The sequence below is a fragment of the Eubalaena glacialis genome, chromosome 13 (genome assembly GCF_028564815.1).
Source record: "Eubalaena glacialis isolate mEubGla1 chromosome 13, mEubGla1.1.hap2.+ XY, whole genome shotgun sequence".
Lineage (NCBI taxonomy): Eukaryota > Metazoa > Chordata > Mammalia > Artiodactyla > Balaenidae > Eubalaena > Eubalaena glacialis.
In genome coordinates this window covers 14,641,982-14,785,069 of record NC_083728.1, presented here as the reverse complement: position 1 = coordinate 14,785,069, position 143,088 = coordinate 14,641,982, and the positions used below count along the sequence as shown (strand labels likewise).

At 46.7% G+C, this 143,088-nt stretch overlaps 4 protein-coding genes across 9 annotated transcripts; 1 reads left to right on the top strand and 3 right to left on the bottom strand.

Moving 5' to 3' along the window:
* Positions 1-11,142: 11,142 nt before the first annotated feature.
* On the bottom strand, positions 11,143-17,750 carry OCSTAMP (osteoclast stimulatory transmembrane protein). Its single transcript, XM_061209794.1, is given in 5 exon segments — positions 11,143-11,295; positions 11,298-11,442; positions 11,444-11,799; positions 14,770-15,772; positions 17,707-17,750. Coding segments are annotated over 5 exon segments (1,701 nt in total).
* Positions 17,751-23,723: 5,973 nt separating this feature from the next.
* On the bottom strand, positions 23,724-100,046 carry SLC13A3 (solute carrier family 13 member 3). 3 transcript variants are annotated; one of them, XM_061208458.1, is made up of 13 exons: positions 99,914-100,046; positions 70,129-70,394; positions 67,277-67,437; positions 58,294-58,360; positions 55,423-55,608; positions 53,085-53,210; positions 48,698-48,793; positions 47,617-47,721; positions 43,167-43,264; positions 37,885-37,997; positions 29,369-29,530; positions 26,757-26,894; positions 23,724-25,465 (listed from the first exon to the last, which is right to left on the bottom strand). In XM_061208458.1, exons 1-13 carry the CDS (start codon positions 100,022-100,024, stop codon positions 25,289-25,291), a joined length of 1,806 nt encoding a protein of 601 aa, XP_061064441.1. In that variant the 5' UTR covers positions 100,025-100,046; the 3' UTR covers positions 23,724-25,288. The 3 variants fall into 3 exon arrangements, with proteins under 3 accessions (XP_061064441.1, XP_061064442.1, XP_061064443.1); XM_061208459.1 differs by lacking the exon at positions 99,914-100,046 and adding an exon at positions 93,855-93,904; XM_061208460.1 differs by lacking the exon at positions 99,914-100,046 and adding an exon at positions 93,513-93,847.
* Positions 100,047-109,197: 9,151 nt separating this feature from the next.
* On the bottom strand, positions 109,198-120,179 carry TP53RK (TP53 regulating kinase). 3 transcript variants are annotated; one of them, XM_061208934.1, is made up of 4 exons: positions 119,889-120,179; positions 117,851-118,290; positions 117,307-117,403; positions 109,198-109,275 (listed from the first exon to the last, which is right to left on the bottom strand). In XM_061208934.1, the coding sequence occupies exons 1-3, from the start codon at positions 120,169-120,171 to the stop codon at positions 117,311-117,313; spliced, it is 816 nt and encodes a 271-aa protein (XP_061064917.1). In that variant the 5' UTR covers positions 120,172-120,179; the 3' UTR covers positions 109,198-109,275; positions 117,307-117,310. The 3 variants fall into 3 exon arrangements, with proteins under 3 accessions (XP_061064917.1, XP_061064916.1, XP_061064918.1); XM_061208933.1 differs by lacking the exon at positions 109,198-109,275 and having other exon boundaries at positions 117,218-117,403; XM_061208935.1 differs by lacking the exon at positions 109,198-109,275 and having other exon boundaries at positions 117,317-118,290.
* Positions 120,180-125,645: 5,466 nt separating this feature from the next.
* On the top strand, positions 125,646-141,590 carry SLC2A10 (solute carrier family 2 member 10). 2 transcript variants are annotated; one of them, XM_061208170.1, is made up of 5 exons: positions 125,646-125,725; positions 131,558-132,850; positions 133,280-133,402; positions 135,757-135,892; positions 139,513-141,590. In XM_061208170.1, the coding sequence occupies exons 1-5, from the start codon at positions 125,722-125,724 to the stop codon at positions 139,589-139,591; spliced, it is 1,635 nt and encodes a 544-aa protein (XP_061064153.1). In that variant the 5' UTR covers positions 125,646-125,721; the 3' UTR covers positions 139,592-141,590. The 2 variants fall into 2 exon arrangements, with proteins under 2 accessions (XP_061064153.1, XP_061064152.1); XM_061208169.1 differs by lacking the exon at positions 125,646-125,725 and having other exon boundaries at positions 131,461-132,850.
* The last annotated feature ends 1,498 nt before the right edge of the window (positions 141,591-143,088 follow it).

Below are 143,088 nucleotides of genomic sequence, written 5' to 3'. Positions count from 1 at the left end.
GAAGCCCCTGGTAAATTGTCCCCCAGCCACCTTTTTTTCTCCGCCACATCCCCACAGGGCATGGGCACTTCCGAATCCTGTACATGCCAGTCAGGAGCTGAAGGACACTTGATGTTATCTTAGGCCACTTTACAAAGACATTTACTTGTGCTTTTTTTTGTTCTGCTCCTGAGCCACATCGTACATGGCATTCACCCAGATATTGTTGACAAATCAGTTTATAAGATTTCAGTCACAAGTAACAGAGGAGGTGATTTAAAGTGGCTTAAAAACAGCGACCGGGCTTCCCTGGTGGCGCAGTGGTTGAGAATCTGCCTGCCAATGCAGGGGACACGGGTTCGAGCCCTGGTCCGTGAAGATGCCGCGGAGCAACTAGGCCCGTGAGCCACAACTACTGAGCCTGCGCGTCTGGAGCCTGTGCTCCGCAACAAGAGAGGCCGCGATAGTGAGAGGCCCGCGCACGGCGATGAAGAGTGGCCCCCACTTGCCGCAACTAGAGAAAGCCCTCGCGCAGAAACGAAGACCCAACACAGCCAAAAATAAATAAATTAATAAATAAATAATTTTTAAAAGCTTTAAAAAAAAGAAACCAGCGACCTCCCCAGTAACAATGATGATACCTGCCACCCAGATCTTGGTTTCTAATACCATTCTCCAATAAAATGAACCAGGACTCTTTGGATAAATGGCTGACTCCTGGAACAGGAATATTCATGATGAGCTTGAAACATCTTGTAGTGGCAGAAAATAAAACCTTAAAAAAAACCCACATTGATGGGAATATGTCAAGGAGATACAGGAGCCAACTAAAAGAGCTCCCATTAGGCAAAGCTAGAACAATCTGAGTAATAAAATAAAGTGGTATTAGATTATAGCCCAAAGTATAAAGTAGGTATCCATGATTCGATACTGGTATAAATAAAGAACTTAAGAAACAAATAAATGGGGTAGGGGGAGAGAATAGACAAATCTCATGTGCAGAAGAATTTCAAATAATTTATGTCACTACTCCTCTCTCAGGGAGGTACAGCATAACTCTCACCTCTTAGTGTGGGCCGTGCCTAATGACTTCCCTTCAAAGAGGAAGTATGGAAAGGAGAGAAACCTTCTGGCAAACACCATCTCAGCCAGGTGATCAAGATTACATCAACAGTGGTAAGTCCTGTTGATGTGATATGATGAAAATGGCAGTTTACCTCTGTGATCTTCCTTGAAAAAAACCATAACCTCGGTCTAATCATAAGAAAAACATCAGAAAAATCCCAGTTGAGGGGGAAGCCTGCCTGGCCAGTATGTCTCAATATTGTCCAGATGAACAAAAATAAGGAAAATCTGAGCAACTGTCATTGCCAAGAGGAGCCTAAGAAGACGTGACAACTAAATGTCATGTGGGATCCTGGAACAGAAAAAGGACATTAGGTAAAACTAAAGGAATCTGAATAAAGTGTATACTTTACTAAATAATAATATATTAATATTAGTTCATTAATTGTAACAAATGTACCATGTTAATGTAAAATATTAATAATAGGGGAAACAGTAGGGTAGGAGCTGACAGTAGCCTGGTGTTTGAGGGTCAGGTCAGCCACTCCCAAGACCACTGTTTCCTCAGCTCAGTGCCCGGCCCAGATGCCTCCAGTCCTGGGCATGTGATTCCTAGGGTGGGAGTGGGGGTGATGCATTGTTGGTGGGGAAGGAGAGGCTCCATTCACTTAGTCATTCAACAAAATTCACTGAGCACCTGCTCCATGCTAGATCCTGGGGATGCAGAAGTGAATAAGATAGTCCTTGACCTGTTCACTCACACAGTCATTCATTTACTCACTCATGTATTCACTCATTCATTTGACAAATATTACTGTGGGCCTAGACACATTGTAGAGGTTTTTAATAATGGTCCAAATTGTTTGCCATTCCTCCTGGAGAGGCGAGCTCTCTGTCCCTTCCCTTAGAATCTCGGCGGACTCGTGACTGTTTTGACAAATAGAGCATGACGGAAGTGATGCTGTGTGACTGTGTGGATAGGTCATAAAAGGCCACCTGGCTTCCACTTGATTCTCTGGGAATGTTCATCCTTGGATGTTTGCTTTGGGGATGCTCTTCTCAGAGCCCAGATGCTGTGAGAAGCCCAAGCCACATAAGCAGTCACATGTAGGCACTTTAGGCAACAGTCCAGACGTGACATCCCAGCCCAGACAACAGACACGTAAGTGAAGAGGCCTTCAGCCCTTAGCCATTTGAGTCACTCCCAGCTGAGACCCAAAATCTCATGGAGCAAAGATAAGCCATCCCCACCCTGCCCTATTCAAATTTCTGACACACAGTCCATGAGCATTATAACACGGATGGTTCTTTTATGCCACTAAGTTCAGGGTGGTTGTTAAATAACAATAGGTAACAGATCACACATGAATCAGACTGTACTCAATTATCAGGAAGCAAAGACTATCAAAGTGGGAAGGGAAACCCATTCAGTAATTTAACACATGTTCACTGATGCTCTTCGGTTATGTTAGGGACTGGTCTGGGTTGTCGTTATGAACAGTCAACTCTGAATTAGGCACAGTGGGCATGATTGCTCCCATTTTACAGATGTGGAAACTGAGGTTTAGAGAGATGAAGTGATCTTCTTGGTGTTAATAGACAATAGGGATAGGGAATTCCCTGGTGGCGCAGTGGTTAAGAATCCGCCTGCCAAAGCAGGGAACACAGTTTCGATCCCTGGTCTGGGAAGATCCCACATGCCGTGGAGCAACTTAAGCCCGTGCACCACAACTACCAAGTCTGGGCTCTAGAGCCCGCGAACCACAAGTACTCAACTTCCATTCCTCCTTCCCCTCCTTCCTGGAGTGGCATCTGGAGGATGCAAACAGGCAGACAGCCTCCATCATCCTGTCCTTCCCAGCTGAATTCAGAAAAGCTCCTGATCTTTGAAAGCCGAAGTCTTCATCTGGCTCCTCCTTCTGCCCTGGAGCAGGTTGCCTTTTCCAAGGTGCTTCAAGGATGCGCCCCACATGCTCTTTTGCAAGGTGACCTTGCTGCTTCCAATCGAGAGGTGAGGTATGTTTCTCCACTTCCTTGAATCTGGGTGGGAAGATAGGACTCCTTTGGTGGAAGCACTCTGACCAGTTCCAGGTATGGCCCTTCACTGGCTTGACAGCTTCTGCTTCCTGCCTCAGAGCCCCAAGTTGCCATTTAAGGCAATCAGGATGCTCTGTCCAGGCCACATGAAGGGACACTGAGCCCCAGGCACTATGAGTGGAGAAGCCATCGTGGATGGCCAGCCCCGTCAAGCCTTCAAATGACCCCAGTCTTTGCCTTCACCCATATAAGAAACCCCGAGTAAGAACCACCCAGCTGAGCCCAGCCAACCCACAGAACTGTGAAAGATAATAAATTATTGTTTTAGGCCCCTAAGTTTTGGGGCACTTTGCTCCACAGCAATAGATAACCAAGAACATCCACACTACAACGAGGTAAGTCTGTGACAGAAAAAGAATTAGAATTCAGGGGATCTGATTCCCAGTTTAGGGATATTTTGTTTTGTTTTCCTTCCTCTTATTGGGACCTAGGACAAGTCAGCCCTGGGACTTAGGCATCAGGACCCCCTCTTCACACTCAGGAAAGCTGAGACCCAGCATAGCTGAGGAACTTGTTGAGGTCATAGAATCAACAAGTGCTTGACTGGGGATTGGAACCCAGCACTTGAACTCATTTCTAGGGTCACCTTGGCATTTCCAGGTGGGCAGTGAGGTGGGGTAGCAGAGGACTTGGCCTTCTAACCTGATACTTTTTCCTCCTGGTGCTCATCCTGAAGATGGTCCTGTGGCAGCCAGCAGAGGGTGTCTGTTACTGCCAAGTTTCCAAGTCCTTGGACAATTCACGGTCTCCAGCTGGAGATCCCAGGGCTCTCTCTACTACCTCAGTCGAGGGGAATTAGCACCCCCTTCCCCATCTCACTTCCTTTGAATTCGGGGAATCTTCCTTGGGTAGGAGAAAGGACAACATTAACATTTATGACTCTTGGAAAATCCCATAATCCTCTGTGAACCTCAGGTTTCTCATCTGTAAAATGGGCATGACAGTGGTCCCTTTGCTTGTCAGAGAGCTCTTGGGATAGAAAAGGGAAGCAGTTTCCAGCCACATGTTTTCCAATCTCTAGGCCAAAGAGTAAGAGGCTCCTGAGGTTAAGTGTGGGATTGTCAGCAGGGCTGGAATTATCCTTCACTTTGCTCTGTCCTTTTGGGCCTGGCATCCAACAGGTAGTCTGGTGGGGGTTCTGCAAAGGAGCTGAGGCCTCAGACAAGCTATCTAACAACCTCCCCATCCTCATTTCTGTCCTTAAGAAACATCAGACTTATCCCCACCTCAGTGCCTTTGCACTTGCAGTACTTTGAGTGCCAGTTCAGGCTGCTGGTGTCCCACTGTAACACCTGTGACTGTACCTGGGGCATTTTCTCTCAGCCCAAGCAGAGGGCAGGCAGGAAGTGCCAAGGGAGTTATGTCTCCAGGAACAGCCCTCAGCCAGCAGCAGCTATTAGTTGGAGGATAGATTCCCAGGACTGAGCCTCAGTTGCCTACAGCAGTGATCTGCTCATGGATGCACCTGAATGGGTTTCCTTCCCTTTCTTCCTTCATTTTCCCACTCCCCCACTGGTGCTTCCTGGAATCACCTCCCAAATAAATGACTGCCCTTGAGTCCTTGTCTCAGTGTTGGCTTCTGGGAGAATCCCAGCAGTATTATTGTATAACAAATTACCACGAATGACGTAGCTTAAGACAACACACATTTCTTATCTCATGGTTTCTGTGGGTTCGGAGTCTGGATATGGCTTAGCTGGGCCCTCTGCTTCAGAGTCTCTGACAGGCTGCAGTCAAGGTATGGATCATGGCTAGGGTCTCACCTGAAGGTCCAACTGGGGAAGGATTTGCTTCCAATCTTATTTAAAAGGCTGTTGGCAGAACTGGGGCCTGTTGGACTGAGGGCCTCAGTTTCTAGCTGGCTGTTGCCAGAGGTCACCCCCAGTTCCTTCCATGGGGGCCTCTCCAACATGACAGCTTCTTCATCAAAGAACGCAAGCCAAGAAAAAGGCAACAGAAAGAGTCTGTCAGCAAGATGGACGTTACAATCTTATGGATCATGGAAATGACACGCTGCCACTTTTACCATATTCTATTATCTAGACGCAAGTTCAGGTTCTGCCCATTCAAGGGGAGGGGATCACACAAGGGTGTAAATTCTAAGATGTGGGGTCATTGGGGGCCATCTTGGATGTCTGTCTGTCATCCAGCTAACATGCACCTAAAAACTAAAATGTCATCATTTAATAAGAAAATGCAGTAAGAAAATTCCTATGTAATTTACGAAGTTCTACATCCATTCTAAAGAAACCCTCTGACATATACAGTGGGTCATAAGCAGGATGTCCATTGCAGCATTGTTTACAGTAGCAAAAATTAGAAACCACCTAAGCATCCACCAACACTGAACTGCTAAACAACTCATGATATTTCAATGCCCTTCAGCAAAGACAAAGAATGAGGTAGGGCCAAGACATATTGGTGAATGAAGAAACAAGCTGCAGAACTGTACATATAATATCATATTTACATATACATACACATGTAGAAAAATATCTGAATGGTACCCACTCAACTGACAATAGTGGTTATGTCTGTGGGCACGAGAAGGCAAATAGATTTGAGTGTGGTGGTCAAAGGAGGCTTTACCCTAATTTGAGAGACCAGTTAAGATAATAGGCTCCGGGAGCCAGACCCTCTGGGTTTAAATCCTGGTTCTGCAGCTTATTAGCTGTGTGACTTTGGGAAAAATAGTTAACCTCTCTGAATCTCAATTTCTTTGCCTCTAGAAGAAGGAAAACAATAATACCATCGATCTCATATACTTCTGTGAGGTTTAAATAAGATGATGTACATAGAGGTTTTTACCAAGTTTGGGCACATCTGATGGTGTGCTGGAGCCGACCCACACCAGCTCATGAGAGCCAATTGCGAGCATCTCTTCCTAAGTCCACTTTCAGTGACTACGTGTGGGTCGCTTAAAATCACGTGGTGAGAGTGTTTACACCACGGAAACCTGCAGACACCACAAATGAGGGCTTTTAAATTTATTTATTTATTTATTTATTTTTAGAACCAGTTGTTAAGCATTTACTAGCATACTCCCCACACACCATAAGCATCCAGCAAACACTAGCTATTATTATCTGTAATGTTCTAATTTTTATAAGGACAAGGATTCATGTATTACTTGGGCAGTTAAAAACATGTGTGGATGAGTCACTGCCTAAGCAAACAACAAGGCAGCTTTGTGGGAACAGGCGCTGTGATGGGGGCTGGGTGTCATGGGAGGCCAAGGGTGCCCCTCAGGCATGAGGACAGACACCTTCAGGGAGTGGGTGGAAAAGTGGCTGGAGTGTGGCCCTGCTCATTGCAGCTGGTGATTCACAGCCTAAAAATACCTCAGAGAGGGTGGAAGGGGCAGGTGGTAGCACTTCTGTTCTCCATCCTTTTGAAAACCCAACCACCGAGATGTGCCTTTGAATGTCAGTTCCATTAAAGGACGGATCAGATGCTCTGGGTTGAAGCTCCACCTGTGTGTCCTCCCCCTGTAATGACACGTGACTGCAGGGAGCCTAGGCCGCTGGGTCCCCTTTGAGTCCTGGCATTCAAATAAACGCTTTGGCAGCCACATAGACCAAAAGGGGCAGGAACTTTATTTTTACTGGAGCTTCTGAAGAAAACCCTAAGGGGAGTAATACACCACAAAACTGTTTAAAAATCCTTTTTCCCCATCTCTGTGTCTGAGTATTTCATACTCCAGGCAGCAACCTTATGAATACTCTCTCTTTCCCTCTTATCTCTAAACTGCCTGCCTCACATCTCAAGAGTATCCATCTCTAGGGCAAGTATGATACCCAATCCACTCTCCTTCCTAATGTCCAATCAGCCCTCCTTTTCAACAGGGTTTTCACCTGGCTAAGTCCTTACCAGTATTGTTCAATGAAGTAGACTAGACCAGACTGGAATAGATAGACTAGAATAGAACCAGATATGATTAAATGAAATAGGACAGAATAGGAAATATCAAGGTGCATTGCACAAATTAAGACTAAGTGTTTTTCATTAAACTTTTATTTCAGTTGTGTGTATGTGTGTGTGTGTGTATGGGGTTGCAAAGAAACAGGTATTTCCTGTGTGGGTCGAGGTCAAAAGAGTTTCAAAGTCATTATTTTGGCATGTCTTCCTGAACTACAGTTTTTCAATCTTTGAAAAACCGAAAACTATGTTTCTCAGACTCCCTTGCAGCTAGGATTCCGTGTGATTTGGGTTCCACCTGTGTGCAATTTGGAAGATGGAAGTAGAGGCCCAGTTTCATTACTTCTATTTCTGTTGGCAAGCAGTGTCCTGAAAGCCAGATCACTGCGTACAGCCACGCAGGCTGCAGGGATGCTCAGTCCTTCAACTGCGGATGTGTCATTCACATGGACCATGCTGTGAACCACTTCCCCTAGAGACGTGCCCTGGACCAGCCCTGCTGGAAGTGTGAGGCATCTCAGAATTAGGGGACTAGTTTTGTTTTCTTTTAATAAATTTATTTACTTATTTATTTATTTTTGGCTGCATTGGATCTTCGTTGCTGCGCACAGGCTTTCTCTAGTTGCGGCGAGTGGGGCTACTCTTCCACGTGGTGCGCAGGCTTCTTGTTGCGGTGGCTTCTCTTGTTGTGGAGCACGGGCTATAGGTGCACGGGCTTCAGTAGTTATGGTTCGCAGGCTCTAGAGTGCAGGCTCAGTAGTTGTGGCGCACGGGATTAATTGCTCCGTGGCATGTGGGATCTTCCAGGACCAGGGCTCGAACCCGTGTCCCCTGCATTGGCAGGCGGATTCTTAACCACTGTGCCATCAGGGAAGTCCCTAGGGGACTAGCTTTTTGGGAGTTGAGAGGATGAGCATGGGCATCCATGTTTTCTGGGGCAAGTCTCTTACCTGCAGCCTGGTTCTGGTTATAGAGGCATCTTTCTCAGCCATGGACACAGCTAAGACAGTGCATCCTGAGAGCTAGGTATTTGAATGGTGCTTCCTGTTTCTTACCTTCCTGATTATCCCAGAGCGGACCTCCCCAGTTAAGGCAGTTCTGGGCTCTCATTCCTGGAGGTCCCCTCCTCCAGCCCTTCCAACCGTTTGTAGGGACTCATTCCCTGTATTAAATATCTCCTGGCTTAAAATATCTAAAGAAATTTCTTTTATCTGTAATGAAACCCTGACTGATAGGACACCCAATTCAGCTCACATTAGTTCTTTCTAAATTAGATCAACTTAGAGTTTCATATTTCTTTTTGCTTCCTTATCTACCCCTTACTCAGATTGTACACGGAAAAAGCCCTAGAAGCTGACCCAGTGAGCAAGAAAACTCTCTTTTTTAGAAGTATAGGGGTGATGATGAAAAGATTGTAAACTCCTATTTTGTTTTTTAAATCCCTATTGTTAAAAGCAACAACAAAAAAACCAACTCAGGGTTTTACAATAATTAATCAGGATTCATGGTCCCCCAGATCCACTCTAGCCAGAATTTGGAGGGGAGCAGAGGAGGGAGGCGAGTTTGGCCCCAGGGAATCCACAGCCCCTCTTTCTGCTACACTGCCAGCTCAGGACAGGCTGCCCACATTCATTGGTTCAGGGCCCCTTCCTCACAATGACATCACTCCAACCTCTGTTCTGGTCATCACATCCCCTCCTTTTGACTCTGACCTTCCTTCCCCCCTCTTATAAGGACCATTGTGATTATATTGCCTCCCCACACCCCCCAGAAAATCCAGGATAATCTCCCCATCTCAAGACCCTTGACTTAATCACATCCACAATACCCCTTTGGCCATGTCAGGTGACATATTCACAGGTTCTGGGGATTAGGGTATGGACAGCTTTGGGGGGCATTATTCTGTCTACCACATGCGTGGTACGAGGGAGCTGGCCTTAGGAGGCAAAGCTGATGCGCTTCCTGGGGCCTGATGTGATTCTCTCAAACATACTGGCTGTTTAAGTTGAAACTCTTGTCTGGGGATGTATTTCTTTTCTTTCCTGTTTTTTTTTTTTTTCCAACTTCTTTACTGGAGTATAATTGCTCTACAATGGTGCGTTAGCTTCTGCTGTATAACAAAGTGAATCAGCCATTCGTATACACATATCTCCATATCCCCTCCCTCAGGCATCTCCCTCCCACCCTCCCTAGGTGACGTATTTCTTAGTGCTTTGTATCTTTCCCTTTGGCCACAAACTTGGCCTGATGCAGGCTGCTTCCAGCGCCTGACTATTCCCTTCTGCAAGCCCAAAATCTTCAAGAAGGAGCCGAGACCAGAGAGAGCGCAATTCTACCTCCAGATATCTGGCCGTTCAACTAATTGTTACTGAGCCCTTGCTCAGGTTCTGCTTTAGATGCTAGGAAAACTGTGGAGGACCAGACAGATAGCATGGGGTTTACATGTTTGTGGGGATGACATGAAACACACCAGCAAGTAAACAAAAAAAAGAGGCAGCTAAACATACAAATGCACATGGAATGAAGGATATTGATAAGGGTATGTATAAAGATGGTAAAACAACTTAATATGATAGATCAGCAGTCAGCAAACATTTTATTTAAAGAGCCGGATAGTAAATATTTCAGATTTTCTAGGCCATGTCTCAACTACTCAAATTTCCCATCAGAGCAGAAGTCAGAGACAATACTTAAACTAATGGGTGTGGCAATGGTCCAATAAAACTCTATTCACGGAAACAGGCCCAATTTGGCCCACAGATTGGAGCTTGCTGACTCCTGTGATAGAGTAGAACTAGGTGGGATGGGACAGTTTTAGGTAGAATAGTCAGGGAAGGCTTCTCTGAGGAGGTGACATTTGAGCTAATGCCCAAATGATGCAAAGAAGCCGGCCATGACGAGACTTGAAGGAAGAGTGTTCCAGGATGTGGGAATAGCAAGGGCATTGCCCCGAGGTGCAAACCAGCCTGTGAGGAGCTTAAGTCCATGTGGCCAGGGCATAGCGAGGGAGGAAGTGGCTGGCTCAGTCAAGGTTTTGTGACCCAGGAAAGAGCTCTCAAAGGGATAACTACAGAGAGTTGTTTTTTTTTTTCTTTTGGCCTCACAGCATGCAGGATCTTAGTTCCCTGACCAGGGATTGAACCTGTGCCCCTTGCAGTGGAAGCACAGAGTCTTAACCACTGGACCACCAGGGAATTCCCTAAAGAGAATTTAATGAAGGCATAGAGGTGGGGACTTGGTTAAGGGAATGATAGTGACACCCCCAGAGACCTGTACCTGGTAGATGGAAGCTGTGCCTCTCTGGAACGCAGGGGGAACCGTAGCAGTGGGAGCGAGGTCACCCAGAGCGTGGAACGTGGCCTTTGCCAAGTAAGTGCCCAGAAGGCCGCAGGGATAAACAGCCTGACCTCTCTCTCCCTTCCCACTTTAAATCACCTGCCGGTGCCTCCCATTGGCTGAGCCCAACCAGGAGTCAGAGGTCAAGGGAACCAGGGTGATAGAACCACAAATGTCAGACTCCTGGGAAAGAGAGCAGGTGAGAGAAAGGCAGAGAATGACCTGGAGGGAAAAACAGGGAATACCAAGCCCACAGGGTAAGGAGTTGCGAATTTATTGTAACTTCGATAGGGATGGAGTTGCCATAAAATACGGATTACCCATCAATTTGAATTTCAGATAAACAACAAATATGGGTTTCGTATAAGTAGCCTCGGGACGTACTTATACCAAACCCTTTTTCGTTGTTTATCTGAAATTCAAATTGAACCAGGTGTCCTGTATTTTTATTTGCTAAACCTGGCAACCCTAGATGGGAAACCCCTGAAGGAATTTGAAGCAAAGGAATAACAATCTAATTTAGAATTTAATAAATACATTTATTTATAAAATCAAGAAAATTTTAATGACTATAAATAAGTTCAGAAGATTCAGAGACATATAAATAAGTTCCAGGGGCATTTAGACACAGTCAGGGTGCAAAGTCTCCATCTACCAGGTACAGCAGCCGATGCAGATGGGAGCCTGGACAGACACCTGGCACCAGCCAGAGGAAACTTGTCTTCACTTTGCATCGTCCTTTTCTGTTTATCCAGGCCTTTCCTGCCCAATATCTCATTCCGCCCTTAACACATTCCCGTGTGCAAAGTAGGTCACATTAATTGTTGTTACGAAGTCCTTATGCAGATCTAGAAACCAAGGCTCAGAGAGGTGAAGCGACCTACCCAAGGTCACACAGGGGAGGCAGCAGAAGGGCCAAGGTTACCACTCAGGTCTGGGCAACTCCAAAGCGCTTTCCTCTCGGCCCCACTGCTCTCTGTCCTTCCAGGTATCCAGCAGGTCTGTCTAGCCGTTCTAGGTGCTTGCTGCCCGGCCCGGGTTTCAGGAGCAGGATGGAGTGCCCGGGGCCAGCTGCTGGCCTCGGTGCCTGTCATATCTTCGCTGGAGCCGGGCATGAAGGTGGCGGACCCTCCTTGCCTCCTGGGTCGTGAAGAAGGAGGCAGCGATGCTGTGCCTCAGACGGCGGGCGTAGGTCTCCAGGAGGACCGTGGAGCAAGCGACGAGCTGCAGGGCGCCTGCAGCCAGGGGGGCGGCTGTGTGCGGGCGCCGGGCGGGCAGCAGCGGGCAGCCAGGGGCGATGAAGCGCAGCTCCCATTGGAAGGAGCTGTGGGCAGAGAGGAAGGGGCTCTCCGGAGGCGGCTGGTTGAAGAGGAAAGGGATGAAGCCCAGGATGGTGTATGCAGCCTTCAAAAAGGAGAAAAAGGCTGAGTCAGCAGACAGACACCCCAGCCGTTCCCTGCCCCCCACCACATCCGGATGCTTGTGGGTCTGGATGGGTCCAACTTTCCCTGTCCTCATCTGCAAAATGGGCACAAAATCTGACCATCTTGAGGAGGGTCAACTGAGATCAGGAATCTGGAACAGGCTTTTTGCGGAATGAAAAACACCATACAAATGCTATTTATATTGTTATTACTCTCTTTGCAGAGAACACTTTAGAGAAAACCAATTCATGCTTAAGGGCATTTACTCTTTTCTGAGCCCTTAGTGAAACTTCAGATTTTCTAGTCCAGCAAATAAGCACAATTTTATGAGGTTGAGTCCATGAAGAGCCTCATTTAAAAGACGGGAACCTATGGTCACACCATGGGTTACATGCAGCCCACCCAGGGGTCAGTCCCAGCCAGGGTGGGTCCCAATATCCTGCTCCTAAGTATTAGGCCCTACAGTTTCCATGGGGCATGTTGGAACAAGAAGGATGGGGTCTAGAGAAGCAGGGAGGTCAGAGGTTAACCATTTGAACTTCGGCGACGGACTTCTTGGATTGGATCCTGGCTCTGCCCACGGACATCTTCCCCATAAAGCACAGTGCTGGGGACCCACAGTACTTTTACGGGCCTACGAAAATGTTTTATTTTCTTTTAAAATGAGAATTAAAAACCAAACTTTTAAGTTGAAGAATATGTTTTACCATATAATATTAATATATTTGTCATTATACCAATGCAATCATTAATATTTTTTCTGGAGAAAGGCGTCCGCAGAAGTAAACCTGTCTAGGGCCCACCAAAGGCACAGTGCAGCCCTGGTTCTGCACGTACAGGCTGGATGAATTCGGGCAAGTTCACTAACTTCTCTGAGCCCCGGTGTCTCCATCGGTAAATCAGCGGTGATACTAATTCCTGTCCTACAGGATCACAGTGGCAATTAAATGAACTATTTTATTTCATCAGTTCTGGGATTCTTTTTTTATTTTTCCACATTTTCACATCTTTGCGATGAAGGTGTGTCTTCAAACTTTTTTATTTTTAAGTTACACAGGGGCAGAGCATATTTCAGGGTCAGAAGGAAGACCTTTTTTTTTTTTTAGCTGTGTTGGGTCTTTGTTGCTGCACGCAGACTTTCTCTAGTTGCGGCGAGCGGGCTTCTCATTGCGGTGGCTTCTCTTGCTGCAGAGCATGGGCTCTAGGCGTGCAGGCTGCAGTAGTTGTGGCACGCGGGCTCAGGAGCTGTGGCTCGTGGGCTCTAGAGCGCAGGCTCAGTAGTTGTGGCGCACGGGCTTAGTTGCTCCGCGGCATGTGGGATCTTCCTGGACCAGGGCTCGAACCTGTGTCCCCTGCATTGGCAGGCAGATTCTTAATCACTGCGCCACCAGGGAAGCCCGAAGGTGTGTCTTCAAATCAATATGACTGGTAACATGCTTTCTGGTCAGAGGGTGCCAGCAGCAAAACTTGTGGACTGAGTGTCCACAGTCTGGAAGAAAATGCTGGGAAACACAGTGGAGCATCACCAGTGCTCTGTCTCGAAGGCACAGAGAACAGTATCAGGTGAAAAACCAGACACTGACAACTCAGGCGGAGTCATTCCAAAGAGTCAGGCTTGAATGGGAGGAGGTTTCAGGAAAAGCTTCACAAAATTACTTCACTATTTGTCTTGTTATCCGTGAGAAAGATGCTAAAATAAATCTATGTTAAATGATCAGTGAACTGTTTTATATGAATACAATTAACATTCTAAATGATAAGAAGGCATTGTGTCATGGTTTAAGTGGCAGCCTTTTCTTATCTAATGGTGCATAGAATGATGATGTGACTTGCAGAGAACAGCATCTTAGATTTGATGAAATACAGAAAATCAGGTAACACACTTAGCACATTGCCTGACATGTTTCTTTACTGTGACTGACAGTAAGAAATGCATTTTCTGAAGAAAATTTTCATAGAACAATACATCCCCCATCACCTATGATATACTCTGAAATACATTTCTAGTCTATTCTATCCATTAGAAAAAAAACAGCGACCATGACCCCCTAAATTGATTAAATTGATTTCATGCAGTTTGAAGAACACTTTCCTAGTAGATACATAATAAGTACTCAGTAAATATTAGCTATTAATATTATTAACTCAGGGTCTGACACTTTGGCATGTTTTACACAATGGACTTTTGTGTGAGATCTCACCATTAAAAAGAAAAAGATTTGTGGCCAAAGAAAAGATTAAAAACCACAAAACTTGATGAGATCATAAATTTTTCCAACAGTAAATAGATGGTAAATATATATTACCATTAAAATAGTAAATATTTTAGGCTTTGCGGGCCATACAATCCCTGCTGCAATGATTCAACTTTGTAGAGCAGCCACAGACAATATGTAAACAAAGTCATGGCTAATTTGAGTCCAATAAAACTCAATTTATAAAAACAGGAAGCTGGCAGGATTGGCCCGTGGGCTGTTACTAAGGCTTCCTCCAGTCTGTTATCTACAGATGTGAGCTATTAATAATAGTCACTATTTATTAAACATCTCCTATGTAGCATGGAGCCGACTAGGTACTTCTAGAGACTACCACATTTTAAGACTCACAGTAACCTTGTAGGGTAAGGAGGATTGATCCAGTTTGTACAAGTGAGCAAAATGAGGCTGGGATATGCTGCGGCGTGTGAAGAGTGGCCTTGGGGGGCAAATTATTTTAATATCTCTGGATGTCAGTATCCTCACCTGCGATAAGGGGTGAAAACAGAACCCACTGCCTCAGGCTGTCGTGAGAATTACGTGGTTCATCCGCCAAAGCCCCAGGATCCCACAGCGTATCCAAGGACCACGACTTGAAGGCAAGTAAAATTCAATTTTGAGTCAAGGGTTTAACAAACCCTATCCTTTCCCTCAAGGAAATGACTCTATGCCCACCTTCCTGTCACGGCACTTACATCATATTTGACGGTGAGCGTGACGGGCACAGTGGGAAGCTCCTGAGCCCAGCCCACGGCTGCCCGCGCCAGGAGAAAGGCCACGTGGTCCATGGCCACTGTCACAGCGGTGGCCATCAGGAGCAGGGTGAGCAGCCCCAGCCTTAGGAGACAATTCAGCAGCTCCCGCTGGGACAGCCTTGGCCGGGCCGCCCAGAGCAGCCAGGCTGGTGGGGAGGCCACCAGGTGTGTGGCCCCGACCTCTGACAGCTGCTGAGCCAGCTGCCAGGTAGCATAGATGTTATCAAACTGCAGGTCAGTCAGGTATCGATGGAGGTACCAGGCTGAATCCACCAGGAGGCCCAGCATAAAGAGCCCTGTGACTGCCCGCTGGGTCCCCAGTGCTGCCACTTGGGCCAAGGACTCCAGGCCGGAGAAGTCCTCCAGGACCTGCTGAGTGACCCTGAACATGTGGAGCCGGAAGGCGGAGCCATTGCCCTGGGCCTGGAGCGTCAGGCCCTGGCTGCCTGCTTGGCCGTCAGGGCCCAGAGCCTGGGATGCTCTGTGCAGCTGGTGAGTGGTGTTGAGCAGACTCTCCAGGGAGCCCTCCGTGACACACCTCAGCACCTGCCCAGCTGCGTGCATGTTGGCCAAGATGTTGGGCACCACGACAATGGCCAGGGTGGCGGTACTCCAGGATAGGAGCAGGCGGCGGCCCTGCTCCGTGCCCAGGGTGGGCACGCTGAGTGCAAACAGACAGCGGGCGGGGGGCACCAGTCCCAGGCCCAGGAAGGCCAGGAGGCCACAGACAGTGGCCATCATGGCCGAGGGCCCTAGAGGATAAAGCAGCAGGGACACCAGCCCATGGTAGGTCAGACCCGCGGCAGCAATGGCCAGGGAACCGCACAGGAGGAGCTGGGTCAGCAGCTGGCCACAGCTGGCTGGGACAGGCTGGGAGAAGGCAACCCAGGCGGCCTGCAGCAGGGCAAGGGCCTTGTGGAGCCCCAGGTACCAGAATCTCCACCTGCACACAAGGAAATAGGGGGAGCCTCTATCAGGAGGGTTGGGGCATTGTGTGTCTGCCCAATGCCCCTGCCCTACAAACTCGTCAACTGCCAACAGGCTCTACCCCTTTAGCCACAGTGGTGGGCACTCCTCCCAGGTGGGCCAATCAGAGTAACCCACCCCAAACCCACATGACCTAAGCTGAGCCAATCAGAGCCTTCCCCAGGATTATTCTCACTGAGTTGTCAGGGAAGAGCTAGTTTCCATGCAGTTCCTGAGGATGAGAGGATGAATACCTGGGCTGCTTGTGTCTTGTGAGGGCAACTGGTGCAAGGGAATGAAAGAGTCATGGAGAGAGAAGCACAAATGAAAGAGAGAGGATGAGAGAGAAATGGGGAGAGATGCTTTTTCACTTGAATTCATAGTCTTGGTCAGCTCAGTGTGACCCTGGACACTCCTTCTTTATGGATCTCATTGTCTCCTCTATAATTTAGAGGATGGGAAGAGTGGACCAGTTGATCTCTGAGGAACTTTTCTCCTCTATTGTACTCTTATTTATTCATTCAACAAATATTTATTAAGTAACTACTATGTGCTAGCCATTGGAGAAACAGGAATGGATAAAACAGAGGAGAATTCCTGGCCTCATAGAGCTTCCATGGAAGAGTGATAGCAGAGGAATAGTAAGAAGAGGTTGGGCTCTGGATACATTTTGCTGGAAGAGCCAACACGATTGGCAGACTGATTGGTTGTGAGTGTGAGAGAAAGAGGGGGGTTCAGAATGACAATGAGGTTTTGTGTCTGAGCAGCTGAAGGCACTGAGGTGTTGTTTCCTGAGATGGGAAATCTGTGGTTGAAACAAGTTTGAGTGGAGGGGGGAGAGGAAGAATTCAGCTGGCGGTCAGAAATTTGAGGTGCCAACTTTGCCATTTGGCAGAGCTGCTGAATGTGTGATTGGAAACAATCTGGAATTCAGAGGAGAGAGCAGGCTGGAGATGTAAAGCTGGGAGTTGTGGATTGATAGACTGTATTTAAAGCCATGGGGTAGATGAGATTCCTTAAGACAGTGTGTTGACGGGAAGGAGAGAGCTCCAAGGACAGAGCCTAGTGGCACTCCAGGGTTCATGGGTTGGGAGGTGAGGAGGAACCAGCACAGGAGACCAAGAAACCAGGCACTGTGGAGCTTGGGAAGCCAAGTCAATGAAATGTTTCAAGAAGAAGGGAGTGAGCAAACGTGTCAAGTGCTGCTGATGGGTCAAGAAAGATGAGAGCTGAGCAATGACCATTGGATTTAGCCACGTGGAAGTCACTGGTGACCTGGACAAGGGCAGGTCAGCACTGATGGTGAGGATGCTAGAGGAGATGATGGAAATTTGAAGGTGAAGAAGAAGGTATAACATAGGTGGCCAGGAAAGTGGGAGAGTAAATGAACTAGGGAAGTTATATACATGCTGGGCGGCATTGAGGACCCACTTGAGGTTAGAGGTGATGAATTATGGTCTTCCCAGTCCCGCTGACATTTTAATTTGGGACTAAACTCCCTTCTACTGTATAATTCATATTTGAAACATGGTAGCTGTTAAAATGATAGCTAATAATTTGAATGATATCGGAATGGAAAACCAATTCTAAGTCATATTGGGTGCCAAGGTCTGTGCTGAATGTTGTAAATGCTAAGGAACCAGCTGCCATTCACTGCGTGCTTACTCTGAGCCGAGTACAATGGCAAGCCCTAAGCACGCGTTTTCTCATTCAATTCTCACAACAGTCTCGTAGACATTATTATTACTCCCATTTCACAGATGGGGAAACTGAGGCTCAACGAGGTGAGGATTTACCCAAGGTCACACAGCCAGGGAATGGCAGAGACTGAGACCTAGCTCATACCCATCAGGCCTGACCACTGACTGTTTTCTTGCCTGTGGCCCCCAGTGTCCAAGTCCCCAGACCTACCCGGTCCTGACGAGATGCTCAGCTATCTCCCGGGGGGCCCTCATGCTCCCTGAACAGCAGCGGATCTGGGCAGGCGGGCTCAGGCAGCGAAGGTAAGTGGAGAGGAAGTGGGGGGAATTCTGTCCTCCAGAAGTGACCAGAATTGTCACTTCTGCTTTTCTGCCCTGAATTAAGTGCCTCTGGCGGCCTTGTCCCGCGCTGCCTGGGCCCACCTCCCAGGGGGTTGGGCAAGCTGACTCATCCTCTTCCGGCAGGCAGGAGCCAGTGGAAGGTGTGGGAGGAGAGAAAAGGCCTTTTCCAAGCAAAGTCTCTAATCCTGATAGCAGGAAGGTAGAATTAGTCCCATTTTACAGAGGAGGAAACTGAGGCTCAGAGAAGCCATACAGCTCATTAGCGGTAGTGCTGGGGCTAGAACTCAGCTCGGCTTCATGTTCCCTCCCCCTGCATAGTTATGTGCCCCCAGAAGAGCCTGATCCCTAACTCTTAGGGGGTGGAAACCCACAGGAGACAATTGGGTCTCTGCTATGACTCTTTCCAATCATCAGGGACTCTGGTCTCCCTCTCAGCTCCCTTCCTGTCTTTATCCCAACATGGACCTGGCTTCCAATCACAGTTCTGTCCCTCCCTAGCTGTGTGACCTTGGGCAGGTGATCTTGCCTCTCTGTCTCAGTTTTCTCCTCTTAAAAGAGCGTATTGATAAGAACAGTTAACATTTATCGAGCACTTGTTAAGTATCAGGCACGCTGCTACATAGCTTCTGTTGGCGTTCACTGAATCTTTTTTTTCCAACAACCCTTTGTGGCAGGGACTGTTATTTCCATTCTTCAGTTCAGAAAACTGAGACCCAGGGCTTCCCTGGTGGCGCAGTGGTTGAGAGTCTGCCTGCCAATGCAGGGGACACGGGTTCGAGCCCTGGTCTGGGAAGATCCCACATGCCACGGAGCAACTGGGCCCGTGAGCCACAATTACTGAGCCTGCGCGTCTGGAGCCTGTGCTCCGCAACAAGAGAGGCCGCGATAGTGAGAGGCCCGCGCACCGCAATGAGGAGTGGCCCCCGCTTGCCACAACTGGAGGGAGCCCTCGCACAGAGACGAAGACCCAACACAGCCATAAATTAATTAATTAATTAATTTAAAAAAAAACAAAAAAAAAACCCTGAGATCCAGAGACTTAAGTCCCTTAACCCAGCCGCTCAGTTAGTAACAGGTAGAGCCACGATTTATAGTCAGCATCCTTGCTCCAGAGTTTACTGGTCAGCCACTGGGCCCTACTGGTGGGGAGGGAAGAATTCACAAGATTCATGTTGACCTTGGGATGCATCTGGCACTGCCAAGAGCAGACACTCAGTGAATGTGAATTCTCTGTTTGTGGGCTCTGCCGCAGTCACTGCCCTGCAGGTGCACTTCTGGGCTGTTCTGAAAGCCAGTCCCTTCCTGGAAAGCAGACCCTCCTCCCCCCTACACTCCAGTGCCTCTGTGCCCCATCACTGCCAGCAGGACCACCTCCGCCAGGAGGCCTCTCCTGAGCCCCCAGCCCCCCACCCTACAGGATGGACTGGGGCGGGGGGCACAGTTAGGCAGTATTCCAGACTCCCTGTCATTTCCTTTCTAAGGACATTGCCTGGGTCACTTGCTCAGGCCTGAAGGAGCGTGTCCCATGGCCCAGATAAGGGAAGTGGCATTCTCATAGTCACACAATTGGATGAGACACCTGTAGTCCTCAGAGGGCTTAACACCCTTCCTGGATCACAAGCCCCTCTAGGAAGCCAGGCCACTGTCAAGTCTGCAAAGAACTGGGCACACAGAGTAGACCAAGAGCAGGAAACGCAGGCACCTGCAGGGGCCACCTAAGGTAAGGAGCAGAGGGCCAGGTGGAAACAGCGGTGAACTGCCATGTGGAGGCCCTTCGAAAAGGGTAGCTTCTACTCCGCTCCAGCTAAGGGTTGAAGCCCCTCGAAAATGAGGCCCAACATTACCAGGGTGGCCAGTTTTTCCAAAGATGCCAGTCATTCCCAATTTTATGTAGAAGTCTCCAAGTTTCAAAAGCCAGTATTTTTAAAAAATGAAAGACCATTGTGCAGGCCAATCTTGGTAGGTCTGTGGGCCAAAGCCAGCATGAAGGCCACCAGTTTACAAGTTCTGACAGAGGCCTCAGTAGGACTGATGCAGGGAGTAGTCTAGCTGTTCCTCTGATCTGCAGGGTCCCTGGGGTGGAGGTGGCAGACCTTCACTCAAATGCCAGCTATGCCACTTACTATGCTGTGTGACCTTGGGAAAGACACTGTCCCTCTCTGAACTTGGATGTACTCTGCTATAATGAGGAGAATACTAGTACGTGCTTCTTAGGGTTGAGAATTCAATGTGATAATGTATGTTCAGTGCCCAGTAAACAATATATAAATGCTCCAGGCCAGCTCCTTCCAACCTGGACTGATAGCTTGGCCTGAGTGAGCCCCAGGCTTCTCAGACCAGATTGTTCAGGCCTCTATGATGCCCACTGGACCAGATCCCATGGCCTGGGTCCCATCACACAGGAAACTTCAGGGCATTGTGCTGGTTGGAGGGAAAAGTCCTGGAAAACACCGGCATTTGCCTAGTTACTGCACTGGCACGAGGGAGCTGATTGGTTAAGGAACATGCTGGTCATTTCCCCAGGGCCTCTAGTGGATGCATAAGATCTGGGAGGATATGAGCATAGGGAGGGAGAGGGCAGAAGATATTTTTGGCTTTTCTCAGCACATACAGGCAGTCACTTCTGCCTATATAAGGCTGGCCTGAGCCTAAGCCCACAACATCCGGAAGGAGTGTCTGAATCATCAAAAATAGAATGAGCTTTGTTGAGGGGAATTCTGGGTGTAGGATTCAGAGCCATAAGACAGAACATGAAGAGGAAGTGGTAAGTCTTCAGATCTAGAATCATAATCAGAGGTCCATAGAATATTAGAGTCATTGAATTTTACAGCTTGTGGGGGTAGAATGTTGCCACCATCCAGTTGGCTTCAGAATGTGGAGAGGTGGCTAGAGTCTTATCAAATAGGCAGTGCTCTCTTAGAGAAATGATGTGAGTCACATAGAAAGTTTTTAAATTTCTAGTGGTCACATTAAAAAAGTGAAAATAATTTTAATAAAATATTTTATTCAACCTAATACATCCAAAATATTATCCTTTTAACATGTAATTAATACAAAAAATTATAAAGGAGGACCTGGATTGGCTGCATCAAAGGACTCCCTTACATTCTGGCTTCTGTTGGTATGACGGTTAATTTTATGTGTCAACTTGGTTGGGCCACGGTATCCAGATATTTGATCAAACATTATTCTGGATCTTTCTGTGAGGGTGTTTCCAGATGAGATTTACATTTAAATCAATGGAGTTTTAATAAAGCAGATTGCTCTCCATAATGTGGTGGGCCTCGTTTAATCAGTTGAAGGCCAGAATAGAACAAAAGGCAGACTTCGCCTGAGCAAGAGGGAATTCTGCTAGCAGGCTGCCTTTAGGCTTGAACTGCAACTCTTTCCATACGTACACATCTTGTTGGTTCTGTTTCTCTGGAGAACCCTCACCAATACAGCTGTGTTTGCCCATTGGGGAGCCCCAGCAGGAGAGCTGAGAGAGAGAGAGGCGAGGAAGATCCAGGGCAGCTACCTCCCTGTGAAGTCATCAGGGGCTGGATGTGTCCCTGGACTAAAGTTGCCAGCTCCAGGTCAGCAGCTGTCCCGCAGACCCCGGGCTGAGAGGTGCTTCTCCATGACTAGCCCTCCCTCTCACCACCAGGGTCTATGCTTTCTCTTGTGGTTTCCATAAGTGACCACCTGCCCACACCTTGTAACTAGACCCTCCTCTCTCAGATGGGGAAACCAAAGTCCAAACAGTAAAGGGCCTGCTTAAGGTCATACAGATGTTATGGGTGGAGCCAGCTGTCCAATGCGGCTTACTGAACTCCTCACTCAATGACTTTTACTCACCTTTTCCCCCCATTTACCATCACAGCTTCCATTCCTCTGCCCACATGATCCTGCACTTCTATTTGACGTTTGTGCCGGAGTCTGTCCGTGTCCATGCTATCACTCCACATTTCATCACGTCTGCTTGTGGCCATGTTTCCACGGTGCGCTTCCTCCATGTTTTATTTAAATGCCCCTCTTCCCCAGTGATGGTCACCTTGGTGGCCTCCAGCTCCTTGGTACCTCAAACAACTGTGGCATGAATATCCTCCTACACTGTCTCCTTAGGGACCCATGGGATAATTTTGCTGGGATATAAGCCCAAGAACAGGATGGGCCATAGGGAATGCAGACAATGAATCCCCGATTACTGCCAAGTTGCTTGCCAGGTTGATGGTAATAGTTTGTTGTCTCGCCAACAGAAAACAAGGGTTTCTGTGTCCTCCCATTTCACCATCACTCACTGTTCACTTTTCTAGTTTTTGCCAGTCTGATTGGCATGTTGTTGAACCTTGGTTTAACTTGCACTTACCTGATTACAAGTGGTCTGAGCATCTCTTTATAAACCCGCTGGCCACTTACATATCCCTTTTCAGAACGGCATATTCGTAACTTTCACCCAATTTTCTCTTGGGTGTTATGGTGGAAGGCTTCCAAAGTTGGTGGCTAGCCATCTTCTGCCCTGTATGTGGATGACACTCCTCCCATCAAGGAGCGGAGTTATTTCTCTCCCCTTGAACCAGGCTAACCCTGTGACCTGATTTGACCAATAGAATGTGGCAGAATTGACGTTCTTGGACTCCCAAGCCCACGCCTTAAGGGGACTTGTAGCTTCTGCTTTTGCCTTCTGAGAAGCCCACTGCCATGTACAGAGGTCCAGGCTGGACTCCTGGAGAAGCCACATGACCCTGGAGGGTCCACAGCCATTATGGACTTTCCAGCGCCAGCTAAACCCCCAGCTGAGTGGCCCCAGCCACACCATGTACAGCAGAGACAAAACCAGGCCTGCAGAACTCTGACAAAGTGCAGAAATGTGTCGTGTTTTAAGGCCCTAAACTTTGGGGTGATTTGTTATGCAGCCTCAGGTAAGTGTTCTGTTTTTGTCTCTTCTGGCTTCTGGGTATTCCTTGTGTATTCCAGATGAGTCCTTGGTAAATTTCTAATGACTCTGTACCACCCCTGCCATCTCCTTTCCTCCCACACCACCTTGAGCACATGGCTGACTCCTACTGGTCTCAGCCCAGGGCCACCTCCTCAGAGAAGTCCTCCCTGATCACCCTGGCTAACATAGCCTCTGAGTAGGTTTCTCACATTGGCCAGTTTCATTTTCTTCTTAGCCCACGTTATGACCCAGAGTCACTTTACCTATTTGTTTACCTGCCTACTGCCTGTCTCCTGGGCTAAGTTCCACGTGGCCAGGGACAGTGAACTAGCACATAACAGATTCTAAATAAATACTGTTGAATGAATAAATGGAAGAATGAGTGAATAAAGAAATGAGCCAAACAGACCCCAGATTGAAGAGTGAGTTTGCTTTCTCATAAATTCTGGTATAGATTTACTTATCAAACGTTTGCTAAGCATCTACTATGTGCCAGAAACTGTTCTAGGAACTGGAGTTACAACACTGGACAAAATAAAGTTTGTATTCTCATAGGTTTATTTTCTAGAGGGAGAGAAAGTTAATAAACAAGAAAATAAATAATACAGTGTCCTGACTAAATATTAAGGAGAAAAATATAGCAGGATAAGGGGATAAAAAGTAATGAGGGTGATATTTTAGACCTGATGGTCAGGGAAGCTTCTCTGGGGAGGTGACATTTGAGCAGAGACCTGAATAAGGTGAGAAACAACCATATATTGGGGAGCAAAGTGTTCTAGGTAACGGAAACAGCATGTGCAAAGGCCCTGAGGCAGGAGAGTTTGAGTATGTGGCTGGAGTAGAGCGGAGAGGGGAGAGCAGTCAGGAAGTGAGGTCAGGGAGGTCAATTCTGTGAAACCCCCAGTTCCAGAATTTAGGGCTTTGAAGCTCTTTTATGGCCACAAAGGCAAATAATCTCCAGGCCCAGGGTTGATTAACATTCTTTATTTTATAGAATTTTCAATCAGAAGTATTTGAAATCACGATTCATCTGGTTATAAGCCCCTTGGGTTTCTCTGTGAATGAATTTCTCCACAGCCCCATCCAATAGGAGTGCACGCCCCACCCCAAGGGGCTGTAACTGTGACTAAATCTTGAAGTAACCCCACGGGAAGGGCAGGGAGCCCATTCTCCCTCCTCCCCACTGCTCCCAGGGGAACATCCATGACTCACTTGTGCTGTTTCAAGAACAAGTTCAGTCCCTGGGTGCTGCTTCCCAGCCCGAGCTGCTTGGGGAACCTCATCCCTCAGAGGCGTAGGAAGTCAGGGATGTGAGCTTTCTGGGCCCCTCAGCCGGTGCCTTTTCTGATGCTGGGCTAATGCCTGGCTACTGATTCCACAGATACTTCCTGAGCGGCCGCTGGGTCCAAACTGTGCTATTCACTGGGGATGCCGAGATGTTCCTACTTGAAGCAAGGAGGGGTCAGATCCTCTAGGACAGGCCCCACCAGCCACTGGCTCAGGGGAAGTCTTAAGTTGTCCTCGTCTGTAGAAGAGGATTATGGTGTTTCCCTGCCTGAGACATTTGACCTTTTACAAGGCCCCAATTTATCTTTTGACTTTTCTCTCACCGCTGAAAAATGTGGCCTTTGCTAATCAAACATGTTTACCGCTTCGGGTCGGGGTGGGGAGGTAAAGACCAGCTCCTGGAACGAGAAGAAGCCTGCAGCCACGAAGGCCCCTGCGGGCCACGTGCGGGAGGGGCCTGGCTGGAGGGGCCATGGGTCACCTGTGAGAGGGCATGGCCCAGACTTAGCCTGACCCTGGAACTGTGGCCACACTGAATCAGACTGAACAGGAAAATCCTAATAAGCTTGGGTAGAAAGGTCTAGAACTCCCCTTGTGTGCTCGGGAGCCCGGAGAAGCAGCAAGGAGGCTTTGCACGATCTCCATGTCCTCAGGATGTCATCTGTCCCTCCCCTGTCTCCAGGGATTGAAAATACCCCTGGCTGCTGGGTATCGGCAGGGGTGATATTCGAATAACTGGCAGAGAATTGGCCCCCACCAAGCAGAGCACACACCAGCTGTGAACAGCTGGAACAGCTGGACTGGGACACAGCAGCCCCAAAGTCTCTTGAAGGAAGGTGATCCCTAAAGGCAAGATGGTCTCTCCAGATGGTAACTCGTGTAGTCAGTGAGGGATGCTAGCTGTGCTTCCCACCCTACCTATTCAAGACAAACGCCATTCCAGATTTGCTTATTGTTGCTGAAATTGGGCTTTCTTGCGTCCTAACCACAGAACAGCTCAGAGATAAAGGAGCTTGTTGCTCAGGCAGCAGATCTGGGAGGTAGCTGCACCCTGAACTGCATGACAGAGGAGAAGGTATCCTAGACAACGAGACTATGGACCCAAGTGGACCACTGGAAGTCACCCTTGCTTGCTGCGTACTGGATCACAGAGAAGAATTGCTTGATCATCCTGTAGGGTCCTGGCAGCAGATGATGGCAAGACCTTCTGGGAGGGCCCAGCCCAAAGAGAGTACCTGAGGGGGACTCAGAGGGTCTGAAATGTGTCATTGGCCAAGGTGGATGGCAGTGCTGTGACATTGGTTAGGTGGATGTTGGCCCAGTCCGGGAAGGTGCCCAGCTGGAAGATGGTCTGTGCCCAAGTATTCATGGCCAAGCTGAGCAGCAGGACGCCCATCACGTTCATCAGGAGTCCTGTCCGCGCCTGCAACGGAGCCCAGAGTGAGGGAGGGGTCTGCCTGAGGCCCATTATACAGATGGAAAAGCCCAGGCTCAGAGTCAGAAAGTCCTTCCCCCAAGATTACACAGCTGGGAAGTGATGGAGCCAGACACAAACCCAGGTTGGTTGATACCCAAGACCCTTCCATCTTTACACACCTTAGGCTGACCCTCAAGGAGCTGAAAATGTCCCCATTCACTGAGTGGTTTCTAGGTGCCAGGCACTGTGCCATGCAGTTGTCACAGAGCTATGTAATGTACCCTGAAGGCAACCCTGTGAGGGTTGTTATCATCATCATCATCATCATTATTCCCATTTTACAGAAGAGGAAAATGAGGCTCAGAGAATTTGGCTCACCCAGGATCACACAAACTGCAAATAATCTGCTTTGATCAGTAAACATACCCTCTGCTTTTCATTTACTGTCTCCCTCATAGAAGGCAACCTCCTTAGAGGCAGGCCTGTGTCTCCCCTACGCTGCTCATCCCCCTGCCCAGAACATGGAATGTGCTCAGCAAATATCTGTGCAGTGAATGAACCCACGGTGGATGAACGTCTGTCTGCCTGGGTCCCTGCTGTCTCTTTGCTCTGTGATCTCTTTCTCCCTTTCACTGTCTCCATTTGTCCTGCTGGGGTCTCTGTGCCTGGAGAGCCTGCGTGGGTTGAGGACTGGTTAAGCAGATTCCCCCTTCTCAGCTGCACCAGCTTAGGACCCCGAAGCTTAGGTCCCTGAGCACCCACGGTGCGGACACCCCAGGCAGCCAGTGGAGGGGGAAAGGCGGCAGGAAGCAGGCAGAGGAGGGGGCAGGAGCCGGTTCAGCAGGGGAGCCTGGGGGAGAGCCCTGCTGAAAGCTGGAGTTCCCCCGCCACTGCCACGACCCTCGGCCTCTGTCTCCTCTCCAGCAGGCTGGGCACCGAGGCCCGGCCCTAAGTCCCAGGTGTGGTCCGCTGCTCCTCTCCTAGAGACGCCGCCACCGGGCACAGAGCGCTTGGCCAAACAAGTCAGAAGACAGGGCGGTGCCCGGAGAGAGGGGAAGCCCCTCGTCTCTGAAGCAAACTTTGGAAAGTAGTCGCTGAGGCAGTGCTTCCCGAAGTTGCCTAAGCATACGAATCATCTCAGAGTGTTTGCTAAAAGGTATATTTCTGGTCCCACTCGGAAGGACCTATTCAGAAATTGCGGGATGTTGGGGGAAGCACAAGTCCTGCCTTGATGCCTTGCCCACCCCTGGCGTCCACCCACCTCCCCGGACCTCTGCTAGAAAATGCCCAGACTCACCATGTCTTTGACCAGCAAGTGTCCAGAGGCGAAGGCGATTGAGTTGGGGGGTGTCGAGACTGGGAGCATGAAGGCATAGGAGCAGCCGACTGTGCCGGGGATCATCAAGTAGAGGGGGTGCACCCTCAGACGGATGGCCTGGGCCCAGCAGGGGCGGGAGAGACCGAGACCGAGAAATACAGAGAAACCACACGGGAGGTGGAGACAGGTGGAGAGACAGAGATGCATGGAGAGAGATTGGCGAGTGAGAGAAACAAACGGGAAGACGGATTTAAAGACACACAGAGAGAAATGCGGCCAGAACGGACACACAGGCAGAAACAGAGACAGACAGACAAGAAGAGAACCAGACCAAGGGAGATACGGAGAGAACATTCCTAGGTTAGCGACATTCCAAGCACATGCAGGTTCATCAGGGAGGATGGGCTGGGGAGATTATTTGAGAACACTCCCTTTTCCAACTTGAGTGCGTATCAGAATCACCTGGAGGGCTTGTTAAAACCCAGAGCGCTCGCCCCGCCTCCTGCAGAGTTGCTGAGTCAGCAGGTCTGGGGCAGGGGGGGCCCCAAGAATCTGCATCTCTAACAAGCCCCCAGGTGACGCTAAGGCTTCTGATCCAGGGACCACATCTTGAGAATCACGGCTCTAAAAAACCTCAAGTCCCCTGCCTGGTCCTTCTCTCAGCCTAACAATCCAAACAGCTGGCCGCTGGGTACCTTTTGTTGGGGCCTCACTGGATTTCAGAGATAAAGAGAGCTCAAGGTAGCATCCGTCGGCACTCATTTCCAAATTTCTAAGACCGTGTGGATCAAAGGTGTCTGTGGGTTGGCCTCAGTTAGCAGACCACCGGTTCATCACCTCCCCCAAATGACGTGTCCTCCTGTAACTCATGTTGATCACTTCGCCAGCATTTTATTTAAGATAAGGATTTCTGGCCCCTCTAGGGAATTTTTGTAAACCAAAGCATACACATTTTCTCAAAAAGCACTAAGATCACCCCCTTGCATGTAAAATGTTTTGATTTTGATGATAAGCAACGTTTAGAAGAATAAATCATTTGCTAGTATCTTCTTCAGCAAAAGCTGCCCCTGCAGACCTGATTGGGTCTGCTCTCCCTCCTCTCCCCCAGAGCACCCCCATCTCTCTCAATTGTCAGGTCCATCAGATCCTGGGGAAGGGTGTGATTAAATCCAATCACACTTAGCAAGGCTATGGGGACCCCTACCCCACGCTGCTGGTGGGAGTGGAAATGGCACGCCCACACTTGGGAGGGCAATTGGTCCATCTCTTACAAAATTGTAAATGCACATGCTCTTTCACCCAGGGATCTCAGCTCTGGAGATCTAGATGTATCTACATATAAAAAGGTGCTCAGACAAGCAGAGGCCAAGGCAGCATTGTTGGGAAATAGCAGAGGCTGGAAACAACCTCTGTGTTCATCAGTAGAAGATTGCTTAAATAAAATCAACAACTATGGATTCATAATGGAATATTCTCCAGTCACTGAGAAAGAATAAAGTGTATCTGTGTGTGCTAATAGTGTGATATCCATTATAAATTGATGCATAAATAAACAAAAAGCAAAAAGTGATTCAGATAGTGTGCCTGGTATATCACTGTTTACATACAAAGCATATACCTGGCAACACTGATTTAATTTTATCATTTTGGTCTATATTGAGATAATCATATGGTTTGGTCTTTAGTCTATTTAAATATAAAACTATACTGATAGTTTCTGTTAATCAGTTTTGAAATTTCTAGTAGAATTCATACGATCTTGGATCCATTTTGTTATTCGCATCTTTGTTTACATGTGACATTGAGTTATAACTTTCTTTTCCTTTGCTCTCCTTCTGTTTTTGGTGTCAGGGTTTTGCTAACCTTGTACCTTGATTGAACAGCTTTCTCGATCTTGCTGTGCTCTGGAACACTTGGGGTAAGTGGGGACTATCTGTTCCTCGAAGGTTTGCTAGCTCTCACCTCAGACATCCCTCTGGGGCTAGTGATTTTTAGAGCAGTGATTCTCCACCGGGGATAATTCTGTCTCCCCAGGAGACATTTGGCAATGTCTAGAGACATTTTGGATTGTCACAATTTAGGGGGGATGCCTTTGGTATCCAGTAGGTAGAGAACAGGGATGCTGCTAAACATCCTACAATTCACAGGACAGCTTCACATAACAGAATTCTCCTGCCCAAAATGTCAATAGTGCTGAGAAACCCTGCTTTAGAGGGAGGCTAGAGCTTTGCCTACCATTAGAATTTCTTCTAAGGTTATTTGTCCACTCAGATTTTCTACTTCTTCTTAATCCATATTTGGCAATTCCTATTTTCCTAGAAAACTCTCCATGTCAGCATGGGTTACTTTTCCCAAAGGAGGGAATTTGGGGCATTTGGAAAATACTTACTCTGTTTATGCATTTCTTAAAGAAAAAAACAGTATTCTTTTTTAAAAAAATATCATGGTTCTGACACTATCATGCATTTTGGACGACAGCAATGACCAACTGTGGCTCCTGGTGGAGCTCCCAGGAGCGAGGAAGAGATTTCTGAACGTGTGTTGGGGAGAGGTGTTTCCCTCCCGCCCCAGGACCCTATATGGACCCTCACCAGCTCCGCCAGGACAGGCAGAAAGATGATGATAGTGGCCGTGTTGCTGGCAAACTCCGTGAAGAAGGCGACAACCACAGTGATGAGCAGCACGGCCAGCACGGGTGGCACCTTCTCCAGGGGGTGCAGCTGCCCGCCAATCCACGCGGACAGCCCCGACTCCTGCAGAGGGGAGGAAGCAAGGACACCTCTTCACCCCCCAGCCCTCCAACAGCTGCGCCTCCCCGAGCCTGGGCCAAGGGGGGAGGGTTAGGGTTGGCCACAGCGCTGACAACTACACCCTTTCACATACGGGTTGACTGAGGTTCAGAGAGGGTAAGTCACCTGCGCAAGGTCACATATTCCAGCCTGGACTTCAGTCAGCTTCTGTGCTTCCTGAGCTGCTCTGTACTCCATATTCTGCAGGCCCAGGGCCCAAACCCCTGGATCCTCAAATAATCCATTTGGTTCTCCAAATAATCCATTTGGTTGTGGGACCCCTAAACTTGACTGGGAGAGGGGAACTGGACCCTCCATGCTAAATCTTCTCATTCCTCCAGTGATGGTTATTAATTACAAAAATATTAACACATTTATACAAAATATCATGATTAATTTTATAATTATTATGTATTAATACATACCAAATATATAATATATACAAGCTATTATATATATCATATATAATAGGAAACGTGTCAGAGTATATCAAATACAACACAGTGAATAGGATTATCAATAATAAAGATATTTATAATGAGTATTACAGTGGTGGTACCACAAACACTAACATTATTAACATATTATTCATTAGCATAAGAATCACCATTATTGAGGCTTTACAGGGTGCCAGGCACCTGCCTGCATTACCTCCCTGACTCTTCCCAACCATCCAGCAAGGTAAGCATTCCTCCCTGTGTTACAGTGAAGGAACCCTAACTTGGCAAAGTTTTTGTGACTTGCTCAAGGTCCCCAAAATAGTGACTAAGATGTATTTCGCACTCAGGGCCACGTACGTCAGTAAACTAACATTCTCCTGCAAAGTTCCTTGTCACTGGGCACCCTCCACTGGATACACCAGACTGTCACTGCACCTCTTAATGAAGGGCAGTGCCCAGAGCGGACCACTGCCCTCCAGGACAGAGAAAAGACAAGGTAGACTGTCTCTTCCCTGGCTCCAGACTACACCTGCCATCAACGCTGCAGAATTACCTCCGAGCTCTCTCTCTCTGCTGAGTTCTCCAGGAATTACTGTACTTACGAGTATTTAATAATGATACTCTCCCCCACCTCTGTCCTCACCACTTCAAATGTATCGCTAACAACCCGGAATCCAATGCACCTTCATTAAGACCACAAAGAGGAAAAACTGATGTAAAATTGTGCTCGATGCTACCCCCTGGTGGTGCCACGCAGCAATATCTCATTAAAGCTGCAAGGGCGCTGCCTAGGTCGTTTTCTTAACAAAGATAACAAAGCTGTAGGTTTAGGAGCTGATCAAGGGCAGAGTTGGATTAGACCCCTAACGTTTAGAATCAAGTGTCTGTCTACCATAGCCCTTTTATGGTAGACATACACTTGTATGTCTACGCAGTATCTTTTGGTACCAACAAACTTCGGTTTATCAGAGAAAATTTATGCTCTTTTGTGTTTAATAGAAAATTTGCTGCTTATTCCAGAACTTAAACTTTCATAGTGGATTCTAGAATACAGTATTCTGTTTTTACATAAATAAAATAATAGATTTGTCTCTACAATATGACTTAAAAGTTACCTTCAAGGAATGAATAATACACGCTTAGTTTTCCCTAGAAGAGACCTTATAAAATTAAGGTGCTTCTTTCATATCTGCACTGTTTGATAGCTTAGAAATTATAGTATATGGCAGAGTCGAGCCCCAGCCCCTCCTCTGGCCCAGGGAACGCTGCAGGGAAAAATGGGTCCACTAGTTTTTCCCAGAGGCCACAGCTCTGGCAAAGAGACCGACAGTAGTGTGTGCAATTAAATGGAGAGCGGCTGGAGAGAGGGAATATTAATGACTTGGATGAATGAGGAGCCAAGAGCTTCCCTGTAGCCGGGCCTCTGGGTGCCAGGCTTCCAGCCAACGTCCCAGCAGCCACTCAGGGCCCTGGCTCAGCTTCCGTAGCCAGAGGGAGGTCTGGCAGCTTCCAGAGAGAGGAGACCCCCAGCTGCTCTCAAGGGGACTTGAACGGGCTTCACCTGCCCTTTCCCATTCCCTTAGAATCAGAAGCTCTGTTTCCTTGGAAACACACAGCCACATGGTTTTCCCAGGGACTCCAGGACCAACAACGGGCAAGGTCAGAGGCAGCATGCCCAGGGGGTGAGGACAAGGGCTCTGGAATCAGATTAAGTTTGTCCCCCCACCTTAATCCATTCTAGCTGTGTCATCCTGGGCAAGTAACTTAACCTCTCTGTGCCTCATTTCCTTTTCTGTAAACTGAGATGTACCAGTCCCTGTCCCAGAGGGTTATTGTTGGGAGAAAAGGAGCTAATCTGTAAAGCACTTAGAAAAGTGCTTGGGCACCAGGCAAGTGCCCAAAACATGCCAGCTGCCATTAGTGGCATCAAGTCACGAGATGTCAGAGGGGGTGGAACACTCAGAAATTGCCCCGTGCTGTGGTTGTCAAACTGTGCTCCTTATAGCCCCCACAGATGCCAAGAGGTACCTGAGGCCACATCGCAGGATGGGAGGGGGAGGCTGAGCTGGCCCCCTCTTCCTCCTCCTTTCCCAGTTCCATGAGGTCCTCTCTCCCTGATCTCTCTGACATATAGTAGGGTCAGATCTTAAAGGAGGGTGTTATGGTAGAAGTGGCATGTTTAAAGTTAAAATCTCTGGGACTTCCTTGGTGGCGCAGTGGATAAGAATCCGCCTGCCAATGCAGGGGACACGGGTTCGATCCCTGGTCCGGGAAGATCCCACATGCTGCGGAGCAACTAAGTCCGTGCGCCACAACTACTGAGCCTGCACTCTAGAGCCGCCAGCCACAACTACTGAGCCTGCGATCTAGAGCCTGTGAGCCATGACTACTGAGCCCGCGTGCCTAGAGCCCATGCTCCGCAACAAGAGAAGCCACCGCAATGAGAAGCCCGCGCACCGCAACGAAGAGTAGCCCCCGCTCGCCGCAACTAGAGAAAGCCCGCGCGCAGCAATGAAGACCCAACGCAGCCATAAATAAATAATAAATAAATAATTTTTTTTTAAAAAGTTGAAATCTCAATAGAAAACCCTTGAAAATCTCTTTAAAAGCCTCATAAAACACAATAGGCTCAGCTGTGTGTGTACAACTCTGTATAAGAATTCTTAGGTAGACAGAGCCAGTCAATTTGATTAAAGGAAAGGAGGAAGACTTTACGCACATGTGTGAACATTCAAACCATTGTAATACTTACAAGCTGTGTGGCATTGGGCAAATTAATGAACGTCTCTGTTCCTTGATTTCTTCAAGGGGTTGTGGTGAGGCTTAAATGAGTACAGGTAAAAACAATTCCTCTATATAGTAAGTACTGAACAGGGCTTATTATTATTTATTTAACTTAACAAACACTTAATATAGTGCTCACTCTGTGCTGGGCACTCTTCTAAGTATTTTGCTAATGTTAACTTATTAATCTTCGAAACAACTCCGTGAAGTAAGTAGTATAATTATCTATATTTTATGGTTGAAGAAACTGAGGCACAAAGAGGTTGTGATTTGCCCAGATAAGTCAAATAAGTTTGGAATTTTGAGCCCAGGATCTGGCTCTTACTTCATCAGTCTACCTCATCAATAAAATAACAACAACAGCAACAATAATAATAATAAGATAACTCTCCAGCAGGAAATGAGGGATTCAGGAGAATACACACGTTTCTACTTGCCTATAGGGTCTGTTCCACCCTGATTTAATACCAAGCTTGTATCACTGAATATACTTGTAGATAAGTTTATTGTGGGTAGAGATTAAAAGAGATATAAATGAAGGTGTCAGAATAAGACCTTTTTCTATGAGACAGTAAAATTATAATAACAAGAAAAGTGGTGAGGTTGACATAGGCTGCTGGTTTTAGCACCTGGTCTGTATCAGCCCTCTGCTAGGTACTTGCCATCCATCATGTCATCAGTCCTCAAAACAGCCCATGTTGTAGGTCTTGTCCAACAACTATTTATTAAACGATCATGTTATGTACCAGGACTTTTCTAGATGCTTAGAACAGCAATAGATAAGACAGGTACGGTCCCTGCCCTTGTGGAGCTTACATTCTAGTAACAGAGATACCAATAGACAAACAAACAAATGAACAGGATAACTTGGGGGGTAGGTATGGTGTAAAGGAAATAAGTGGGGTGATAAGAGGGAGAGTGACTGTGAAGGGCGGATGCTACTTTAGACAGGGTGGTCAGGGATGGTCTCTCTGAGGACGTGACCTTGGAGCCGACACCTGAGGGTAAGGACTCAGAGATCTCAGGCAAGAGTATTCGGCAGAGAGAAAGCAGATGCAAAGGTCCTGGGGTGCAAATGAGTCATGTGGTTGAGGAACATTAAGGGGTCAGTGGGACTGGAGGGGAGCCCATGAGGGGATACAGGTAAGAGCTGACATCAGGAAGGTAGGCAGGGGCTGTCGTGTGTAGGCCAAGGCAAGCCACCAGACTGGAGTCTAATTATATGGGCAGTTTTGCAGCGGGAGAAACCTGCAGTGAGGACATCAAGTGGTCAAGCTCAGAGCAAGCACTGGGATCTGCTTCCAGCCCTTCAGAACCAGCAGGTGGGAGTCCAGTCCCAGTGCAAAGGCCTCTAAGCCCCAGGAGGCCTGGCTGTGACCTGGCGAGGGCACTGGGCAGGGCTAGGAAGCAGGACACGCCATGAGCACTCTGGTCCTTCCTACAGCAGGCCGCCTGTGGCGGGGGATGGTACGAGCAGGGGTTGGGGGAGGGAGCAGCTGTCACACAAAGTCCTTTTAGAACAGAAACCACGGCCAGCTGCCCAAGGCTGGGCCAGGAGCCAGACTGGCCTCCCGGCATGCTCAGCGGTCCTGCAGCCAGGCCCATTGAGAGCCAGGCTTTGTCCACCACTCCCTGAGCCTGGAGAAGCCTTTGGGGTGCAGGTCAGGCTCAGGGTGAGGCGAGGTTCATATCATCTCGATAAATGGCATCATTTCCACCGAGTTACTCAGGGCAAGAAGCTCCCCTTTTCCATAATATCTAATCATAATAAACAACTATGTTTGGCTATGTTCTAAGTTCTCCACATGTATTAATTCACTTAATAAGTGTAACAACTCTATGAGATGGGCACCATTATTATGCCCATTTTACAGATTAGGAAATGGAGGCACACAGCTCAGAGGTGAAAGATCGACTCCAACCCAGATGGTCTGGGTCCACTGCCCATGCTTTCTACCATTGCATTGCATGGCCTCCTCAAGGCCATGGCTAACATGCCACTTCCTCCCAGAAGCCTTCCCTGATACATCCCCAGTAGGAGGCAATAGTGAGAATAGTGAGAAGAGTAAGACAGATGCAAGTTCAAAGCCCAGCTCTGTTACCTATGAGCTGTGTTCCCTAGCCTGAGTCACTTAACCTCTCTGGTCCTCAGGATTCCTAAAATGGAGACAAAAACAGTACTTTTGCTCATCCATCCTTTTGTTCCTTTTGAAGTCTGTACCTTTGTATGTGTCATTTATTGAAAAAAATGAACAAAATAAAAACACATTTCACAAAAAAAGAGTAGCTATGTAGAGAAGCTGGATGTGCCCCCCAGTCCCCCTTCAGTGCGGCCTTGGTGTGGGGTCCATAGCGTGATGGTTCCACTCTCGGGACTCTGAAGGCCTTTTGCCCCAGCGCAGGGAGTACGGGCAGCAGACAGCCTTCACTGTCAGCCCCTGAGGGACCATCTCAGCCAGGGGAGTTGTCCTGCCCGAGGTTATACCACTCCTCGGGCGGAGTCTCCTCACCTCTCCTGCTTCCTTCCCTCCCTTCCAGAGGGCACAGCCTAATGCCTGCTCACTAATCCCCGCCTCAGAGTCAGGCTCCTGGAAGCTGCACCCGCAATCACCATGGAGTGAGTGTTTCAAGAGAACACAAGGGGAGCTCTTGGCTCCTATTAGCGGTGTATCCCTTCATTTACTCTCTTCTTTAATTACTCCCAACAACCCCATAGAGTAAGAACTTTGAGCCCATTCATAGCTGAGAAAACTGGTGCCCAGAGGGGTTAAGGAACTTGCCTAAAGGGCCCCAGCAAGGAGTAGGATAGCTCGGATTTGAATCCAGGTACTCAGATCCCCAAGCCTGGGCTTCCGTAACACTATTTGAAACTGATTATTAAAACTGAATTTTATAATGCCATTTGCAGCAACATGGATGGACCTAGAGATTATCATGCTAAGTGAAGGAAGTCAGAAAGAGAAAGACAGATACCATATGATATCACTTATATGTGGAATCTAAATCATGACACAAATGAACTTATTTACAAAACAGAAACAGACTCACAGACATAGAGAACAGACTTGTTGGCAAGGGGGAGAGGGGTGGTGGAGGGATGGATTGGGAGGTTAGGATTAGAAGATGCATATTATTCTATAGAGAATGGATAAACAACAAGGTCCTACTGTATAGCATAGGGAACTATATTCAATATCCAGTAATAAACCATAATGGAAAAGAATTTGAAAATGAATGTGTATATATATATATAAAACAATCAATTTGCTGTACAGCAGAAATTAACACAGCATTGTAAATCAACTTTACTTCAATAAAATAAATTTTTTAAAAAACTGAATTTTCTTTTCTTTTTTTTTGTATTTTATTTATTTATTTTTATACAGCAGGTTCTTATTAGTTATCTATTTTATACATATTAGTGTATATATGTCAATCCCAATCTCCCAATTCATCCCACCACTCCCACCCTCCCACCCCACTTCCCGCCCTTGGTGTCCATACGTTTGTTCTCTACATCTGTGTCTCTATTTCTGCCTTGCAAACACAAAACTGAATTTTAAAAAGTAATTTCAGGTTTCCTTTACCTTAATTTCCCATTGACCCTTAATTGGCTGTGGCCTTGAGTACCTCGGCTTACATGGAGACATTTAGGGGTGGGGTGGGGCCCAGCTTCATGAGCTGTGGATTCAAATCCCAGCTCTGCCTTCTGGCTGCACAAAGGTAGGCAACTTGTTTAGCCTCGAGTTGCCTCCATTTCCTCATCTTGGAAATGAGGACAGCAACAGTATCTACTTCAACTGTGTCTTTGAAGATTAACAGAGTCAGCATTCGCAAAGTGCTTCCCGAGGTGCCCGGCACTTGGGAAGTTCTCAAGAGTGAGCCGTTAGGAGGCTGGACTCTGAAATCAGACAGACTGGAGTTCGAACCCCACCCCTTAAGCAGAGGGCAACTGTATCACTTTAAGAGAATTGCTTCATTTTTCCAGGCCTCGGTTTTTCTACCAGGAAAATGGGTATAAAAATATTCCCGGGACTTCCCTGGTGGCACAGTGGTTAAGAATCCGCCTGCCAGTGCAGGGGACACGGGCTCGAGCCCTGGTCCAGGAAGATCCCACATGCTGCAGAGCAACTAAGCCTGTGCGCCACAACTACTGAGCCTGCACTCTAGAGCCCATGAGCCACAACTACTGAAGCCCGCGCACCTAGATCCCGTGCTCCGCAACAAGAGAAGCCACCGTGATGAGAAGCCCGCACACCGCAACAAAGAGTAGCCCCCGCTCACGGCAACTAGAGAAAGCCCGTGTGCAGCAACAAAGACCCAACCCAGCCAAAAATTAAAAAAATTAAAAAAAAAATATTCCCTAACCCTGAGAGCCAGTGTGAAGATTCAATGAGATAATATGTTATGACACATGTTGGACACTGAAGCTGCACTTCCTCTGAGCAGGGCTGGCTGTGCTGAGACCGCATGCCTCCAGAGATTCTGCTCTGTCAGTGCCTCACTCGCCTCAGTCTAGTCCCGGCTCTGCCTCTGTGCTCACAGAGCCCTCTAGAATAACATTAATAGTAACACAACACCTAACATAGGGGTCAAGAGCATAGGCTCTAGAGCCAAACTACCTGGATTCTAATCCTGAGTACATAGCTGTGTGGCCTCAGGCAAGTTACTTTACCTCCCTGTGCCTCAGTTTCCTAATCTGTAGAATGGGGATAACGATGGCATCTATCTCATAGGCTTGCTGGGAAGTTTAAATGTGATATGTGTAAAGCACGTTGAACAGTGCCTGGTACAGGGTGAGCCCGCTAGGGTGTTACTCTTCTGTGCTCACAGGACCCTCTAGTCATGATATTAGTAGTAGTACTAGTGTAATGCTCACTGCAAGCTCCTTGCGATTCTCCATCGTACCTTTTTCCTCTCTTTCTGGGCAGCGCCAGGCACAGTATGGAGCTGTGAGGTGTCCACGCTGATGACCCTCATGTGGCAGATGGGGAATCTGTGGTGCCCGCGGGGCCCGTGTAGTCTGCTCCCTCTGCGGCTGCCCCGGGAACTGGCGCTCACCTCCCCAGGCTGCAGCCCACCTGCTGCTCTTACCTCACAGCCTTTGGCCATGGCGAAGCCCCCTCCCAGGAGAAGGATGATGTTCCAGGGCACCGTGTCCTGAGCCTTCTTCCACGTCAGCAAGGGCTCTGTCTCTGTGTTGGGAGCTGGGCAGAGAGAAGGCACTTAGCCTGGGAGGGGACACCCTTCCCCCCCGGGCAGGGAGGGGACCCAACACACATTCAGGTCAGCCGGAGGAGGGGATACCGGCCCCAGCAGCCCCATCTTGGTGGGGACACTCAGGGGTCCCCAGGAAGCCACAATCTGGCTCCAGCGTTCGATTTGGGGCGTCTGCTCTACTCAGAATGCAGCTTGAGAATCTCCTGGAACTGGGCAGTCCACACGCAGAACATCCTTTAAATCTCGTAACAGCCCTTCTGGGTAAGTACTACTTTCACTCTCATTTACAAGAGAAAAGGACCTCTTTGTAACTGAAGGTGTACAGAGAGGGAAAAAAAGAGGAAGGAAATGCAGAAGAATAGAAACCAAGGGAATGTTTGGTCCACGGAAGTACATGATGATTTGTATTTCTTCAAAAGCAGCCATGTCTGCAGTAGTTAGAACAAGGGGTTGGCAAATGTCTTCTGTAGCGAGTTGGAGAGTGACTAATTTAGGCTTTGCGGGCCTCTGTTGCAGCAAGGCTGCCACGGTAGCATGAAAGCGCCACAGACAAAATGGACACACATGGGTGTGGCAGTGTTTCCATGAAATTCTATTTACAGAGTGGGTGGCAGCCCGATTTGGCCCACGGGCTATAGTTTGTCATCCCTGTATTGAGAGCATCCTCCTGGACCCTGGCTCACTGTGTGCCCTTGAAATGTGACCTTGCCTCTAAGCCCCCATATCCTCAGCCAATACCTGACACTATAATAGTACCTGGGGGTTCTTGTGGGCACTGATGAAGCAACGAGGGAGCTGTGAGTGGAGGGACGTTTCTGTTTAGTTTGCAGCCGTATCCCAGTGTCCCTGCCTGACACCTGGAAGTCACTCCATAAGTACTTGTCGAATAATATATTCAACACACACAGCCCAGTGCCTGGTGCCGAATAAGCACTCCTGAGCTGGCACTCTTCACTGTGGGCTGCCAGCGGCCTCTCTGGAGGAGGATGGGTCTGGCCCATTCACAGCAGTTCACCCTCTGTCAGGACAGTTCCTGGTTAAGTACCCATTGATATTTTGTTTCCCCTTTTCAGTGTTCTTCAAAATTTTACACCGTGGTTTTCTACAACAAAAGTTAATAATTGGATAATAAAGACAATCAAAGCTACTTAATAAAGGCCCTCCCCTAGATAATTTGCAGCCCTTGGGTGTACCCACGTGGTTCTGACATCACACACCGCCAGGGGATTCTCGGGCCAAACACAAAGTATGATTTAAGTGCAGAACTAGAAGAGGCAGCTGGAGATGCCAGGAGGCCCAGCCCTCTGCCTTCAGGCGATAAAATAGCATTTCATTAAAGAGACAGCCAAGGTCTGAAAAAGTAAAGTGACTCACTTTACAGGGTCGGATAGGGGAGGCAGAAGGCCCTGAGCTGAGTTTAATATAACACAGGTTAAGTGAGTTAAGTGGTGAGCGCTTATAAGACTGCTCACCATATGGTAATGGCAATTAATGTTAGCTGTTATTGCCTTTATTATTTTCCCATCCAACCATGCCCTTGCCACTATTTCTCATAAGTGCAGCCTCTAACTGTCTAAATTTCTCACTTCCACATTATGCCAGCTGCCTTCTAGAGCAGTAGCTGAAAGCACAGGCTTTGAGGTGGAACTAGAATTCAACCCTGGCTCTGCCATTCGGCTATGTGACTTGGGCTAGTGGCTCCACCTCTCTGAGCCTCAGTGTCCTCATCTGCAAAAGGGAGCAACAGTACCTTCTCAGAGACCAGGTGGGAAGATGACACGGGCCCATATATGCAAAGGGCTCAGCACAGGATGTGGCCCAGAGCAAGTCCTCGGTCATTTATTTAACAAGTGTATATTGGGGACCTACCATGTGTCGAGCACTCTTCTAGACACTGGGGATATGGGAGTGGTGAAAACAGAGAAAATCCCGCCCATTGGAAAACTTACATTCCAATAAGTGAGGCAGGTGATAAATCAATAAACGTATAATGTTGGGACATTTTATGTGCTATGAAGAAAAAGAAAATACAGGAAAGGGACAGAGTGACAAAGGAGGGGTGCTTTTATAGATGGTGTAGTCAGAGAAGGCTTCTCTGGGGCGGTGACATTAGGACAGAGTCTGAATAGAGTGATGGAGTGAGCCATGCAGATATCTGGAGGAAGAGCTTGTTGGGCAAAGAGGAAATGAAAGCTGTCACCATCCACATGGTGGTCATCCTCCTCCTCATCATCAACAACACCCTCCACCTCCTCTTCCTCCTCCTCACCATCCACATCACCATCCACATCATCATCATCATCACCATCCTCATCATCATCCACATCATCATCCTCATCATCATCCACATCATCCTCATCATCATCATCAACATCATCCTCATCATCAACATCATCATCATCATCATTCAACCACAAGCACAATGCCTGGCACATAGCGGGCAGAGCATCAATACTTGCTGAGTGACCATGAAGGGAGTTGCAAGTGCAACTCAGATCCATAGAAGAATGGAAGACAGTGGGTAAGATAAGAAAATCAAGGTTGGCTTGGATGTCTGGGTTCCACCTCCTGTCTCTTTTTACCTAGCGGTGTGACCTTGATCAAGTCACTTTCTCTCCATGGAAACTGACTGACCACTCTCTAAGGCTGCCTGTAAGACATGGGTGTTGAGTACTAGAAAGTATCATTTCAGCCAAGTCTGCACGGGCCCACTGGTTGCCGAAGGATGGGCAGTGCGGATGGAATTCCCTCTCCCCACCCACTGGACAACACTGAAAACTCCAGTTCAAAGAACCCTCAGCTGAGGCAGGATGCTACACTCCATGGGCCAGATCCAACCTAGAGATGTGTTTTAACACTACTGGATGGGCCCACGTAGTATTCGTTTTCCAGTGTTAGTTGCCAAAGTTTAAAATCAGGGAGATTTCATAAAATTCCAGATTCTTTGCTTCTCTTAAAAAATCAGCAAATCTGGCAAAACTAGTCGTGCTTTCCTACACAGTGACAGTCAGGGGAGACTGAGTAACAGCTGCCCCCTTTATTTGGACATTGGCTTGGCTGTTTTCCACAGATCCCACCAGGCTCTGACACTGAAGGTCTTGCCAATTACGATCATCCTCTGCTGCTGTTTTCCTTGTAATACAGAAACTGTCCTCTGTTTCAAAAATGTGAATGGAGAGATGGACAGGGAGGGCCAAGTTTCACCAAACACATTCTCCTGCATCCAATCAGTGGCACACAAAAATGTTATGTGGCGTTTGAATTTGGACATGTCCTAGAGAACTGCTAAAGCCAGGGGTGAAAAGTGACTAAGGGCCCCACTCACTTCCTAACTGGGAAAGCAAGGCCCAGAGGGTATAGGAACTTTCTCAAGGTCACCCAGCAAATTCGCAACAGAGTTGGGATTCCGCACATCTATGCCATAGTGCCCTCCCCAGAGTCCCAGCTGAGAGGAAGCTCTGGGCCTTATGAGCCCACCCACAGGTGACAGAACCATGGCTGGGCACCTGATCTAGAGCAGCCAGGCCACAGGCTGGCCAGGAAACTATGAGGCTACGAGGTGACACAGTAGGAAGCGATCTGCTTTTATAAGAACAAGCTGGACCAAGCAGTTTCTGACTCTCAGAAGCATCAGTAGGAAGTAGAGAGACAACTCGGTGAAGAGAAGTGATAACTGAAGATGCAAGAGCGGACAGAGAGAGAGGGCCGGGTGATATGGAGGCCGTGAGTGGGCTGAGTTCTGAGGAAGCAGAACGTATGAGGAAATAGGTACCGTGAGGAGGCAGTGGCTCAGAGGGAGCAGACACACCCGGAGAAGGAGTAAACCCTTTAAGAGAGTAGCTGCTATGAGGAAGCAGAGGGTGTGTGGGATTTGATGCTTCGAGAGACAGAAACAGGAGGCAGGAAGTAGCAGGAGCAGGGAGATTAGGTACTGTGAGGGAGAGGGCGCCACCCCACCAGGGAACAGAAGTTACAGTGAAGCGGCAACTAGGATGAAGCAGAAGCCACCAAGATGCCAAAACTCAGAAGCAGTAGAAACTCTGAACAGACCAAGGAACGATACCGAGAGTGGATGGTGAGGAAAGCCGGCTGGCCGCAAGACAGAGAAGCAGAGAGGAAGAGAATAACTGAACCCCGTTCAGTGGCAGAGCCTCAGGGGCCACAGCCTAAGCCCCCTCGGACCCAGGGCTAGCCTCCTCGAGGTCCAGCTCTGCTACAGTAACTGTCTGTGCGTCCCTGGGAAATCGGCTCCCTACTGGTCCGTATGCCGTACTGCACACACACAAAACCCCACTCCTCCTGGAAACTGGAGCTGTCCTGTGTAATACGCTGTTTTTTTCCAACAATAGAAGATAGTTGGATTACGACCCCCTAGTTCCTGACTCCTGGTCCAGAGCTCATCCCACTGCCCCAGATGGAGATGGGCCAGTCACAGCCTCTGTCACAGGTGGCAGGTGTTGGCACCTTCTTCTGCAGACACTGGCTGGAATTCCAGTGGGGTCACAGATTGGTGATCTGAAGGCCAGCCTACAGGCAGTTTGGTGTGGAGGGCTCAGTGATTCCCTGAGGCTGAATTTGAATGCCTATACCCAGTTTTGCCTCAGTTCCCCCACCACTTGCTATCCGTTTAAACCCAGCTTGAGGTTTTCATCTCTGGGCCCTTAGGCAACTGACTTGCAACTCCTGCTTTGGGCCCAGAGTTTTTCTGAGCAAAGTCGAGGCTATTGTATAGGTACTTATATGACTAAAGAAAATATTAATAGATGTCCGCAAACCTCTTATTGAAGAAATTAAAAACATTTTATTTGTGGACACAAATTTGAATTTCATGCCATGTTCACGAGTCATGCAATATTTTTCTTTTGATTCTTTTCAACCATTTTAAGAATGTGAAAGCCATCATTCTTAGCTCACAGGCTGTATAAAAACAGCCAGCCAGCTGGATTTGGCCCATGGACTATAATTGCTAATCCCTGACCTGGACTGTCACCTCTGGCAGCACTGAGTACCCAGACATGGTAAATGCTCAGACAGGGAAAGGGAAGAAGCAGCACCATGATTAGTACGATAGGGCTGTCAGTCCCAGGAGGGCCCTGCCTTCAGGCCACTGATTACCACGCTCCAGGCCACCGACACCCCAGCCTTGCCCACCTTACCTTTAAAGTCAAACCACCACTTGAGAGATGGCTTTTGGGACGGGAAGAAGAACAAGATGGTGACAATGGACACGCCAGTGACAGCATCAGAAATAAACCTACAATGACAAGGCCCCAAAGCATGTGACCCTGGGCATCTCAGCAGGCCAAGGTTTGGCAGATTTGCAAATGAGGATTTGTCGAAGGGAATTAGGCCCACAGTGAAGGGGACATTGTTGGAGGCCACCGGATTCTGTTCTGCACTGCAATCAGCAGGGATGCAACCACCCATGGATGCAGAAGCTCTTTATCCACTGCTCCCTGGGGCATTTAGACTCTGTTTGAGCCAAACAAATGTTTATCCTCCCATTTCAAGGACCCTAGGAAGAGGGACTTGATCAAAGAGGGGAGAATCTGAGAGCCACAGAAGGTTGAGGTCTATGGTACCCCCATGCATCACCATAACCGGGGCTCCTGTAACAGTCCTGTATGTATTTGTTCAGCTCCTGTTTGCATTCCTCCTGGGATGGGCAGCTTAGTACATGGAGATGCAGCCTATTCACACCAGCAGAGCCCAGATGGAGCCCACCTCGTAGCCCCTCAAAACCTCACTACCACCTTGCAAGGATCCACAACATGTCCTATGGAGACATTAAGCCCACAGAAGTCTCAGAAACAGCCCTTGAGGGCAGGCATCTTCCATTTCAGATGAGGAATCTGAGGCTCCAAGAGCAATAGCAACTTGCTCAGGGCCAGACCATAGTCTGTAGAGGAGATGGCCTTGAACTCAGATACATCTGGCTCCAAGTTCAATGAAGCACAGAGCCAAGTGCCAACAAAAGGGCTTTCAGCCCACATGTTTGGGAATAAGAGTATTCAAACAGCCAAGAAACTGGAAAAGATGGTCAATATCACTGTAATAGAGAAATACAGATCAAAACACATGCTAACAGACAGGCAAAACATGAAAAGGGTGATAATATCTAATGAGGATGTTGAGAAACACATGCTGGCAATACATTTCAAAACTTTACATGTGAATACCCCTTAATCCAGTTGTTGTACCTCTAGGAATTTATCCTCAGGAAATAATTGGGCTCTTGTACACAGATTATGTACCGGGCGGGATGTTCATTATTGATAAGATTAGAAAAAATGGAGGATTTTTAGTAGGGACATGTTTAAATGCATTGTGTATTACAATATATATAACGAAATACCCCTCAGCTGTTCAAAAAAAGGATAAAAGATAATATCAATTGTTACATTTGACATAGAAATACAACCAAGTTACCTTGTAAATTAAAAAAAACAAAAAGCAAGTTTTTATTTGCAGTATTGGACACGATCCAAAAAGGAATTGGTTAAATAAATTAAGATGTGCCCATTCTATAGACTGCAATGCACTGTTTAAAAAGAATGAAGTAGGTCAGAAATAGCAAGTTGTCTATGAGCATATTATTGTATTTTCCAATTTTTTGTTATATGTAAACATATATGTATGCGTGTATGTATTAATATGGGTTGTGTGTGTGTATCTGAAATGTTATACACCAAACTGTTAATTGTGATAATCTCTGGGGAATGAAGGAAAACTTTTACTTTTTCAATTTAGCATTGTTTGAGTTTTTTATAATGAGCATCATTTTGTAACTAAACAACAAAGAAAAAAGCAGATCACAAATACTATGTTTCATGTATATGTATAACTGAATCACTTTGCTGTACACCTGAAACTATCACAACATCGTTAATCAACTCTACTCCAATATACAATAAAAAGTTAAAAAAACAACAAATACTATGTTTACTGTAATCACATTTCTGTTTAAAAAATTCTTGTGTTTGCTCGGCTTCTTTTTAGTGAGTTTGCATGTGTTTTAAAATTAGTTGTATTGAGGTATAATTAACATGCCATAAAATGCACCCATTTTAAGCATATAGTTCAATGAGTTTTGACTAATGTATATGGTCCTGTAACCACCAATGTGATCAAGATGTAGAACAGTTCCCAGACAGGCATTTTTTAAGTCAGAAAAAAGACGTACATCAGAACTGGAGACTGAGGTTCTAAGTGATTTTCACTATTGTTGGAATGTTTATAACACCAGTTTTCATTTGAAAAAAAACCCAAAGTACCTACATTTTGGAAAAATAAAAGAATGGTAATAAGAGCCACTTCCTTTGGCTCCATGATATTATATTGTTTCTTCCTCATAAGAACTCTCATGAAATTGGAACGTATATCCCCCATTTTACCAGGGGTGGGGGGAGTCTGAGGCTCAGAGGGTGAAGTGTGTAGGGCTGCTCTATCCAGTATGGTCGCCATGAGCCACATGTGTCTAGTGGACACTTGAAATGTGACAAGACTAAATGTGGCAAGTGTAAAACACACATCAGATTTTGAAGATTTAGTGTGGAAAAAAGAATGTAAACTAGCTCAACAATAATTTATTATATGGATTACATATTGAAATGATATAGTGTTAAATAAAATACATTATTCAAATTAATTTCATCTGTATTTTTTTTTTTTACCTTTTTTATGTGACTACTAAAAAATTTAAAGTTACATTTGTGGTTCACATTACATCTCTATTGGATGGTGCTGATCAAAATCATCAGAGCTCGCCAAATCCAGAGGACATATCTTCCATCTAATCATGTTCTAACTCACACCAGAATTTGACACATTTGCCCACTCACTCTTTCCTTAAACACTCCCCTCCCTTGGCCTGTGCGCTAGTCCGTTGCTCCAGTGTTTCCCCCTACCTCGCTGACTGCTTCTTCTCCATTTTCTCTAATGGGATCATTCTCTACCCAGCTCCTAAATGTTGGGGCTCCTCAGAGTCTTCTCTACGCTTCTATATGCTTTCCCTGGCTAAGCCCATCAATTCCTAGGGATTTAAATTGGAAACTTATATGGTGACCCCCAGATTTATATCTGCAACCTGACTCCTCTGAGCTTCAGGCTTGCGCATCCAACTACCCTTTGCAGTATTTGAAAGGCATTCTAGACTTGACACGTCTAAAACAACTCCAAAATGGAATTGTTGATAAGCCACCCCCAACCCCCTAAAGAAATGTTATTCTCCAACTACCCACCTATGCAGGTACTCCTTTCCCTCATGCCCCCAAATCCCACCCAGTAGCAAGTCCTATCATTTCCAACTTTGAAATATATCTTGTCCGCTCCATCTCCATTGCCACCACTTTCATTCAAGCCATCGAAGCCTTCGTCCTCAACCAGGGTTCAGTAAACATCTCCTATAAAGGGCACACAATACGAAAACAGCCACAGACAATACGTAAATGAATAGGTGTGGCTGTGTTCCAATAAAACTTTATTTGTAGATACTGAAATTTGAATTTCATATAATGTTCATGTGCCACAAAATGTTATTTGTCTTTTGACTTTCCCCTAGCCACTTAAAAACATTTAAAAAAATTCAAAAACAAGCGGTGGACCAGATTTGGTCCATGAGCCTTGGTTTGACGACCGCTGGGATCATCTAGGTGGTGGTATAGCTCCTAACTGTTCTCCCCACCTATATTTTGCCCCCACTATCCATTCCCTAATAAACACAGCTAACATTTGATTGAGCTCTTTCTAGGTGTCCTTCTAATCACTTGACATGTATTAACTCACTGCTCCTTAGAACAATTCGATGAGAATTGGACTATTTACAACACCATTTTACAGATGAGAACGCTGAGGCACAGAGAGGTTAAGTGCCTTAAAACCCTCCAATAGCTTGCTACTGATCTCCCATAAAAAAGACCAAAATTCTTAGCATGTCCAACAAGACCCTTCATGGTCTGGTCCTCACCTGCCCTTCCAGTCACACGTCTGCCAATTTTCCTCCCTCCCACCAGGCCCTGGTTACACTGGGCTTCTTTCAGTTCTTCAAATGTTGATTTCCACCTCAGGCTTTTAGTAGCTATTCCCAGTGTGTCTCTAATTTTTACTCTTCCTAAATTTTGGTTCTTTCCAGAACTATCCAAAGTCATTGCCCCCCACTCCATTCTTTTATAATATAACCCTCTCACTCCTTCTTTCATAGCACTCATTACAATTTGCAGTTATTTTGTTGTCTATTTGTTTTTATCTCCGTCCCCAGCTGCTGGCATAATGTTTAACACAAAATAGGTGCTCAATAAAAGTTGTTTGAGTGAATGAATGAATGAATGACGTGCTCAGGGTTGCACAGTTTGTAAGTGGCGGAGCTAGCATTCGAACCCAGTTCTGTCTGATTCCAAAGGCAAAGCTCTTAACACATGAGACCCTAAATGTTTTATCATCCAAACCTAAACTCTTTTGAGGGCAAAAGAAGGAACTGTTAATAATTACACGGGATGAAAGGTGGAAACCTAGCCCAGTTCTCCCCAGCTGCACTGCCTCCTCAGCTCCGGCGGCCCAGCCCCGAGTCTTCCCTGTTGGACTCCATCCCATGGGTCCCCAGAGTCTCACCCAGGGGTGAAGAGGCTGGCCCAGCCAGGGATGAACTTCGGGTCCCGGGAGAAGAGGAGGATGGCGAATATGCAGAAAAGGATGAACACGGCCTGTTCGGCAAACCTGTGGCACAGAGATGCAGACACCATGGTGACCATGGGCTGTGGCCGGACCACAGCACAGGAAGCCCTCGGGCAGGGGCCCACTGGGTGTGACTGGGCCAAGCCCTACCTCTGAAAGCTGGAAGTAGTTCACTCCCCAGGTTGTCCCGAGAGTGAGGGGAGTGGTGTCCCAGGTGTAAGTGATTCCTTTCCTGGGGCTCCCATGCTGCCCTAGGATCCTTCCTGAGCATCAGGCACCCCTCCCCACAAACCATTCATATCCTTCCCACTGGGAATTTCCCAGAGTCCTAGGGACAATCCAGAGAGGAAAAGAAAGTGAAACAGAGACAGAGTCAGAAAAGCAGAGAGAAAGGAAACTGACAGAAACAGAGAGGTAGGCAAAGAGAAAGGAACAGTCATACATACAGAGAGGGACAGACACAGAGAGGGACAGACATGGAGAGAGGGGTAGACAGAGGCAGAAAGAGAGAATCCCTAAATGTTGGAGCAAATGTCTACCCAATGTGCCCATTTCACAGATCAGGGAGCAGGGCCCAGAGAGGGTTAGTGCCTTGCCCAAGGCTACACAAGAAATTAGTGGCAGAGTCAGACCTTGTGTGAAGGCCTGCTAACTCTTAGTTATTTTCACTACGTGAGAAATACGTGCTAAACAAGGTTCTGGAAGCCACCCAAGGCAGCATCAGGTATTCCGTAAACCAGGAAGGAAAGTGTGCATTAGGCGGGAAGGTGACAGGTTCCCCCTCCAAGTTCAACCTGAGAGGCTTACTGGTCCTCAGGGTATCTACCCCAGTGACAGGGCAAGAGCTGACTGTGTAAGTCATCTCCCTACCCTCCATCTCTAGGCTCCCAGGCCATTGGTCCTGAAATCCCCTTGGGACTCAGTCTCCAAGGGGGTCAGGGATTAAGCCAAGAGGTAGCTCTCCTGAAAGTCTAGTACCTGGCTCTCTCCCCACCCTGAGGACCTCTGTGCCACGTACTTGATGGGCCCCAGGTTCTGGAATTCCTCCTGAATCATGGCTCGAGCCCTATTTTCTGCATCACTTCTGATCTCAGATTTCTTCTTCCTCCAGCCCCTGAAACAGGAAGTGGGGAGGTTAGGAGTGGCCACTGCGGTCTAACTAACGTCTCACCTACCCCACCACCATCTGGCCAGGTCTCACTGTCTCTGTTTTGGAGACTCTGCAACAGCCTGCTGAGTGGTCCGCCTGCCTCTATGTTCCCTTTCTAAAATCTGTTCTGCCCACCTATAGCCTGGATAGTCTTAAAAATGTGAATCTGATCATATGGCTCCCAGGCTTAAAATCCTTTAGGGGGTCAAACAGACTCATGAATAAACAGACAAACCAAGGAAATAAAATAGAAAGTCCAGAAATAGACAAAACCATAAATGGGGATTCAATCTATGATAAAGTTGGTATCCCAGCTTGGTGTAGAAAAGATGACCTATTCAGTCATTGATGTTAGACATATAGATCAATGGAATCGAATTGAGAGTCCAGAAATAAACCCACATTTCTATGGTCAATTGATTTTTGATAAGGGTACCAACACCATTCAATGGGGAAAGAATAGTCTTTCATCAAATGGTGTTAAGACAACTGGATAGCCACATGCAAAAAGATGAACGTGGACCCCTACCTCATACCACATACAAAATTTAACTCAAAATGGATCAAAGACCTAAATGGAAGAAGAGCTAGACCTGTAACATTTTTTCAAAGAAAACATAAGGGTAAATTTTCATGGCTTCAGATTAGGCAAATATTTCTTAGACATGATACGAAAAGCACAAGCAACCAAAAATAGATAAATTGACTTCATTAAAATTAAAAACGTTTGTGTGTCAGTAAATGGTATCCGGACAACTGGATGGCCATCTGGAACAAAAAAAAAGTTGGATCCAAACCTGTACCCCAAGGTTGGATCCTTACACTGTACCCTAAGGATAAGCTCCAAATAGATAAAAAATTTCAACATAAAAAGTATTAAAATACTAGAAGAAAACATGGGATTATTCTTTTATAACTCCTATAATGGGAAGACCTTTCTAACTGTAATTGAAAATTCAGAAGCCACATAAGGAAAGATTGATAAATTCATCTACATAAAATGTTTCTAAAAAATTCTGCATGGAAGAAAGCACTATAAGGAAAGTAAAAAATCAGGAAAAAATATTTGCAACTCATACTCAAAATAAGTACTAATCTTTCAATATAGAAAGAGTACTCGAAATCAATAAAACCAAGACCAACAATCAATTTTTTAAATGTACAAAGGATATAAACACACAGTTTAACAATTCACAGGAAAGGAAATACCAGGGTCTCCCATGAATATATGAAAAGTTTTCATATTGCTCCTCAATATGAAAAGTTTCTCAAAATTACTTCTAAAATAAATGCAAGTTATTTTTCTCTTATCAGATTGGCAAAAATCCACTTTGCTGCATGGAAACAGACACCCTCATACATTGTAAATGGGGGAACAAATTAGTGCAATTCCTATGGAGAACGACTCGACAATATCTATTAAAATAAAGTGTTTATTCTCTGACCCAGAAATCTCTCCTATGGGGCTTCCCTGGTGGCGCAGTGGTTGAGAATCCGCCTGCCAATGCAGGGGACACGGGTTTGAGCCCTGGTCCAGGAAGATCCCACAAGCCGCGGAGCAGCTAAGCCCGTGAGCGACAGCTACTGAGCCTGCGCTCTAGAGCCAGTGAGCCACAACTACTGAGCCCATGTGTCACAACTACTGAGCCCCCACACCTAGAGCCCGTGCTCCACAACAAGAGAAGCCACCCCAATGAGAAGCCCGCGCACCGCAACGAAGAGTAGCCCCTGGTCGACACAACTAGAGAAGAGCCCGCGCGCAGCAACAAGGACCCAACACAGCCAAAAATTAATTAATTAATTAATTTTAAAAAAAAAAAGAAAGAAATCCCTCCTATGGAAATCTACCTTACAAAAATACCTGTTACTATACAAAATGGTATCTGTCAGGGAGACCAGTCACCAGAAAATATATAGTATCTGCTTGTATTTGCTTATGGAAACTCTGGAAGATTACCCGAGAAACCAATAAAAGTGGATACCTGTTTGGGGGGGATGTATTGGGTGACTGGGTAATCGAAGGCATGGTTGGGCAGAATTCTCACTGCATACCTCTTTGTATTGTTTTTGATTTTTGAACTGTGTGTATGTGCTGCTTATCCAAATTAAACAAATAAATGCTTTTTTAAAAACTCACAACGGTTCTTTTTTATGAAGATCCATGTCCCACAAGGCCCTCAGTGATCTAACCCAGGGTTTCTCAGTCTTGGAGCTCTTGACAATATTGGGGCAGGATCATTCTTTGTTGTGGGGTGGGATAATTCTTTGGTGTAGGGGGTTGACTTGTATATTGTAGAATGTTTCGCAGCATCTCTGGCCTCTACCCCATGGACCCTAGTAGTACTTCCTCGGCTGTGACAACCAAAATGTCTCCAGATGTTGCCAAAAGTCCCTGGGTCGGGGTGAGGTGGGGGGAGGTAAAATCATGCCCAGTTGATCATTTTGCCTCATCGCCCACAAATCTCCCTCACACCCTGAACTCAGTCCCTTTAACCTTTTTTCATTTCCAGAAGACCCCTTGCTACCTCTGGCCTGGGGGCCTTTGCACTCATTGTTCTATCTGCCCGGAATGCTCTTCATCACCCCTATCTCCTTCTCTCCCTTTACTGAGTTAATCTATTCACTCTTCCTATTCCTGCTCAAAACGCACTTTCCCAAGGAAGCTCTCCTGCCCTCCCAGTAAGGTGAGAGCCCTCTAGCGTGCACCCTCAGATCTCACCAACCATTTCCCTCCCAGCACTAATCATGACTGGTATTTCTGCTTTGACTAGTTGTTCACTGTCTGTCTCCCCCGACCTAGACTGCAAGCTCCCCAAGAGCAGGAACGCCTCAGCCTTGCCCAGGGGCTGCATCCTCAGCACCTGTGACAGCATCAGGCACGTAGCAGATGCTCGGTGGATACATGCTGAGGGAAGGCAGTGTCATGGGATTGGCCGGAACCTTTCCTGCTACCCACCCAGAAACACCTCTCTCACTGGGCTTCCCTCCACCTGCATTTCCTTCATCACAGCCTCCTCCGAGACCAAGTATCGCAGATGTCCAAGGAACAGGCAGACAGGAGAAAGGGGCTCTGTTTCAGGCTCAGCACTGGGCAGTTTTTGCACTCTCCCTCATTTAGACTTTATTTTAGCTGTAGCTCATTATTATCCCCCATCTACAAGTGAAGAAATTAAAGAAGTAAAGGCTCAGGGAGGTGACAGAGTTGCTCAAGGTCATGCAGAACCATGATGTGAACTCTGGTTTATCTGAGTCCAATGTCTGGGCTTGCTTCTCTCGGCTAAGCTGGGCTTTGAACCTTGAGTTTCTACTCTGAGGGATCAAGGAACACCACAGTCAGAGCCTTTCTATTCTCAAGGTGTTTTCACGTCTCTTTGATCCATAGTAGCTCTTACTGGTCCCATTTTACAGATGAGAAAAATTAAGGCCCAGAGAGGTGAGGGGACTGAGTCAGAGAATGACTTTATGACATGCCTGCTACCCCAGCCCTGAGCTGCAGCTCCTATTTTAGTATTCTCCAAACTCCAGGCATTCATAACCTACTTTCACAAACGTTCCTATAGCCACATACCACGGGGCTCATGTTTCCTTAACAGTTTCCTCCAACTAGACTCAGCATTTTAATTAAAGAAATGTATTTAAATGGAAAACTTTCTATTGCTCCCATACGTAGAAAACAAGAATCACTTGTCATACATAGAAAGTACCCACGAAAATAAAGACATGAAAGCAAAGCAAAGTGGCTAGGTACCACTGCTGGCTTTAGTCTCTGGGCCTGAGGTTTGCTCTTTCTTTTTTAAAAGGCTAATTCGGAAAGGTTAGAGAGTTAAAGTTTTTCCTCACCCTACTGAGACTTTCTCCCCAGCATAAGCAGATCGATTCTACATGAGTTGATAAAGAAATATTTTTCTCACTGTCTGAGTCAATGTTATTTGATACCTTGTCCTCATGACCCCCCAGACTCTCTCCTGTACTGAGGCCCCGTGAAATGGGAAACGCTACACATCTTCTCCTCTGATATGAGTGTGTACCTTACTTAAGTAACAACACTATTAGGAATTATTGATGGTGAGCGACATTCACCGAGGGCCTGGGCTTAGCAGGCGAGTTCCCACACCACCTGTAATCCCCACATCCCTGGGAGGCGAGGAGGACTACAGGCACCACATCTGACATGAAACTGTAATGACTTAGGAAGGCCACTCGCTACTGAGCACGGTTCATCCCGCCGCAAAGCTCAGCTGAAACACCAGGGTACCTCAGGGTTATCCCTCCATACAGGAAGGAGATCCAGAGCCAGCCCACCAACAGGAACATCAGCATGAGAGGGAAGGCGAAGATGAACCAGGAGCCGAAATTCACCACGTCGCACTGTGGGAAGAAACTGGAGAAAAGAGGGAGGTGAGAGCCCGCCGAGGTCAGCCACGCCAATGGATGCACATATACTTACAGAGGAAAACTAAAGGAAGTATGCTAAATATTAACAGTGGGATTGAACGTCGTTCAAATTTTTTTTTCTGTATTTTCTGAGTGTTCTATAATGTGTCTATATCGTGCATGATCAGAATAAACTAATAAAATGTATTTGGGGAGCAAAGGCCAAGGAGAGCATTCAGGGCAGCCATTTCCCTGTCTCCCCAGGTTCCCCGATGGGGATTCAGAACCCCACGTTAACCCCATATTCCTTTCAAATACCTCCTTCCTGACCAGAAGGTCCTAGCTTGTGCAATTAAATGTTGTATATGATTTGCATGTAATTTGCGTGCACTTTACTCAAAATCCTTCATGTTTGATACTTTTACTTACAGCTCCAGCATTTTCCCCCTAATTTATTTTCAAGTTGGAACAAAGGCTTGCTCACATCAGAGCAGACAGGCAGCCTAAAAACCCTCTGATAGCAAATGCCCTCCCACTCTCCCCAACCCCCAACTCAGGACCAGCCCCTGAGGCCCCCAAAGCCCATGTCTTTCCTGTCCAGCCCTGGGGATGTGCTCCAGCAAGAACTAATACCCAACACTCTGCTTTGTCCTCCCAGTCAACTGCCCCTTTGCTGGCACTTCCTGCTAATGGAGGAGACTAAAGGGTCAGCCCAGATCGTCCCTACATCTGAAGCAGGACCATCTTGGCTTCTGGTTTTCCAGTCTCACAGCCAAGTCTTGCTCAAAGAATGGAGACGAAAAGACACCGAAGATTTGCAGTGGGCTGAAATCAATTGGGGAAATATTGATACCTGGCCCCCATCCCATACCTCCTGAATCAGAAATCTCTGCAACCGAGATCCAAGCATATTATTTTCACCTTCCCTGGAGACTCTAAAATGCACCCATGGCTGAGAATCACTGTTTTTCATCATACTCTTAAAATCAAAGGATTTGAGAACCTGAGAATATGGTGCAGGGTTAAGGTTTTAAAATTGGTTCATGAGGTAAGACATGGGCGTACTTAAGTTTTCTCATGAAAATAACTTTGACTACCCGCAAGTATAGTACTGATTTATGTACACCAAGCCCTCTCAGGAAGACCAACCCAACCAGCTTTCCCTCCATCATCCCAGTAAGTCCTTGATTCTTTGGTTGAATACCAGATAAAGAAGCTGGCCAGCACATGTGGCCATGTTGAATATCAAATAATTTTGTTGCTGTTTGTTTGTCAAATGCTTACATTCATAGATTAAATGCATCTCCACTGCAATGAAATCTTAGAAACCCCACCTCTCAGAATCCTGGAATCTGAAAATACTTAGAATCTTGAAGGAGTCTAAGGATTTTTTAAATCTTCAGACTAAGAGGTTTGGAATAATGGAATCAACGACAAGCCATCTTGTCGAATCCTTCTCTGATTCTCATGCCCTGACAGATGGCCACCCAGCCTCTGCTTGAACAGTTTCAGCGATGGGGAGATTTCACTTCTTGGCAGAATCCACTCCACTGCTGTCCCGTGTGGCTGGTTGCAAAGCTTCTCACGGCACATCACAGCCACACACCAACACCTCCCACCGGGGTTGGTTTTAGAAGCAGATGTCATATCGTGTCACCCCTCGGCTCTCAGCTCTCCTCTGACTCCCCATCTCACTTTTAGGAAGAGCTGCGTCCTTACAATTGTTGCCTTAGTTTGGCCTCTTCTTACCTTATCCCCTTCTGAACCCCAGCCTGGCTGGTCTTTGTGCTGTTCCCCAGGACAGTCCCACCTTTGTACAAGCTATTCCCTCTGTCTGGGATGCTCTTCCCTCTTGTGTACACAAAGTTCACCCCCTCACTTCTAGGTCTCTGCTCAAATGTCACCATATCAGAGAGATCACACATCCATGACCAACCTACATGAAACAGCATCACTCCTGTCACCTCTACTCCATTATCCTGCTTTATTTCATAACTCGTCACACCAACATATTATATATTCTTTTGCTTTTTCCTGTATTGCTTGTCTCTCCAACCAGAATGGAAGTGTCCCAGAGTAAGGACTTTGCTGGGGTTTGTGCATCGCTGGGTCCCCAGAGCCTGGCCAATAGAAGACATTCAACAGACACCCCTGAATGTTGGATGAAGGAGGAGGAGCAGAAACCCCAGTGCTGGGGAGGGGGGGGCACTGGTTTTTACCTCTTGAGCTGGCCAAGCAGGATGAGGTTGGGGGCCGTGCCCGTGAGGGTGGCGGTGCCCCCGATGCTGGCCGAGTAGGGGATGGAGATGAGGAAGCCCTTCCAGATGTTCCTGCGATATTCCTCCTCCTTCTTGGAGTTAGCCTGGAGATCCGTTGGAGCCTCCGCCTCCTCAGGACAGTCTTTGCTTTAAACAAACCCAAAGAGAAGCCATTCAGAAGACACTCAGAATTCCTGGCCTTAGGGGGAAACACACTGCCCAGGATGGGAGAGCTAAGTGAACTTTCTAGAAGGCAATTGGCACAGGCTCCAAAAACCTCTAAAAATGTGCAACCCTTCAGCTTAAGTGTTCTACTCTAAGAAGTTGTCCTAAAGTAATAATTGGTATTAAATATAATTTAAATGGAAAACAACCTAAATATCCATCAAAAAGGGATTGGCTAAAAAAGATGATCCTCTTTCTGGATGGAATACCAATGCAGCTATTAAAAACGGTGATTTAGATGGGTGTTTATTAAAATGAAAGATGACCATTATATGAAGTGAAAAGGTAGGTAACAGCACTACTTAGTTTTTTTATTTTAAAAATACGCACATATTTCATGAATATATGAATATTAAGAAAAGTCTAGAACGGTATACACAAAGTTGTTTTGGTGCCTTTCTTGGGGACAGAATTATGGATTTTTTCCCTCTTTTTATTTGTACTATCTGGGTTATTTTCCTGGTACAGTTGAGGAGTTTGGGGGAAAAATAAAATTAAGAATTGTTAATTATATGATTAAAAGATAATGATGTTGACACAAATTTATTGAGGTGAAAAGATGTCCACTACACTCCATTAAGTGAGATGATGCGTTATAAAGTGGCATACGTAGCGTGATCAATTTTTTTAAATAAAGAAATGCACTTATGTATATATAGAGATATCAAGAAACAGTCTAGAATAGTATTTACTTAACTGTTCTAATCTATCTTTGGGAGTGAGATACTGAGTACATTTTTCTTTTTGTTTAAGAGTTTTTTTCTTTTTACTTGTGCAATTATAAAATGTTTATAAGTGAATAAAACTAAGAATTGTCCCTGTGTAACAAATCAATTTCTTTTAGAGAATGAAAGATAGTTCAAATATCTTCAGGCCTTAATTACTAACATGAGGGGCCCCTTCTCCAGAGGGCAGTGGGGATGTGATCTGGGTCTGAAAGGAAGACAACGGCTGGAAGCAGCTGGAGACAGATGCCTTGGCCTGACTTTTCAGGGTGAGAGGCCTGGTCAGGAACCTGTGGCCTCCCTCAGAGCTGGGGCCCCAACCAGACTGAGCCTCACAGGAGAATGAGAGAGGAAAAGGGCCCTCAGGCTCGTCTCGTTCACTCCCTTCCTCGTTTGGATGGGAAACGGAGGCCCGGAGTGGGGCTGGGGACTGCATCCAGTGGACATGAAGTTCCAGAGAGTGGGGATGAGCTCTTTTCCAAAAGACTCAGCACAAGCTCTGCGTGGGCAGGTGGTTCCCAGGTTGCATGGTAGTGAGTAGCTGGGCCAACTATAGAACCCATATCTCAAAGCTGGACTCAAATCCCCCCAAACAAGGTGCCAGGAAGGAGCGCAGGCCATGGGATAAGGTAAACTCATGTAAAATCATGTCCCTCCTCTGCTAGAACCCTCCACCAGCTCCCATCTCATTCGAAGTCAAAGCGACGTCAATGGCCGATGAGGTCCCACGTGCTCTGTCCCTCTACCATTGTCTTCCTGCCACACAAGCAATCTCTCTGACCCCCACCTCCAGCCACGCTGGCTTCCTGGCTGCTTTGAACTCTCAGGACTTTTGCACCTGCTGGTCCTTCTGCTGAGAACCTTCTTCCCACAGCCGTTTGCTCAAGAATGACCTTCTTAGTGAGGCCTTCCCTGACCACCCATTTAAAAACTGCCCTTTTCCCCAACCCCATCCCTAGCCTGCTTTCCTGCTTTGTTCTCCTGCATAGCACTCACCAACCTTCCGACACACTATGGATTTTACTTGTGTATTTGTTTCTCCGCAAGGGCAGGGTTTCTTTTCTGTTTGTCGCTGTATCCCTGACAGTACCTGGCTCATCGTAAGCTCTCTATAAATATTTGTTGAATGAATGAAACAGACCTGACTGATGCCCAGCAATGCCTTGAGCAAGTCACTTTACTTCCTGCTGTTTGTTTCGTCACCATTAAATCGAGATAACAATGCCATTAATAACAAGCATTACCATCTGTGCATGGAAGGCCCAGAAACCTGCTTTAGCTACATGTTCTCATTTAATATCAAAACAGCCCTATAAGGTGGGTTCTGATAGCATGTCCAGTTGGTAAGTGAAACTATCTGAGGTTCAGAGAGGTTAAGTGACTTGTCCAAATCACAGAGCCGGTAAGCGGCAAAGCCAGGCTTCAAAGCCAGGTCTGCATGGTTCGAAGCACCCAGATCTTATCCACGCTGCCATGTACAAAAGACACCAAAGACTAAATGTGCTGTCAAAGTCAAGATACTTCCTAAGTCACACAAGTGCGAAGGGTGTCTCAGGATATTTTTGTCTTTGGAGCCGCTTGGCCTGGTACACCCTCTCCTCCACGACTATCGTGTGGCTTGTGCCTCCTGCTCTTCTGGTCCCTCCTACCAGACCCTGCACCTCAGCAGACCTTTAGGGATTTAACGTGCTCCCCTGCCCTTCCCACATTTGCTTTTTCCAAGGAGGCTGGAGCCAAAGCTATAAATGGTGGACACTTGGGCATTAGGTCATTTGGAGAAAAATTGGGGGGTAGGCGGAGGATTGCTTAGAGCATTGAATTCTTGTTCATCATCTCCTTGGATCAAGCACTGGCTCCTCTGTGAATATCACCAGGAACTCACTCTTCTGTGCCGGCAATAAATTGCATCTCCGTGGGCACAGTATGCAGGCCGTTTTTCCGCACAGCAGCTAGGAGGAAAGAACACAATGTCTTTAGTGTGATGTAGTAAATGGGACAGGAGTCCCATTCTTGTGCAGTCAATCAAGAGTGCTTCCTCAGGTCCTGGCCTATACTAGTCATTGCATCGAAAAAAAAAAAAAAGATACTCAAAATTCCATCCTCCTGTCCCACCCATCCCTTTTTGGAGAGGGCTTGAGGCCCGTGGGCAGGGAGTTAGCTGCAAGGCTGCTTGACAACCCATAACTCAAGCCTAGGCTAACCTGAGCTGTCATTGTCAAAGGGATGTTTGGGAAAGACTAGCTCTGAGTGGTAATGGATCAGCAATGGGATGGGTGACCCCAGTCTGCCATACATTCAAAAAGCATTTATTGAGCACCTACTGTGTACTATTGACTATGAGCCTGGGGTACACAGTGAATAATACAGGACAGTGTCCTTGCTCCCATGAAAGTTATATTCTAGAAAGGGAGACAGACAATAACCAAATAAAGAAAACTTCAAGTTGTGATGAAAGTGACAGAGGAAATGAAACCGGGCAATGTGATGGAAAGTGGCTGCAGCGTGGGGAGGAGGAGCACGTGGACTGTTGTGATCAGGTCAACAGAGAAGACATATGAGCTGATGGCACTTGAGCTGAGACCTCAAGGATACAAAGGAGCCAATCATCTGAAGAGTTGTGGGAAGAGGGGTGGGGGCAACAGGAACAGCAAGTGCAAAGGCCCTGAGGTGAGAGTGTGTCTGGTGTGTTGGGAAGCAGGAAGGAGATCAGTGGGGCTGGAGGGGCATGAAGGAGGAGGAGAGGTGGGAGAAGTGGCAGGGGTGAGGTGGCAGGAAGTGGTGTGGATCACACAGAGGTCTTGGGGCTCACAGTAAGGACTTTAGCTTCTCCTCTGAGCCAGATGGGAGTGGAGCCAGGGGAGTGTTTGAGCAGAGGAGAGTCAGGACAGGATCTGACTTCATTTTTAAAGAAGCCCTTGCTTGATAGGTCAGTCTCCCCGCAGGAGCCTTGTTGTGTCGTGGAGACAACTGAAGGGATTACAAGTTTCTGCAGCTGAAACCATCACCAAGAGCAAAAGAATCCATCCCAGGGCATTGGAAGTGTGACTGGTAGCTGAACACATGGGTTCAGGGTTCAAGTCCTAGCTCCATCACTTGCTTTGCGACCTTAGATCAGTGTGGTTCCGACCTGGGGTCGATTCTGCCTCCAGGGGACATTGGACAATGTCCGGAGACATTTTTGGTTGTTGCAACTGGGATGGGGGGAGTTGGGGTGCTACTGGTATCTAGTGGTCAGAGGTCAGGGATGCTGCTAAATCTTACAGAACATAAGTCAGCCCCCACAAGAAAGAATTATCCTACCTAAAATGTCAAATAGTGCCAAAGTTAAGAAACTCTGGCTTAGATAAATCCCTTGATCTCCTTGAACATCTTTAATTCATAAAATGGAAGTAATAATTCCCCTAGGGTTATCAAGAGGATTAAAGAGTTGACTTATTTGCTATAGACAGCACGTTTTCATCACCCCCTAAATTCATATGTTGAAACCTAATCCCCAATGTGATGGTATTAACAGGTGGAGTTTTGGGAGGTGATTAGGTCATAAGGGAGGAGCCCTCATGAATGGGATTAGTGCCCTTATAAAAGAGACCCCACAGAGCTCCCTTGCCTTTTCCACCATGTGAGGACACAGTGAGAAGACGGCTGTCGACAAACCAGAAAAAGGCCCTCAACAGACACCGGATCTGCTGGCGCCTTGATCTTGCACTTCGCAGCCTCCAGAACTGGGAGAAATAAATACCCAGTCTCTGGTATTTTTGTCATAGCAACCTGAACAACTAAAACGTCATTTAAAGTAGGGATTAGCAAACTTCTTCTGTAAAAGGCCAGTCGTAAATATGAAAAGCCATATGATCTCTGTTGTAACCACTCAAATCTGCCATGATATCATGAAAGCAGCCGTAGACAATACAGAAATGAGTAAGTGTGACTAAACATTTACTTTTGGATACTGAAACTGAATTTCATATAATCTTCACATGTCACAAAATATTCTTCTTCTTTTGATTTATCCAACCATTTAAAAACATAAAAACTATGCTTAGCTCACAGGCTGCATGAAAAACAGGCAGCAGGCTAGATTTGGTGGGCCCAAGTTTGCCAGCCTCTGATTTTAAAAATTTAACAGGAATCTGAGCACTAGTGGGGATTTAGAAAATGTGGGTTACTATTAAGAAAGAATATAAGAGTGGTCCCTGAAGTCTGGAACTGGTCTGACCCAGATACGACACATCATTCTCTTGTTGGACCTAAATAATCTTACACATCACCGACTTCAGACAAAGTCACTCTGAGACTGATAAAATGAGCCAGAGCAAGGACACCTCCTAATCTCGTTAAAGTGCAAAGCCACTTGCCACCCACAAAATATCAAGCTTCCACTTCTCTTGCTAAATAAATGGTTACTTCTTGCCTAATCACAGAATTGTCCCCAGTCTCTGACAGCACCCAATCTAGAGCAAACCCTGCTTCCTTAGCCCCCATCCCCAGCCCAAATGACCCAACCAAAGCCCAAATCCTATGAGAGGTGCTTTCTAGCACCCTCTGAGTTGACTGTAGTTGCCCGTGGTGTGTGCTCTCCCTCACTGCAGCAACGATGACAAACTCAACCTGTTTAACTACAGATGTATTCCTGGGGGGCTTTGGCCATGTAGACTGGGTGGAAGGGTCTAGACTCCAGCCTCAGTTCTTTCCCTGTCTCACCAGGGGGCTTGGGGAAGTCCCTTCCCTTCTCCACTCTGGGCTGTTCTTTTCCTGCTGGTACCACGAGGGAGCAGGATCCCATGGTGGCTGACTGGGTCATTTTTACTGTGCCTGAGGCTGGTGACCACCAGCAGGGGTCTGAAGGCTAAATTCAGATCAGCTCACTCTGGGCCATGGGGACAAGGGCTTCAGGGCTCCCGTGATGGGAACACATGTCCACATGCAACACACGAGGCCGGAGGCCGGGGCACTGAAGCAGGAAGTGAAGGGCTGTTAATAGGACACTGATGCTGGTGGGCAAAGTCACTCCCCAGGGGATGGCCAGACAGGAAGAACCCTGACCCAGTGACTCCCTACCCCCCACCCATCTCTAGCTCTCTCTGTACCCTTCTCACCCGGGTTGGGAATGGCTGTCACGCGGCATCAGATGTCCGCAGAGCTCACCAGCATCTCGGGTATAACAATAGGCCACCTTCCTCAGCCCAGGATGAACATTAGAATTTGCTGAGAATGCCCAGGTCCCACCCTGGAGGTTCTGGTTTAGAGGCTCTGGGGACTCAGTATTTTTAAAAGCTCTGTAGGTCATTCTTTTGGGCAGGCAGGGTTGAGAAGACTCCCCTGAAGTTAGAGATGGGGAACTGAAGCCTCCAGTGGCTGCCCATGACCTTAGAGGGGGTGAGTGCTCACCAGTTTGCCACAGTCCTCACCTGGCCGCTTTTCTCAGCCATGGAAGCTGGTTGCTGCCAGCATCAGAGTTGGAGAGCCCTGATACAAAACTGTACGTGCTATAGACGAGGCAGAGGAAGCTATCATACACACACGGCTATGAACAGTAATTATCTGTAGCGATTAAAATTAGGAAGGAGGGAGTTTCACTTTTTCTTTATGCAAATTAGTAATGTGAAAAAATTTGATACCAAGCATTATTTTTTTCTAATGATGATGATAAAACCAATGAAGATGAAGTTGAAAAAAACTTGGAAAACCAAGGTGCTACTCAGCCCCTAGCAGCTCGGCTACTCTTAACCATTTATCCCGGGTCATCCCTGTACTTCCTGTGACCACGGTGACCCAAGTGACCACACGAAAACAGGCCAAAGTCTCCAAAGGTTCTGACTTCCCTGGGTCCAGAAATCGCAGGCTGGTTAGGAGCTTGGTGCTTATGTAAGATCTTATTCAAATAATAACAATCCCTGAGTTTATATCGGGTGGGGGAATTGAGAACTTCCACATTTGTAATCTTACAGCAGCCTCAGAACAGACTGAGAGAGCTGGGCAGGGGTTATTACCTTCCTCTTTACACCTCGGGAAACTGAGGCCCAGAGACATGGGGGAAGGGTGGGATCAAGATGACCCACTGGGTTAATGGCAGAGTCGGGCTTGTTCCCAGGACTACTGATTCCCCACCCCTTGAATCTCACCCCACCTCCAAAGGCACCCACCTGGCTCTGACCTGGAACAGCTAACTCTAATCGAACCTCCCCGGTATGACTGAAATGTTCTTGAAGTTTGGCACACAGAGGCTCTCAGGAAAGAGTTCTTGTATCAGATTAGGTAAACAGCACCCCAGGGAAAGTCAAAGGTCCCCAGGATGGGCAGTTTTACAACCATTAATTTACTTAGTTCTCACAACTACCCAGGTGGTAAGGATTAATATCCCCATTTTATATATGAGGAAACAGGCGTAGAACAGTTCAGTAACTGGTTTGTTTATTTATTTATTTCACACACTTATTGATTATCTACTACGTGCCAAACAGTGTTCTAGGTGAACAATATTATAGTTCACAGCAATGAGAAAGATTGACACAAGCTCCCATGGAACTTGGAGTCCATGGAGGAGACAGGTAATAAACAAATCCTTCTCAACTAGCAGTCATAGGAAACTTCAACCTGAATCAAGGTGCAGGGTCTTATTACCCACTCTTTCCAATTCCTGGAACTCTTATACTGGTTTTTATGTAATAGCAATTGTATAACTGCCACGTATTAACCATGTCTATGTGCCAGGCTCTCATTTCTCATGTAAGCCTCACAACGATATGTACGAAATGGGTGGTTTTGTCCTCATTTTATAGATGAGAGAAGAGCCTCAGGAAGGGGTCCCCTCTCCCAGCCTTATGAATGAAGAGGGAAGAGGAGGGCATGCTTAACTCAGCTTACAAGATTGCTTTTGGAATGATAGCATCTTGGGCATTCCTAAAGGAAAGGCATGGGTGGCAACCTAGCCTTCTTTGGGCAGAAAAAAGGAGGGGGAAGAGTGGTAGAGTTTAGATTCAAAAGCCAAGTGGGCCCCTTACTGGCTGAGGGACTTTGGGTAAATACTTCACCACTCTGTGCATCAGTTTCCTCCTCTGTAAAATGGGCATGATGATAGGGCCACCCTTGCAGGGCTGAAGTAGAGGGTCTAATGAGAACATGCATGTAGAAGGAGAAGCCACCACCCATGTGGCCCTGGTCCCCCAGGCAGTGCAAGGAGCAGAGTGTGTAAAAGAACTGAAGAGAAGGAGCAGGGCTGCCCTCCAAGGCTAAGGATCCCCAGGGTCTTGTCCAGTGAGCCCTGCCCTGCCCCAGGCTCTATCTTGTTCTGGCTTGTAAGCACAGATTCCAGATTCAGACAAAGCTCAGCAACTAACTCACCATGTTGCTTTGGGCAAAACATTTTGCCTCTCTGACCCTCAGTCTCTTCATCTGTAAAATGGGTGTCATCTACTTCATAGTACTGTTATGAAGATTAAGTGAGCTAATGGGTATGAAAAATTTAGCACAGTATCTGGCATAGGGTGGGTCTTCAGGAAATGGTAGCTCACATCATCCTTATAGTTGTTGCTCTGGGTGTCCCTCAGGGACTTAAAGCCTCCAGGAGCCTCCTCGCCCCTATCCTTGCCCATAAACAGAGTCTCCACTCCCTCCACTCCTGTCCTTACCTCCTGCCACCAGGACAGAGCACAGAAACTGGATGAAAGAGAACACCTCTCTTTGTACTGGAATTACCCGTTTTAGGTCTTGGGGCTGATCATTAACTAATCCCCGCTCTCTGATCCCGCCGCCTATGAAAGCAGGGGTCTGCCCCAGCCTTCCAGGGTCTCCTGCCTCCTGACATCCTGCAGCGTAAGGGAAAAGACTCTGGATTTCGCCTATGCACCTGACGCTGTGTGTGACCTTGGGCAAGTCCCTTCCCCTTCCCGAGTCTCAGGTTTTTCATCTTCTTTCATATAATGAGGGAATTGGCTTTCACACTTTTTTTTTTTTTTTTTTTTTTTGCCACTAAACTCTTAGAAAAAACATCTTCTATGGGAGGCAGAACAACAGAGGTTAAGAGTACAGGCGCTAAAGTCAACCAACCTGGATTCAAAATACCAGAGCTGCTGTTTTGGAATTACATGACCTTGGGGACTACTTTAACCACTTTTTAAATTCTTCCTCCATTTCCATTGCTCTAAATGAGGTCAAAGCTAGCTCCACGTCATTCAGATGTAAGGCCCTTAGATGAGACCTTGCATAAAAGTAAGTGCTCAATAAACATCGGTGATTGTTACTTGGAAGCTCAGGGTATAAAGTAGGTAAAGTGGGGGCAGCTGGGTTGAAATGAGAGACAGAGCAGAGTTAACTGCTTGCTGCCACCCCAAGGTGACTATGAGGTATTCTCTTGGAGCCCCAAGACTCAGGGGAAACAGTTTGAAAACTGACAAAGCCAATACTAGGCTTCTACTAAGGAATACTAGGGATCTGCAGACTATGGTCCACAGGCTGAATCTGGCCTGCTGCCTGCCAGCTGTGGTTTTCACATTTTTAAGTGGATGGCTAAAATCAGTAGAAGAATAATATTTTGTGATGTAAAAATTATACAAAATTTTAATTTCAGCACCCACAAGTAACATTTCATTGGAACACAGCCATGCCCACTCACTTACATATTGTCTATGGATGCTTTCTCCCTGCAAGGGCAGAGTTTGAGTAGTTGTGACCAAGTGGCCAGCAAAACATATTTTACTGTCTTGTCATTTACAGAAAAAGTTTGCCAACCCCTGCTATAGAACATCTCTTCCGTTCCATGTGGAAGACTTTGACCTTGCATAGATCCCAGCTCTGCTATTTTACCAACACTGTAATTGATTCTTCACCTCTCTAAACCTCGCTTGTAAAGTACTTATAATCATTTCTAGCTTTCAGGGCTGTCACGGAAATAAAATAATCAAGCCCCTTTACTGCATGATGGGGAAATACCCATACCACAGTAAGTGAGATTAACATAGATGGCACATGGATCAATATTTAGATTTTTAACAGATATATATTTATTTTCATGCATATTCGAAAAAATATAACTAGCACACAAAGCCCATGGTTTCGTGGAAAATGCTGTGTTCACTGGAGTAAATGATCCAAAGCTACTGGAGCAGATCTACGACCCCCTCTCTCAACACACACCTTCCATCTTTGGGTCCTAGGTAGCATCTCTCATCTGCACCATCCTATTCACATCCCAACCAGCAGGAGTAGGAAGCAGGAAGGGCAGCACCCAGAAGCTGCACACACTATTCCCACTCATACCCCATTGGCTAATCTTGGTCACATGACCACATCTAATCACAAGGGAAGCTGAGACATTCAGTCTTTTCTCTGCACAAGCATGTGCCCAGGTGGGGGTTCTATTACTAAAAGAACAAAGGAAGAATTAATACTGCAATCTCTGCCCACATATATACCAATTTAAAACTTCCTTTTAAAATACATGTGTGTAAAGAAAGACGTTTTAATGCAGACGGATGTGGCAGCCATTTTGCAACCATGAGGGAAAGACCAAGGGAATCACAGAGATGCCAGTGAACATCCCTGACATCCTTGTGCCTCTGAAATGACCCTGGAACTGCCCTTCTCTGACTTTTTGACATTTGAGGAAAATAAACCCTTGTTCTTTAAGTCACTGGCAGACAGGCATCCTTTTACCTGCAGCCAAAAGAATTCTCACTGATGCAGCTGATTTCATGGGGGAGGAGAGTGGGCTCTGCAGCCAGACTGCCTGGGTGCAAAGTTGGGCTCTACCATTTGCTCGCTGTGTGACTTGGAGAAGTCAGTTCCCCTCTCTGAGCTCTCATTTAGTCATTTAAAAACATGGCAGCTACTTGTGTTTTGTTTTCTTTAGAACACAATTTCAGAGATTTAAGTGAATCCAATCCCTCAGTTCACGGCACATTCTCACTATCTGTTGCACAAGGCCACTCTTTTTGTTTTATTTATTAATTTGGTCCCTTTTATCCCCATTTCCCAATCCCATCCTTCCCAGAGCAACCACTGGGATGCGTTTAATGTGTAGCTTTTCCTTTGTTTATGTTCTTGCAAACATTTTGTCTTTTGTGAGTATTTTTAATTTACATAACGATATTGTGTTCTATATCTCCTTCTGGCTTTTCCAATCACAACTAGGTTTTATGAGATTTATTTATATAACTATATGTCCCTCTAATTCTTTGTTCCTAAAAGCAGCATAGTGCTCAGTGACGTGCACCCACCACACTCAATCTCCTCCTTTACTGGCGATGGTGGCCATACCACAACCCTAAACCTAACCCGAACCCGAACCCTAACCAGCATACCACAGGGAATGCTGCACTAAACGTGGTCACACGTGTCTCCTCATGAACCTGTGTCAGAATGCCTTTAGCACTTGCATTCAGGGCCAAACTTCTGGGTTCCAGGGTATACGCACACTTAATTTGATTAAATATTTGTAGAATGCCCTTAAGAAAGGCTGACTGTCCACACTGTCTAGCAGTGCACAGAGTTCCAATGGCTCCCATTCCTGTCAACACTGGGCACTATCCAGCTTTCTTATTTTTGCCAATCTCATTGAAATAAATCTCATCATTGTTTCAAGTTGCACAGTACCTACTTCATGAGGCTGTTTTGAGAGGCCAAGGAGTTAATGTACGTAAAGTGTTTAACTCATTGCTTAGTACATAGTAAATGCTCAATAAATGCAATTTTTAAAAAAAGGTACCATGGTTTGACTTAGTGAATTCTCAGTTATTATTATTAAACTTGGTACATAGTAGGTGCTCAATAAGTGCATCCCCTTGGCCTTCCCCAACACCCTCTGGATGTCCCCACTCCCACTCTTCCACCTTGGTGGAGTTCCTCCCAGTCCCTTCCCACAGACTCACCTGCTTTCTCTTCACTCTCCCAGCTGAGGTCTTTACGAACCTCCTGGCCAAAGAGACTCTTCAGGATGGCGCTGGCGATGGGCAGCATCATGGCAGTGGAGGCCGTGTTGCTCAGCCACATGGACAGAAAGGAGGTGGTCACCATCATCCCTAGGATGAGCCTGGGAACAGAGGGAGTTAGAGGCAGACCTAGAACTGGGGCCTCTGGTTTGTATCCCACTTGTTTACACATGGAAAGTTAAGGCCCAGAGAGGACAAGCTAGTGACCAAGTGGAAACCAAATCCATTCACCACGCTTATTCTAGATCTAAAGAAACTGACTCAGTGTATGTAAGTCAACTGACCTCAGGTGCCCAAGGTAAAATAGTTCTAAAGACACACCAACCCTGAAATTTTCTCTCCTTTGCCCACAAATCCTGGATAGCTCCCATTGCAGAATAAAGGTGTCTTGGTTTGGCACCAAGACCCTCCACTGTTTCACCCTAAGTGGCCTTCCCAGCCTCCTCTCTCCCCCTTCCCTTTCCACTCCTCCCAGGCACCCCTGCTCAGGCTCTGCTGAGTTTCTCGCCAGCTCCCAAACACACCTTGATGTCCTGCCTGCCTGCCATTGCTTGGTCCCTCCCACCAACAGGAATCTAAGTTTAGTGATTTGTTTTTCTTTACATTGAACTCTTAATCCACCTGGAATTTATTTAGTTGTATAGAACAAAGTCGGATCTAAGTAGAATTTTTTCCTAAAGAATACACAAATTATTCCAACACCCACCACTTCTTGAATCCTTCCCTTTCCCACGGATTTAGATTTCTTCCAGATTATTTATTCTGTGTTTTAAAAATCTATTTCTGAACTAGTGTCATACTGTTTTCATTGTTGTAACTTTAAAACATGTTTGACAGCAGCCTCATCCATTCTTCAAGGCCAAATGTAACCTCCTCCAAGAAGTCACCCTATATCTCTCATGTGGGCTCATATTGCACCATGTGTCCCTTAGGTATTAAATTCTGCTTTGTGTTGGGATCAGTTCTATAGATGGAGTCTCTCCCATAGGACTGACAGTTCCTCCATGAAGAAACAGCTACAAAGCCTAGCAGAATGCCTGGCCCAGAGCAGACACTAGAAAATCATGAGTTATTCAGAACCTCCTTCTCCCTCATCGCCACCCCCATCCCCACCATAAAAAGAGCTCTCAAACCTATCCATTCAGTCCATCTCCACTGCCACCACCCTAGTCCAAGGTGGCACTATCTCTCATCTGGATCCCCAGAACAGTCTCTTACCTGGGCTGCATCCAGCTTCTCACCTTCATCTGATCCCCACATGGCAGCCAAGAGGAATTTTTTTAAAAATGCAATTCTGGTCATGTCACTCCCCAGCTTAGAATTTTTTAAAGCAGAGATTGATAACCAGGGGGCCATGGATATAATTCAGAATGGACATGATAGGGGAAAATACACCTCTATTTTACTAACATCTAATAGAAATTAAATATTTCCTTCAGTGATAAACATAGGCAAAAAAGTTCAGTATTATTAGAAGGGGAGGACTTACCTGGTGGTGCAGTGGTTAAGAATCCACCTGCCAATGCAGGGGACACGGGTTCGAGCCCTGGTCCAGGAAGATCCCACATGTCGCAGAGCAACTAAGCCCATGCACCACAACTACTGAGCCTGTACTCTAGAGCCCGCAAGCCACAACTACTGAGCCCGCATGCCACAACTACTGAAGCCCGTGCGCCTAGAGCCTGTGCTCCGCAACAAGAGAAGCCATCACAGTGAGAAGCCCGCGCACCACAACGAAGAGTAGCCCCCGCTCGCCACAACTAGAGAAAGCCCGCGTGCAGCAACGAAGATCCAATGTAGCCAAAAATAAATAAATAAATTAATTAATTAAAAAAATTTTTCTCTATTAGAAGGGGAGTTGTTACCAATAAAGATCACAGACACTTCCATATCACATTATAATAGTTGAGACATCTTGGAATATCACTGACACTCAGAACTGCCTCAAAACTACAGCTATGAGGCTGTTGCTAGATCTCATTTATTGTGTTAATAAAGAAGTACATATAGTATTCTATCACAAATTTGTGTGGTTTTAAAAAATTGTTTGGATAAGTGCATTTTGCTGTAATTGTTGTAGTTGTTGTTTTAAATCCTATGTGTTGTGCTTTATGCATTTAAAAACATTACTGGGAAGGAATCCTTAAGATTCAACAAATTGCAAAAAAAAAAAAAAAGATTAAAAGAACAACAATGACCTTATTTTAAAGGCCATTCAATCATCTTAAAATAAAAGTTGGAATCCTAGCTAGGGGGCCCGAGGCCCTTAGGAATGGACCCTACCTCCCTGTCTCTCCAAGGCCATCTTTCCATCCACTCCCCACCCACCATGTCACTGTGGCTGGTAAATAGAAAACCAGGATGATAACAGCCAGCATTTACTGTGCAGGTCCAAGCTACTGTATCATCATTTTACAGGCAAAGAGAGGCTAAGTCACCTCCCAGAGCAGGAAAGGTGGGATTCAGCCCCAAGTAGTCTGAGTCAAACTGCTAATATGGCCCCCTCTAAAACTACTGGACAGGAATCCCTGGGGGTGAGGTCTGGGAATCAGCATTTCAACTGATTCCCATGTGATTCTTATGTACTTTCGAGAACTACCCAAGGGCCTAGCACTGTGTCTGGCACACAGAGGGGCTCACTAAATATTTGAGAAACGAATAAACAAGTGGATGGTGGGACATGATGAGTTTGTTGCCCTGGATGACCAGAGCAGGAAGAGTGGGTTTGGGCTCCAAGAGGTGTGGTCCCTCTGCCTCGCCACCTCTGGGCTGGACCCATTACCTGGCCTTACCTGGCCGGCTGGACCCCAGTGAGCATCAGGACCTTGAGGGCAATTCTCCGGTGCAGGTTCCACTCCTCGATGGCGCTGGCCATGATCAGACCGCTGAGGAAGAGGAAGTTGGTGTCCAGGAAGTACTGGGCGCAGACCTTGTTGGAGGGCAGGATGCCCAAGAAGGGGAAGAGGATGATGGGCAGCAAGGCCGTCACCGAGAGGGGCAGGGCCTCTGTGCACCAGTACACCGCCATGAGCAGGATGACGAACAGGCAGCGACCTTCCTGCAGGGGGGAGATGCAGGCCCAGGAGGGTCAGCAGAGCTTGGGGTGGCAGAGGGAGAAGAGGTCCTGGAGCAAGGCCCATCAGGGCCCATTCCTCGGGGAGGCAGTGGAGAGGGTAAGTGCCCAAGGCTCAGACTTTGAGCCGGTGGTGTCACCTATCTGGGCCTCATTTTGCTCAACTATAAAATGGGGAAGCTATATCTGTCCATTTTATAGGATTGTTTGACGATAAAATGAAATACTCCCATTGTCTTAGAAGTAGACCCGGAGATGAGCATGAGAGAGAAAAGTAGTTTGCTCGACAGGGAATCTCAGAAAGTTCTGGAAGGGCAGTGAGGAAGTGAAACAGAGAAGGACGCCAAGACAGTGTATTAACAAGAAGGTTACTACGGAGGGCAGCTGGGGGTCAATCTTGATGGGGACCCTAGAAGACAGTGTAGATCATGCCTCAGAGTAGTCCCCCTGGGAGGCAAGGAAGCTGGCTATTTATCTGCCAGCTCTTGGTCATCACTGATTGAGGGCTGCTCATGGGAGCGTTAACTCTCCAGCACTTCGACCTGCCCTGTGCAGCAGCCAGATAACAAGTTCATGCAGAGCATCCAGCGTTCTGCAAGAAGCTATTGGCATGTGCAGAATGGTAACCACCAACAGGGATGTGGACAGAGCGCCAGTAGCAACTGCCACATCCATACACGGCATTTAGCACAATGTCCAACACTTGGCACCCACTCTATAAATAGTAATAATAATTACTGATATTTATTGGGCTAGTAGGTACCAGCTATTGTTTATTCCTCACAAAATCCCAGTGAAGTACATATAATTATTATGACCATTTGGTGGATTGGGAAACTGAGATTCCAGGAGGTCAGTAGCAAGGCAATGGTTGTGCAAACAAGACAATCTGCCTCCAGAGCCAACTCTCTTAACCAAGTACCCCACAGCTGTTATCAGCTGAATGCTAGAATCTATGCATTAAGTTTGACAATGCAATTTCAAAGATTCAAAACAAAACGGATCTGTGGTTGCCAAGGCTGGGGTTAGGATGTTTGTGTTTTGCGGAGGGGGAGCTGCAAAGGAGCACAAAGGAAACTACTTGGGTGACAGAAATGTTCTAGACCTCGATTGGGGTGGTGGTTACATGGGTTTGTACATTTGTCAAAACCTGTGAAACTATTCACCTGCTGATGAAACAAGAGCGCAGTAATGGTAACGTCTTCTGATACATCAGTGTCCCACAGGATCCATAATAAATAGTGTCTTATTATTCCCATAGTCACTATTTAAATAAAACTGCCTGCTGCCCTGACCTTGCTTTCTTATATTCTCTCAAGGCAATGATCTTGCATGTTCCAGTGAACACAGACTACTTCTTGGATTTGGTGCTGTTTGGTGCCATTTATTCTTCTTACTTCTTACTCATAGTAGGTTTTGTCGACTTTATTCAGTGTCCACAGCACACTGAACTGAATTCCATCCTAACAAGCACCATCCTAATAGAACATATCCTCAGCTACACAGGACAGGCATCAAACTATATGCAGACACTACGATTAGTTAATCCATCTAAAGGGGCAAGGTCCAATGGTCCAGGAAGACCAATGAGATGGCTTTGGCAATAATCCAAGCAATAGATACTGGCAGCTAGGGTCTGATGGGAGCACTGTAGGTAATGAGAAGTCATCAAATTCTGGATCTATTTCTAAGACAGCTTTGCCAAGGATCTGTTATGATGTGTAAGGCAAAGAGAGAAGCCCAGGGTAATTCTAGTTGTTGGCCTCAATGGAAGAATGAGGTTGTCCCTTACTGAGAGAGGGAAGACTGTAAGACACACCTACATCCATTTCCAAACCTTGAAAACACATCCTGAGACTGCTTAACATGCCCAACATTGGAGAATTTCCATTTCCCAAGTGCCTTAGCTTTTGTACCAGTATTTACATTCTCTCATGCAATTTACAGACCTACAAAAAGTCTCTTACAGAGGGAATTTTTGTAAAACAAATCCTCTTTTCCCATTTGTCTATTTTTTCTTTTGTTGCCTGTGCCTTTGGTTTCATATCCAAGAAATCATTGCCAAATCCAATGTCCTGAAGTTTTTGTCTTATGTTTTCTTCTTAGATTTTTATAGTTTTAGGTCTTATGTTTAGATCATGAGCACATTTTGAGTTCATTTTTGTATGTGATGTTAGATAAAGGTCTAACTTCATTGTTTTGCATATGAATATCCAGTTTTCCCAGCACAATTTGGTGAAAAGATTGTCCTTTCCCCATTGAATGGTCTTGGGACCCTCTCCAAAAATCATTTGACCATACACGTGAGGGTTTATTTCTGGGCTTTCTATTCTGTTCCATTGGTTTATATCTGTCTTTTTGCCAGTACCACACTGTTCTGATTACTGCAGCTTTGTAGTAAGTTTTGAAATCAGGAAAACTTCTGAGTCCTCCAGCTTTGTTCTTTTTCAAGATTGTTTTGGCTATTTGGGGTCCCTTGAGATTCCACATGAATTGTAGGATGGGTTTTCTATTTCCAAAAAAAAAAACCATTGGGGTTTTGATAGGGATTGCACTGACTCTTTAGATCACTTTGGGTAGTATTGATATCTTAACAATATTAAGTTTTCCAACCCAGGAACACAAGATATGTTTCCACTTACAGTCAGTCCCCTATTTCTGATGGTTCAACTTAACGATTTTTTAAACTTTATGATGGTGCAAAAGTGATATGCATTCAGTAGAATTTTGAAGTTTGATCTTTTTCCAGGCTAGCAATATGCAGTCTGATCCTCTCTCCTGATGCTGGGCAGTGGCAGCGAGCCTCAGCTCCCAGCCAACCACACCATCATGAGGGTAAACAACCGGTATACTTACAACTATTCTGTACCCAGGCAACCATTCCGCTCTTCACTTTCAGTACAGCATTCAATAAATTACATGAGATATTCAACACTTTATTATAAAATAGGCTTTGTGTTAGATGATTTTTGCCCAACTGTAGGCTAATGTAAGTGAGCACATTTAAGGTAGGTTAGGCTAAACTATGATGTTGAGTAGGTTAGGTGTATCAAATGCATTTTTGACTTATGATATTTTCAATTTACAATGTGTTTATTGGGATGTAACCCCATTGCAAGTTGAGGAAGATCTGTATTTATGTCTTTCATTCCTTTCAGCCATGTTTTGTAGTTTTCATTGTACATGTCTTTCACCTCCTTGGTTAATTCCTAAGTATTTTATCCCTTTTGATGCTATTGTAAATGAATTATTTTCTTAATTTCCTTTTTAGATTGTATAGAAATGCAACTGATTTTTGTGTGTTGACTTTGTATCCTGCTACTTCGCTGAATTCATTTATTAGTTCTCACAGTTTTGAGTTGTTGGGGTCAGGGAAGAATAATTGTAAAACAAATCAACACCACTTGAAACGAATATTTTAAGAGGTCAGATTATTGGACACACACTTTAAAGATCGAAAGCAAAAGCAATAATATGGAATCAAATACCACGACTAAAAATTGCCTAAGTTTTGATTTCCTAACATCTTTTTGGTTCCTATACCAGGCAGATTCCTACATATCAGGGATGAGAGATCTTAGATAATCACAGATTTATAAGTATTTATAACTTCCAGCCCTTTGTCCAAGCAAAATTGTATATTAAATCACAATATAAAACAGACAAACCCTGAGAGTAAAATTTAGTTAAAAGGAGTTTTTCTGGGAGAAGTGGGATGAGGAGCTCTCTACTAGGCCCCCTGTTCGCTCCCTCCCTCCCACCCACCCTGGCAAACCGAATACCTCCCTGATCCAGGAATTCAATGGAGGACAGTCAGATCATCGCCAAGCCCCCTGCTTTACGGGTATGAACACTGAGACCAGAGAGGCAACAGATAGGTGTCAGGCATGTTTCTAGAACCCCAAACTGGGGTTTCCCAGGCAGCTGAGATCCTGCGCTGCATCTGTTATAGAAAAGGACCTCTTTGTCTCAATGGGTGCTTGGAGCCAAAAGGCATCGTTCCAGGGTTCCACAGAGGCAAACAAAGGGGCAGACCCAACCCAGGTACTCCTAGTACAGCAAACAAAGATGCAGGAAAGTGGCAGCACAATAAACAGCACCCCATTTACAGAAGCTTCTGGAATGCCCATGTTCTGCCAGTGGAGTTTCAGGGACCACCCGGGAAGCCAATGAATCCAAAGGTTCAGACCACAAAAAAGCAAATTTGGCCAACAAGGTCTTCTTAGGGCTTGGAACCTGTGAGTCCACAAATGGACCTGAATATCAGTTAGAGACAGTTTTCATAGCTCAGAGAGGTCAAGTGACTACTCTGAAGACACACAGCTTCCTAGACATGGAGCCAGGTTTTAAGTAGAAGGCCATGTCCTGGCTCCTTGTGTGGCAGAAGCGTGATACCACTTGTCTCCATCTCCTTATCCTGCTTCATTTTTCTTCATATAACCAATTGCTGCCACATGGATTAGTCAGTGTTCTCCAGAGAAAGAGAATGGATAGGACATATCTAGATACATATAAGAGGAGATTTGTGATAGGATTTGGCTCCCACAGTTACGGAGGCCAGGAAGTCTCATGATTTTCCATCTGCGAGCAGGAGAACCAGGAGAGCTGGTGGTATAATTCAGTCCAAGGTCAAAGCCCTCAGAAGCAGGGGACTGATGGTGTAGGTTCCAATCTGAGTCCAAAAGCCCAGGAACCGGAAGCACGGATGTCCGAGGGCAGGAGAAAGTGGATGGCTCAGATCGAGCAGAAGGGAATTTGCCCTCCCTCCACCCTTTTGTTCTATTCAAGCCCTCAGCTGATTGGATGATGCCCAGCACATTGGTGAGGGCAGATCTCAGTCTACTGATTTAAATGCAATCTCTTCCAGAGACATCCTCACAGATACACTAAGAAATAATGTTTCACCAACTAACTAGGCATCTCTTAGCCTAGTCAAGGTGACATAAAATTAACCTGAAAGCAGATTTTATACTTTACTGGTTTTCTCTTCCACTAGAATGTAAGCTCTAGGAGGGCAGGGATTGTGTCCCTGAAGCCAAGAACAGTGCCTGGCACATAGTAGGAACCCAAAATATTTATTGAATAACTAATACGTGCTTCTGCAACTCAGACAGTGCTTACAACATGTTCACTATCATCCATTCAGCAAACATTATTCCTGACCACGTGCTAAGCACCAGACTGGGAGTTGAGACTACAAAAATGACTGAGACACAGTCATGGCACTTTTACCAGGAAATCTGACAGTGCCAATCATAGGACCATTCTCAATGGCTAGTTCTTCGCAAACTCAAATGACCTTATCAGACTCTACCCACCAAATATCCCTCGAGTGGTGTGCTGGTAAATGTTTAACAACTGGCTCTCTGAAAAAACTGTGGGTGTATATGTTTGCGTGTGTGTGTAAAAGTTCTTGATTATTATTCAATTCAGCTAAGAAGTCACTCATGTCACTGACCAGTGAGTTTAGTTCCACTATGAATGTCGGTTATGTTTTCATTTACATTAATTATTAAGACAAAACAGACACAATGAAGGAATATGTCAGAACGTCACTCGCTTACCAATGGTGTGTCTTCTTTACTGAATCAAATGATGGTTTTCAAATACTGGAAGAATAGTTCCTCATTTTTTGTGCTAGTCACAATATAACAGCTATAGACAACACATTTTAAGTGTGATCTGTATTACTAACTTTTCCCATCACCTTCTTAAGTCTAGACAAGCAACCAAACAATGAGCTAAGCCCTGATTTGTAGTGTTTAGTGATTTCTATGGTGTAAATACGCCCACATGGCTGATTTCAAGCCACCAAGTTACATCACTGAGCACAGTGTTGGAAAGAGATGGACTATATCACAACACTCCACAGTATTTCCTCCGCACATATAGATGTAAATAACAGTAGATGTAAATAACCTCAAGACCATAGATAATAGTAAAACAATTAGGAAGTGATGAGTTTTGACTATCTATTACCTTTGTTTTGATATAATTTTTTAACCCCAATTAATAAAATTTCATTTTAAATAGTATCTATGTTTAACAGCTAGCTAGCAAAATTCATGAAAATGTAACCATTAGGTCTCGTGAGCCAGTACATGGGCTCCAGTCACTCTGTGGGCCTCCAGGCAGAAGAACATCCATGGAAAGCCCCCAAGGAATCTGGGTCACATTCTGGTGCAAACTTGACATTCTTCAACCCATGTGTGGTATCATGCTCCATAATGCATCCATTGTTTAAAAATATACAATTATTTGTTGTCAAAGTTGGAAACTTGCTGCTGGCTTTGGAAGACACAACTATCCTGTTTTATGCACCACCTGACAGACCAATAGGTATTCCAGTTTGAAGAATATATGTCTGTCTTAATCAGCTCAGGTTGCTACAAGCAAATACCACAGACTGAGTGGCTTAAACAGGAGACATTTATTTCTCACAGTTCTGTAGACTGGAGGATCTAAGATCCAGGTGCCAGAAGATTTGGGTTGTGCGGAGAGCTCTCTTCCTGGCTTACAGACGGCTGTCTTTTCCTTATGTCCCCACATGGTCCTTCCTTGGTGCCAGGCATGCAGAGACAAGCTCTCTTCTTATAAGGGCTATAATTCCATCATGGGGGCCCCCCCGCCCTCATGAACTAATCTAATCTTACAGCTTCGAAAGGATACTAAATGCATAGTATGAACTACTTTATACCAATAAATTTGATAACTCAGAGGAAACAGAAAAACTTCTTGAAAAGCATAACTTATTCAACTATCAGAAAAGAAAAGCTGAATATTTCATTGTCTATTAAAGAGAATCAATCATTTAAAAACTCCCCTCAAAAAACAACAACAACAAAAAAACCCTCTAAGCCCTGCTGACCTCAATGGTAATTCTACTAAACATTTAAGGACTAAGTAATACTAAACTAAGAATGTTTAGTAATTCTACTAAACATTTAAGGACTAAGTAATACCCATCTTACACAAACCCTTCCAGAGAATAGAGAAAAGAGGAGCATTTCCCAATTCATTTTGTGAGGCCACAGTAACCCTGCTACCTGGGTTATCCTTACAAGGGCATGAAAAGAAAAGAAAAGAGAATATTATAATGGTTGAGGTCAGTGGCATGAAAAGCCACCTGGAAAATCTGAATCCTAAGAAGCTCTGTTCAGAGCTGCCTTTTCTATCCTGCCTCACATCACTATGCAGGAGAATAATTATGATAATAATGACAACCAAAACCACCAACATGTTTTGAGTATTTATTAAGTTCCAGGTATTTTACATGTATTAATTCATTTAATGAGAGGTCCTATTATTTTTCAGAGGGGATTATAAATGACATCGATTTAGTCATGCATGTAAAGCTGTGACCCAGGTAATTCGGTCCCAGGGTAGTGTTGCTGTTCATGAACTGCATATCTAAACAGAAATTCTAATCTTTAAACTCTCTTCCCCTAAACATTTAAAGGGCTCCGAGTATAATGAGAGTTAATGAACAAGTGCTTACAACTGGCCAGGTACTTTTCCTAGTAATTTACATGCATTAACTCATTCCGTTCCACAGCCATGCTTGGAGGCAGGTATTATTATCCCCACTTTAGCAATGGGACAACTGAGGCAAAGAGGGTAAGTCGGGTAACCTGCCCGAGGTTGCTGAGGCAGAGCCAGGATTTGAACCCAAGGCGGTCTGACTCCAGAGTTTGCACTCCGTACCACTCCGCATCTCTGCATGATCCATGGGTGTCCTTGCCACATCCTTGCAGCCTCTAACTCTCTAGCATCCCTGGAATCTCTCGCATTCCTAGACCAAAAGAACCCCTCTCAAGCCTGGCCTTGCCATCTATGTCCCTCCATCACTTCTCGTCTGTGCCCCACTGTCTCCAAAGGGCATGCTTTTAATAATCGCCATGTCCCCTCCCAATTCTCCCATCCAGGAGTCTCATCCTTCCTTCCATTTTGGCTCTTTTTCTCTAGAGAATAATCTAACTGGAAGCTATAGTCCTCCCTCTCTTCATAGGATAGCAACCACCACCACCACAGTAAGACTACTAAGACCCAACATTTACTGAGAATGTACTATGTGCCAGACACCATTCCAAATACTGTCCCTGTGTTATCTCAGTTTACTTGTGATTGTCACAACAGCCTTATGAAGTAGGTCCCGTGATTATCTCCATTTAACAGATAAGGAAACTAATGCACAGAGTGATTAAGTAACCTGGCCAAGGTCACAAGGGCAGCCTACTGGATAAAACAAGCAGGTTCCCGGGCCTCCGCTTAGCATTATGTCAGTACAGAAGGGGGAGATGGGGAGAAGCTAAGCAGCCTACTTCCAAATGTCCCATCAGCATCTGGATGAATAGCAATGAATGAATTTTTTAGCATAAGTATAACCCATGTAACATTTGGGACATACTTATACTAAAAAAATTATTCACTGTTCATCTGAAACTCAAAGTGAACTGGGAACCCTGTATTTTGTCTGGCAACCCTAGCTGGACAAATACTCCAAAGATGTGAGGAGGAAAATCCCGAGTGTTCCTTGAGGACCAGAGGTGGGTCACCAGGGCCACTTTAAATCCTGCCTAAGAAGTCTGCTTCTATCTAGGACCCCCCAAAAAGTTCACACACAGCAAACCAATGGAAAACCAGGCACTGGAGGGGCGCAACCTATCAGAGAAAATGTATCCCACAAGGAAAGTGTTTCTGGAGTGGGGACCCTCTATTCCCCCAACCTCTTGCGATGCTCGCAAGACAATGTGTCAGAGGACGTACCAGGCCCCCAGTGGGGGAAGCCAGCTGAGCAGAGGAGCCGGCAAGCACGCACCTGCTCCCCAGGCTCCTCTTGCCCTCCTGGCTTCTCTCACACTGGATGTCAGAGACCTCTCTCTAGAACATAAGGAAGAGGAAGAACTTAAGGGGGAGTCCGGGAAAGAAGGAGCTACCTCTCAGTGGCTCCCAGCCCGTGGAGCACCCAGGTAGGGGAGGGAAAAAGACTTCCTCGAACCAAGTTCCACATTTTGATCCTTGCCTGGAACTGAACATTGACTTTCTGAATAGAGATCGTGTTTGTATATTCAAGTAACTGGAGGATTTTAATTACTTCTCAAGAGTGATGGGGAAAGTCATGGTCTGCAGGAGCTTTAGTCCAGGTTATAGGGGAAGAACGTCCCCTACTGAATACATTTTAGAGCAATAGCTGGAGAGAAAAATAAACATGACTTTAAAAAAAAATTAGCTTTATGAGCTATAGTTTACATACAATAAAATGCGTCCATTGTAAGTGTACAGTTTGCATTTCAACAAATGTATGTACCCATACAACCACCATCCCAATCAAGACATAGAACATTTCCAATACAGAAATATACATACAAAGGAATATTACTCAGCCATAAAAAAAGAATGAACTAATGCCATATGCAGCAACGTGAATGGATGTAGAGATAATCATACTATGTGAAGTAAGTCAGATAGAGAAAGACAAATATATGATATCACTTATATGTGGAATCTAAAAAAATGATACAAATGAACCTATCTACAAAACAGAAACAGACTCACAGACATAGAAAACAAACTTATCAAAGGGGAAAGGTTGGGGGGATAAATTAGGAGTTTGGGATTAGCAGATACAAACTACCATATATAAAATAGAGGACCTACTGCATAGCCCAGGGAACTATATTCAATATCTTATAATAAACTATAATGGAAAAGAACCTGAGAAAGAATATATATATGTATATGCGTATAACTGAATCACTTTGCTGTACACCAGAAACTAACAGAACATTGTAAATCAACTATAGTTTAAAAAAAAAGGTATAGAATATTTCCATCCCCCAGAAAGTTCCCCTTAGCCCCTTTCAGGTCAATCCTCACGTCCCCTCCAAAACACTGCTGTGATTTCCATTGTTATAGATTGGTTTCTCCTGTTCTTGGACTTTACTTAAATGAATGATGGACTTTTGTATTTTCTGCTCATATAATGCCTGTGGATTCATCCATGAAGTTGCATGTTAATTACACCAGTTAATTCTTTTTTACTACTGCATAGTATTCCATCCTGTAAATATACCACTCTTTCTGTGTACATCTTCTTGCTGGTGGAAAGTGGAGTGTTTCCATTTTGGCATTATTATGAATAAAGCTGCTGTAAATATTCAAGGACTTCTGCTTCGGGGGTGACATCCTGCCAGTTCTTTAGTGCAATGTATTAATTCTGCACATTATAGAATGGGGGGGGAGGGGGAGAAGTGTTGGTAAATTCTGGCTGCAAGTGTTGCCTTTCAAAGGCCTTGAGTCCCAGGCATGCATTCTCCCTCTCCCTCTTTCCCCTCTTTTCTCTCTCTCTCTGTTTCTCTCGCTCCCTCCTATTCTCTCCTCGCTCTCTGGGTGCTCTTGCTGGGATGTCAACATCAATACTTTGTGGAGGAATGATTCTAGATACAGCATGTGTCAGCCAGGGAGGTGACGTGAGGGAAATGGCAAGAGTTGGGAAGTCGATCCTTGGCCCACACGGGGCTTGGGCAGTGAGTGGGTCAAGAGTGTTTCATTACCTTGCTGGTTAGGGATTGCAGCAGGGCTGAGGTGACCCCAAATAGCTTCCCTGCCCCAGCTGAGCTTCCTGTGGGCAAACTGGATTCAGAATTGCCATCTGGATGCCAGACATCTGGTGAGGAATTAATAAGTACTACTGCCCCTCACCCCCACCCCTCCACCCCGGCGGGCCTCGAGAACAATAACTGGCTTCCACAGAGCAAAAGTCTCCCAGGAGGCGTGGAGGCAGCGACCAGAGAGCTGGCCTGTGGACACTAAGCGGTGGGCTCTCAGACATCCAGCGGGCCAAGCCCGTTCCCACCTCCAGGTCTTTGCACCTGCTGTCTCCTCTGCCTGGCCCTCACTCCTTGATCTCTGGCCCCTTGATCTCTGCCCAGCTCACTCCTTCTTGTTGTTCGGCCTCATCTCAAAGGTCACCTCTTCACAGACCACGCTATTGTCTGTGGTCTGATCTCCACCATCCAGCCTTGTTCTTGCACTTACCAATGGCCGAAGTATTTCTTGTTTGTTCACTTATCATTAGCTCTCTTCCCACCAGACTGTAAGCTCCATACAAACAGGGCCCTTGTCTGTGTTTGTTCACCTCTATCTTCAGGGCCTCGATGGACATTTGTTAAAGGAATGATTAAGTACTCTAAATCAGGCATCACAAACTCAAATGCAAGGGACAATTTAATGACCGAAGTGGGCTGGCATAAGAAATATCACCTTGTTTTCTCAAGTCTGATTTGCAATTCGGACAGTGTTGTGGGTACAGAAAACCATCCTTTTAGCAGGGAAAAAAATGCCCAAGTTTGATGATAAATTACAGCTGGCATTGGGCTTTAGTGTCATGGGTGCAATAGGGAGGAGTGGGGACCGTGGTGAAGCGGGGAATATAGGCCCCTTGGAAACAGCAACTGCTGCTCAGCTCCTGACTGTTGCCATGGGGAAACGTGGGGCCCATGATGCCAGATCTCCTGTTTTTTCAAGAGAAGCTTGAAATTGTGCTTTTATGTGAAATCTCACCATTTTAAATGATTTGCTCATTAAAAGGAAAGTGTGGGCCAAAAAACACATCTGCAAAATGCATCAGACCCATGGTCACCACTTTATGACCTCTCGTCTAAATGGTTTTAATTAGTGGAAAATCCCAGAAAAGTGCTCACACATACACAACTTGGAATCTAATGTCAAGTTGTTTCACAGATTACTAGGAATCAGGATGCTCTGTGAAAAATCCCTGCTCTGTCTTAAAATCCCCATTTTACAGGTACAGAAACTGAGGTCACAGGAGGAGTGATCTCTTCAGGACCACATAGAGCACAAGAGAAGATCTCATGGCTCCCGGTCCAAATAGTGGATCAGGGAGTGGGGTCCAGTGAATCCATGATTTTACTCCAGTGCACAGCACGTCTGACCCACCTCTACCTCTGGGACCCCTGTTTGGTGAACTCAGAGCAGCCACCTGGACACAGGGAGAGTCAGCCTGCGTGTCTGCAGAATGGAATCTTCCTTTGATCCCTCAAGGGCAGATTAGGGTAGAAGGAGGGTAGAAGGCTAGAGTCACATGATCCCGAGACCCTGTTCCTTTGAATTTTAACTTCTGGAGTCCAGAGGTGGGGGAAAGTGTCTGATCTTGCAGGCTCACTTTCTGGGTCATCTCAAGAGTCAGCAGTCTGCCACTTTGCCACTTTGTTCTGTCCAGAGGCTCAGCTTCAGGAAGGGGAATCTTGCTGAGGTGGCCCAGGGTAGACGGAGTCATGGCTCCAGGTGAAACATCTCTCACATCCCCAGCCTGTCCCCTCTGCCAGCAGAAGCTGGAGTGACTCAGCTAAAACCTCCAGGGGTGGACAAGCCCGAAGGAGACTGCAGCCCGAGAAGACAGGGGCCAGAAGCCAGAAGGCTGGTCCTAACTATGGAGGCTGATTGATCCCAGAGGCCAGAATTTGGAAGAACTTGATGTGGATGTGCTTGGGAGATGGCTGAAGTGGAAAGTGGTCAGCTTTCTTTTTCAGAAGGGAAAAGAATGCCAAGGAAATCTCTAGAGCTGGGCTGTCCGAATATAGTAGCTTCGGGCCACCTGTGGCTATGTAAGTTTGAATTCATTAAAGTTAAATGAAATTTAGAATTCCAGTTTCTCGGTCACACGAGTCACATTTCAAGTGTTCCACAGCTACGTGAGACTAGTGTCTACCTTTCTGGATGGAGCAGATCTGGAACATCCCATCACCACAGAAAGTTCTGTTGGACAGAGCTACTCTAGAGCATTCGGGACTGAGGGCCAGGAAGCCTGGGTGTAGTGGTTTGGCCACTGAATTCTCGTGTCAAGTCACTGAGTTCATTCATCTGCAAATTGGAAATAATAATTTTGCGATGTCTACGTCACAGAGGATCCCATTAGAATGAATGCATGTGAAAGCATTTTAAAATATGTACTTGACAGGCAGACTATTTTAGGAGTGAGATTATGAATAAATGTGTTCATTATGTGCTCTGCTTTTCCAAATTTCAAGAATAAATATGTATTTTTTTTTTAAGTAGACGTTCCCTGAATACACAGTTAATATATCTGTAAAATTCTGGGGTTATGCTTTCTTTTTCTGAGAATTAGGAGAGATTTCACTGTGCAGAAATTTGAGACCAGCCTGATTTCTTCCCTCTTACAGCTCATCAAAATTTTTGCCTGGATAGCCATAAGGTTTTTTGGTTGAATCCTCAAGTTCATTCATGTTACCATGATATAGCTCAGTGTTGATGAGTCTCTATTAAGTTTTTTTCTGGGAGACAGAAAATTTGCATATGTTTTAAGTTAGTTTGGTTTCAGAGACGTTTTCTACTATTAAAGATTCCAATATTGTTTTCTGTTTTACTTGTTTGATTTCTTTTTCTTTCTTCTTCAGCAATACCAATTATGCAGAAGTTGGATTTCCTTTGTCCCCCCTATTGATCATTTTTCTTTCATCCTTTTTTACTCTTTCTTTCCCACTTCATTTTGTTCAATCTTCTTTAGCCTGTGTAACATGTCCTTGATTATGTTTTTAATACTTTCCATTTTGCTGTTTCTAAAAGAGCTTTTATAATAGAGTGGCTTCACTTTTCTCCTCCCTCCACTTCCAGAAGACTGCTTTTTTCATCTCCGTCTACTTTTTATTATCTCTTCTTTGACCCTTTTATTTCTCATCTTGAGATTTATTTTAGGAAGGCCATCATTTCTTTAATTTTTTGTGTATTTCACGGAGAAATGTCTGTTCAGTAGTTTCTCTTCATTACACAACTCTTCCAGTATTCACTCTTTGTCTACTTTTCATTTGATGTTCCCTTTCTTCTTATTTCTCACACAGTCTTTTTGTAGGTCCCATGCTGGCTACTTAGCACAGTTCTTTGTTAAAAGAAAGTGTGGGGAGAGGGGCTAGGAGGAAGCTGGGGCAGCAGGTGTCTATGCAGTAGCCCTGTGGATTATCTCAGAACCCTTTCTCACCACCACTTCCCTGAAATATATCTCTACTCTAAGCAATAGACTTAGTGTGGAGATTAAGTGTAAAGACCCAAGAATGTCACAGTTCTTCAGTATCTCCTTGAGTAAGTCTCTTCGACTTACTGAGAGAAAATTAGAACCCTTACAACCATATGGTTGATCGTTACCCATCCTTCTCTCACCTGCCACTTTAACATCCTGCTTCTTACCAATGGTCTTCGAGCCTCTTCATCCAGTTCATCTGAACTCTGAACTGTCACATGCATTTCAGCGACTCTCCCTTACCGTGTGCATGCTTCAGGCTTTGCTGGGATTAGGAAGGGCTCATAGAGTTGAAAAATACTTCTGGAGAATTCTGCCTCCTGCCCAGGGGCTGCAGAAGCTCTTGGTTCCCTCCTGCAATTTGGTCCAAATCCCACCACCATTGTCAGCTCTTCTTCACAAACCAAGGGCGGGATTGTGGTCTGCCATCAGAGATGGCATTTTCTCTTCCATTTGTTGCTTTTTGTTGCTGTTTTCAGACTGCTTCAGAAAGGTGAATGGAATAGAAAAGTCTGGACTCCACCAACTTAAACCAGAAGTGCCTTCCACCTAATAATTTTGTCATCAGAAAGTACTAAATTTCCTTTTGCTTATCTGTATTTTCTAATATTCCTTCAATAAACATGCACTGTAGAAATAGTATGGGCTTTGGAATCAGACAAGCCTGAGCTATAAACTCAATCCTTCCACACTCTAGCTGTGTGACCTAGTTATTTAACTGCCCTCACCCTCAGTTTCCCTGTGTGCTGTAGGCACATAATAATAGTACCTACCTGGGAGAGTGATTTATTTCATATAAAATAACCACTGACCCAGTGATGGACACGTGGGAATGCTCAACAAATATAAGCTATTGTTACGTTGTAATAATTATTAAAAATCATATATTAATGTTACTTTATTCTTAATAATACAAGTTTAATTTCTTAAACGCTGAGCTCAAATACATTGTTCTTAGATCTTTAAATAAATCCTAAAATATCAGAGCCAGAATGAACCTGAGATTACTTAATCTAGTGGTTCTCAATAGGGGATGATTTTGACCTCCAGGGGACAAAGGGACATTTTTGGGTGATTGGAGGGGATGATGCTAGTGGCATCTAGTGGGTAGAGGCAAGGGATGCTACTAAACATCCTACAATGCCCCACAACAGAAAATTATTTGTTCCCAATAGGATCAATGTCACCAGTGCTGAGGCTGAGAAACCCAGGTCTAATTTAACCCCTAATACAATGACTGCCCAGAGAAGGAAAGTGGCTTGCCTGAGGTCACACAGCAAGTCAGAAGTAAGGACTTGTTTTACCTTGTTTCATGGAAAGACCACTGCGCCCTGAGGCTTATCAGACAGCAGGAGTTGGGAGCTGGGCTGGGACCAGGGTGAGGCAGGTGCATGACCCTGACAGTGAGTCCCTCCTTAAACTTTGTTCCCAGGGTGCCTCGCCTGGCTCTCCCTAGTCCTGAACCTGGTTGGGAGCAAGAATTGGGCCACGGGTCCCCTTAGTCCCTGACCAGCCTGATTCATGCCAACCCAACCCACACATTTCTTACAGGAAGCTTTATAATCCCCCCGCCAAAGAAATCCCAGCTTCTCAGGCTCAGCCAATCCATAACCACGGGGATTAAAGTCTGCAGGCAAAACACGCAGAGGTGACAGGGGAGAAAGAAGAAAGTGCCATGTCAGGCGGTTAATTTTTGAGCTGGGGAATGATTTCCAGGCAGACACACGGCAACTTTTCCCCCATTGCCCTCAAGTCTGCCCCCCTCACTCAGGAAAAGAAAGAAAGAGAAATGGTGTGTTCTCCGAGCCCAGGGCAGGAGCTGTCCGGAAACTGCATCCACCACTACCTTCCCTCCTGTGCCCCATCTCCCTGCTGGGTTGAGTTTTTGTCAAGGCACTGGGCTGTGACCAGGCTCTCAGCAGGCACTGGAGGCTCCATGCCAGGCCCTTCAGGGAGCAGGACCAGGGCCAGCTGCCCACAGTGGTGCCCTCCTGCTGCCCACTAGAGGCCCATTCCCCAGGAGTGTTCAGGGCCAGGGCTGTGGGAAGCCCTGAACATTGAACTCTAGAAAGGCCAAAGCCATGCCTTAAACCTCTCAGTATCCCCTCATCACCCCCAGCCCAAGGCTGGGCCTACACAGTGGTCAAAACCCCTGGGGCCACTCAGGGCTTGAAACACGGTGGCTCAGGCATCCATGACTGGTGTGAGTGGCCTTGGGCAGGCTCGGAGCTCAGTTAGCTCACAGATAACCCAGGAACGATGGCATCTCAGAGTCACAGTCGTACAGCACCTGGAAAATGACCAGTTCCCGAGAAGCTGGAGCTGTTGGGATCAGCAGAAAGAGCAGTGGACAGGGAGCTAGGAGACGGGGGCTGAAATCAGGACCTGATGCCGAGAGCAGAGGAGCCTGAGTCACGAGCTTGGCTTTCAGTGCCAGGGTGCCCGGGCTCGAATCCTGCCTCTACCGCTTCCTAGAAAAGTGACTTAACTCCGTGCCTCAGTTTTCTCATCTGTAAAATGGGGATGATGATAATGATGATAAGAATTTCAACCTCATAGAGTTATTGCTATGGGGATTAAATAAAGTGAATGTAGGTTGAGTGCTGGGAGCAGAATGCTGGTAGAGTAAGGAATATATATAAAATGTTACCTCCTACTGATGGAATCTGTTACTTTTGCACATTTCTTGCCCTCTTTATATCAGAAGTTTCATCTCAGTGATCCCTAAAGCACTTCCAGTCTGCCATGTGGGGATGAAGGCAATGATGCTAGGTAGATATTGACCCCAAAAGGAAAGGAGTTTGGAGCACACACAGCAGGCCCAGGCAAAGGACCCAGCAAGACGAGACAACCCAGGAGAAACCCTCTCTGCTGAGGCCAAGAGGCACTGAGGCATGAGCCTCCACTTGCAAAAAGGGAGTTAAGTAAGGCCAGCTGAGGCTCTGGGTGCAAGGCCACTAGGAGTCACAGAGTTGCCGGTGCAAATCCTGGTCTACCACCTACAAGCTTCAGGCTTTGGAAGGACCGGTGGCCTTTTTGAGCCTCTGCGTCCTCATCCGTAAATCAGGATGCCTATTACACCATCCTGAGAGAGCTGGGAAGGAGATCAAAGAGAACATGGATGGATGTGGCCGTTCTTTGGAAGCCCTGCAACGCTGGCAGCATCTCTCTCCGTGGTCTCCCGAGCAGCTGTCCCTCATGGTCTCAGAGCAGCAGCGCTGTTATTCAAGATGGCTGCCCACACTGAGCACTGACTACATGCCAGGCACGGCTCGTGGACTCCCTCATTCAACTCTACCCACAGCCCCACGAGGCAGCTACGACCGCTGTTCCCAGTTTACGTGTGGCTCAGAGGGCTTGAGTGACTGGCCCAAGTTCACACTGCCTCAGTGTGAATGACGGGTGAGAATAATAAAGCTACCGTTCATTGAGGGCTTACTATGACCAGGCACCAAGCCTTGCCTGCATTAGCTCACCTGCTCGTCTCACACCCCTGTTTAGAAATGAGAAACTGGAGGCACACAGAGGTCCAGCAGCTTCTTCATCCATGTGTGCATCTCTAGCAAGGGATGAAGCCGTGATTTCAGCATAGTGGTCCGAGCTCAGGGCCACGGTCCTGATCCCCTGGGCCCTGGTCCTGGGCTCAGTGAGGAGAGTAACAGTAGTGATGGTAACAGCCAGCATTTACTGAGACTCACTATGTACAGGTGCTGAGCTAAGCCTTTTACACTTATTGTGACTTTTGCTCCTCCCACACTCTGGTAGTTTCTGGAAATGGAAGGACAGATATTCAACAGAAAAGCACTTTACAGGCCCTTTCACATCCTCTCTGGATCTGTTCAGTCTTGAGGATAAGCCCGGCTGATCTTAGTGCCCACCTTCTGGAGGAGGAGACAGGCATGGAGGGTTAAGACCGAAACTAGCCCAGGGTGACCCAGAGGGAAATAGTTGAGACAGCGCAGATGTCTAGTCTCTGATTTCCAGGCAGGGCTCCCTCCTACCCTCTCTTCTGAGAAAGCAGTTAGGAGCCACCTGTGTCTATCTGGGCTCAAGACTCAATGGGGGAAAGAGGAGAAAGTGGAGGGGGGGGACTTGTCCCAGGAGACCTCTGAGGCAGCCACTCTATCCTCCTACCCCTTCCTCTGGAACGGACTGTGTTAGACCCCTGGACTTATTAGCAGGTGTTGTCACAAGTTAAAGTTCTTCGAGCCATTCATTAAAAGCGTTCCTGGGGCAGCTCACACCCCACTGCCGCCCAGGCCTCGCTAATCATTCATGAGCCAGACAGGCAGCTGGGGGCAGGGTGGCAGCTGCATGGGACCCAGGAGTCCCCAGCGGCCTGGCTCAGCCAGAGGAGGACAGAACATGTGCTTCCGAAAAAGAGGCCAACTGACTGTGTGACCTTGGGCAGCTCCTTCTTCTCTGTGGGCCTCAGTCTCCCCATCTGTCCAAAGGGCCCTTCAGTTCCCAACATGGGTGGCGGGTGTGTTTAAAGCCCGCTCAGGGCTTCTCCACCTCTCGCTGCTCCTGACAGCCTGTCCCACACCTTTGGAGGCCTGGTGTGGGAAGGAAGCCTTTCTCTGGTTGAAGTAAAATCCAGCCTGAAGGCATTATGGTGGGATCTGCCTTTAAATCCCATCTAAGATCTTCAACTTAGTTTCCCTGTGATCAGGGGGCCAGGGGTCAGTCTCCTGGAAGGGCTGTCACGAGGACCCAGAAAGACCATTTGATATTTCTTGAACACTCTCCATACTCCCACCTCAGGACCTCTGACTTGCTGTCCCCTCACCTGGAATGCTCTTCCTCTATATGCGCTCAGGGCTCCTTCCTTTACCTCCTTCAAGTCTTTGCTCCAATGTCATCTCCTTCAGGTATTTGTTCAAATGTTCCCTTCTCGAAATCTTCCTGACTTAAAATTGCACTTACCTCCATTCCAGGCTCCCCGCCTTCTCTGATTTTATTCTCCATAGCACTTATCAACATCTGACATACTATAGATCTTATTTATCTGCTTGCTTTTTTTTGTTTGTTTGTTTTAATGTTTACCCCTCTAAAATGTCAGCTCCTTAAGTATAAGGATTTGTGACTATTTGGTTCATTGCCATGTTCCTCTAGAATAGTAGCTGGCATGTAGTAGGTGCTCAATTAATACTTTCAAACTAAATGTAATAATCACTTATGGACAGTGTCTGGCACACAGGAAACACTAAAGAAATATTGTTTTGATTCCGTATTCATTCTGGACATATTTATTAAGCACCCTGTTTGCCAAGTGTTAGGGGTATATTAGTGAACAAGATAGGCAGGATCCCTATTTGTACTTTACTATTTGCAGGGTACTTCACTGTTTACAAAGTGCTTGGTTTCCCTGGCTCCTCCCCACAGCCCCATGAGGCAAGCGGGTGCATGAGACAGATGAGGAAACTGAGGCTGGCAAGGGAAGTGTCTTGCTTCCCCCCACAGAGCAAGTTCTTGGCAGGGGTCCATCCTGGATCATCTGAGGCTGCATCCTGTGTGCCCACCACTTAGCCTAACTTCTCCTGGGCACTGAGGTCTTCCCTGCCCCTGACATTTTCAATTCTCTACCGTTTACCATCATCCCACCTCCACTCTGGTCCAGCTGGCCCTGCCCCAGGCATCCTGGGAGTTGATGCAGTGGGGGATGGGAAAGCTGACCCCTGCTGTTAAGGCCTGACCTGTGGAGTTTCCAAGCCCCTCTTGACAATGACCCTCCACTGCCCACAATCCCTCACTTCTTAGGCCTTTGGGGCTCTGGGTTTCAGGGCAAGAATAAGGATGGCAAGGGAGGGCTTCCCTGGTGGCGCAGTGGTTGGTAATCCGCCTGCCAATGCAGGGCACACAGGTTCGAGCCCTGGTCCAGGAAGATCCCACATGCCACAGAGCAACTAAGCCCGTGCGCCACAACTACTGAGCCTGTGCTCTAGAGCCCATGAGCCACAACTACTGAGCTCACGTGCCACAACTACTGAAGCCTGTGCGCCTAGAGCCCGTGCTCCACAACAAAGAGAAGCCACCGCAAAGAGAAGCCTGCGCACCGCAACGAAGAGTAGCCCCCGCTTGCCACAAGTAGAGAAAGTCCGCGTGCAGCAACGAAGACTCAACGCAGCCAAAAATAAAATAAATAAAATAAATTAAAAAATATAAAAAAAGAATGGAAAGGGAACTTTCACTGGGATTTTTCTCTGAATAAGCACTATCTCATTTAATCTTCCCAGCAGCTCCTAGGACATGAGCTTTACTCCATATACAGTGGAGGAAATGGAGGCTCAGAGAACCCAAGAACCTACACAGAGAGTAAAGGGAAGAAGCCAGTAGGATGCAGAAGAAAGTCTCATCCCCTATAAAGCACTTCCACGGGATCCACGGGCTCATTTGTAATGCAAATAACAATACTACTACTGCCAACCATAGTAACAACAGACATTTACCTAATACCTCTTATGATCAGGAGCAGCCCAGAGTATTTTAGGTATCTGAACCAATCTTCACAACACCCCTCTGAGGTAGGTCCCATTAGTGCACCTCATTTCACAGAGGAGGAAACTGAGGCACAGAGAGGCTAAGTAACTTGCCCAAGGTCACACAGCCAGGAAGTGGGGGAGCCGTCCTGGAGTCCAGGAAATCTGGTGTTAGAGTTCATACTCTCATGATGCTGCCCCCTCCCCCTCAGAAAGTGATTCTGGGGGACAAACCAGCTCAGTGATTCTGGGCAGACCCCTTGTCCAGAGGAGGAAAGCCAAGGTCTGAAGGAGGTCCAGATCCCGCAGAAGATAAGGAGCAGGAAAGGAAGCCAGGTCTCCCAGGTAGATGACCAGTTTAGTGGAGGTAGGAAGAGCCTCTCAGAACAGCCTCAGTTTCCCCAACAAGAGGTGGGAGCTGGGTCGCGGGCAGGGCCCTGCATCAGGCCTCTGCCAGCTCCCCCAGGCCTGGAGACCCCACATTCTAGTCCCAGATGTCGGCACAGCAGACCACGTTCCCAGGGCTCATGTCTCAGGAAACTGCCTACACTTCTGTTTTTTGGACTCTGTGCTGTAAAATGCCCTGCTCGGGCACCAGGAGAAGTTTTGCTGAGTCCCAGCCCTTTCCAGAGAAATCCAAGGGGGCTCCAGACAGGGGCAGGAAATGGCTAAAAGGAGCAGGAAGACGTTTCCTTCCTTCTCCCACTCTCCAGGCCTCCCAAGCCAGCCAGCAAAGTGGATTGTCATGAGAGTAAGGTGCAAGCAGCATGTGAAATCGAGGGGACAATCCGGGCTGTGGGTGGCAGCAAACAAGGGCCTCTCTTGTTATTTCTCCCAGCCAAGGGAAAGGAGGCTGTTCCCGCCCGCTGACAGCCCAGAGGGCAGAGGGAACGGGTCAGCTCCATGCAGCAGAGCCCGGAGCGGGGCTGGAGGGCCAGGGGGTGTTTTGTCTTGCCTGGAACGCCCTCCATTTCCAAATCCCCTCCACCCTGGGAGGCCTTCTGTGGCCAGGCTGTGTGTCCACAGGCAAGCACTTCCCCTCTCCGGGACACAGTGTCCCTGACAGAAAATTGGACTTGACTGTGCCTGTCTCACAGCCTGCTGGGGGATGAAACAAACTAACGCATTGAAGGCAGAGGTTCTCAACCTCAGCACCGTTAACATTTGGGGCCCAAGAATTCTTTGCTGTGGGGGCCATCCTGTGTACTGTAGGATGTTTAGCAGCATCCCTAGATGCCGGTAGCAGCTCCTTCCAGCTGTGACAATCAAAAATGTCTCCAGGCACTGCCAAATGTCTCCTGGGGAGCAAAATGCTTAAGAACCCTGATTTAAAGGATTTCCCAGAGCCCAGGACACAGGCAGTGATTTATCCATGAAGGCAGGCAACATGTGTTGAGCCCTTTACAAGCATCATTAATTATTATCATACCCATTCACGGATGAGGAATCTGAGCACAGAGAAGTTAAGTAACTGGCCCAAGGTCACACAGCATATTAAAAAGTCAGGATTTGAACCCAAGCACCCAAATCCAAGCTCCTACCTATCATGTTTGACCAGCCACGTTAGTTCCTATCTTCAGGCCCCTCTGAGACCTCCAAACTCCCATTCCAGTGTCAGAATGACAGGTCTCTCCTCTGGGAAGCCTTTCTTAATGTCCCCCACCACACCCAGCACAACCACTCCCTTCCCCATTGCCTCCACTGAACCATGAAGGAGTGTGGGCTTTCAACAAGGCAGACGTAGGCTCGATTGGCAGCCTCACTACTCATTCAGTGGCCGTGAGGTGGCGGGTGACTTCACCTCTCTGAGCCTCAGCCTTCTCATTTGTAAAATGGGTCCATCACCCTTGTGTCACACAGCGGCTAAAAGCACAGACTCTGGGGCTTGAATGCCAGAGTTGGAATCCCAGCTCTGCCACATCCAAAACGTGGGAGCTTGGGCAAGTGACTGAACCATTCTGTGACTCAGTTTCCTCATCTATGAATGTGGATAATAGCAGCACCTGGGCCACAGAGCCAGGGCGAGCATAAACGAGCTAGCAAGCATATCTTGAGTGCTTTGAACCGTGCCTGGCACTTCATAAGTGCTAGAGAGGTGTTGACTATGGCTCTTAGGAGGCCTCTTGGGGGACAGAGGAGAGAGTATGAATAAGGCATGTGGCCCAGGACATCAACAAACTTGAATTCACTTCCTGAGCCTCCCAGGGACCAGCACATTCCTGTAGGAGAGCTTAGTACGGCTGAAATCAAATCCCTCTCTCAGCCCAGACTGAGAGAGGACCCCGCAGGAGAGTAGAGCAAAAGGAACTGGGCAGGGGAACCACTGGGCTGGCCAGGAGGGGCATGCTGGCCTCCCCAGACCTTTTCCAATATCTTTATCGGACTGGGGATCACTGTTCTGTCCTGTGTATCAGTCCTCCTGCCTTCCTCCGCCCCCCGCCCAGCACAGGCTCCTTCCCATTGGCTGCCCCTCCCCCTATGAATTTCAGGGACAAGTACATAGAGCTGAGAGCCTGGTACCCCTATTTTGCAGATAATAGAAAGAGCCGCAATTCTTTACCAAGTACCTACTATGCGTCAGGCACTGTCAAGTCTTCCAAGCAGGTGGGTTTCATTATGCCCATTTTTGAGATGAGGAAATGGAGGCTTGCCAGAGATGGCGTGGCCTTGTGTATCTCCCTCGTTCCTGGTGCATCTCCGCTGGAGAGAGCAGTTCGGGCACACCTGTGTCACTTGTTCCAGGCCCTGGCCAGGTCCAGCCTAGCTAGGATGCTGACTTTGTGTCTTCAAGGTCTGAGGGTGTCTGAAATCCTGCTCATCAGTCCAGAGGGCATTGTCCTGCCGAGTTAGGTCAGGAAACACGATCTTGCTCCCCGCTGCATCACCAGGAATCACACTGGCCTGTTTACACACCTGGCAGGAGCTCCAGGAAAGTGGAAAGTTGGCTGGACCTCAGAGGAGCGGTTCCGAGGCCAAGGGGTCTGTGTGGGCAACAGGTGAAACCTGGCGGGAGAGCATGGAGGGGGCACAGATGAGGGTTCTAGGACCACCTGGCTGGGAGGGGCTGGGAAAGTCCCTCCATGTGCCCTCTGGGCCTCAGTCTTCCCAACTGAAAAACGAAAGGGCTGGAAACACCGATTCAAGCTCAAATCTTCCACAGATTAGTAGCAGTCTGGGGTTTTAAAAGTGCACATCTTCTGAAATCAGAGATACCTGAGTTCAAATGCAAATTCATTCATTCACTTGTTTACCGAGTACCTACTATGTGTCAGACGCTGTCCTAGGCACTGGGGATGCTGCAGGGAACAAGACAGACACGGGTCTTGCCCTTACATCACTCACAGCCTAGTGGCGGAGGCAGACAGTGAACAGATAATGAACACTTCAGATTGGGATGAATGCCATGAAGGAAATAAAACAGGAAGCTGTTTTAGAGAGTGCTTTGTACAGTGAGGAGAGTAAGTGTTCTTGAGAAAAGGTAATCAAGGAGGACTCCTTGGAGGAGGTGCCTTTGGGGCTAAGACCCAAATGACCAGACAGATCCAGCTGTGGAAGATCAGGGGCAAGAGCATCCCAGGCAGAGAACAGCAAGTGCAAAGGCCCTGAGGCAGCAACAAGCTTGGCAGGTTTAAAGAACCAAAAGAAGACCTATGAGGCTGGACCATAGTGAGAGAAGAGAAGAGTATGGGAGACTGTAACAACCATGTTTTCAAGTTTCTGAATTTGATGCTCTGGCATCTTGGGACCTAGCTAAACTTGGAGTGTCTGCCTCTCCCAGGGCTAGCTAATTCCTAGAGATAGTAAACAACTCACCTGTGCATCAGTTTTTCAAATGTAAACCAGCCAATCCAGAGCCACACCCCCAACCATCTCCTTTATTGGGTTCTCTCACTCCAGGCCACTATCCGCCTGCCGTAATCATCCAGGGCCAGGGACCAAACAACTAGGGACAGTGTCTATGTCCCAGAGCCCACTGCAATTATTTGAACTAGCCAGTCCTAAGTCTGCTTACTCTGACTTGCCCATTCCTTAAATACATAATATATTGGCAGATAGTGATGAAGACCATGAAGTAAGATAAGGCAGAGAAGAAAGTGTAAAGGATTTTTTGTATTCTATGTTAGATAGGGTGGCCAGGGAAGGCCTTTCAGGAGGTTCATCTTTGAACTAAGATGAACGAAGTGAGGGAGCAAGGCTTGCAGACACCTGGGGGGAAGAGGAGTTCAGACAGAGGGAACAGTAAGTGCAAAGGCCCTGGGGTGAGAGCAATCTTGGGATATTTAAGGAACACCAAGAAGGCCAGTGTGGCTGGTGCAGAGGGAGAGAGGGGGCCTGAGCTTCTAGTAAGTAATCAATAAATATTAGCTGTTCCTATCCTTTCTTGAGGGCTTACTATAATCTGAACGGAAATAAGGGAGCTTGACCTCTGCTTCCCCGCATCCCTAATCTAGAAGTTAGGCTTCAGAGATTAATTGAAATGTCGATAGAATAAAACAGTGATGACTGGGAGCCTGAGATGGGGGAATCACTGGACAAGAAGAGGGAGATGGAGGGACTCACCCCCGCCCTGCCACTCACAGCTCACTGTGAGGCTTCAGGCAACTTCCTTCCTTCTCTGGGCCTCACTTTCCTCATCTGTAAAAATGGGGATAATCATTATTCTTACTTCTTAAGGCTGATGTGAAGAGTAAATGAACTAAAATGTGAAAGGCATGTAAAACAGTGTGGGGCAAATGGAAAAAATTTTTAGCAATTATTATTATTATAAACTCCCACCATGTTTGACACGGCACTGGACAATTTCTGTATCTTCTCTTAATTAAGTCCCATAGTAGCCCTTTGGGAAGCATGTGAGTTCTCCCCACTTCACAAGTGAGGAAACCGAGGCTCAGAAATGTGAAATCTCCAACCCAAGCTCCCTAACTCACAGTTTCAGAACAAAGACCCAAACCCAGGTCTTCCCAGCTCCAAGGCCCATGCTATTTTGATCATCTTACTTGAGTCTCAGTTTCCTCATCTGCAAAATAGGAGAGTTAAAACATACCTTGAGTGTTGAATAAAAAAGTAAGAAGTTATGGTGCAAGTATAATATACGATTTCATTGGGCCCAAATAATAACCAGGGAGGAAGGTGATGTTATGGGCATGGTATCAATGAAGAAACTGAGGCCCAGAGAAGCCAAATGACTTGCCCAAGGTCACAGAGCAATGATGTGGAATGAGAATCCAGTTCTGATTCCAAAGACTCAAAACTGGGAATGAAATAACCATTTTCCTGGTCACCCACCTGAATTTCCCCCACCCAAGAATTAGGCATATGCAAAAAAAAGTGGGCCTCTGACTTCACAGATGTACTACCGCCCCAGAACAAGTGTGCTGCTAGCCAGACTTGACGCCTTTGTGCAAATTGGGAAAAGGGGCTCTTCCTCAGGTGGATCCAGCACTGCACCAGAGTACACAGCTTGGCATGTGGAGTGCAGGTTGGTTCAGTCTCATTTTGCCTCCTCAGGTCTCCTTGTGCAGTGCACAGCCTGTAGAACACTCTACAGCAGTCCTGCCCAGAGCAGCCCCTCCCCCAAACTCCTCCTCCTCAAAGCATCCTTAGAAAGAGTCACCTATGAGTACCCACCGTAAGAACTCATCTTGGCCAGATGGTCAGTCCAGCTAAATTTGCTTTCAGTGGGTGTAAGGAGGGAAAGGAGGCAAGATTTCTCTGCAAACACATGGGACTGGTGCAGATTTGCAAGCCTGATTTAATAGTCTAATCCGTCCCCTCTAGCTGCCCAAGGCCGGTCCTCTAATATCCACCTCCCAAGATGTCCATTCTTGGAAAACTTTGAGGTGGTCCCTCCGGCAGTGTCCTGACTTCCTTAGTCTCTGGCACTCTTTGTGGCAAGAGCCATGATCCCCAGTGGCCCTGGAAATTGCAGGCACTGCATTCCAGAAGGGCATCCCACTCCTTTTCACCCCTACTGACAGGGTTCCAAGCCAGGAGGACATAATGTAAGAATTGTTCCCATCCCCTGCCATCCCCACCCCCTGGCTCTACCCTTCAGATTAACCCCAGGCTCCCTGCAGCCTCCCTCACCAGTCGCATACACCAGGGGACAGGTGTATGAGAACCAACCCTTTCGATCACACAGACTTCTAGAACATCAGAGCAGCAATGGCCTGTAGACCTTATCAAGCTGGAAAAACAGCACCCAGCGAGGGGCAAATGATCAGTGCCAAGGATCTCAAACTTCTTTCCCGATACCTACAATTTTGCAAAAGTTTTTGGGGACCCAGGTGTACCCTATGACCGGCATTGGTGGCTCCAGAGTTTCCAGGTGAGAGCGGCTTAGAAGCAGCAATCTGATGTTGGGGGTGGGGTGGACACGGAGGACACTTGCCTTGAAGCTTCATTTGCACAGAAAGCACAATGTTTTTTTAGACTGCCAGCCTTTGTTTGGGGAGGTTATCACGGGATTAAAACTGGTTACGATTACAGGAATTGTCTTGAAACTATGTGTGCAGAGCACACCCACTGTTTGCTTTAAATGCATGTCACAGATCAATAAAAACAGCAATTTTCTCTGTTCATTATTCTCTAAGGATGCTTTTATTCACATTGTGCATTAAGAGGCATGTCAGTTATTAATATCCAAGGATATAATAATAATATAATATGATAAATACATGCATATTACATGGAGGAGGGGGCTTTGAGTGTGCCGACAGAGATTTTGAGGGAGGCTAAGATCTCCCAAGATGTCAGACCTGCCTCCTGGGAGGAGGCCCTGGCTTATCAGCCACTTTAAAAGGTAGTGACATCTAGGGCCACACCAAGAGTACCCACCAGGGATCTGTAGGGAAACAGGAGAGGTTCTTAGTCAATTATAACGAAAGAAAGAGTATAAAATGCAGCTGTTAGAAGTATAGACACTGCATTCTGGCTTTGTACTGGCTGTGTGACCTTCGGCAAGTCACCTAACCCTGCTGAGCTTCCATTTCCTCACCTGTACTACAGGGCTGCTAACAGCAGCTGCCTCCCTGATTATGTGGACATTATATAGGACAATGCCTGAGAAACTCTTAGCATGGAGCCTGGCACATAAGAAGAGTGAAGCACTCAATGAAACACTTTATTTATTAGGCTCACCACCATCGCAGAGGGTCAGGCATTCGCTGTTACATGTGCACATTGGGGATCATATGGAAGTGGATTCTCTGTGAAGCTAATGAAGTTTAAGCTTCAGAGCCACTCCCAAACCCTGTACTGAATTTTGTATCTGTAAATCTGTATGCTTTTTCTTAAAGAGAGCCCCTTAAATAGTACATGCTTCAGGCCCCGTAACACTTGGACCTGCCCCTGGGTTCACAAATCTTGCTAGAGGGCAGAGCAGAAAGAAGCTTTCAGAACCCCCTGCTGAGGAGAGAGACTGTGTGTGTTTCATCACTTCTTCCCCAGAGCTCCGCCTGGGACCTCCCAAACCCATCCAGCCTTCCACCGGTGATGCTTCACAAAGCGAGGCAACTTCCTTACTCAGCCCCTCACATCAAATCTCAGAAGCTAGCATGGAGATTGCCTCATTTTATAGACAAAGAAAGGGAGACCCAAAGAAGAAAGGAGATTGGTCCAAGGTCCTGAAGTCAGCGAGTGGTCTGGGGTGGGCTAGTTTTTGAATAAGCAACCTAATCCTTACACCAGGATTTATTGTTTTTCTCTTGCATGTCAAGAAAGTCTAATTGCTTGGATAATTCCACACCAAAGAACTTGCCCTGGATCTCCTGACACCATCTCCTTCGTATCACTTCCTCACCCCCTGGGCCCAAGGAGGGCTCCTTCCTCCAAGCATCCCTCTCTGAACACCTCTCCCAGCTCCCCTGGTCTCTGCTGGTGGTGCTGGGTAATCCACCACTAAGTTACACACTCTCTTTACTTTTACTTTTATGAACATTTACTATCTCATTGAGGGATAGTGAAACAACTTCCTGGAGGTAGAAGCCTTGTCTAATGAGCCTAGTGCCCTCCCATGATGCTGCAAATGGGCTGAGCAGAGGTGAGGGACCCAACAGGGACCTGCAGTACCATCTCCTTCCAGCTCCCATTGGTGGTGACTTTTATCATGACACTCCTGACCTCAATCTACAGCCTTTGATCTTCTAGGGATTACTTTCTTTGAGAGTCTAGGAACAGGTCATGTTCTGGATTCTGATAAGCCAGGGATTGAATCCCACTCAGCTGCTTGCTGTGTGATTGTGAGCAAGTCACTTCTCTCCGAGCCTCAGTTTTCTCCTCTGGAAAATGGGGTAAATAATTCTCCCCCTCTGAGGGGCACTTTCAGTCTGGATTAAATATGATGATGCACATAAAGCAAATTTTAGCACTGCACCTTGCTCCCAGTAAGCGTTTATTAAATCTTGGCCGTCCCCATCATATAAGGCGCGTGGAAATAAGACCAGCCTGTGCGTTCTTAGGCACTTACTGTGTATCAGGCTCAGTTCTAAGAGATTTACATAGATTGCCTCATTTAATATTCACCACAACCCAGTGGATTGGCATTATCGTTTCCCCCATGTTTACAAATGAGTAAACTGAAGTTCAGGGAGGTTAAATGACTTGCCCCAGGTTACACAGCTTGGCATTCATCAAGTGGTCCTTGTGATTATCAAGTGAAATGTGCAACACAGCGCCAAGCACATAGTTAGAGCTCAATAAAAAGAAATCATTCCTGTAGAAGTGAGAAGATCCAGAAGGCTAGGTGGGACCCAGGCTCCAAGGAGCAGCTGGAAAAGGGGAACTGCGGCAAGAGGTGTTCACAGCCGTCCAAGGCAGGGTAAAGGGGGGACGGTCGAGGGGGTCTGGTGAAATCTGTCTAGACTGGGACCTCAGCGGTGTCCCGCCTCAGAGGCTCGGGAGGAGAGGGTCCTGCCTGTTGCGCGGCCGCCCAGGGCGCGGAATGGGGGGCCCACAGGCAAAGGAGGCGTTACCTTGGGCGGGAGGGCGAAGACCACCGGCAGCAGCGCGAGCGGCGTGAACAGCAGCACCAGCAGCCGCCGCGCGCTCCACACCTTCTTGGCCACTGTCGCCAGCGCCGCCATCTGCGCGATCGCCCCGCGGAGCGGGCCAGTCCGGGACTGCCCGCGCCTGGCCCCCCGGCTCCGGCTTATAGCCTGGGGGAGGGTTTGGGGAGGGGACTGCGCTTGGGGACCCGCCCTCTCCCTGCGCCTCCCGGAGGAAAAGGGTGGTGTCTGCTCCCCTGGGACTGGGCGAAAGAGACCCGGGAACGTTAGGAAAAGTTCGACCCTAGAACTAAGGAACAGGACTCCAGCCCAGAAGGCAGAGTAGCCTCCGGTTTAAACCTCCTGACTTTCCAGCTATGTGGCCTGGGGCAACTGGCTGAACCCTTCCTTACTCTCCCGTGAAAAGGGCCATACTGACAACCGGAAGATTAAATCACTTACTAGTACTAAGTGGGTTCAGGTACTGGCTCTGCCACATACTAGCTGCGTGGCCTTGACAACTGCCTCTGAACCTCAGTTTTCTCAACCACAAAGTGGGGGTGATGACAATAATGGTCTCTACTAGACAAGAGGTCTGTTGGCAGTTATTGCTGTTGATGTTGTTTTTCTTATTTTCTCCCACGGTGGGTCAGTCATCTGTGGGTTGGAGCCTGGAGGAGTCTTTTTGTTCCTCTTGGATAAATGCACAGGAGTACAATCCTGGATTGTATGGTAGTTGCACCCTTGGTTTTTTAAGAAACTGCCAAGCGATTTTCCAAAGTGTTAGCACTGTTTTATATTTCTCTTAGCCATGTATGAGTGAGCCAGTTTCCCCACGTCCTTGCCAGCATTGGGGTGGTATTTTTTATTTTAGCCGTTCTGATAGGGGTGTAGAGATATCTCACTGTGGTTTTAATCTGCATTTTCTTAACGGCTAATGATGTTTAACATCTTTTCATGTGCTTCTTTGCCATCTGTATATCCTCTTTGGGGGAAATTATTTCCTCCTGTTGTTTGCCCATTTTCTCATTGGACCGTTTTTTCTGCTGTTGAGTTTTGAGAGTACTTTATATAGTCTAGATACCAGTCCTTTGACAGATACGTTGTCTGCAAAAATTTTCTCCCAGTCTATAGCTTGGCTTTTCATCCTCTTAACAGACTTTTCAAAGAGCAAACATTTGTAATTTTGGTGGAGTCAAATTTATCAAATTTTCCCTTTTTTGGATCACGCTTTTGGTGTCAAACTCTTTGCACAGCCCTAGATCCTGAAGATTTTTCTCACATTTTTTTCTAGAAGTTTGATAGTTTATAGTTGTATGTTTTATATTTAAGTCCATGAGTTAATTTTTATATCAGGTATGAGGCTTAGATTGAGGTTCTTTTTTTTTTTTTTTTTTTGCCTATCATTGACCAATTGCTGCAGCATCACTTGTTTCAGAAGTTATCTTTATTCCATTGAATTGCTTTTGCACTTTTGTCAAAAATCAGTTGGGCATATTTGGTGGATCTGTTTCTGGTTTCCCTATTCTGTTCCATTGATCTAATTGTCTATCCCTCTACCAATACCACACAGTCTTAATGACTGTAACTGTATAATAAGTCTTGAAAATAGGGACAGTGATTCCTCCCACTTTATTCTTCTTTTTCAAAATTGTTTCAGGTATTCTAGTTTCTTTGCATTTCTATGTAAATTCTTAGAATAATATTATCTATATCTACAAAAATTAAACCTGCATATCAATTTGGAGATAATTGACATCTTTACTCTGTTGGCTCTTCTAATCCATGAATGTGGTATGTCTCTCCATTTATTTAGATCTTCTTTGATTTCTTTGATCAGCATTTTATAGTTTTCAGCCTAAAAGTCCTATACATGTTTTGTTAGATTTGCACATAAGTACTGCATTTTTGAGCAATGTAAATGGTATTCTATTTTTTTCAGGATCCATATATTCACTGCCAGTATATAGAAATAAAATTGAATTTTGTATGTTTGTCTTATATCCTAAAATCTTGCTCAATTCATTAATTATTCTAGGAGGTTTTTTTTGTGTGTGTTTTTTTTGTCAAATCCTTCAGACTTCTATATAGACAATCATGTCATCTACAACTAAGAACTGGTTTATTTCTTCCTTTCAGATCTGTATGTCTTGTATTTACTTTTCTTGCCTTATTGCACTGGCTAGAACTTCAGGCACTATGGTTGAATAAGAGTTTGAGAAAGGACATTCTTGCATGATTCACAATCTCAGGGAGAAAGCATTCAATCTTTCACTATTAACTATAATGTTAGCTGTAGGTGTTTTGTAAATGCTCCTTTTCAAATTGAGAAAGTTCCCATCTATTTTTATTTTTCTGAGAGTTTTTATCATGGATGAGTGTTGAATTTTATCAAATGCTTTGGGAGGGGGCATCAATTAATATGATCACATGATTTTTCTTCTTTAGCCTATTAATATGATGGATTACAGTGATTGGTATTCAAGTAGTGAACCAGCTTTGTATCCCTGGGGAATATGCCACTTGATCATGATGTATAATTATTTTTATATTTTGTTGAATTCTATTTGCTAATATTTTATTAAAGAGTTTTACATCTATAATCATGAGGGATATTGTCTGTAGTTTTTCTTTTTTTATTGCCTTTGTCTGGTTTTGGTATCTGGATAATAGTAGCCTCATAAATGAGTTGGGAATTGTTCCCTTCTCTTCTATTTTCTAGAAGAGATTGCATGGAATTGGTGTTAATTCTTGTTTAAGTGTTTGGTATTATTTCCCAGTGAAACCATCTAGGCCTATAGATTTTTTTTTATTTTTTGCAAAATTTTATATTTAATTTTCTTAATAGTTATAGGGCTATTTGAATGATCTACTTCATATTGAGTACATTGTGGTAGTTTATATTTTCTGAGGAGTTGGTCTGTTTCATCTAAATTGTTAAATGTTTGCAAGTAGAGTTTCTAGTACTCCCTTTTGACGTCTGCAGGTTCTATAGTGATATCCTTGATTCATTCATCCATTCCTGATTCATTCATTTGGTAACTTGCATTTTTCTCTCTCTTTTTGTCAGTCTTACTAGAGATTTTTAAATTTAATCCTCTTTTCAAAGAAACAATGCTTGGAGGTTGTCTTTCTGTTTTCAATTTCATTGATTTCTAGGCTTATCTTTCTTTTTTCCATGCTTCTCACTCTTCTTTTTCTAGGACATTGAAGTGGGAGCTTAGATTATTGATTTGAGATCTTTTTCACCTTTTCAAATGTATACATTTAATGATAAAAATTCCCCCTCTCTGCACTGGTTTAGCTGTGTCTCACAAATCTTATGTGGTGTATTTTCATTATCATTCAGTTCAATGTATTTTTTATTTTCCCTTGAGATGTCTTCTTTGACCCATGGATTATTTGGAAGTGAGGTGTTTAGTTTCTAAGTGTTTGGAGATTTTCCTATGATCTTTCTGTTACTGATTTTTAATTTGATTCCACTATGGTCAAAGAACCATAACCTTGTATAATTTCAATTATTTTAACTTTGTTGAGGTTTGTATTACGGTCCAGCATAACTATCTTTCTATATGTTCTATAGTCACTTGAAAGAATGTGTATTTTGCTGTTGCTGGGTGGACTGTTCTATAAATGTCAACTAGATTCTGTTGCTTGATGGTATTGTCAAGTTCTTCTATAGCCTTGCTGATTCTCTGTTTACTTATTCTATCAATTATCGAGTCAAGGGTGTTGAAGTCTCTATAAATGTAGATTTGTCTATTTCTCTTTTCAGTTCTATCAGTTTTTGCTTCACATATTTTGTAGCTCTGTTGCTTGGCATATACACATTTAAGATTGCTAAATCTTTTAGTGTATTGACTCCTTCATTATTATATAATGTCCCTCTATGTCTCTGGGAACTTTCTTTGTTCTGAAGTCTACCTTCTTTGATATTAATATAGACACTTATGATTTCTTTTGACTACAATTTGCCATATATATTTTTTTATCCTTTTACTTTCAATACGCATATATCATTACATTCGAAGTGCGTTTCTTACAGACAGCATACAGTTGGGTCATGCTTTTAAAAACTCCACTCTGCTAGGCTCTGTCTTTTAATTAGTATTTTTAGACCATTTACATTTAACATAATTGTTGATATATTAGGGCTTAAATCTGCCATTCTGTTTTCTATATGTTCTCTATCTATTCTCTATCTCTACCTCTATCTCTCTTATTTCTCTGTTTTCTTTTTCTTGCCTTCCTGTGGATTACTTGAACATTTTTTAGAATTCCATTTTGATTTTTATATAGTGATTTTGAGTGCATTTATTAGTATGGATTTTTTAGTGCTTATTCTAGCTATTACATTGTATGTACATAACTCAGCACAGTCCACTGGTACCAATTTCAGTAAAGTATAGATACCTTATCTCCCTTTATATCCCTTTACTTTACCCTGTTATAGTATTATTATCTTGTATTTCCTCCTCATACATTTAGAACCACATCAGACAATGTCATAATTTTGGCCTCAACCATTAAACATAATTTAGAAAACCCAAGAGGAAAACAGTTTATTGCAGTTAACTATATTTTTGCTTGCTGTGTTCTTTCTTCCTTCCTGATATTCAAATATTCCTTTGTTTATCATTTCCTTTTGGTTTAGAGAACTTCCTTTAGTCATTCTTTTAGAGTAGGTCCAATGGCAACAAACTCTCTTAGGTTTTCTTCATCTGAGAAGGTCTTGACTTCCCCTTTGTTCCTAAAGGATATTTTCACTGAATATAGGATTCTGAGTTGACAGCTTTTTTCTTTCAGCACTTGACAAATGTTATGCCACTTTTTTCCAGACTTCATGAATTTTGGTGAGAAATTCGCTGTCATTTGAATTGTTTTTCCTCCAGAGGTAAGAGGTCATTTCTCTCTCACTGCTTGCAAGGTGTTTTTCTTTGTCTTTAGTTTTCAGAAGTTTGACTATATGCCTTGGTGTAGTTTCTTTTAGTTATCTTGTTTGGAGTTAACTCAGCCTCTTGAGTCTGTAGGTTTATTCTTTTGCCAAATTTGAGAAGTTTTCAGCCATTATTTCTTTGAATACTTTTATGCTCCTTCCTCTTTTCCTCCCTTTTCAGAACTCCAATGACACAAATGTTAGACCATTTGTTATAATCCCACAGATTCTTGAGGCTCTGTTCATTTTTTCAGTCTATTTTCTCTCTGGTGTTCAGATTATGTAATTTCTATAGTTCTATCTATAAATTTTTTAAAACTATGATTTTCTAAAAATATGAATAAGAAATAAACTAAATTCCATGGGGTCAGCCCTTTTGTAACCTATCTTGGTGTAACAGTATGCATGAGTTTCATCCACAATGAATCTGTATATACTTGGTCTACTAGTTTTTTAATATATATATATATATTTATTTATTTATTTATTTTCCTTATTTTTTTTTGGCTGTGTCGGGTCTTAGTCACAGCACACGGGATCTCTGTTGAGGCATGCGGGATCTTTGCGTCATGGCTCATGGTCTGCTCGGGTTTCTCTCTAGTTGCAGCACGCGGACTTCTCTCTAGTTGTGGCATGTGGGTTTTCTCTCTCTAGTTGTGGCGCGTGGGCTCCAGGGCACATAAGCTCTGTAGTTTGCGGCACCCGGGCTCTCTCATTGAGGCGCGTGAGCTCAATAGTTGTGGCACGCGGGCTTAGTTGCCCCGCGGCACGTGGGATCTTAGTTCCCCTACCAGGGATCGAACCCACGTCCCCTGCATTGGAAGGCAGGTTCTTTACCACTGTACCACCAAGGAAGTCCCTGGTCTACTGTTTAATATGCTTGAACCATTCAAAAGAATCAGATTTACTAAAATGTATAATTGCAGTTTATACTGTTCAAGAGAATTTAATCAAATTAGTGATCTATGCCAAATGCTCAAGGAATGTTGGCTTCGTATCTTATTTATTAATGAATAATAACAGCCAACATTCACTGGGTACTTACTCTGTGCCAGGCCCTGTTCTAAGAGCTTTATATGATTTAACTCACTGAACACAAAAATGACCTTATGAAGTAGATCCTAATATATTCCCATTTTGCAGAGGAGGAAACTGAGGTACAGAGAGCCTGAGTAGCTTATCCAAGGACACACAGCTATTAAGGAGGATTCAAATCCCAGTAGTCTAGCTCCAGAGTCCCCATGCCTAACCACGACATAGTAATGACTCAGAGTATATGTTTTATTAGATATGTTTCATTAGGTGTGTTTATTAGATACGAGAAATATGACTTTTACGGTGAACATTAAAGTAAAATAACACCTCATCCCCTCAAATATTTGAGAGTTGTCAACAATTTGAGCATATGCACTCAAGAAGCTGTTTCCTAATACTCAGTACCATCAGATAACAAGGGCTATCAACACTCCTCTAACCATCTAACACAGTGGTTCTCAACCCTGGCTGCACTTGGAATCACCTGGGAAGCTTTAAAAATGCTGAAGCCCAGGCACTGCCCTTAGAGAGTCTGATTTAATTGTCTGGGATGTGGTCTGAACATCAGGATTTTTAAGAGCTCCCAGCAGATTCTAATGTGCAGCTGGGGTTGAGAGCCACTTTTGGAACAACTCCACTGCTTTCCAACTCCCCACACCCCTAAAAGCTAATCCATCTTTTGTCAGATTCTGGTGGAATCATTTCCCTGATGCAAAACCTGAGTTGGCTTCTATAACTTCACATCTAGAGACTTCAATCCAGTTCTCATGGCCCTCCTGAGTTCTACCAAAATTTTGCCACTTAATATCTCCAGGGCTCGGGCGTGGTCTGTGGTAGGTGCTCTGTCAATGTTTACTAAATGAATATTTAAATACCAGACTTGGTTTCCCTCATCAGTAAACTTGGGGCTAATCATACATACCTTTCATTATTCCTTTTATTCAATAAATATTGACTGCATGGCAACTATATACCAGGCTATGAATACAATCATGAATAAGACCAAAACTTTAAAATCTCTGCCTACCTGGAACTTTCATTTAGTTGGGGGGGGGTGGAGTTGGAGGAGACAAATGATAAACAAATGAGTAAAATGTATTATGGCATGAAGATGAGAAGATGACAAGTGCTACGGAGGAAAATGAGGCAGGAGAGGGAGATGGCTTGTGATGGGGGGCGGGGGTACCATTTCAGATAAGGTGGTCAGGGAAGCCCTGGATGACTAGGTGACTAAGGGCCTTAAGCTAAGCAGAGACCCAAGGAAAGTGAGCGAGTGGACCCTCTGAGTATGTGAAGGAAGCATTCCAAGAGGAAGGAAAAGCCAAGTGCAATGGCTCTGAGGCAAGAGCAAGCAAGACCTGGCTTAGAGTCATCAAGGAGCTGGGTACAGAGGTGTGATCAGAAGGGCAGCCAGCGCCTAGAAGACACAGGATCTTGAAAGGCTGAGTAAGGATTTTGCATTCCACCCTGAATGACAAGGGCAGCCACTGCGGGGATTTAAGCAGAGTGACAGATTCTGCTTTCATTATGTTAGTAACAGATTTACTTAGATATAACTGACATAGCACACAATTCATCCATTTAAAGCCAAGAGGTCAATAGTTTTTAGTATACTCACAAAGTTGTGCAATCATTACTATAAATCGATTATAGAAATTTTTCATCATCCTAGAAAGAAACCCCACACCCATTAACAGTCTCAACCAACCCCCAATCTCCCCCCAACCTCCAAAGCCCTAGATAACCACTGATCTACTTTCTGTCTCTCTAGGTTTGCCTATTCTGGACATTTTGTATAAATGGAATCATATAATATGTGGTCCTTTGTGTCTGGCTTCTTTCACTTAGCATGATTTTGTTCAAGGTTCACCTACACTGTAGCATGTATAAGTACTTCTCTCATTTTTATGGCCAAATAATGTTCCGTTGTATAAATATACCACATATTATTTATCCATGCATCACTTGATGGATATTTGAGTTGTTTCCACTTTTGGGCTATTATGATAACGCTGCTATGAACATTTGTGTGCAGGTTTTTCTGTGGACATGTCTTCAGATCTCTGAGAGAAGGGACAGAAAGGAGCTGTCATTGAGACCGAATTAGATGGTGGAATATTTCTCAACACGTGAGAGGCAGACCCGTAAGGAAACACAGATCATTTTATGTTGTACTAGATGGTATTTAAATAACATTTAATCCCATAGAGTGAAAGTTATTCCCTGTGTCAATTTTCTTTAACTCTTCATTACACCACGGAGAGGGTCTCGGCTGGGTGTCAGTGTCCCTTTAACACCTCATCATTGGTAACTCTCTTTGTAACAGCCAAAGAAGACTTCAGGGCCAGAGACTTCGACATCTTGCTGCGACTGGACAGCACTGGTTTCTTTTTATTTTATTTATTCTTCTAATTACTTTTGACTTAGGACAAGTGATTTCTTTTTTTTTTTTTTTAACTAAAGCCCATGATTTTAAAACAATCCTCCTTTTAAGTTAAATCTATTGAAGTTTACAATGTGAAGCAACTCAAAGAAAAATACTAAGTAACTCTTAGTATGGAAAGTGCATGGTTATGGCAAAATTCCAAAAATTGGATGCAAAGATCTGAAATTTGGGAAACCAAGAGATGGCAAGAGAAAGGCCCTGGAAGAGATGCAGTGCTCACTTCCTATCCAGGTCATGCTGCCATGATTCCCGTAAACCCCTAGGGCAAGTTATTTCCCAATGGACCCTTTGCAGGCTGTGATGAAACCTTCTCCCATGTCCTTTCAAGTTGGAGACCTGACCTTGAGCCAGCCCAATAGTCGGCTTCATCAAAGGTTCTAGCCAGGTTAGTGTCAGACAGCCTTGGATGGTCGGCGAGGCCCTGCAGGGAGCACTTTGGACATTTGAGGCCTGGGTGTGGGAGGATGGGGTGCTCCAAACCGGAAAAACGAGTCCTGGGGATTTGGACCAGCTGACATCATAGAAACTCAAGTCCATTCCCCAAAGCCCTAGTGGAGGCAACTGGGACCAGGGTATATTGCACCCAGTGCCCCTGGACTGGCTCCCTGTTTCTGGAACCAGCTGAGAGATTCAGAGTACAAATATCTTCTATTAGAGCAGAGGTATCAATCTGGTGACTCAAATGTAGTAATAATAATAATGATAGCATTAATAATAGCAAGCACATATACTGCACTTACTATATGTGAGGCACTGTTTGCAGCAGTTTACATGTATTAATTTATTTAATCCTTATAATAATCCATTTTCATTACCTTATTGAGCCTGTCACCCCGCACTGGATGAAGCAACACTCAAATGCTGGCTGTACCACTTGCTTGTTATGCAACCCTGGGCAAGATGTTTAATTCCATTGGGCCTCAGTTTCTTTATCTGAAATGAGAACAAAAATTGTATGTAACTCATAGGGATGTTGGGAGGATTAACAGGCGAGGGTATAGCACAGTACTTGCATACAGTTAAGTGTGCAACAATTGGCCATTGTTATTCTGCTTGTGGCAGATTTTCCAAGGACAGCACCAATATATATCTTCCATACTATGTGTGCATCCCATATGCTCCTCTTACAATGTGAGTAACACTTCGCACTGAGAGTTGGGGGTCTATGTCCCCACCTCTGGAAAGTGGGTGGGGGCTTGTGATGCACCAACCAACAGAACATGGCAGAATGGATGCAATGTGATTTCCAAGGTTGAGCCATAAAGTGGGTACAGCTTCTGCCTGGTTCCCTCACTCTGTGAGACTCTCGCCCTTGAGACCCAGCTGTCATATTTGGAGTTCAAACTAAACCGGGCAGAAAAACCACATGGAGAAAAACCGAGGTTCCCAAGAAGCCGCTAGCAATAACTAACTGGCATGTGAGTGAATGAGCCTTCAGATAATTCCAGCCCCTCGCCTTTCAACTAAGGCCCCAGACGTGGTAGATCAAAGACATCCCTGGGTTGCCCTGTCCAAAGTTCTGACCCACATAATCTGCAAACATAATAAATGGTTGTTTTATGCCGTTACGTTTTGGAGCAGTTTGTCACACAGCGATAGGTAAATGTTACCACCACTATTACTTTTCTCACCTGGAGAAGAGCTTCTTATAGGAAGGAGAGTCTGCAGACATGAGGCCTCTAGCTGATTGACTTAGAACTCTACAGGGGGCAAGGGGGCTCCAAGGCTGGACCCACTAATTAGCTCCCTGCCTTTGTTTCTTCCCCCTTTACACTGAAAAGAAAGTAGAGTGTGGGAGGGAATTCTTTTTTTTCTTTTTTTTGGTGTGTTTTATCTTTTGTGTGTCGGGGGAGGGAATTCTTAAAGAACTTCCACAGAGGATGGTTTGACTACCATTTATTTTCATTCCCATTGGTATGCCCGTTGGACAGATGAGGAAACTAAGGCTCAGAGAAATTAAGACATTTGTCCAAGGTCCCACAGCCAGTGCACAGTAGAGCTGAAATTCTAATGATACACATTGCTACCCGCCTTTTTAATATGCAAATAACAACCTCTGTAAAGTGTGTGTGTGTGTGTGTCTATATATATATATATATAGACACACACACACACCGATTATACTCATCAGCTCAGTTACTAAGGGGCTTGCTATGTGCCAAGCACTGTGCTGGTCACTTACATGAATGACTGAATCCTGCCTAATACTTCAACTCCATGTCCCACCTGCCTTCCCCTCAACCATTGGGTGCCACCCTCTCTGTGACCTTCTTCCTGCTCCTTGAACATGCCAAGTTCTTGCACTGACTGCTCCCTCTGCCTGGATCTCTCCTCCCCCCTCCTTCCCCGCCATCCCTTCATAGTGGCTGGTTCCCTCTCCTCACTCAGGTCTCAATTCAGACGTCACCTCCTCAGAAGGGCCTCCGTGACTACCTAATTTAATGAAACGTAGCCTTCCTCAACTCTACAACACTCCCTCTGTATAAAACCCCCTGAGTTGTTCCTTCACAGCATGATTCACCATTTGAAATTATTCCCTCCTAGATGAAGCCCCATGAGAATAAGGAGTCCAGATCGTACCGCGCCACAGTCCCAGTGCCTGGGACATAGCAGGCGTTCAATCAACTATTGAATAGCTGAACATGCTTTAAATAAAATGTATTTTATTACTATGAACATCGACCAAAATCATGCATATCATTCGTTCAACAAATATTGAATTGAGCGCATACTATGTACCAGGCATCTTTCTGGGTGCTGGGGCTATGGCAGTGATCGAATGAAGCAAAAGTCTCTGCTCTCATAGAGCTTTTATTTTGGCAGCTCTATAACGAGATGCATGAGTGAAATATATAGCATATCACATGGTGCTTAGTGCTATGAAGAAACATAAAGCAGGGAGAGGGGAGAGAGCCTGAGGGGAGAGTATGGGCACCAGTTTCCACTTCACCTGCACGGAAGGGACTCTCAGTGCCTCCCCCACTCCCTTCACTGAGCCCCGTACCACGGTCAGCATCTTTCAGCGTGACATCTTGGTCAAGGCCTCTACAGCTCCAAGAGCAATACTGGCTTTGAAGCAAGTCCCAGCAGGTGGGCTGAGGCTGGGGCTGGGATAAGTCACCCCTTGAGATACCCTGGAGGGAGGGGGTCAAGCAACTTGACCTCTCAGGGCCTTTCCTCTCTACGGGGAAAGGGGAAGGGCCCGGACTCCCCTGGCCTGGAGCTACAACTAACTCTGGATTCTGGGCCATCCCCTAACCCCCTCTATCCCAGGCAGACAGCGAAGGTTTACAAACATCAGGAGGCCTTTGATCGGCACCAAACCCCCAGGGTTCTGACTGTTTTTTGTTCCAAGCTGCAGGCCAGGACCCTACTCTGCTTTGCCTCCAGCAGGGAAGACTGTGGGTAGGTGGGGTATGTGTGTGTGTGTGTGTGTGTGTGTGTGTGTGTGTGTGAGTTTGGCATAGCGGGAGGAAGGCGCACGTGGCTCCTTGGGTTTTTTTCCAACAAGCAGGCTGGGCTTGTATGAGGGAATTCAGTTCAATTCAGTAAATGTTTACTGAGCACCCACTACCTTCCAGGCACCAACAGAGAAACAAGGGCTGAGACAGTGCAGCAAACAGGACCCTCTGCCCCCCACAGCAGACAAGAAGCAAATGAGCAAGTGAATATAAATGGTAGCAGGTGCTCGTGAATGGGATGGAGACAAAGCTGGGGAGGTGATGGGGAGGACTGAGGCTGGGGGTGTTAGCTTCTATACAGGGTGCTCATGGAAGACAAAGTGGTGTTTGACAGAGACTTGAAGGAAGTGAAGGCGGTAGCCATGTGAGGATGTGTGAGGAACAGTGTGACAGGCAAAGGGAACAGCAAGTACAATGGCCCTGAGATGGGAGCATTGGAAGAACCGTGTGGCTGACCCAAAGTGAGAAGAGGGGGTCAGAAAGATAGCCCATGCTCTTGGATTGGAATTCTCTCACCTTCTGTAAGAAGCAAAATCTTCCCCAAAAGCAAACTCTGCAATTTTCTCTTGTGTCTTATTGGCCAGAAAAAGGTCACATGCCCACCCCTATATCAGGGACCAATCTGAGCTTCTCTGAGATAAAGCCATCTGCACCTAATAAATACATGGACAAATCCAGGCTCTGTCCAAAAGGAATAAGGGGGCTGGCTTTTAGTAGGCAACAGACAATGTCTAGCACAGTCTCTACCATACAGGCTGATGACTCTAGGCAAGGTGCTTAGCATCTGTGAGCCTCAGCTTCCTCTTCTGTAAAAGGGGTAGAGCAAAGAACTATTGTTTCTGCCCTACCAGCATCCATTTCCTGATCTTCCCATGAAACACCTTGATTTCCCTTAGGGCAGTGGTCTCAGAACAGCAGCCTCAGCATCACCTGGGAACTTGTTAGAAATGAAAATTCTCAGCCCAGCCTGAGACCTTTTGATTCAGATAGGTTAGGGTTGGGGCCAGGCAATGTGCACTTGTGTATTCTTGGCTTATAAAGTAAAGCAAATGATGCTGTATTATAATTGCCTGTTTGTTGGTCTCTAAAAATAGTAGCAATATAAATTATATAATAATAACAACAACAGCTAATTGTTACCATGTGCCAAGCACTGCAGTAGTGCTCTACGTGCATTATTTCATTAATGCTTATGGGGGCATTGATGTGAGATCCAGTTCCTCTTCAAGGAAGGACCGATTGCCCCAGATGCAGATGTGGTCAGCAGGCAGCCTTCATCTGTCTCCCCTTCAGGAATCGAGTCACAAGCAGAGTGGCCTCATCCAAGCCCAAACCCTTCCAGGGGTGGCCCACTCATGTCTGGGTGATGTGAGATTATGAAGGCCTGGCCATCTCTGCCCAACTTGGGACATCTCTGCAGGGCCATTGTAGCTGCAGACACCCCCCTCCCCCGGGCGGGGAGGCTGGCTGAGGCTGTTGTTGGGTCTGCCTCTCAGCCCCACTTCTGCCCCCGCTCTCCCGTGCTTCCTTCCCTCCCTTCCCTTCTCTGGAGGCTGACACCTTAATAAACATCCTACACCCTAAACTGCATCGCTGAGTGTGCTTCCTGGGAATTCCGACCCAGGAGAGTGCTCACAGCAGCTCCACGAGGTAGACACCACTGTTAGTCCATTTTACAGATGAGGACACTGTGGCTGAGGTACAGTGAGGGGGTCCCAAGCCATGCAGCTGGTGAGCAAGGAGACATGGGATGGAAGCCATCATGCTTCTGAAGAGGGAAGTGGCATCCTCTGGCTTTACAAGGGTGTCTCTGGCTGCTGAGTGAGGAAGAATGCAGGGGGGTCCAGGGCAGAAGTGGGGCGGGGGGGACAGGGAGCAGTGGGGAAACCACTGATTGCAGCGGCACTGGGATAGTGGTAGGGGGACTTCCTCGTCTCTGTAGCTTCTTCAGGATCTGGCACTGAGCTGGACACAGCCAACATGCTTGCTAAATGCCTAGTGAGTGAGTGAGTGAGAGAACGGATGACAAAATCAAGGCGGGAGGGAACTAGACGTCCCCACGTCTGCTCTGTCTTGCTCACTAGGATCCTGAGTGATAAGCAAGGTGCCCACCACATCTGGACACTCAGCTAAGGTGTTGAGTGAATAAATGAACAAGTTCAAGGGAGAGAGGGAGGGAGGGAAGGAGACAGAAAGAAAAAAGGGAAGGAGAGGGAGGAGAACAAGGGAGGCAGAGGGGAGAAGAGAAGGAAGTGAAAGAGAGGATGGAAGGGGAGGGAAGTTTCTTTTTGACTTCTTTGCACAGAGAATGACGGTAACTTGCGACCTCTGGTGGCGAAGGAGAGCCACTCCACTGGGTTCGGGAAAAGGGGAATTCAGTCCTTTGGAGTTGCAGGGCCCTGAATTCAAGACAAAAGAGGAGATACCCAGTTCCAGAAAGAGGGTTGGGGCAGGCCCTTGTAAGGACGTGGGCACTCACTGTCAGGGGATCTGTCAGTTGGTGACGGCAGGGTTAGGGCTCTGGCGAGGCAAGAGAAGCACCTGCCTAGGGCACAAACTCAAGGGGACCCCTAAAACTCAGTTAACTGAGACAAATATGTTAATGTAATATTTTAAAACATCAAACTGTGGCCCACAAACCAGCTGCCTGTTTTTGTAAATAAAATTGTATTGGAACCAGGATCAGGATTCAGGCTGACGTCCTCAGTTATGGCAGAGATTATAGCCCACGTGCCTCACGAGTGTAGGTGCTCCCATCTCCTCTCGGCCAGCTCAGATCATTTAATAAGAGCACGCCTATATGGGGCACTCAGTAGGCCAGGCTTGGGTAACTCTATTCTGTGGCCGGCGGACTGGTCACAATTTCCCAGGAGATGTGGGCCTGTGTCCTTTTCAGTGTTGGACACAGCTGTGTCACATCACATTTCCCTGGCTCTGCCATTCATTAGCAGTGTGACCTTGGGCAAGACTGAATTTCTCTGTGCCTCAGTTGTCTCCTCTGTAAGATGGGTTAATGCACGCAAAGAACTTAGTAACTACTCAATAAAGTTAACTGTTGTTAAAAATGTGGGCTTCAATCCCAGCTCTGTCACTTATTGTGATCCTAGGACGTCCTACTCCTCATTGCTAAGAGTGTTTCCTCATCCGCTATAACCCTTGTTATAACCGGTGGGAATTCACACGCTGCTGCTGGTGCCATTGGCTCATCGGTGCAAAGCACAGGCTGTCTGTCCCCTGTGGACTTTGAGGGATCTGGGATCGCAGAGGGTTCCTTAGCCCTCTGTGAGACACTGAACTAGGAGAGGAATCCACTGCTCCCCTAGGAAGGCTTGTTAATCCTTATTTCCCTGCCCTGGCCACGGGCTGAGTACGAAGACAGGAAATACTCATGCTGGGAACACGTGTGAAGTGTCTCCAGTCTCCGGTGTCTCCCTCTCCCTCTTAATGCCTGCAGAGGTCATTTTTGCTTCCCTGCTGCTGCTGCCGCCACTCCCACAGCCGCTGGCCACCGTGTCACATACCCCGGTGATTGCCACACGGCTTGCGGCATGCTTGCCGACGCCTCCACCCTGGTCTACCATCACCACAGGCTCAACCTTCTCACTGTTTTCTTGCCTCCACTCTGGCCCCTTGCAGTTTTTTTTTTTCTACCAATGTCATCCTTTCACAATGTAAATCAGATGTTCCTTGCTTAAAACCTCCTGAGCTGCATTAAGAATAAAAACCCAGCCTTGTTACTAGGCCCTGCGTGACCCAGCACTTACCCACCTCTCTGATCTCATTTCCTGCTCCTCCTCCTTGCTCGGCTGCAAACCTGCCCCACCAGCCTTGCTGTCCTTCAAGAATGTTCCTCCTTCACCAACTTGGTACGTGACGTTCCATGCCCCATCTCCTGGTTCTCCGTCACGTCTTACTTCCAATGTCACCTCATCGAGGCTTTCCCTGACCACTCCTCCCTCTCCCGCCACTCGAGGTCACTCAGAATCTCAGCATCCTTTACAGCAGGGGTCCCCAACCCCAGGGCCTCGGATCGGGACCAGTACCGGTCTGTAGCCTGTTAGGAACAGGGCCGCACAGCAGGAGGTGAGCGGCGGGCAAGCGAGCGAACCTTCATCTGCTGCTCCCCGTTCCTCCCCATCGCTGGCATGAACCAGCGCCCCCAACCCCCCGGAAACACTGTCTTCCACAAAACCGGTCCCTGGTGCCAAAAAGGTTGGGGACCGCTGCTTTACAGCCCTCATCACTGTCTGAAATTGTCTTAGGTACTTAGTTTGTTTCCAGAGAGATTCGTGTCCCCTCTGTATCTCCAGTGCCTGGCACACAGCGAGCACTAGGTATCTGCTGACTTAACGGCTGCACACATGGGTCAACCATTCTCCCCACGAGGTAGAGATTAGCCATATTAGCTGTACAGTATATGAGGAAACTGGGGAATGAGCCCTCAGTCACGTTGAGAATATTCATTGAAAAAAATTATGGCCAGTTCCTTGGCCTTGGAATTATTTGAAAATAGTGTAACATAATGCCAATACATATTATAATAATATGTGTCATATATTGAAATGCATCTCATTTCTTAAAGGATCAGTGGAGAGCATACGGGCTTTGGAGACAGGGAAAAGTACCCCTTGCTACCTGTGACATCTTGGACAAGCTCCCCCCTTTCTGAGCCCGTTTCTCTATCGCATGGTGACAATACCTAATTTAGCGTTGTTTTAGATCCAATGCCTGACATGTAGTAACCAAACAATGATATCAGTTCTCTCAACCAGTCACCACTACCCAGAAAGGGAAGTTTACTTTCATTCCTGGGCATCTGCCATGTGCAGAGTGATAACTGTGGTGAACAAAACGGACACAGTCCAAGTTGCTCCAGAATGTTCACTCCATGAGAACAATGCTTGTCCACCTTGCTCATCGTTGCACCTGGTACCCAGTACAGTGCCCGCACTCAAAGTATTGACTTGCTAGTTAGAGCTTACAAGGAGGAAAGTGTTTTATTATACCCACCTCCCTCCCAACACACACACGAATTCTCTGGGGGAAGAAACTGGGCAAGGATAAGTGGGAGCTAATTCGCGGTACTTTGCATCTTAATACAGTTTTCCTGCACCTTCTCTTAAACCAGGTTTTATCAAACTTCAGTCATTTCCAGGCTACTTCACTATCTTTGCTCTATCTACTTACTGTCTTTGATATAAACCGGCTTTTTTACCTATAGAAATTAAAAGGAACTTTATACCAATCACTTGTCTTAATTAGAAGATAGCCATAAAAACACAGAGCAACAAAAATAAGTTGTCTTGTACAGAATTACATAAATTTCAGTTGCCTGAAAGCTATGAGCCTGCTTTTTTTCAAAAGGAGAAATTGGAGTTAAGCAGCATTTTTCATCTTTTTTTTTTACCATGACCCTCAAAAAGAACTGTATTTTACATCAAAACCTAGCACATACCATTGTCTATATACACATTTCAAACAAGTTTCATAAAACAATACTTACAATACTACATGTAATGTGCTCTGATATTTTCTAACCTCTGATTCCATTTCTTTCTTAAAATGCTGGCTGTAACCCACTGTATTGGTTTCACAGGAGTCTGTCATGAACACAACAACAAAAAAGGCTGGGTTAGAGGGCTGATAAAGACACACTGCCACCAACTGAGCCTCTGTCCTGGCCTCACCAGGACTGAAAACAGAATAAGGTCCTCAGTATGTGGTTCAATGTTTTGTAACGCCATGCCCTTGACCTGAGGTGTACACGGCACAATTGCAGAGAAAGCCTGAGATTTATCCTGAATGCTCAGTTCTGCCAGACATGTCTTATGTACAGAGTAAGCTCTTGAGAACAGTCAACTGCAGATGATAATGCCTAAGAAGCATGATCACAGACGGCACCTAAAAATATCCCACCACCTTTATTTAGGTCGAATCTCATATTCATAGCATTCCTTCAAAGTTACTGTGAACAGCTTAACCGCCTGTGGTCGTCACACAGAATTCTTCTACCCCACCATGGACCTCTTTCTCCCTCTCAGGCGCACCTCAGCTAATTTTTTAAGCACTGGCCTGGCCTTTTTGGAGGCGGCGGAGTAGCTCTTCAGAAAGGCTTCAAACACAGTCTCGGTGTTGGGATGGGTACTAAGGAAGGCTTTCTCTAGCACGTACAGGTCAACTCCCTTATCTTCTGGAAGTGCTGAAACGAAACTCAGCCCAAAGTCTATGAGCACGATGTTCAGCTGTTCCAGGGGAGGTTTCAGGAGCATGTTGGACGTGGTGAGATCACCATGAATGAGGTCTTCATCGTGCATTCGAGCCAAAACCTGTCCGATTGTCTTGGCTAAGGCAAAGAGACTTTGGGGAGATTTTTCAGTCTCCATAGCGGATTCGATATAATCTCGAACAGTCACTGAGCCTTCGATTTCTTCCATGAATAAGCAGTTGGAAGCATGGTCCACAAAAAAGACAACCGGGGCACATATTCCTGCAACCAAGACATAAGGGGTCATTGAATTAGATCCTTCTTTTTTTTTTTTTTTTTTTTTAAACAGTAAGCTTAATTTTCAAAGACTGAGCCAGTTTTTTACAGTGTGTATCTGCGTATTTCAGGAAAAAGATTTAGGAATGCTGCAGAATGGTATAGCTTAACTTCTCTGAAGTTTCCCCTGCAGGACTGTGCTAAGACCACCCCATAGCTAAGGTGAGCAGAGCCAAAGCTCCCTCCTCCCTTCCACCCTTTATGATTGGACTTCATTTGTCATACTTATTCGCTAAAATACAAAACAAAATAAAGAGCCAGAAGGGTAAGCACAGCCCAGTCAGAGCCGTTTCTACCTGATAAGGACACCAGCAGGAGGCCAAGCCATGTGCCGGCTTAGAGATTCATCTTTATAGAGAGGAAGGACAAGTTTAAATCCCTGCTCCCTTCCTTATTAGCTGTATAACTTTAAAGTCACATTAATTTCTCTAAGCTGCCATTTCTGCTTCTATAACATGAGATCAATACTTCCAATAATTCAATGACTTCTCTTAATTTGAAGAGTCAATGAATCTTCATTGAATGTCAATCACCCTCAAGACACTTCTAGATACTGGAGACAAATCTGTTGGGATACAGCAGGAAACAAAGCAGGCACGATCCCTGCTTAACAGAACTTAGATCTTGGAGAGGGTGAAAATAGAAAATATGAACACGTGAATAATGTCGTTAAATCTAAGCAAGGGCAGAGGTGCATCTGCTTGTCCGCTACTGAATTTCCTCCAGCTCTCCCTGCACCTAACAGTGTCTTGGAGTACAGCAGACACCTAAAAAATACCAATGACAGAAACAAAGGTAGGAAGTGTAAAAGTGAAAAGCCAGTGTTTCTGGCTCAGAGGAATACGGGCTGAGAGCCTGGCTGGGTCACTTGGGCAAGTTCCTTCTCTTTGAGTCTCCGTTTCTCATCTGAGGACAAGGTTTACGGTCATGGTGCATAATGGTGTTTTAATGAAAAAATAAACAATTGAATGAAATCTAATGTTTACTGAGCGCCACAAGTCAGTCCTACGTTCAAACAATACATGGCATACACATCTCGTCTAATGGTCACAACATCCCTATGAGATGGATATAGCCACAATGACTTCCCTTTACATGTGAGCAAACTGAGGCTGAGGTTATATAACTTTGCTGAAAGGCTATATATGAAGCAGCGGAGTATTTGAACCCAGAGATCCTGGCTCCTGGGCAAGTACTTGTAATTACGTCTGCTTCTTAAAAGAAAAAAAAGATAATGATCGAAAATTGAGACGGTACAAATGGGGAAACAGAGGTTCAGGGCAGTTAAATGACATGCGCAACGCTGAGCATGAGTGGCAGAGCCTAGAACTGAACCAGGCGCCAATGGCTCCGGGACAAATGCTAGTCGCTGCAAGGCCAAGTGGCTTCTGAAGAGTTAATGAACGAAAAGGATGAAAGGATGACATTTCTTAACGAAAAGCCATGCAGAAGGTACAAACGGAGAAACTGAGGCAAATCGCGGCCCGCAGCGCAGGGGAGCCCCTTACCCGCGTCCCCCACGCCCCCAAGCCGGGCCACCTCACCTGCGCGGCGGCAGCGGAGCAGCGCCCGGGCCTCCTGCACCGTCCGTCGCCGGCCGAGCCGCGCCTCCAGCGCCGGGTGTCGGTAGCCCTTGGGGAAGCGGTACTTCACCACGGCCGCGCGGCCCTGGAAGCGGCCGCGGAACACGCGCGCCTCGGCACCCTGCTTCACCAGCTCTAGGCCGCTTAAGAAGCGTCTGCTCCGCTCCCGGGCCGCTATCAGTGCTTCGGCCGCGGGCGCCAAGCCCTCGTTCAATTCACTCGCAGCGGGGCCTGCCTCCGCCATGTTTGCGCCTCCGCAGAGCCGCTCGGAGATCCTCGGGCCTCTCCGGAAACTGTCGGAGCTGCTTCGGCTCGCTCCGGAAATCCTCGGACCTCTCTTCGGCCACTCGAACGCCGACACTTCCGCCTTGTGGAAGTGGTTCCTCCTCCCAACCTTTCGGCTCTTTTCGAAGCCTAGTGGCCCCGCCTCCCTGCTCTTCGGCTATCTCCGTAAACTCTCGGCAACTCTCCGCTCTTTCCACTCCTCGGCTCTTTCCGGAAGCCCTTGGTGACTCTCGCGGTCGGCTTTGTTGGCCCCTGCATCCCAGCTCTTCGGCTATTTTCGGAAAGCTTCGGTGCTTCTCACGGAAAAACTTTTTCGGAATCTGCTCTCCTCAGGAGTCTCTCTGGATCCCGGGAAGCTGCACCCCCAGGAGTTCTCTTCTTGGAACTCCTCGTCCCTGGGCTCCTGAATTCCCCCCCAATAGGGGCTTACACTAGTCAGAGTCGGGTGTGGCTGGTGGACAATGAACCATGTGTCCGACGTCGTCTTTAGAGCTAGGATAGTAACAGCACCATTTGTTGAGTGCATTCAGGAGGAATAAAGTTAAATGATGAAAGCCCATCTTACAGAAAAAAAATAATAATAATTGAGAGTCAGAGAGGGTGGTGGGGATAATCAGGCTGCGGAGTTTTTCAAAGGAGACAGAACCCAAGCCGAATTGGGAGTGATTAGCAAATAAACTTTTACTGTTTATTTTATTTGCAAACCTAATACAGGCTATAACAAATTCTTACAATACACAGTTTTGTCCACAAGAAAAATTGAAGAACCCCTATCCCTGTCATCAATCTGCCCCCCCCCGTCAACTACTGTATAAAGTTTCTTTCCAGATTTTTTTTTTAATGTATATGTGTTCACTCTCACACATAGTGGAGGCAGCCTCAAGTGCCTGTCACACTGTGAGATGCAGCAACAAACAATATTTCTCTGAGTTTCAGATCCATCATCTTCAGAACGAAGATAATTAGTTTTACTTTAGCAGTAGCTTATTAAAATTAATTAAGGTATTGCTCGTGAGGGTACCTGGTGGATTGCATACATTCTTCACGTGTGCATTTTCCTTCCCCCATCACTGAGACCCTGTTTGAAATATTGAAGAAAAGCCCTTGGGTCTGAGGGTTGCTACGACTGACACCAACCCTCAGCTCCACAGTCCCTGCGTTCATTCATACACAGGGTAAGTCACCTTTTCCATCATCAGACCCTTTGTGTTGACATAATGTGGTTTCCAGCACCTTCCATCAGCCAGCATACTTAAAGCTCACCCAGAAACAATTCTATCTATAGTGCCCAGTTTCCCAGGTTTGTAGTTTCATTCATAATTGTTAGTGTCCACATGATTATCTCCATGGTTACCAAATCTGTCTGAACCCCTCTGTATGGCTGTTAGCATAACTGACGCCATCTTGTGTCCGTACAGTTCCTGCTGTCCTTCCACTGACCCTACCTACAGCTGTTCTGCATAGTAAATCTTTTCTCTGTCATCAAGGGCTTTGTAGTTAATAGATATTGTTTAATGATCTTTAGGTCCAGGTGGCCTCTATGCTCCGTTAGCCTCCAAACAATGATGAAGACCTTTGCTGACGTACTCCTGGTACCTACAGAACTAGTTACCCATTCATAACTCTTGACTTAGGAATACACTTCCTGTTTCCAAGCGTGTGCCCCCATACCCTAGGTTAACTATAAAGTTGTCCCAATGGCCCCTTGAAGGTTCAGAGTGCAGCTGCAAATGCACTGGTGGATTGCTGTCCACCAGTTCCTACCCTGTAAGTTCCCCTATAATAAATGGATCCATTGATTATATGGAGCTGCCTGCCTCATTTTTTATTCTCAAGATAACTTCTCAGTTCGGTGGGTACTTTTCGTTCCTTCCGACCTCCAACACCCTCCTTTGGAAAATCCACTGCGCAAACATATTTACAAGTCCCAGGCTTGCTATGGTCAGACTGGTTCTGGCTTCTGTGGTAGGAAACCTATTTAAAACCTTTCAGTGGCTCCTTGTTGTGCTTCAGATAAAGATCCATGAGGTCCTGCAGGCGGCCCTATGTCCCTCTTTCAGACTCATCTCCCACCAAACTCCCCTCTGCTCTGTGATCTTCAAACACGTTTGCTTTCTCTCAGTCTCATTCTTGCCAGGCTCCCTCCTGCCACGGGGTCTTTGCACCTGCTATTTCCCATGTCAAAAGTGCTCTTCCCTCTCTTTGTTGCATAGACCCATCTAGGCATCCTTCCATTCTCAGCTCAAATGTCACTTCCTCAGGGAAGCCCTCCCTGACTTCTCATAGGAGGGAAAAAACAACCTTGATAATTCCTGGTGCCCCTGTGAATCTCTCCTCTTTTGCATTGCCTTTTTGTTTGTTTGTATGACTATTTGATTAGTGGCAGGATTTAGTTCCTCACAGACTGTTAATATGAGGGCCTTAGTTCCTCCCTGGCTATTGCCTGGAGACCATCCTCAATTCTTGCCACGTGGGACTCTCCATTGGGCAGCTCACAACACACAGGTGGCTTCATCAGAGTGAGTGAGTAAGAGATCAGGAGAGGGTGAGCAAGATGGAAATCGCTATCTTTTATAACCTGATCTCTAGAATAACAATCATCATTTTTTCTGTATTCTATTTGTTAGAAGTGGGTCACTAGATCCTGCCTACCCTCAAGGGAAGCCATTTTTGAAGATGCCTACCAAAATGCCCGATTAGAACTTTTCCTTTCTCATTTGGGGCAACCAGTGAAGAGGGATTCTCTATTCTCTAGGAGAGATAGAACCTGACAGCAGGCATGCAAACATCTTCCTGACTTAATGCAAACCATAGAAATCAGAGATCAATGACTTCATGCCCTTTTTCATCATATGATTTCTATAGGTTATCTCAGGAATGGAACAACCCAGGCTTTTCTGTACCAGGTCTCCTGGTGACAATTCCAGATACTCATATGAAGGAGAAGTTGTCACATGGCAATGGCCAAGAGGCCTCCTTGGGCTCTTCTCCATGCCAGAAAGGCAGTAGAGTGTGATGGATAAGAGCCCAGTTTTCCCCATAACTTTGACTTCCGGATCAGCTGTATACTAGTGTGTGTCCTTAAGCACTATTGATTTTTTTTTTTTAAGATTTTTTTTGATGTGAACTATTTTTCAAGTCTTTATTGAATTTGTTACAATATTGCTTCTGTTTTATGTTTTGGTTTTTTGGCCACGAGGCATGTGGGATCTTAGCTCCCCGACCAGGGATCAAACCCTCACCCCCTGCACTGGAAGGTGAAGTCTTAACCACTGGACCTCCAGGGAAGTCCCAGCACTATTGCTTTTATTTATTTGTTTATTATGCAAGCAAGTTACTTCACTTCCCTTTGCCTCACTCATAAAATGGGGGTAAATTTTAATAATCCCTACTCATTAGGCAGCTGTAAATACACATAAGGTGCTTAAATCAATTATCCCTCAATAGTTCAAACTGTTGTTTCCGGTTATCATTGCTACATAACAATTTACTCCAAAACTTCAAATTTAAAACGACCATTTTATTATACTCATGGAATCTGTGGGTCAGAAATCCAGACTGGGAACAACAGGGATGGCTTGTCTCTGCTCCACAATGTTTGGGGCCTCAGCTGGAAAGATTTGAGGATTGGGAGCCAGAATCACCTGAAGGCTGGCTCTGGAGCCAGTGCTGGGAAGACTCAAAGGCTAGGACCATCACAGGAGGATCCACACATGGCCTCTCTGTGTGCCTTGGGCTTCCTCACAGCATGGCAGGCTCAGAGTAGTCAGACTTCTTAGAGGCTCAGAGCTCCAGGTCTGTGTCCAGTGTCACAGTGACCCAGCCTCCGAAATCACACGATGCCACTCTGTGCAACCTACTGGCCGAAGCAGTTACAAGCACACCCAGATTTCAAGGGAAGGAACAAAGAATTTTGGAGCCATATTTTCCAACTGCCCCCAGCTATTAATATTTTCAGAACTGTACATGGGTCTCTTGGCTCAGAAGATCATGTCGATGCTGTCTTCTTTGCCGAGATGCTTATCTGTGTCTGTGGCACCGGATTCCTGCTGGGTGAGGGTGTGGCTACTGATGCATGTGAACAAACGTGTTTACATGTGAACACGCAGGGAGAGGCCGGATAAGCCTCTGACCATGTGAGTGCTGAGCCTGCATTTGTGTTTTTGCCTGATGGTGAGAATTAGTGGGGGTGTCCCCAGCCTGGCTCCTTTCCAGAACGCCAGGCTCTTATGTGGAACTGCCCATCTATTTCCACATGGATGCCTAATGAGCATCTTAAACATCACACAGCCCAAACAGAACTTCATATCTCCTTTCCCACCCCAGACTGCTCCTCTCCCAGTCTGTCAGCCCTTATCAAGTCTATCTGCGATCTGCCAACTTTTCTCCAGCCCCACTGCTATCACCTTAGTCCAAATCAACTTCACCTCTCACCTTGCAATAGCCTCCCAAGTGGTCCCCTGTTTCCACCCTTGCTCCCTATAACCTGCTAGAACTCCCCAGTTATTTCTGTGTCAGTTGGAATAAAATCCCATCCTAACCTTGGCCTCCCAAGGACTTAAACGGTCTGGGCTTTCCCAACCCCTCCTCGGGCCCCATCTCCCTCCACCCTCCCTGTCAACCCCTGTGCTCCAGACACTATGGCTTCATTTCTGTTTTTATGCTCCCCAAGCTCCTTCCTGCAGGGCCTTTGCCTTTGGTCTCCCTTCTGTCTGGAACCTGAGGTCTCAGCTCAGAAATCCCCTCCCCAGAGCAGCCTTCCCAGAGACCCCCTCCCAAGCCCACCCCCAGCTAAAGCAGCCGCTGTGCTTGCCTAACCCAGCATCCTAGCTTAATTCTCTGCTTGGCCTTTATCACTACTAGCTGGTATTTCTCTGGTTCCTTTGGTTATTTATCTTCCTTCTTCCCCCACCAGAAAGTAAACTCCAGAGGAACAAAATTAACTGTCTGTCTGGTTCTCCCAGCCCATCCTCCAGGCCTAGGACACTGCCTGAGCGCAGGTGGGACGTGTCCAAACCTAAGTGTCCAGTGAATGGAAGATGAATGTGGGAGAGTGAACGGCTGAAGTGGGTATGTGTGAGTCAGTGTAGATGCATGAGTGTGTGTGTGTGTGTGTGTGTACACACACGCTGGCTGAAGAGGCCAGACTAGTGGCCTAGTCTGAGGCCAGACTAGAGGACCACAGTGATCGGGAAGTCTCCTTCCCGCGGGGAGGACGGGGAAAGACAACTTGTGCGGTCCTCCCCCCAGTGGGGATGACGGTGGGTGGCTTCCCAGCCAGGCCGGGCCAGACTGGGGACGTCCAGGGCGCACCTCTGTCCCGCCTCCAGGCACAGGGGCCCAGGGCTGGCCGACGTGGCAGCTGCGCTGCGGGCGGGCAGGCGGGGAGGGAGGGACAGAGGCTGGAGGCGGGCCGGAAAGTTTGTCTGGCGGCGGAGGCGGGGACTCGGCCGGGGGATGCGCGCTCGGGCCCCCAGAGCCCCCAGCTTGCCTCGGAGTCCTGCTCAGCATGGGTAAGTCGCGATGGGCGCTGCGGGCAGGGGAGGCCGGCGACCCCATCCCTGCGCACGCACTCTTTGCCCTGCGCTGCAGCTCCCCGACCAGATACAGCCCACTCGGGTGGCAGCCGGGACAGCAGGCCTTGGCTGGTGGCTGGGAAGGGACGTGGGCCCACTTCCTTCCATGCTCCTTTCTGCCCAGAAAAAGTGACCTGAGAGGGCTCCTTACTTGATACTGGGCGCGTACTCGGGGCCAGACCCTCTCCTGACCGCTTTAAGCCTTACAGCACGCAGCAAGCGAGTGAAGTTGTTCCTATTCTGCAGATGAAGAAGTGGAGGCTCCGAAGGGAGCAAATTCATTCATCCAATCGCAGAGCACTTCCCACCAGGCGCCGTTCTAGGCCTGGGGATGCTGCCCTACACAAAATAGACAAAACCTCTACTCTCCAGATACTCAGTAGAGGGGAGATCGGGGGGGGGGGGGGGAGTAGGGAATTTCTTTGTTGCTCCAGGGGACTAAGGTTTCTGTTTTTCTCTCTGGATTCGGAAGCATCAAAGGGTCAATATTCATCCACCTACTATGTGGCAGACATTGGTTTAGGGGTCGGGGACTCAGTGGCCCTGTGTATAGATTTTGGGGTCAGAAAGACCTGCGTTCCAGCCCTCCTTCTCCCACTTCCCCGGGTGCATCGTGACCTGGGACAGTGTAGTTAAGCTCTCTGACCTTCGGTTTCCTCATCTACAAAACAGTCGCCATAAAACACCCTATCACAGGGAAGCCATGTGAATGACGTGAGAATATGAACTTAATTACTCCATATACCACTTGCCCATGGTAAATGGTCAGTTAACATGAGCTTTTATTTTTTTATCACACCCAACATTGGGATTCTGGAGTCAGACTGCCCGAGTTCAGAACCTGCTCTGTCACTTTACAACCGTAGGCAAACGTCTTTACCTCTCTGTGACTCAGTTGCCTCATCTGTAAAATGGGAATGGCACCAGTGCCTGTGTTACAGGGTTGCTGTAGGGATTAAGGCAGCTGATACAGGTATGGCTTCTGGAAAAGGATGTGAGGTTGACTATAGTGACTGCTCTGTAAGTATCACCTGTTGTTGGGACATTTGGAAGCCAAATATATTTGCATGGTTCAGTTTCAAACCTGGTTTTTCCCTGGATTTTAAGGGGAAGACATGGCAGGTCTCTGGTTGGGGAGGGACCCAATACATCGTGACTCTGGTTGAAATGCTGCTCTAGTGTCACCAACTGAGGGTGCCCTGGGACTTGCAGCTGGTGATATGGGCACCCAAAACCTGGGTTCTTTCCACTCCACCTGCCCCTTGATTCTCTCCCTGGGCAGCTCTGCCTTCCACAGTGAGAGGCTTAGAGAACTGAGGGATTTCCTCCAGTGTGGGACAGCTTCACATACCATATTTAGACAGACAATCCATAGAAAGGGAGAGTGGTTCCTAAATCCAGGCTAGGCCACCCTAATTTGGAGGCCAGGATTTACTCCACTTCCATGCCCTGGACACCACCGCCCCCCCACCCCAGGATGCTCAAGAGCCAAGATCCTTTCTCTCTGGATTCCCTATGTGCTGAGTTCATTCATTCATTCAATCATCTGTTCACTCAACCAGTACTTACTGAGTGCCTACTGTATGCCAGGAGCTGTCCCCAGCATCAGGAGACAACTGAGAACAAACAAACAATTCCTGTTCCTTTGGGGCTGACATTCTGCTTGGGGAGCCCAATAAATATGTAAAACATATAGCTATTTCAGATGATGAAAAGTACCATGGAGAAAAACAAGCAGAGAAGGGAATACGAAGTGCTGGGTGCCATGGGAGTTTGCATTTTTAAGTAGAGGGCCAGGGAAGGTCTCATAAGAAGGTGACGTTTGAGCAGAGACCAGAGGGAAGGGGGATTGGGGCCTCTGAGATGGAGGGAAAGGGCTTTCCCGGCAGAGGTGACACCTGGTAAAAAGCCTTGAGTTGAGACAGGCTTGGAGTGTGGAGGAACGGGAAGGAGGGTGGTGTGGCTGGAGCCCAGTGAAGGGAGGCAGGTCCTACAGGGCCTTGAAGGCCACTCTCAGGACACTGGCTTTTTTTCAGAGTGAAGTGGGAGCCTTGGAGGGCTCTGAGCAGAATGATGTGGTCTGACTTGGGCTATCGTAGGATCCCCCCAGTTGCTCTAGAGCAGTAGATTAAGTTCAAATGTATCTGACACAGTCCTGGAATGGGACGTGGAGATACCGCCCTGGACCCTGACTCAGTCATTTGTTCACTCAGTAGAAGCTTTATTGAGCCCATCTTGGGTGTCAGGGTGGGGCTGGAGCCCTGGAAGCACAGAGACAGTAAGTCTCTGTCCCCATCCTGCTCAGTTCAACAAAGTAAACACATCACTTATTCAATTACTTGGTGTGAGCAAATGCAGGAGAAAGCAGAGTTGGTTGGAAGTGAAAAATATGACTTGGAAAGTTGAGGAGGACGTACAGGAATCAGAGATTCCCTCAAACTAGCTTAGCCAAAAAAAAAAAAGAGTGGGGGGTTATTTATTGGTCACTGAAAAGTCCATGGCTTCAGGCATGGTTGGATCTAGGGGCTCAGGCAGCGTTGTCAGGAATCCCTCCCAAGGGGAGATGGCCCCCAGCTACTCTAGGCAGGTAAACTACCAGCTCAGTACCCCAAGTAAGCAAACACCCTGGACTGGACTGGCTCTCACTGGCTCAGGTTCAGCCACGTGACGTTCACCACTGTCCAAGGCCGGGGAACCTGCTGGCTGATCAGATCTGGGTCATGGACACACCTCTGGAGCTGGATGGTGGGGGTGGAGTAGGGAGGTCATCTCTACCCCAGATCCGGAGACTGAGAGTTCAAGATGGGACAGGGAAGGGCAGCTCCCCACAGAGCCGGTGAGACTGATGCCAAATAACAGACTTGTATTACCAGAGGCCCCTTGGGGAGGTGAGCCAGGATGAGGATAAGTGGGCATTTGGGAAACATGGGAGGAGCAGGAGAGGGACCAGCACATGCAGAGGCAGAGCGGCATGAAAATCTACGGTGTGTACCGGGAACCAGTGTTTGCAGGGTGTGTTGGAGAGGTGGGGACAGGGGTGGGGAGGAGAGGTGGCCAAGGAGTTGGGCTGGGGCCACCAGCTCGTGAAGGGCCTGGGAGGTCATGCGAAGGAGTTAGGACTTAATGGAGCAGGTGGTGGGAGGAGCCTTGGAAAGCTTAAGGAAGAGAATCCTCTTCCCCCATCTTTCTAGCGGCCCTGACTCATTTGAGGCTGTCCTTCACAGCTCCATGGGTCAGTAGCACTTCACCATGCTTTGTGACTTGGGATTTTCCTGAGAACTTTATTTCCCCTCCACATCCGCCCCCTACGCCCCTGCTCTCTCACACCCCACCTATCTCTGATCGGCCCTTCTTGCTTGAAGTCAATCCAGCAAAGCTCTTAAGTGCATGGGTTTGGGAGTCAGATGGGTCAGCGTCTGAGTCCTGATCCTGTTGCTTCCCAGCTGTGAGAACACTCTGAGCCTTAGTTTTCCCATCTGTCAAATGGGGATAATTGTAGCAGTACCCCCCTAGAGTTGTTACGAAGATAAATTGAGAGAAGGCAACTAAAGTCTTTGCAGAGAGGAAATACTCCATCAATGACACTTGTTATTATTACTGTTTGATCTCACTTTTATTTTTGCTGTTCTGCTCTTACCACTGTGACCTGAACCTGTACTGCTGCATTTTCCAGCAGAACCTGTGGACAGTCAGCTTTGCCTGTGAGCCCTTTGGCTGGGTTCCCATTCATCTCAAGAAGAGCCCAGGAAATGGCAGAAAAATTCTGTGTTTTCATTTGATTGCCTCACATGGCCTGGAAGAACCTTCCCTTCTGGCAGTAAACTCCAGAAACCGAGGGAGGTGGGGCAGAGGGAGGTGAAGAAGGGGCAGGACCTGGGCAGCATAATCTCCCCAGGGTATTTACTGATGGTCATGAAGAGGAAGGACAAGGCCAGCCAGGGAATGGTAGGGGGCTCTTCCCTGGGGGGCAGAGGTGATGGGGAGAAGGGTGAGCAGAAAGTGGGGGGTGATTCCTCTACCCATGAAACTCCTCCCCCCTGCACAAAAATTGCCTAACATAGATGGGGCGAGGCAGAAGTAAGAGAACAGGGTGAAATCTTATTATGCCAAGGTATAATAATGGAGTGGATAAGGGCAGGGATTGTGGAGCCAGACCACCTGGCTTTGAATCTAGACACAGCTACTCACTACTCTTGACCTTAGGCAAGTCTCTGATGATCAGTTTACTCATTCATAAATAATACAAAAGCCCACCTCATAAAGTTGTGGTGAGAATTAAATGAGCTATTAACACTAAAAGTGCTCAAAGCAGTGCCTGGTCCAGATCAAACACTCCATAAATCTGGCTATAATGTTATGAATCTTCTTGTCAGGTCCAGGGTGGGGATGGGTGAGATAGATACATGATTACTCCTGATGCTTCCAGAAATATTTGTTTACGTATGTGAATTAAAAATTAAGAGCAACCTGTTTAACTGTTCTGCCAATATGGTAGCTGCTGGCCACATGCGGCTATTTTCACACTTAATTAAAATTAAATATAAATTAAAAACGCAGTTCCTTAATCACATTGGCCACATTTTATTTTACTTTTTTTAAACATGACTTCCATCATTCTTAATATATTTCTTCATTTACTTAATCCAAGAATACACAGAAAGTAATTTTGTTTTTTTTTTTTTAAATATTTATTTATTTGGTTGCACGGGTCTTAGTCGTAGCACATGGGCTCCTTAGTTGTGGCAGGTGGGCTCCTTAGTTGTGGCTCATGGGCTCCTCAGTTGTGGCAGGCGAACTCTTAGTTGCGGCATGTATGGGGGATCTAGTTCCCTGACCAGGGATCGAACCCAGGCCCCCTGCAATGGGAGCGTGGAGTCTTAAACACTGGACTGCCAGGGAATTCCCTTCTCTGCCTTTTTTTTTTTTTTAAATGACACCCATCACCACCTGAAATTATATTATATATTAATTCATTTATCATTTGCCTTTTTCTACTAGAATGTCAGATCTTTGAAAACACCATTGTATTGCAATCCCCAAGAACACTGCCTGGTGTGTTGTAGATGCCAGATACATTTTGGAATGATTGGATGGATGCATGAATGGATGGGTGTGTGTCTGGGTAAATAAGGGATGGAATGCAAAGATGGGTGGATAGGTGGATCAAAAAATGGATGGATGTTTGGGTGAATTAAGGGGTAGATAAATGGGCCAATGAATGGATGAAAATGTGGTGGAGGGAGTAGACAGATGGATGGAGGAGTGAATGATGAAGGGCTGGGTGGATAGATTGATTAGTAACTAGATGGGTGAATGAATGGAGTGGATGAATGAAGGAAGGAGTGGATGGGTGGATGGGTGAAGTAGATGGATAGAAGGAAGGATGGAGGGAGAAATGGATGAAGGAAGAAGTGGATGGATGGATGGATGGATGGAGAGATGGAGAAATGGATGGAATGAAGGAAGAAGTGAACAAATGCGCGGATGCATGCATGCGTGGGTATGTGGATAAATGGGTGAATGGGTGGATTAGATAGATGGAAGGATGGACGGACAAAGCAAGAAGTGGATGAATGGATGATGAATGGATGATGAATGGATGGATGGATGGATGAATAAATGAATAGATGGATGGATGTAGTAGAAGGATACATGAATGGATGAGTGAATAGATGGAGAGATGGAGGGGTGGACAGAGGGAGAGGAGGTTGGATGGATGCTCTGGCAGGAAACATTCTGGACTCTGTCCCTGTCACTTTTGTTTTCCAGGCCGACCCTCACTCCTCCTGCCCCTGTGTGCCTCTGTGTCTTTGCTGGGTGGCCTGACCTTTGGCTATGAACTGGCAGTCATATCGGGTGCCCTACTGCCACTTCAGCTTGACTTTGGGCTAAGCTGCTCGGAACAGGAGCTCCTGGTGGGCAGTCTGCTCCTGGGGGCTCTCCTTGCCTCCCTGGTAGGGGGCTTCCTCATCGACCGCTATGGCAGGAAGCAAGCCATCCTCGGGAGCAACTTGGTGCTGTTGGCAGGCAGCCTGAGCCTGAGCCTGGCCAGCTCCCTGACCTGGCTGGTCCTGGGCCGCTCAGTGGCTGGCTTTGCCATCTCCCTCTCCTCCATGGCCTGCTGTATCTACGTGTCAGAGCTGGTTGGGCCACGGCAGCGGGGAGTGCTGGTGTCCCTCTACGAGGCAGGCATCACCGTGGGCATCCTGCTCTCCTATGCACTCAACTACGTGCTGGCCGGTGCCCTCTGGGGCTGGAGGCATATGTTTGGCTGGGCCACTGCACCTGCTCTCCTGCAGTCCCTCAGCCTCCTCCTCCTCCCCCCTGGTACAGCTGATGCTGCAGCCCACAGGGACCTCATCCCCCTCCAGGGAGGCGAGGCCACAAAGCTGGACCTGGGGAGGCCAAGATACTCCTTCCTGGACCTCTTCAGGACCAAGGATAACATGCGAGGCCGGACCACGGTGGGGCTGGGGCTGGTGCTTTTCCAGCAGCTAACAGGGCAGCCCAACGTGCTGTGCTACGCCTCCACCATCTTCCATTCAGTCGGCTTCCGTGGGGCCTCCTCAGCTGTGCTGGCCTCCGTGGGGCTCGGCGCCGTGAAGGTGGCGGCCACCCTGACCGCCATGGGGCTGGTGGACCGAGCGGGCCGCAGGGCCCTGTTACTTGCTGGCTGTGCCCTCATGGCCCTGTCGGTCAGCGGCATCGGCCTTGTCAGCTTTGCTGTGCCCATGGACTCAGGCCCAAGTTGCCTGGCCATGCCCAATGCCACTAGGCTGTCAGGCCTCCCTGGAGACTCTGGCCTGCCCAGTGGCTTGGCTCCACCTCTGCGGCCAATGACCGACCAGAGCCCAGGGCGGCCAGTCTTGTCAACCTCTGAGAAAACCAAGCCTCATCTGGGAGCTGGGGACCCCACTGCCCTTCCTCTGCCAGCCCTAAGCATCGCACCCGCTGCACCCCCTTCTCCCCCTTCTCCTGCCCCTGAGCATGCCCTGCTGCACTGGACCGCACTGGTCTGCATGATGCTCTTTGTGAGCGCCTTCTCCTTTGGCTTTGGACCAGGTAAGTGGGAGTTCTCTTGCAGGTAACTCTGGAGCCTTCCACCTCTCCTAGTGGGAAGCCTGGGGACCGAATCCGTCAGGGTCTCAGAGGGACTAGAGGTGGCTTGACCATGAGAACAATGAACTCAGATTTCAGGGCTCCTTGCTTCCCTGGAGGTACTTCTTCCAAGGGCAGAGGCCTAATTTATGTTTGTAATATTTTCTTTCTGATAAAGGCCCCAAATTGTCTAAGCTTCAGGCCTCATAAAACCAGAATGTGCCCCTGGATAGCTCACTCAGAAGGGTTTAGCTGGAAAGGAATTTAATGAATAGGGTGACCAACCATCCCAGTTTGCCCAGGACACTGAAAGTCTGATGTCCCGGGAAACCCCTCAGTTTTCTGGGAAAACCCAGCTGCAGCCTAAGAGTCCTCCCTGCTCTCCTGTCCTAGTGACCTGGCTTGTCCTCAGCGAGATTTACCCCGTGGAGATCCGAGGGCGAGCCTTTGCCTTCTGCAACAGCTTCAACTGGGCTGCCAACCTCTTCATCAGCCTCTCCTTCCTTGACCTCATCGGTGAGTCCTCTGACCTAATTCCTTGGCCCGGTTCCTTCAAGATCCAGAAACAACTGCCTCCAGACAGAGCCTGGGCCTCCATATCGTCCAGGTATAAGTCACAGAAAACCCCATGCAAACCAGTTTGTGAACAAAAGGTAATATTTTTGTCTTAAATCATGAAAAGAAGAGGGTAGTTTGCTTCAAGCACCACTGATCCAGAGGCTTCAACAAAATTGTGGGCCAGCTTTCATGCTCTCTTGGCTCTGCCTCCTGTGCTGTGGGCTTCATTCCCAGGCAGACCCACCTCCATGCAAAGATGACCACGAGCCGGTCTCTTCATCTTGGCAGCCCCGGAGAAGGAGAGCATGTCTTTCTCAGTGGCTGTCACTCATGTCCTGGGGCTGATTCTCATTGGCTCAGCAAGATCACGTGCCCATCCCTGACCCAGTCACTGTGTCTGGAGGGTTGGAATAGTCTGATGCCCAGGCCTGGGGCCATATACCCACTCTGAAGACCCGGGGAAGGGGAGGACGGACAGCCCCACCCAACTGCATGGACTGAGAGTTGGGGGAGGGTGCCCCAAATGAAAATTGAGGTGCTAGAACAAGGAAAAGGAGGGCTGGGAGGCAAAGACAACAGAAGATATGACCTGTGAGCTTTCTACTCCATTCCAGGCCCCATCAGCTGGGGGTGGGGGGGAGGGTTGGCTTTACTGACAGCCTGGGAGTTGAGGCTGAAGGGGGGTTAGAGCTGAAGCATCCAGTTCTCCTCTGTCCAGGAAGCCATCTCCGATTGGTGGTGGGGGGATGGGGATTTGGGAGCCCTAAGTGTGCCCCCATCGAGACAAGTCCATTCTCCTCTCTGTAGCTGAAAGTTTCCACTCTTAAAGCAGAGGAGTTAAAATTTTTTTTTTGCAGCAGAACTATTCTTCAAATAAAACTTCGTGCAGAGGCTCCACGGAAGTGTCTGACAACATCCAGAACCCTCAGACATGCTGTAAAATTCTCCAGGCCAGATAAGAGGCGAAGGTCTACCCCAGCCCTGGAGAGAGTGTGTCTGAGACCAGCAGATGCAGGAGCCACGACCTTTTTGTTTTGTTCTAAACCAGCTTAAACTGGGTCATGCCCACCTGCCAGCAGGAAGGTCTTCTCAGATCTAGTTTGGGTGACGTCTTCTCTTCCTGACTAGCCTTCAAACCCAGTCTGGGCAGTGATGGGGTCAGGTGGGAATTATATAGGCCCAGAACACCAGGGAAGGGTCTCTGAGATGCTGAGGATGCTCCTGACCCAAGGCCAGTGGTCATCGAGGCCAAAGTGGGCGGGGCTCCTTCACTGCAGGGCCCCAAGGCACAGTTCTTAGGGTTTAGTTATTTTCCCATTTCCTGCACCCAAGTGTTTCCTCTTCAAAGGAGGAGCCCTGGGGGACTGTGGGAAATACTGGTAGAAGAACCCAGCCACCGTGCCTGTCTCCCATACACAGTCTTTGGGAATCCAAGCTTCTCCCTGGTGCCTCAGTCTTCAAGCATCCCTTTTATGTGGGATGAATGAGTGAGAAAGAGAGAGGAAGGAGGGAAGGAAGGAAGGGAGGGAAAGAGGGAGGGAGCGAAGGAGAGAGGGGAGGAGGGAGGGAGGGAGGGCTTATTAGAACTGTATCATATCCCTATCATCCCCATCTCACAGACTGGGAAATACGTCCTTCCCAAGTCTAGCCAGGCAGTTAGAAGACTAGAACCCAGTCTTCCTTCTCCCAGCCCAGCACTCTCTCTGCTGGTATAAGGATTAAGTGGGGGTCAAGCTGGTTAAGGGTGGCTGCTCGGAGGAGGTGTGGCCCTGGCTGTTAGAGGTGAGAATGGTGTCTGAAACGTAATTAGTACTTCTGCCTCCACAGCCTTCTGGATGGAGCTGAGGCTTCTGCCTTCTCTCGCAAACCAGTCACACGCCAAATTGGCTGAATGCTTGATTCATTGAAAAACCAATTCATGGAATTTCTGAGGATGGTTTTTCGGAGCTGAGCTTTGCCAAGGCTGCCCCCGCAGCTGTTTGGCTGCTGAGGTGGATGTCGTTTTCCCTCCATGCACATTTTCAGGTGCCAAGTGTGCACCTCTGGCTAGTATTTCGGGTGTGGGTGAGTGGGTGAGCGGGCTTTCCCATAAAGACACCATGTCCTAGATGTTTGTGGATTTGGGCCTGGCCCTTTGCCTGCCTCTGGGACAACCAGTCCTACTCCTGCTTTAAGGTACTTTTATCTGACAGAGTGTTAGTCATACTGCAAATCTACCATCTAGAGGATCTGCTTTGGGTGAACTGATTTTCAGTGTTTGAGGAGTTGGCCCAGGCTGTGCCCTGCCCACACTCCCACCCCGTTTTTCCCAGGTGCCATTGGCTTGTCCTGGACCTTCCTGCTCTACGGGCTGACTGCTGTCTTCGGCCTGGGCTTCATCTATTTTTTTGTCCCTGAAACAAAAGGCCAGTCGCTGACAGAGATAGACCAGCAATTCCAGAAGAGATGGTAAGGGGGCCAGGGCTGGCCTGGGGGGAAGAGTGGCATCAAACCCTGAGCACTTTGCTTCAGGATTTTAGTCATTACACTTTCCCTTTGCAAAGGAGTGTTTTTCTTCTCTTCCTGTTGTTCTTACTGCCTGGATACAGTGAGTTTTGTCCTGTCATCATACATGAACTCTTTTCCTTGAGTTGTTTTGTGTCTTCCTACAGCAGAGTTTTATTTGACTTTGAGCTCAGCTCATAGGAATTTAAAAATCATGCAATTATGGACTCATAGGAGGTTAGAATAGTTAGATCCTAAAACCACAGAATCTTAGAGTCATGGAAGCTCGGAGAAACAAAATATTATAATCATGGCCTTTTGAATCACACACAAAGAACTGTGAGCATAATCTACTCATTCAGTGGGTGTTAATATGCCACACAGTGTTCTGGGCTGTAGGAAATGTGTCTGAAAATAAGATGGAGAAGGTCCTTGTCCTCACGGAACTTCCATTCTAGTAGGGGAGGGGAACAGAAAATAAATAAGCCAATGAATGCAGCAACAAAAGCATTTCAGTTAGTGATGAGTAGCTGGAAGAAAAGGAAACAGAGCAAAATACATTGAGAGGGTCTGGTTGGTAGAGAGGGAGACAGAGGGGCACAGGGTTGTGGCTAAATCAGAGTGGGTGGTCAGAGAGGGACGCCCTGAGTAGGTGCCATTTAAGTTAATGAGAAGGAGGCAGCCACGTAAAGATGAGGCAGGGCGAGCCTTCCAGGTAGAGGGGACAGCAGGTGCAAAGACCCTGAGGTTGGGAGTGTATCTGGCATATGCAAGGAACAACAAGGAAGCCAGTGTGGCTGGATCAGAGGGAGCAAGGAGGGAGGGGAGGAGGAGAGAAGATCAGATTGGCCAAGTGGGTAGGAGCTAGATCACATAAGGTCTGTAGGTCCTAGACAGGAGTTCAAAATCTTAGCATCAGGGACTTCGGGCTGTTGAAATAAAGAGTACTGGGGGGTGTCAGAAGGGACCTGAAACCACCATAATCCTAAGCATCCTTGGCAAATGCCCCAGGTTGCCTCTTGTCGTAAAGGGAGTCACCAGCATCTGACTGTCCATTCTATTCCTGGGAGGCCCTAACAAATTAAAACGGTAAATCATTCTAATGGTGAGTTGGAACTTGCCTCCCTGCAGCTTCCTGCCAAGCCCCAACCTGGCCCCCAAAGGGATGCAGAACGAGTCCATGTGAAACTTCAAACCTGGTCCACCCCACCCCAGAGTGTTCTCTGCCAGCCGCACACTCCCAGTTTGTTGCATGACACCTTCTGCGGGGCCCTCAGCAGTCCAGCCATATTCGTTAGGAGACAGATTTGGCTGCTTGGAATAGTCTGAATATAGGGGGTCCGGGGCTGGCGTTGAAGCTGTGCTTCAAGAGGTCATCCAGGGCCCCAGGCTCCTTCTCTCTTGTTGCTCTGCCATCTCTTCAGTGTAAACTTTTCCACATGGCCCGTGGGAGCCACCACATCCCTGAAAGAGGGAAGGGGAAGAGGAGGACACACAACCTGAAAGATCCACACGTCACTTCCACCTACAACCCTTTGGACGGAACTTAGCCACATCCACATGGGGGGGGGCTGAAAAACATGGTCTTTAATCTGGGTGTCATGTGCTCACCTAAACATCGAGGGTGCTGTTACTAGACCTAAAGGAGGGACAGATACTAGGAGCCACCTGGAATCTCTGCCATACCGGCTTTCTTGGGAGAAGATTCCAGACCCTTCCTCTGGAATAAGAAGCTAAGGAGGCAGAAAGGCAGGCAGAAGCCAGCTTTAGGGTGAGGCAGGAGGGAATTGCAGCTCAGGGGAACACTGAGCTGGACCTGGGGACTCAGGAGCCTGGGCCAGACCTTGGGGAAAGCAGGCTGGATCTTCTACAGCCTCAGGAAAAGACAGGAAGTTAGGGGCTTTGGCTGGGTCCAGAGCCAACTTTGGCTGGGTGAGTCATCACTCCAGTCCTTACCGTTCAGGGGGCCCCTGATATCAGAGGCCACAGAGAGAGAAAGAAACTCAACCGTGGGGAGCATGGGGACACGGGAAGTTCCAGAGGTCTTGCAAGCAAGCACTAATGGGACCCTCCTTCCAGCACCAACTGTTCTCAGTGCTGTGTTGCTCCCTAAAAGAACCACATTCCCAGGAGAAAGTCTGATTGGCTAAGCCTGGTTTATGTGCCCACCCCCCTAACCCCCAACTTGGCCAGGATAGGGCAAGGCTCCTCTATTGACAGTCCTACGAAGATCACATTCAACAGAGGAGACCTAGAGCCCCAAGGAGACGAGAGAATGGAAGCTGGATGGAGCCACCATCCACTGCTGTGGGGTTTACTTCTATTCGTGTCCTCATGCCGCAGATGTGCTTGCTGGAAATGGGGACCTGCAGCTTAACGGTCTGTTTCCTCTGTTCCTTCAGAGAGACATTAGCAACTGAGGGGCTCAGACCCCCTTGCCATCAGTGGCCATTGAGTGCCATAAGCATATTCCTTTCCCTTTCACATCAGGTTACTTGGGTTCAGAAGAGACCTTTCCATTCCCAGGGTGATATGATCACCAAAAGAGTTTTCAAAAATCTTTTATCCCAATTTCTCAGGATCCCGTTCATTCACTTTCAGCAAATATTTCCAAGTGCCAGCTAGGAGCCAGGCACTGTACTAGGCTCAGGGGACAGACCTGTGACCAAGAGACACCGTGTCTCTGGACTGAGGAGGAAGTTACCTTTTAATGCAAAGGGGAGAGATGGATTACAGAACACCCAAATGCATGAATAAGATAAATGAGAGTGGGGTTTATATCATGAGGAAAATAAGGCAGGTTAACTGTCAGAGAGGGAACAGTGGATTTGGGGGCAGTGTGGAGCTTTCCATTTCTTTAGCTAGGGTCCAAGTGTACCATGGGTACATTAATGACACAAGTTGATCGTGAGCTCTTCATGACATTGAAGGACATTTTTGTGCACCTGTTATGTTCACTGCTCTATTCCCAGGGCCTAGAACAGTGCTTGGCCCATGACAGGCCAGCAGTGACTCTAGCTCTAGTGAATGAATGAAAGGATGCTCAACGAAGGCCTCTGCGAAGAGGTGGCAACCTGAATATTGAGAAAAGGCCACCTTTTCCAAGAGCTGGAAGAGAGTGTTCTAGGCAGAGGGAACAGCCAGAGCAAAGGCCCCGAGGTGGGAACAAGTTGGGGGTTTTGAAGAGCGAGAAGGAGACCCATGTGGCCGGGGTGGAATGGGAAGATGGGACGGGAGGGCGGTGACACGGGAGAGGCCGGCTGCAGAGAGGGGCTTGGACGTGAGGCTGAGCATGACGTCGCTTCTCAGCAGGAGTGACAGGAGTTGGTCTTCGTGCTTAGAAAGGTCAGTCCTGTGTTGAGGAGAACTGGCTGTAGGAGGCGTGGGTGGACACAGGAAGACCAGGGGGAGCAGCTGGGTGGTCCAGAAGATGGAAGTGCGCCTTAAGGCAGGAAGCAGGAAGGGTCAGGTAGGAGTGGGGTGGGGATGGGATGGGGATCCCATGTATGGTCCACTCCCATCACCCCCGGGGAAGGCCACCAGGCCCTGTCACCCTCTGACCCCACTTACTCTCTGCTCTCCAGGTTCGCCCTGAGCTTTGGCCACAGGCAGAGCTCAGCTGGCATCCAGTACAGCCGAATTGAGGTTGCTGCAGCCTCCTGAGGAGTCCATCTGGAAAATGCTGGAACCATGGCTTAGCAGACAGTCTTCAGCTTCCTGCTTGCCTGGGTGCCAGAGCACAAGTTCTAGGTGGTCCTTCAAGAGGCACCCCTGCTCCGGAAGAGGTCTGTTTTGCTGGGGCGAAAGGGATGAATATCTGAGAACTCAAAAGTCTTCAGGTGGAGTCTCAGGCTCTGAGGGTTCCTGAGGCTCTGCCTTCCTGCCTCAGTTTCCCCACTGACTCTGCGCATCTCTGCAGTAATGAACTTATGATGAGAACATCTTATGGAGACTTCGTTTCTCCATGGGCTTTCTCAAAGAATCTCGAGGGTACCACCCGGGCAGGAAGTCTCTCCTGGAATCACCCCTAAATCCAGCTGGGGGTACCATATTCTCTGCTCTCTTTTTCCATCTGGTTGGGACTTTCTGGGGAGGGGGAAGCCTGCTTTTTGGCTCTCAGATCTCGTTTTGTTCAACCCCTCTAATTCTCTTACCTAGAATATTTGTCATTCACCAGCAACTCAGATGGTTGGTAGGAGTTCTACTCCTGAGGCTGCTGGTGTTCTTGCTGTCTGACTGGGGATCTCAGCTTTCCCTGTATGTACAATGGGGGTTCTGAACCAGGTGGTTCTTAAGATCTCTTCTGATGCCAATGAGCTGGAATTCTAAGTGCTGGCAATACCACAGATATTCAGCATGGGCCCTGCTCTCAAGTTGCTAGTCATCTCTTTCAGGGATATAGGTTTTAATTAGGGGAAAGGTGAACAGAATTCCAGAGTTGTGTGCACTAAAATCCAAGGACCATCATAGTGCAGGTCATGAGCTCCAGGAGCTGTTTCCAGGATGGCACAGGAGGACTTTGCAGAAAGGAGATGGGTCTGGAAGCTAATAAATCTGGTTGTCGGTGTGGCCTCCACCTCTTGGCAGCTAGTGACCCTGGATAAGTAACAACTCCCTTAAGCCTCAGTTTCCACATCTACAGAATGGGGATGACTATGCCCCAGGGGTGTATTTAACCTCTGTCTCCCATCAGGAGGGTCTTCATTTGGTCCCATTCAGCTGGTCAGGATGGACGGGATTTCTGCTCACCCTCAATACCCAGGTCCCCACCTTTGGGACATTGTAAAGGGTCATCCCCCCCCGCCCACAAGGGGTGAGTCAGATGGAGAATGAGCAAGTAGCTCCTCTCCCACAGGACTCTGGCCTCCCCTGAGTCCTTGCCTCTCATTTCTAGATACTTCCCTTAGATCCGGTGGTGTGTTGGAGCTGGCTTGTGCTGGCTTGTGAGAGCTGATTGTTAAATTTTCAGGAGTTTTGCAAGCTCGTTGTTAAACACAGCTGCTAAAAAGTTAAATTATTTAAATTTATACTTAAATAAATTATATTAAAACCGAGGTAATACATACTAAAAACTCATCACTTCCTTATTTTACTACATTTGGCTCTCATCTGTGCTCTTAAGGTAATTTACACTTATTGCATCGCATGAGGAACGTGGGGGAAGTACACTGCCCATCCCTTGCCGGGTCTGCCTTCAGTGATCCACGGGGAGTGTATTTGCACCACAGGGACTGGGGAACACCACAGATAAGGGCTTGATTTGTCGTTTTGTTGATTGTCCAGTCTTAAGAATGTGATGGATACAATGTTAATAATGTAAATTAAACTTAACAGTGTGTTCTGTCTGTAGTCATACATTGTGAATGGCACAAAAAATGGAGGGGATTATTATCCAGTTCAGCCAACAGGTGACTCATGTCACTGGTGAAGGAGGTTGGACACACATCTTTGTTGTTTTACTTCCGTCTTATTCATTAACACGAACAAAAATTTCAACTAGCGTTCATGTCAGAACTGCATTCATGCTTCAGTGACGTCAGCAACTTCTTTGCTGAGTCGTATTGTTGTCAAGCATTTCTTCGTGGTCTAATTTTGTTAAATCATGGCTAAATTGCAGTGACAGTTGGCTTTGGAATCAAGAGGTTGGCAGAAAAATCAACAAAAACATTTCTGTGAGAATTAATTGGCTAGATGGCATTTACAATAAAGTGTTTATTGTTATTTGTAAATTTGTCAATTCTGTGCAACAAACACATCCTTTATTCCAGTAAAATTTACACACACACACACACACACACACACACACACACATTTTTTCCCTGGAGAGAAGTTATTAAACATTTACCAGCCCATCACTGCTTACAGCTGTCCTTTTGGCCCCTTCAGATCTAATTCTCTCCCCAGGGAGCCCCAAACCTTCTCAGTTCTCCTTTCCTATCAGCCTAGGAGAATGCTCTTCTAGTCTTAGGGTGGATTCTCCTCTTTTTTGTTCAGGGTCATAAACTCATAGATCAGGTGGGGGATGCAGGTGAGTGATGTCCACTGTGGTAAGACAATAGGGAGTAGTGAGGTCTGTGGAAACAGGTGAACACAGGCCTCTCCATCAGGGATGACTGACACTCAAGCCCAGCTGGTGCCTGCCATGAAGGAATGTGGGCCCATTGTGGCCTGACCATCTGAATTTTCCAAAAAAAAATTCCAGCAATTCAGACTTTGGTGTAAAATTTCCTGATTTTTTAATAGTGGCAATTGATTCTTAATTGAAAAAATCATTTTTTAAGCTCAACTCAACACACCTGTGGCTAAATCACAGCCTTTAGTTTGTGCCTCAGTTCTTGATGTCCTCTGAGATATTCTTTTCTTCTGGGTTTTTGAGGATCCCAGCTTAAATCAGAGCAAAGCAAGTAGCCAAGTAGCCGAGTAGCCAAGCAGCTTGAATTGAGTAGGTGGGAGGGGTGTTACTGAACATGAAGGGAAAGAGACATGAAGGGGAAAATGGTTGAAATCTCAAACATATTACCCTGGGACAACTAGGTGTGTGACTTGAGTAACTGCTCATCTGTATAATGGGGACAATACTACTCACTGTACAGAGATGATACCTGTCAATCACTAGTTCAGGGCTGGGCTCGTCGCAGGTGCTCAAAAATGGCTGAGTAACTGCCCCAGCAGCCTCCAGGGGCATCTGGCCCTGGGTGAGGAGGAGAGTGAGGGCAGTTCAGAAAGGGGAGGAGCATCAGAGAAATCTAAAATTTGAGGGTACCTACTAGGTGGTCAGAAATTGTGAGCACCAACCAGAAAAGTGATGTGATCTGTTCATTGATCTGCAGGGTGGGGACTGGGAAGCTCTCCTTCTCCCAGATAATCCCAGAATCACTTCAGGGAAGCATTTCCCAAATCCTACTCTCATGCAGAGCCTTTCACGTGTGTGCCCATCACCTAGTACCTTCCTGTAGTTTCTCACATTACACTACACAGACTACTTACTGAATGCTTTAAAGTGATTTGCTTTTCAACTTAAATAGATGGATTTTAAAAGAAAACTATATTAATTTATTTTTTCACTCAAATGCATATTTATTGTGTTTCTACTGTGTGCTGGACACTGTTCTAGACCCTGAGGGCACAGCAGGGAACAAGACAAAGAGCGATCATTTTAG

Excerpts from the sequence above, each read along its gene's own strand:
- SLC2A10 (XM_061208169.1), top strand. The coding sequence starts at position 131,461 with ATGGAGAGATGGAGGGGTGGACAGAGGGAGAGGAGGTTGGATGGATGC. Across the intron at positions 132,851-133,279 it reads CTCCTTTGGCTTTGGACCAG|TGACCTGGCTTGTCCTCAGC; the intron begins GTAAGTGGGAGT and ends CTCCTGTCCTAG. Across the intron at positions 135,893-139,512 it reads CAGCAATTCCAGAAGAGATG|GTTCGCCCTGAGCTTTGGCC; the intron begins GTAAGGGGGCCA and ends TCTGCTCTCCAG.
- TP53RK (XM_061208934.1), bottom strand. The coding sequence starts at position 120,171 with ATGGCGGAGGCAGGCCCCGCTGCGAGTGAATTGAACGAGGGCTTGGCG. Across the intron at positions 118,291-119,888 it reads GCTCCGCTGCCGCCGCGCAG|GAATATGTGCCCCGGTTGTC; the intron begins GTGAGGTGGCCC and ends TCTTGGTTGCAG. Across the intron at positions 117,404-117,850 it reads TGCTTAAAAAATTAGCTGAG|ACTCCTGTGAAACCAATACA; the intron begins GTGCGCCTGAGA and ends TGTTCATGACAG.
- SLC13A3 (XM_061208458.1), bottom strand. The coding sequence starts at position 100,024 with ATGGCGGCGCTGGCGACAGTGGCCAAGAAGGTGTGGAGCGCGCGGCGG. Across the intron at positions 70,395-99,913 it reads TCTTCGCCCTCCCGCCCAAG|GAAGGTCGCTGCCTGTTCGT; the intron begins GTAACGCCTCCT and ends TCCCCCCTGCAG. Across the intron at positions 29,531-37,884 it reads CCATGGCCAAAGGCTGTGAG|GAGTCGGGGCTGTCCGCGTG; the intron begins GTAAGAGCAGCA and ends TCCCCTCTGCAG.